The 115,655-nt window shown below is 41.8% G+C and overlaps 1 protein-coding gene across 3 annotated transcripts; it reads left to right on the forward strand.

The window, feature by feature from the left end:
* The first annotated feature begins 43,063 nt into the window (after nucleotides 1-43,063).
* Nucleotides 43,064-114,014, forward strand: adgrd2 (adhesion G protein-coupled receptor D2). 3 transcript variants are annotated; one of them, XM_058635587.1, is made up of 25 exons: nucleotides 43,064-43,503; nucleotides 43,704-43,761; nucleotides 43,903-44,151; nucleotides 44,600-45,229; nucleotides 47,524-47,646; nucleotides 48,175-48,269; nucleotides 49,216-49,503; nucleotides 51,183-51,294; nucleotides 53,740-53,874; nucleotides 54,025-54,133; nucleotides 55,739-55,844; nucleotides 55,928-55,983; nucleotides 56,179-56,305; nucleotides 56,424-56,527; nucleotides 57,568-57,670; nucleotides 58,185-58,338; nucleotides 58,710-58,843; nucleotides 73,779-73,894; nucleotides 89,472-89,592; nucleotides 97,919-97,960; nucleotides 98,082-98,135; nucleotides 98,312-98,459; nucleotides 102,908-102,966; nucleotides 103,053-103,083; nucleotides 111,561-114,014. In XM_058635587.1, exons 1-25 carry the CDS (start codon nucleotides 43,459-43,461, stop codon nucleotides 111,566-111,568), a joined length of 3,207 nt encoding a protein of 1,068 aa, XP_058491570.1. In that variant the 5' UTR covers nucleotides 43,064-43,458; the 3' UTR covers nucleotides 111,569-114,014. The 3 variants fall into 3 exon arrangements, 1 of the variants encoding a protein (XP_058491570.1); XR_009241103.1 differs by lacking the exons at nucleotides 97,919-97,960; nucleotides 98,082-98,135; nucleotides 98,312-98,459; ... (1 more) ...; nucleotides 103,053-103,083; nucleotides 111,561-114,014 and adding exons at nucleotides 74,981-75,015; nucleotides 75,393-75,491 and having other exon boundaries at nucleotides 73,779-74,877; nucleotides 89,472-89,554; XR_009241104.1 differs by lacking the exons at nucleotides 97,919-97,960; nucleotides 98,082-98,135; nucleotides 98,312-98,459; ... (1 more) ...; nucleotides 103,053-103,083; nucleotides 111,561-114,014 and adding an exon at nucleotides 74,981-75,015 and having other exon boundaries at nucleotides 73,779-74,877; nucleotides 89,472-89,538.
* Nucleotides 114,015-115,655: the final 1,641 nt, after the last annotated feature.

The raw sequence follows: 115,655 nt of genomic DNA on the forward strand, positions 1-115,655 counted from the left end.
TCCCAGTCATTTAAATCACAGGAGGAGATTGGGATACTCACCACCATAGGTTCTTCATGTATCATAATGGCCACTGACTGGGGGGGCGGGCTTTGACACTGGTAGTTCTCTAATCTGGAATAGATTAGAAAGAAGAAAAGTGAACAGCAGCAAACATCCCAGTCATTTAAGTCACAGGAGGAGATTGGTATACTCACCACCATAAATTCTTCATGTATCATGGTGGCCACTGACCGGGGGGGGGGGGGGGGGGGCTTTGACACAGGTAGGTCTCTAATCTGGAATAGATTAGAAAAAAGAAACAGCAGCAGCATACATCGCAGTCATTTAAGTCACATGAGGAGTCTGGTATACTCGACACATAATAGGAGGACAGAGACAACGGGCGAGATGTACGTGATATTTTATTGAGAAAAGAGATTATGCTTAGTCTCTTTAGCATAAATATAGTCCGATCCAGTTCCATTGCATTGGGTCCATTCCAGTTCCATTGCATTGGGTCCGATCCAGTTCCATTGCATTGGTCATAAAGCAGCAACAAACATCCGTCACTTAAGCCACAGGTGGGTTTGGGGATATTTGCCACCCTTTTTCCATTCAGGTGTCGCAGATCAATTGGACAGCACCCAATACAATACATTGCAACCAATGCATTGCACCAACTCGAAAAAAATACATTTCACCTAATGCATTGCACCAACTCCAAAACAATACATTGTACCCAATGCATTGCACCAACTTTTGTGTACACTTTATGTTGCTGTGGCAGCAACCTCAAGGTTTTAATGGTGTTGTCGCTTTATGTAACATTTTCAGTACGAGCAGACATTAATACAGATGTAACAATGTAACATATCCTATAGATGTCTTGGAGATCTGCTAAGCGTTGCCTCAAACTCAAAACCATGTTGTGTCTCCATTCTGGAATAGAGTAGAAGAAAAAACACCGACAAAGCAGCAACAAACATCAGTCACTTGTGCCACAGGAGATTGGGATACTTGCCACCATAGGGTTTTTTGTCATGGTGACTACTGACCGGAGGGGGGGGCTTTGAAGCAAGTAGGTCTCTGTTCTGGAATAGATTAGAAAAAAGCAAAGCAGCAGCAAACATCGCAGTCATTTAAATCACTGTAGGAGATTGGGATACTCGCCACCATTAGTTCTTTATGTATCATGGTGGCCACTGACCGGGGGGGCGGGCTTTGACACAGGTAGGTCTCTAATCTTGAACAGATTAGAAAAAATAAAAGCAGCAGCAAACATCCCAGTCATTTAAATCACAGAAGGAGATTGGGATACTCACTACCATAAATTATTTATGTATCATGCTGGCCACTGACTGGGGGCGGCCTCTGACACAGGTAGTTCTCTAATCTGGAATAGATTAGAAAAAAGAAAAAAGAAAAGCAGCAAACATCCCAGTCATTTAAATCACAGGAGGAGATTGGTATATTCACCACCATAGGTTCCTCGCATATCATGTTGGCCACTGACTAGGGGGGGCTTTGACACAAGTAGGTCTCTATTCTGGAAAAGAGTAGAAAAAAGAACAGCAGCAAACATCCCAGTCATTTAAGTCACAGAAGGAGATTGGGATACTCACCACCATAAATTCTTTATGTATCATGGTGGCCACTGACAGGGGGGGCGGGCTTTGACACAGGTAGGTCTCTAATCTGGAATAGATTAGAAAAAAGAAACAGCAGCAGCATACATCGCAGTCATTTAAGTCACATGAGGAGTCTGGTATACTCAACACATAATAGGAGGACAGAGACAACGGACGACATGTACATGATATTTTTTTGAGAAAAGAGATTATGCTTAGTCTCTTTGGCATAAATATAGTCTGATCCATTTCCATTGCATTGGGTCCGATCCAGTTCCATTGCATTGGGTCCGATCCAGTTCCATTGCATCGTGTCCCATCCAGTTCTATTGCATTGTGTCCGATCCAGTTCCATTGCATTGGGTCCGATCCAGTTCCATTGCATTGTGTCTCATCCAGTTCCATTGCATTGGGTCAGATCCAGTTCCACTGTATTGTGTCCGATCCAGTTCCATTGCATTGGTCATAAAGCAGCAACAAACATCCGTCACTTAAGCCACAGGTGGGTTTGGGGATATTTGCCACCCTTTTTCCATTCAGGTGTCGCAGATCAATTGGACAGCACCCAATACAATACATTGTACCCAATGCATTGCACCAACTTTTGTATACGCTTTGTGTTGCTGTGGCAGCAACTTTGAGGTTTAAATGGCATTGTCGCTTTCTGTAACGTTTTGTGTTGCTGTGGCAGCAACTTTGAGGTTTAAACGACGTTGTCGCTTTCTGTAACGTTTTGTGTTGCTGTGGAAGCAACTTTGAGGTTTAAATGGCGTTGTCGCTTTGTTTTGCTGTCGCAGCAAACTCGAGGTTTTAATAGCGTTGTCGCTTTGTGTAACATTTTGAGTACGAGCAGACAATAATACAGATGTAACAATGTAACATGTCCTGGAGATGTCTTGGTGATCGGCCAAGCGTCAAACTCAAAACTATGTTGGGTACCCTTTCTGGAATAGAGTACAAGAAAAAGAAAAAAACATAAAGCAGCAACAAACATCAGTCACTTGTGCCAAATGAGGAGATTGGGATACTCACCACCATAGGTTTTTTTGTCATGGTGGCTACTGACTGGGGGGGCGGGCTTTGACTCAGGTAGGTCTCTAATCTGGAATAGATTAGAAAAAAGAAACAGCAGCAGCATACATCGCAGTCATTTAAGTCACACGAGGAGTCTGGTATACTCGACACATAATAGGACAGAGACAACGGACGACATGTACGTGATATTTTTTGAGAAAAGAGATTATGCTTAGTCTCTTTAGCATAAATATAGTCCGATCCAGTTCCATTGCATTGTGTCCCATCCAGTTCCATTGCATTGTGTCCGATCCAGTTCCATTGCATTGGGTCCGATTCAGTTCCATTGCATTGGGTCCGATCCAGTTCCATTGCATTGTGTCCCATCCAGTTCCATTGCATTGGTTCTGATCCTGTTCCATTGCATTGGTCATAAAGCAGCAACAAACATCCGTCACTTAAGCCACAGGTGGCTGTGGGGATATTTGCCACCCTTTTTCCATTCAGGTGTCGCAGATCAATTGGACAGCACCCAATACAATACATTACACCCAATGCATTGCACCAACTCCAAAACAATACATTGCACCAACTTCTGTGTACACTTTATGTTGCTGTGGCAGTAACCTCAAGGTTTTAATGGTGTCGTCGCTTTGTGTAACATTTTCAGTACGAGCAGACATTAATACAGATGTAACAATGTAACATATCCTATAGATGTCTTGGAGATCTGCCAAGCATTGCCTGAAGCTCAAAACCATGTTGTGTCTCCATTCTGGAATAGAGTAGAAGAAAGAACACCGACAAAGCAGCAACAAACATCAGTCACTTGTGCCACAGGAGATTGAGATACTCACCACCATAAATTCTTTATGTATCATGCTGGCCACTGACCGGGGGGCGGGCTTTGACACTGGTAGTTCTCTAATCTGGAATAGATTAGAAAAAAGAAAAAAGAAAAGCAGCAAACATCCCAGTCATTTAAATCACAGGAGGAGATTGGTATATTCACCACCATAGGTTCTTCGCATATCATGGTGGCCACTGACTGGGGGGGCTTTGACACAAGTAGGTCTCTCTTCTGGAAAAGAGTGGAAAAAAATAACGGCAGCAAACATCCCAGTCATTTAAATCACAGGAGGAGATTGGGATACTCACCACCATAGGTTCTTCATGTATCATAATGGCCACTGACTAGGGGGGGCGGGCTTTGACACTGGTAGTTCTCTAATCTGAAATAGATTAGAAAAAAGAAATAACAGCAGCAAACATCCCAGTCATTTAAATCACAGGAGGAGATTGGGATACTCACCACCATAGGTTCTTCATGTATCATAATGGCCACTGACTAGGGGGGGCGGGCTTTGACACTGGTAGTTCTCTAATCTGAAATAGATTAGAAAAAAGAAAAAAGAAAAGCAGCAAACATCCCAGTCATTTAAATCACAGGAGGAGATTGGTATATTCACCACCATAGGTTCTTCGCATATCATGTTGGCCACTGACTCGGGGGGGGCTTTGACACAAGTAGGTCTCTATTCTGGAAAAGAGTAGAAAAAAGAACAGCAGCAAACATCCCAGTCATTTAAGTCACAGGAGGAGATTGGGATACTCACCACCATAAATTCTTTATGTATCATGGTGGCCACTGACTGGGGGGGCGGGCTTTGACACAGGTAGGTCTCTAATCTGGAATAGATTAGAAAAAAGAAACAGCAGCAGCATACATCGCAGTCATTTAAGTCACACGAGGAGTCTGGTATACTCGACACATAATAGGACAGAGACAACGGACGACATGTACGTGATATTTTTTGAGAAAAGAGATTATGCTTAGTCTCTTTAGCATAAATATAGTCCGATCCAGTTCCATTGCATTGTGTCCCATCCAGTTCCATTGCATTGTGTCCGATCCAGTTCCATTGCATTGGGTCCGATTCAGTTCCATTGCATTGGGTCCGATCCAGTTCCATTGCATTGTGTCCCATCCAGTTCCATTGCATTGGTTCTGATCCTGTTCCATTGCATTGGTCATAAAGCAGCAACAAACATCCGTCACTTAAGCCACAGGTGGCTGTGGGGATATTTGCCACCCTTTTTCCATTCAGGTGTCGCAGATCAATTGGACAGCACCCAATACAATACATTACACCCAATGCATTGCACCAACTCCAAAACAATACATTGCACCAACTTCTGTGTACACTTTATGTTGCTGTGGCAGTAACCTCAAGGTTTTAATGGTGTCGTCGCTTTGTGTAACATTTTCAGTACGAGCAGACATTAATACAGATGTAACAATGTAACATATCCTATAGATGTCTTGGAGATCTGCCAAGCATTGCCTGAAGCTCAAAACCATGTTGTGTCTCCATTCTGGAATAGAGTAGAAGAAAGAACACCGACAAAGCAGCAACAAACATCAGTCACTTGTGCCACAGGAGATTGAGATACTCACCACCATAAATTCTTTATGTATCATGCTGGCCACTGACCGGGGGGCGGGCTTTGACACTGGTAGTTCTCTAATCTGGAATAGATTAGAAAAAAGAAAAAAGAAAAGCAGCAAACATCCCAGTCATTTAAATCACAGGAGGAGATTGGTATATTCACCACCATAGGTTCTTCGCATATCATGGTGGCCACTGACTGGGGGGGCTTTGACACAAGTAGGTCTCTCTTCTGGAAAAGAGTGGAAAAAAATAACGGCAGCAAACATCCCAGTCATTTAAATCACAGGAGGAGATTGGGATACTCACCACCATAGGTTCTTCATGTATCATAATGGCCACTGACTAGGGGGGGCGGGCTTTGACACTGGTAGTTCTCTAATCTGAAATAGATTAGAAAAAAGAAATAACAGCAGCAAACATCCCAGTCATTTAAATCACAGGAGGAGATTGGGATACTCACCACCATAGGTTCTTCATGTATCATAATGGCCACTGACTAGGGGGGGCGGGCTTTGACACTGGTAGTTCTCTAATCTGAAATAGATTAGAAAAAAGAAAAAAGAAAAGCAGCAAACATCCCAGTCATTTAAATCACAGGAGGAGATTGGTATATTCACCACCATAGGTTCTTCGCATATCATGTTGGCCACTGACTCGGGGGGGGCTTTGACACAAGTAGGTCGCTATTCTGGAAAAGAGTAGAAAAAAGAACAGCAGCAAACATCCCAGTCATTTAAGTCACAGGAGGAGATTGGGATACTCACCACCATAAATTCTTTATGTATCATGGTGGCCACTGACTGGGGGGGCGGGCTTTGACACAGGTAGGTCTCTAATCTGGAATAGATTAGAAAAAAGAAACAGCAGCAGCATACATCGCAGTCATTTAAGTCACACGAGGAGTCTGGTATACTCGACACATAATAGGACAGAGACAACGGACGACATGTACGTGATATTTTTTTGAGAAAAGAGATTATGCTTAGTCTCTTTAGCATAAATATAGTCCGATCCAGTACCATTGCATTGTGTCCCATCCAGTTCCATTGCATTGTGTCCGATCCAGTTCCATTGCATTGGGTCCGATCCAGTTCCATTGCATTGGGTCCGATCCAGTTCCATTGCATTGTGTCCCATCCAGTACCATTGCATTGTGTCCCATCCAGTTCCATTGCATTGTGTCCGATACAGTTCCATTGCATTGGGTCCGATCCAGTTCCATTGCATTGGTCATAAAGCAGCAACAAACATCCGTCACTTAAGCCACAGGTGGGTTTGGGGATATTTGCCACCCTTTTTCCATTCAGGTGTCGCAGATCAATTGGACAGCACCCAATACAATACATTACACCCAATGCATTGCACCAACTCCAAAACAATACATTGCACCAACTTTTGTGTACACTTTATGTTGCTGTGGCAGTAACCTCAAGGTTTTAATGGTGTCGTCGCTTTGTGTAACATTTTCAGTACGAGCAGACATTAATACAGATGTAACAATGTAACATATCCTATAGATGTCTTGGTGATCTGCCAAGCATTGCCTGAAGCTCAAAACCATGTTGTCTCCATTCTAGAATAGAGTAGAAGAAAGAACATCGACAAAGCAGCAACAAACATCAGTCACTTGTGCCACAGGAGATTGAGATACTCACCACCATAAATTCTTTATGTATCATGCTGGCCACTGACCGGGGGACGGGCTTTGACACTGGTAGTTCTCTAATCTGGAATAGATTAGAAAAAAGAAAAAAGAACAGCAGCAAACATCCCAGTCAATTAAGTCACAGGAGGAGATTGGTATATTCACCACCATATGTTCTTCGCATATCATGTTGGCCACTGACTGGGGGGGGGGGGCTTTGACACAAGTAGGTCTCTATTCTGGAAAAGAGTAGAACAAAGAACAGCAGCAAACATCGCAGTCATTTAAATCACAGGAGGAGATTGGGATACTCACCACCATAGGTTAGTTATGTATGATGGTGGCCACTGACTGGGGGGGCCTTGACACTAGTAGGTCTCTCTTCTGGAAAAGAGTAGAAAAAAAAATAACAGCAGCAAACATCCCAGTCATTTAAATCACAGGAGGAGATTGGGATACTCACCACCATAGGTTCTTCATGTATCATAATGGCCACTGACTGGGGGGGCGGGCTTTGACACTGGTAGTTCTCTAATCTGGAATAGATTAGAAAGAAGAAAAGTGAACAGCAGCAAACATCCCAGTCATTTAAGTCACAGGAGGAGATTGGTATACTCACCACCATAAATTCTTCATGTATCATGGTGGCCACTGACCGGGGGGGGGGGGGGGGGGGCTTTGACACAGGTAGGTCTCTAATCTGGAATAGATTAGAAAAAAGAAACAGCAGCAGCATACATCGCAGTCATTTAAGTCACATGAGGAGTCTGGTATACTCGACACATAATAGGAGAACAGAGACAACGGGCGAGATGTACGTGATATTTTATTGAGAAAAGAGATTATGCTTAGTCTCTTTAGCATAAATATAGTCCGATCCAGTTCCATTGCATTGGGTCCATTCCAGTTCCATTGCATTGTGTTCGATCCAGTTCCATTGCATTGGGTCCGATCCAGTTCCATTGCATTGTGTCCCATCCAGTTCCATTGCATTGTGTCCCATCCAGTTGCATTGCATTGGGTCCGATCCAGTTCCACTGTATTGTGTCCGATCCAGTTCCATTGCATTGGTCATAAAGCAGCAACAAACATCCGTCACTTAAGCCACAGGTGGGTTTGGGGATATTTGCCACCCTTTTTCCATTCAGGTGTCGCAGATCAATTGGACAGCACCCAATACAATACATTGCAACCAATGCATTGCACCAACTCGAAAAAAATACATTTCAACTAATGCATTGCACCAACTCCAAAACAATACATTGTACCGAATGCATTGCACCAACTTTTGTGTACACTTTATGTTGCTGTGGCAGCAACCTCAAGGTTTTAATGGTGTTGTCGCTTTATGTAACATTTTCAGTACGAGCAGACATTAATACAGATGTAACAATGTAACATATCCTATAGATGTCTTGGAGATCTGCTAAGCGTTGCCTCAAACTCAAAACCATGTTGTGTCTCCATTCTGGAATCGAGTAGAAGAAAAAACACCGACAAAGCAGCAACAAACATCAGTCACTTGTGCCACAGGAGATTGGGATACTTGCCACCATAGGGTTTTTTGTCATGGTGACTACTGACCGGAGGGGGGGGGGGGGGGGGGGGGGCTTTGAAGCAAGTAGGTCTCTGTTCTGGAATAGATTAGAAAAAAGCAAAGCAGCAGCAAACATCGCAGTCATTTAAATCACTGTAGGAGATTGGGATACTCGCCACCATTAGTTCTTTATGTATCATGGTGGCCACTGACCGGGGGGGCGGGCTTTGACACAGGTAGGTCTCTAATCTTGAACAGATTAGAAAAAATAAAAGCAGCAGCAAACAGCCCAGTCATTTAAATCACAGAAGGAGATTGGGATACTCACTACCATAAATTATTTATGTATCATGCTGGCCACTGACTGGGGGCGGCCTTTGACACAGGTAGTTCTCTAATCTGGAATAGATTAGAAAAAAGAAAAAAATCACAGCAGCAAACATCCCAGTCATTTAAGTCACAGGACATGCATTGGTCCGATCCAGTTCCATTGCATTGTGTCCCATCCAGTTCCATTTTCAACCAAAACAATACATTGTACCCAATGCATTGCACCAACTTTTGTGTACACTTTATGTTGCTGTGGCAGCAACCTCAAGGTTTTAATGGTGTCGTCGCTTTGTGTAACATTTTCAGTACGAGCAGACATTAATACAGATGTAACAATGTAACATATCCTATAGATATGAGATCTGCCAAGCGTTGCCTCGAGCTCAAAACCATGTTGTGTCTCCACAAAGAACACCCACAAAGCAACAAACATCAGTCACTTGTGCCACAGGAGATTGGGATACTCAACACAATAGGTTTTTTTTTGTCATGGTGGCTACTGATGGGGGGGGGCTTTGACATAAGTAGGTCTCTATTCTGGAATAGATCAAAAAAAGGAAAGCAGCAGCAAACATCCCAGTCATTTAAGTCACAGGAGGAGATTAGGATACTCACCACTATAGGTTCTTTATGTATTATGGCCATGACTTCTCGTCTCCTGTGCCTCTCTGACCTGCTGCTCTGATCTGAACATGGATGGCCTCATTAAGGAAGTTGAATATTGGTGCCAATGGTCAGCCAATCAGCAAGTTTGTGTCAGAGTGGGAATTGTTGGAGGGGGAAAGACTCATTATTGATACCTTATGAAACAAGGGTAAGATATCAGTCACAGCACACTTAAGTGTATTTAAAACATTCCACAAGTGTTGACAAAAGGAAAGACAAAATAAGCAATATCAATACATAAACACATAGGTTACCTCTGCCATCCAGACTAGGACTTCGTTAGACCAAACCTGCCTCAAGCTCCCCTGCCATCTGGGCAAGGGCCTTTTGTCAGGGGATACAGAGGTGAACCATCAGGCTTGAGGAACCGTCTGCCTGAACACCAGGTCTCGGTGTGGGGAGGCTTGGCCGACAGGGGCCCTCCAATGGTGGGAGGAGGTAAAAAACCATGTTTGGTTTTGATTCTGGACTAGAGTGACCTCTTTTACCCATTTTGTTTCACATCACATTGGAAAAAAACCTCAAAGGCACACTACCAAACCAAACGTAATACAATGTAACACCTCAGTCAAAAACCTGAACCCTGAGTCTGTGGGGGTGGGTTAGGGTAAACAAAAAGCATCTTACCCAAGCGCGGTCTTGGCGGTAGCCCCAACTTCCAGTTTTTTTCAATCTATGCATGAAGAGACAGAAATTTGATATTAGAAAATAAGTAAGGTAAGGTAAGAAAACAAACATTTTTAAAAGTACACTTACACCATGAAAGTGCAAAACAGCAATTACTGGAGTGTCAAATCATTCAGTGTTACAAATACACCAGGTATAAGCACATTTCTAGGGTAAAACAAAGTACAGAGGGATATTTCACCCACCATGTGCTCCCTCCAAGCTGCTAATGCTAGCAGGTGTGAAAATCAAGGCTCTTAGGGATAAACAGTGAGCTCAACATTGCATGCATTGTGTTGGTATCTTCAAGTCCCATATTTTCAGCTGTTGGGTTAGGGTTAGCTGTAAGCTGTTAAGGTGCCACTAGGTGTTAGCAGATCAATGAATGCAGACACAAAAGTTAGTTGACAGTAAAATAAAAGAACATCTCATTTCAAAAATGCAAGTTGAAAGAAGTCAGTCCAAAAACAACAAAACCTAAAGACACAGGCTGGAAGTGATCCTGGAAAAAATGAAAGGCAAAATAACTTAATTTACCATGGCTGGGATCAAAAGCTGAGTAATCTGCAGCAGGTGAGGGAGAGAAACCAAGTAAAGGGGTTTCCCTGGCAAGCCTACAGGGAGAAAGACAAGCAGACACACCCATAAACACACCCACTAATGCAGACAGGGAGAAACAGACAGCCATTTAAGTGAAAGGGAAAGGAAACCTTAGGACAGACATTGCATGTAGATCCTAACACGCAAAAGTATTCTTTTAAACAATGTGTCCATTTCACAAATAAACTTTTTTTTTGTTTTTTGCCACATCGTTTCCTTTGGTTCACACACAAACACTGACAAAGATTTATTTTCAATTCAATTTTATTTGTATAGCACCAAATCAGTATCTCAAGGCACTGTACCCAGACAACATCATGGAGAGCAGAGAAACCCAACACTTCACAAAATGAGCAAACACCAGGCATCAGTCCAGAGAAAAAAAAAACTCCCTTTTAATAGGAAGAAATATCTGACAGAACCAGACTCAAAGATGTGCGGCCATCTGCCTCAACCGGTTGGGGTGAAAGGAAAAATAGGGGACAGAGGAGAAGTGACACCCAATGCATTGCACCAACTCCGATCCAGTTCCATTGCATTTTGTCCGATCCAGTTCCATTGCATTGTGTCCGATCCACTTCCATTGCATCCTGTCCGATCCACTTCCATTGCATCCTGTCCGATCCACTTCCATTGCATCCTGTCCGATCCAGTTTGATTGCATCGGTCACAAAGTAGCAACCAACATCCGTCACTTAAGCCACAGGTGGGTTTGGGTTTTTCATTCAGGTGTTGCAGATCCATTTCCATTGGACAGCACCCAATACAACACATTGCACCCAATGCATTGCACCAAATCCAAAACAATACATTGCACAGAAATCACACCACACAGTCACACACACAACTAAGTGCTGTTTAAAGGTGACATAGAATGCTTGTATCACACATATGTTAGTTATGGAGGTCTACTTACATATATTAACTTGTTGTCATGATTAAAAACCTCCTAATCGCTGCAAACGAGCCGATCAAAATATCTCCTCACTGACGCTCTCGTCAGCCGCGCTGTTTCAGACCAAAACCACACCCCCAGAATGTGGACTGTGTTGTGATTGGCCAGCCAACGAGAGCTTTCCCACTGTCCTGTGATTGGCCAGGTACCTGGAAGTGACGTAATAGATAGGCCAGCTCTCAGATACACAGCTCACCCTCTGGCACGGTAGATGCTCAACGAGAGTAGTTATTCTTCTTCTTCTTCTTCTGCGGTTGAATGTACGCAACTGGATGTGCCCGGACTAGTGCCCGCACCGGGAGGCGCTACGGTGGTGAGGAGTGGTGAGGATTTCTGATGACGACATCAAACTAAGGAAGTGCCGATCCGCTTCGCAGAGCCCAGGAAAACAATACAACACTATTTTCTCAGCAGTGGCTGAACTGTTTGTTCTGAAACTTTAGGGTTTCATAAACGAGGTAATGACGCAGATACACACACAAACGCAGCGTTAATTGGAGCTTCCGGTCTATGTGGGCTTTAAGGTCACCCTAACCCAAGTCACTATTTCTTTTGTGCTGCAGCACATTTGAGAAACCCCTTGAGAAACCTTGAAAACCCTTGTAAAACATAAAAAACCCCTGAAATGTTTTTTAAACATTTAAAGCATACATTTTAAACCTGTTGCTGAAACCACATCATAGGACCTGTGATGTGGTTTCGACCATTTTATAGGGTTTAATGCCAGAGGGTGCCTCTGGCATTAAACTTATGATTCTCCTGAAGCTTTACCAATATTTTTGGAAATGTAGAAATACATGGCATTTATTTGTTCTTTCATTCATTCTATTATTTATTCATTCATTTATGTATTTTTTTATACATTTATTTATTTATACATAAGTCAGGTTTTGTCCTCCATACAGGTCACATCTCCACTACAAAAAAAGTACCCACTCAACGTGGGCAGAGTCATCACTGCACGGCTGCGTGAAACAGTGTTGCCAACTTGGCCACTTTGTCGCTAAATCTGAGAGATTAAGACCCTCACCACTACGCGTCCAGGCTGATAATGAATTGCGCATGCCCGCTGCCATTCCAGCACTGTTTACAGAGCAGGGTGTAAATGGTTCTTCACGCAGTCTCACACAAAAATAAATGACTGCATTTGAAACATATCAGACATAACATAGATGTTATGTACTATGTTTCTGCACTGAGTTGGAGTCTTTGGGTCACATTGCCTAGAAGCTATTGAGCTAAAATGCTAATATTTACATTATTAAAATTATAAAAAAATAAATGAGGTATTTAAATGGACTATAAAGAGGTGTGTCCTGACTAGGCAGGCTAGTACTAGGTTTATACACTGATTTGGAGTCATTAATTATTGAAATTAATAAATACACCCTTAAATAATTACTTTAATTTGTCATTAATTATTTAAATAAATACATACACCATCAAATAATTATTAAATGTGTCATTTATTTAATTTAATAATACACCATCAAATAATTACTTAAAGGGGACATATAATACCCTATTTCCCCAATTAAAATGTGTCCTAATGAACATATTAGTGACATGCTTTGGTCAAAATACCATAAGGATGAAGCACCATAGCAGTTCAATAACCCTGCTAAACCCGCACCTTTCAGAACGCTCTGTTTTGTGCGTGGTCCCTTTACATGCAAATGAGACACAGGCAAACACACACCCACTTCTTCCAGGGGGTTTCTGATGTGTCCTCTTTACAGCGCTCACTCGCTCAGATCATGTTACCTCTGCTCCATACCTCTCCCCCTCCCTCCACTAGTTCTCTGACAATATCAACATGGCAGCGTGCGCGGAAAACAGCGAGAGTGCTGTCACAGGAAGAGACGTCCTACATAAGGATCGAGCCGAACAGTGCCGAACTGTAAATCAGTTAAAAACACTTAGGGACAGCACCGCTGATCACCACCGCTGATCGCCAGCAGCGCGCGGCGAGCTGAATAAACTGCCGCTTTATGTGACTGTAACAGACCGGTGACTGTATGCTCCGGAGCTGGCGATCAGTCACGTACAGCGGCAGTTTAGGCAGCTCGCCGCTCGCCACTGGCGATCAGCGGTGCTTAACTGATTTTCACAGAGAGTGCCATCACAGGAAGAGACCTCCGACACACGGATACTTAGGGACAGCACCGCTGATCGCCACCACTGATTGCCAGCGGCGAGCTGCATAAACTGCCGCTGTATGTGACGTGTCAGAATGGCCAGTTATGAGCTCTATGTGACCTTTTCTTAAAAATGTGTGTGTTTGTACGTCGGTGAAATACGTTCGCTGACTAAATACGGCGACCGCTGGCCGCAGTCTGATGCGAAGTGGTGCAAACACACAAACACACCTTTGCTGACTTTATCCGGCACATTAGCTTCATATATAAAATCCTCTGAGGCTGGAAGTTTGTGTAAAACACTGTGCTCCACTGTGCAGCACATTTGTCCCTCCGCCTTGACATAATACCGCTGTTCCTCCCTCGCCTGCACTCTCGCAGGGACAAGGTGGAGCTAAGGTGGAGCTCTCGAAGTAGACCTTACTGGTGGGGCGGTAACATTCGCGGTGAAATGCGCATGCTGCCGTCATAAGCGGAGGGAATTCAACATGGCGTGTTTTATCGCCTATACTTACACAAAGGGGGACCACAAAAACATGACTGAGTATTCTTTTTTCACACTTTGGTGACTGGTAGGGCCTCCAGAGTCCCAAATATAAGTATTAAAATGGTTAAAAAGTTGATTTTGCATAATATGTCCCCTTTAAATGTGTCATTTATTTAAATGGATAAGTACACCATTAAATAATGACTTTAATTTGCCATTTATTTAATTTAATTTAATTTAATTTAATTTAATAAATACACCATTAACTTAAATGTGTCATTAATTATTTAAACAAATAAATAATGATAATAAATAATGCAATAAACATCACATTTGTTTTCTTAAGTTACAAAATACTGACATGGTTTTTCCCCTAATCACTTAGTCTTATTAATAAAAAATATTCAGTGGAGCTCCACTTAACTTTTACTTGATACTCATTCCAAACAAAATGTTTAATTAAATATTAGTTTAATGTCGTATGATAAAAATTTAAGTTCGACTCTACACTTACATTCAAGTGTTAAGTGTGTTTGCGGTTTGTTTCTGTTTGGTTGTGATGACTTTCTGTTGTACTCACGCCAGTAAACCGAATCCAGTCTGGGGTTTGTAGCAGGTTTGTACTGTAGCAGGTTTGCATTGTTGCTGCAAACAGAGAGTGAGACACAAACATGCGACTGTGATCGTTCCATTAAAGACAAGAGATGAGAAGAAGACTGGTGTCAGTGAGGAAACAAGGAAACAAAGTAACATGAAACTTACGTCTGTGATCTGTCAGCATCTCCTCTCCCTCTGGTGCGGCTGTCAACACAGGAGTTTAAATATTGGCACAATGGTCAGCCAATCAGGTGTGAAAGCTTAAAATGTTTGGGGCGGGGCTTATTATTGAAAACATGTGCGCTGTGACTGACTTTTTTTTTTTAACCATAACTTTATTTAAAACATTCCACAAACGTTGCATTGTTCTGGGGGTCCTCTGGGTCAAATAACAACCCATGCGCACTCTCACACACTAATATATATGTCAAGTCCCTCACTATGGCAAGGCTTTAGTGTGCAAAACTCCCCACTTGAAAAGGCTGCTAATTTTTCAGGAAGACTTTACAGGAATCCACTCGTCACACTTGCTCTCTTTTTCTTCTTTCTTTTATTTAGAAGATTGATGCAACGTTTACAACCAGGTGAAAAACCTTTAAACACAAACAAAATACCATTTTAATAAATGAAACCGAGATAAACACACTCCAAACCTTGTAAATAAGTAGTAAATAATCTAACAATATCTTAATAAACAAATTAAATACAGAAATCACATGCAATATGACAGTATGGAATTTGAGTTTAACTCATGATTTTAACTATGAAATGAATTATTCATCTTTTAATACATAACATTTTGAATTGCATTCAGCTCACATGATTTTAAGAGGAATTAGTTTTAACTATGTTTTCCAACATGGTTTTACCCACTAACATGTATAGTTTACATTCAGATCATTAAAATGACTTGCAAACAATGGACTTCGATGATGCAACAAGCTCAAGCTCACCGGCTGTGTCTTCCTTGAAAGCTTTGTTTTGCACAGTCTTGGTGTTTCAGTCCAATCCACCAGATCTCATTCCTCCTCTCATGCTGCTTGCTTCCACTGCTGCTCTGTAGTGATTCTGTGTGTGCGTGACTCCAAACTCACTTGATTAGTAAATCACTTCACCTGGTGCACTCAGCCTGGTGCATTCAGGCTGGGAGAGGCTCCAACCTGGTGTATCAAGGCTGGAGGGGCGTGGCCCACGGCTCAACTCAACAATATATATATATATATATATATAAAAGATGTTATGGTCTATTTGTCTACGTCCTTGTCATCGTTAATTAAAGAATTGCCGTTGTAAATAATAAATATATAGACCTAAATATCTTTTTTCTTTTTTTTCTAATTGTTTGTGTATTGCTTGGTCATTGTTGCTATTCTGTGTTAGTTGTTTGTAGTTTAGTGTGTTTCCGCATTTTCACGGCAGGGATGGCGTCTGCTGAGACGCTGGTTACGCGGCCGCGGTGCGTGTTGCGCCAGTGGTTTGCGCCGGCTCCGCGGCTGCTGTGCGTTTCGCGCTGCGTTTCCGGTGCCGTGCGCTGTGGCGGCGGTACGTGTCGTAACTGGGGAGCCTGGTGGTTCCGCGGCCGCGGAGCGTGTCCTCACTTAAACTGTGAGGACTGTACTCATGCCAGTAAACCGAATTCAGTCTGGGGTTTGTAGCATACAAAAGTATTTGATTTGAGTACAAGTAACTCAAGTATTTGTTGTTAAAGTAACTTGGGTAAAGTGCATTGTACTAATTCCATTCAGTTAATGAAAACTACTAAGTATGTGACACTTATGTGAAACGGATTTATCTGAACTGAAATGATCTTCTTTATACAAATGTTAATACTTAAGTTAAATTGACTCTTTCTACTAAATCAAATTATTACATTCTACTTCTGACAACTTCAAATGGAGAGCGTAGATCAGTGTGTGAGCCATTACAACCTGATTGTGAGGACCAGAGACACAGGGTGAGTTTCAAAGGGAACTCCTGCAGGAACCTGATCTTCATTCACTACTGCCACCAGAGCCACTGCCCCTCTTGGGTTGCTTCCAACTCATCCTGAAAAGGGAACAAACACATGTTCAGTGTTTTCAGTGTATTCAGACAAATCATTCAACTTAAAAAAGAAAACATGATGTCATCATCTTACTAACTACATACTGTTGTTGCTATCAATAAAAAGGTAAATATGTTGCATGTATTAGTTGTGAAATGTGGCATTACATTCTTTCAAGATGGCGCTGCACGAGCAGCTGCTGCTTACAACGGCTCTCCCTTCTTTCTTACTTTTTCTCCTTTTTTCTCCTTTTTTCTGGCGTGTTTCACGCTTTTTCTTTAAAATGGTCAAATCCTGCTGCCACCACGCGCACAATGAGACCACTTTTATTACTTTTGCATTTTGTTTAATGCTCTTCTCGGCACTTTTGGGAACTCCGTCGGCAGACACGCTCAGCGGATCCGTTGTTTACACCAGGGATCAGCTGTTGGTGTTGCGCAACACCGCTCTCTCTCTCAACGCAGAATGGACGATTCCAACGGTTTTAAAGAGGAAGAGATGGGGCTGCAGAGCGGGTCGGAGGAAACAGGAGAGGAAACGTAGGTTCCGTCCTTATATCCCATCTATCATCATGGGAAATGTCCGCTCCCTCGTGAACAAAACGGACAAGGAGTGGCGGTGTTCATTAACGAGAGATGGTGCGACCCCGCGCACGTCTCCATCAAAGAACAAGTTTGCACAAAGGACATTGAGTTTGTTGCGGTGGGCATCCGCCCGTATTACATCCCGAGGGAGTTCTCACGTGATTGTGTATACAGTCTACATCCCTCCCTCAGCCGATGCAGCCGCAGCATGTGAGAGGCTGCACAGCTCAGTGTCAGCACTGCAAACTGAACACCCAAACTCTCTCCTGCTCATAAATGGTGATTTCAACCATGCCTCGCTTTCCCCCTTTTTCCCCACGTTCACACAGTACGTGAAGTGCCACACCCGGGAGAACAAGACGCTGGACCTCTTATATGCAAATATAAAGGGTGCGTACACCTCCGCCCCCCTCCCCCCACTCGGCCGCTCTGATCACAACCTGATACGTCTGCGACCTGAATACACACCCGTGGTGAGGAGGCAGCCCGCACAGAAAAGAACTGTAATGATGTGGAATGAAGAAGCCAAGGAGAGGTTGAGAGACTGCTTCGAGACAACAATCTGGGAGACTTTCTCTGATGGAGATAACATCGACGGCTTCAATGACTGTTTCACACATTATATAAAATTCTGTGAGGAGAACGTCGCACCAACCCGCAGGGTGCGGTGCTTTGCCAACACCAAGCCATGGGTGACCCCTCAACTTCAAGTTCTGCTGAACAAGAAGAAGAGGGTGTTTGCTTCAGGGAGCAGAGAGGAGCTGAAAAAAGTCCAGCGGGAGCTCAAGCAGGCGATCAGGAAGGCTAAGGACGTCTACAAGAGGAAACTGGAGGAGCAGATGGGACAGAGCAAAGCGAGGGATGTGTGGAGAGGCCTGAAGAACATCACAGGTCATGGGGAGAGTGGAGCCAGAGTCACAGCAGGGGGGGACCAGCGATGGGCCACTGAACTGAATCAATACTTCAACCGATTCGATCAGGGCCCCCCTCCCCTCTCCACCTCTGCCCCCCACTCCTCACACGCCTGCTCTCCAGCGGCTACAGCCACCATCCACCAACCGTCCTCACCTCCAAAACACCTCACTCCAACACCCCACCCCCCACAGCCCCAGCTGCCCACCCCCCCTCAATCCCCCCCCCTCTCTGTGACAACTGAGCAGGTGAGGAGAGAACTGAGGCGACTGAAGATCAGGAAAGCTGTGGGACCAGATGGGATCAGCCCCAGACTGCTCAGGGACTGTGCTGACCAACTCTGTGAGGTGGTCGCGCACATCTTCAACCTGAGCCTCAGACTGGAGAAGGTCCCGGTCCTGTGGAAGACCTCCTGTGTGGTTCCAGTTCCTAAGACAGCGCACGCAAAGGAGCCGAGCCACTTCAGACCCGTCGCCCTGACCTCTCATCTGATGAAGACCATGGAGAGGCTGGTCCTCAGACATCTGCGCATGGTGGTGAGCCCCGTGATGGACCCGCTGCAGTTCGCCTACAGGCCGAAGATCGGGGTGGATGACGCCGTCATCTACCTGCAGCACCGGGCACTGACTCACCTGGAGGTCGCCGGGAGCGCTGTGAGAGTCATGTTCTTTGACTTCTCCAGTGCTTTCAACACCATCCAACCGGCGCTGCTGCGGAGGAAGATGGAGGACGTAGGAGTTGGGACACAGCTGGCTGCATGGACCACCGACTACCTCACCAACAGGCCGCAGTATGTGAGGCTGCAGGACTGCAGGTCTGAGGTGGCCATCTGCAGCATCGGGGCTCCTCAGGGGACGGTGCTCTCACCGTTCCTCTTCTCCCTCTACACCTCAGACTACACCTACAACTCCAGCAGCTGTCACCTCCAGAAGTTCTCCGATGACTCAGCCATTGTTGGCTGCGTGTCTGAGGGGGACGAGCTGGAGTACAGGTCGGTCATCAAAAACTTCGTGGACTGGTGTGAGAGCAACTTCTTGTGCTTGAACACCGGAAAGACGAGGGAGATGGTGATCGACTTCCAGAGAAAGACCCCACCACACCCACCGGTGAGCATCCAGGGCTCGGACATCGAGCTGGTGGATAACTTTAAGTACCTGGGTGTTCACCTCAATAACAAACTGAACTGGACCACTCACATCGACGCCCTCTACAAAAAGGGTCAAAGTCGCCTCCACCTCATGAGGAGACTGAGGTCCTTCGGAGTGTGCAGACCTCTACTCCGCACTTTCTTTGACTCTGTGGTGGCCTCTGCCATCCACTATGCTGTGGTTTGCTGGGGAGCGGGCAGCACGGACCGGGACAGGAAGAAACTGAACAGGCTGGTCAGGAGGGCCGGCTCTGTCCTGGGCTGCTCGCTGGAATCGGTGGAGGAGGTGGGACAGAGGAGGACGTTATCCAGACTGTCCTCCATCATGGAGAACACACTCCACCCACTGCACCTGACTGTGGAGGGGCTTGGCAGCCCCTTCAGTGGCAGGCTCCGGCACCCTCAGTGTAGGACAGAGCGCTACCGAAAGTCCTTCATCCCCACTGCTGTTCGGATATTTAACTCCTCTTAAATGTCCACTCACTTTCCCTGATAATACTCTATATTAGAGTGTAATTTTATCTTTTTTACTTTTTATCTTTTGGTAATTTGTCTTACTATTGTATTGTATTGTATTGTATTTTTATTTTTATTTTATCTTATTTTTATTTTTATTCTATATTTTTATTCTTATTTTTACTTTTATTCTATTCTCACCTTTCTTAACTGAGCTGTTGTGAATGTGTGTTTCCCCCCTGGGGGAGGAATAAAGTCATTCAATTCAATTCAATTCAATACACTGTACTCACATCTTATACCAAACTGAGAATACAAGGGAAGATCATCACCCTTCATTTCTCCTTCTATATGATGAGGAGAGAGTTCCAGTCTGTGTGTTCATCTGTTACTGAGGTTTTGTCAAAATATCTGATAAAGATCAGTTTACACACATGTATCTGAATCTTTGTAGAACCAATGGTAAAAGATGTTAAAGACACAATAAAAACACAGCAGAAAGCATCAGTTATTTTGCTTTGAATATGAATGTACTGATCTATGGATATGGGAAAAGGAGAATGGAAAAAGACCTTTGTTGAAACAGTGGAATCCTCCTTTAAATACAGAAGCAGGCCAGCCAGGGCTGCTGTTGTAGCTGCAGTCATGTTTTTGTCCTGTTTGCACAGGGGGGTGTTAGGGTCTACTCCTTACATTCAACAGCAATGTAATCCATATGTTCCTCATATGCCATCAAAACATCTTCCATCTTCTCACCAACACTTCCAGTCTTCCTCTTCTTGTCAAGTTTCAGCAGCTGAGGTGCATATTTGTCAAGTGCAGTGTAGAAGGACAATGGTATATTGATTGGTGATTCTGTGGAATTCACTGTAGAGCTGCATGGAAAACAAAGCACAGGACATTTTGGGACAACTAGATGTAACATATTAAAACTCTTTTCCAGATAAAGCATTGCTACAATGATGACTTTGACAGTGTGGGTGTTACCATCCTTTTTCACTCACTTGAGCTTCACTTAAGAGTGCAGGCCGTCTCTCTTTTAGTTAGTCAATGAGGACCTGAATTCACAGTTTCTTCATGCCTGAGTTCAAAAGGTGCGCTGCATATGTTGATGGATGAGAATCATGTCCCTTTCCATAGATGTCTTCTTGAACTGCTCTACCATCTCAATCCTCTAGGTCTCCAATGTGCCCAGATGGGACCTTCATGGCTGGCTACATTCGGGACGGATGGGATTAGTGGAGAGTCATGTGCCTTGCCGCACTGGATGTAGAGGATGTCGAGGATGTGTACATATTCACATTCATGACAATCAGAATGCTCTCCTTGGGATGTGGTATGTTCATGCAATATCGGAAAATGAGAAAGATCGGCAATGAGCTGATCAATGTGAGGGTGGAAAGCGCAACAGCTCAGAGGGCTATGGTTGGGCTGCGCTCCGACGTCTCCACAACCCTCGAGTACGTGAAAAGAATGGAGAAGCAAAGCGAGGCAAACGCTACAGATGAGATGGATGACTAAAGGGGAAAAAAAAGGAAAAACGAAACAGGCTCTCACACCATCCAAGTTAATAGTTAACCTGATGAATTGACCTCTATTGATTGGATAACTTTGTGACTCTGAGCACTACCTGATGCTGAAACGTGTTTATGTCAAAATGTCATAAGAAAAAGAAAAAAAAAATTTTTTTAGTGTGATGGAATTATGTATTGTACGATGAATATATGTATTCTGTGGGTAATAGGGGCGGGACTAGATAAGCTTTTGCTTCTCCCGCTTTCCCTTTCGGTTATGTGTATTGTGTTGACTACACTAAGATGATGTGTGATGATGAGTGATCTAACTGACATGACTGAAATAAACATAAACAAACTTTAAACAAACTTTCTCCATGCGGATAATTGGGAAAGGCATTTTCAAACTCTGGGTCATGAAACTGAAGCCAGAAGTCACAGGCCAGATTCAACTTATTTTCACCTCATTTACAGTCTCAGGACGAGAGGGCAAAATAAGCCTCTCTGCATTGACGTCATGGAGGACGACCCTTCATTTCAGGACATTTATAGTGTTGGGGAGACCTGTGACTTAAAGGTGTTACGTCTGTTTTTCACTAGACTACTCATAGATATCAGTATATCAACTGACAGTTAATGTATTATTTATTTTAACTTACAATTTTACATTTATATTAAAATATATACATGAATACATATATTTAAATACATATACAATGACCGTGCGACTTTAAAGGCGACATAGACCGGAAGCTCCAATTAACGCTGAGTTTGTGTGTGTATCTGCGTCATTACCTCGTTTATGAAACCCTAAAGTTTCAGAACAAACAGTTCAGCCACTGCTGAGAAAATAGTGTTGTATTGTTTTCCTGGGCTCTGCGAAGCGGATCGGCACTTCCCTATTCTGATGATGTCATCAGAAATCCTCACCACCGTAGCGCCTCCTGGTGCGGGCACTAGTCCGGGCACTAGGATGGAGGAGGAGGATCTGAGGGAACGAGTGGGGGTGATGACGTGCAGGAGATCAGACAGGTAGGGAGGGGCAAGGTTGTGGATGGCCATGTATGTGTACAGGAGGAGTTTGTAGTTGATGCGGTGTTTGACAGGGAGCCAGTGGAGGACGGGGTGCTGCAGGACGGGGGTGATGTGGTGGTGTGAGGGGGTCTTTGTGATGATACGGGCGGCTGAGTTTTGGACCAGTTGCAGTTTATGGAGAGACTTTTGGGGGAGGCCATAGAGGAGAGAATTGCAGTAGTCAAGACGGGAGGTGACAAGACTGTGAACAAGGACGGCTGTGGAGTGGGGGGTGAGGGAGGGGCGGAGTCTGTTGATGTTGCGGAGATGAAAATAAGCGGTGCGGGTAGTGATGTTGATGTGTGAGTGAAAAGAGAGTGTGCTGTTGAGGATGACACCCAGACTCTTTACCTGAGGGGAGGGGGAAACTGAGGAGCTGTCAATGGTGAGGGAGAAGCTGTTTACTTTAGATAGAGTGGATTTAGTGCCGAGAAAGAGGAGTTCAGTTTTATTGCAGTTTAATTTAAGGAAGTTTGAGGTGAACCAGGTTTTTAGCTCAGAGAGACAAGAGGTGAGGGAGGGGGGGTGGTAGTGAGGAATTTGGTTTGCAAGAAAAGTAGAGCTGGGTGTCATCCGCGAAGCAGTGGAACTGGATATTGAATTTACGGAGGATGTGGCCGAGGGGGAGGAGATAGATGATGAAGAGAAGGGGCCCCAGGACAGATCCCTGGGGCACACCTGTAGTGACTGGGGAAGGTTTTGAAGTGAAAGATTTGAGCTGTACAAACTGAGTGCGGCCTGTGAGGTAAGAGTGGAACCAGCTGAGGGGAGTGTGGGAGAGGCCAATGGAGGAGAGTCTACTGAGGAGGATGGGGTGTGAGATGGTGTCAAAGGCAGCACTCAGATTGAGGAGGATGAGGATGGAGACAGAACCAGAATCAGCTGCAGTGAGGAAATCGTTGGTGATTTTGATTAGGGCGGTCTCTGTGCTGTGAAGGGGGGCGGAAACCAGACTGGAAGGGCTCGTAGAGTGAATGGAGAGATAGGTGAGAGTGGAGTTGGGTGGCAACAGTTTTTTCGAGGATTTTAGAAATGGAAGGTAAGTTAGAAATGGGGCGGAGGTTATCGCAAATGTTGGGGTCGGAACCGGGTTTCTTTAATATGGGGGTGACAGCAGCAGTTTTGAAAAGTGAAGGGACTATTCCGGATGAGAGTGAGGAGTGGATAATAGCAGATATGAGGGGGAGCAGGGAGGAGGAGCAGGATTTGGCTAGGGTTGTGGGGAGGGGGATCGAGCTGACATGTGGTGGGCTTTGATTTGTGTATGAGGTCGGAGATTTCGGAGGTAGTGGGAAGAAAAAAACTGGAGAAGAGATGACAAGGAGGAGAGGGTTCAGATGGGGAGATAGGTGGCAAATTGTGATGTAGGTGCTGATGGATGTTATGAATTTTCTGGTTAAAATAGTCCATTATGGAGTTGCAGGTTTCTGTGGAATACAGGTGGAGGGGTAGAGAATTGGGTGGCTGGAGGATTTTGTTCAAGACAGAGAAGAGGGTTTTTGAGTTTCCTTCGTTGGAGAGGATGAGGCCGGAGTAATAACTGGTTTTGGTTTGTGAGATTAGGTCCTTATATTGTGTGATATGGGTAGTGTACATGTCCTTGTGGATGGTGAGACCAGTTATTTTGTGAAGTCGCTCCAGTTGTCGGTTTTTGGATTTCATGGATCTAAGCTCGGGGGTAAACCAGGGGGCAGATGCGTTAAAGGACACAGACCGGGTTTTCAGGGGGGCGAGAGAGGTGAGCGTGTTGGTGAGGCAGGTGTTATAAAGAGCGACCAGTTCATCTGGGTTGGAGAGGGAGTCCTGGATCTGAAAACTGTCGATAATGGAGCAGAGAGTGTTGATGTTAATGTCCTTAATATTACGAAATGAGAAGAGGCGGGGGGATTTGAGAGTAGAAAGGCGGAGTGTGGCGTTAAAAGTGAGGAGGAAGTGGTCCGTTACAGGGAAAGCATTGGCAGTGGGCTTGGAGGGGGTGAGACCAGAGCAGCAGAATAAGTCCAGTGTGTGTCCTTTAATGTGGGTGGGGAAATCTATGAGGTGTTGTATTCCGAAACTGTCCAGACAGGATGCAAAGTCTCTAGTGAGAGGCAGGTTGGTATTGTCCATGTGTATATTGAAGTCCCCCAGCAGAATTAAATTAGGAGAGAGAGTAGATATATAAGTGAGTAGAGTGGAAAATTCACTGATAAAATCACTGTGTGGCTTGGGGGGGCGGTAAACTGTGGCGATGATGGTTGGTGTGGGTCCAGGAAGCTTAAAAACAAGGCATTCAAATGTGCTACATGCAGGGACAGAGACGGGCATGACTTTCCACTTCTCGCGGTGAATTACCGCAAGACCTCCTCCACGGCCATTGCCTCTGGGATGGCAGATGTAAACAAAACCGGGAGGAGTGGATTCGTTGAGTGCGGAAAAGTCATTAGGCTGTTGCCAAGTTTCTGTTAAAAAGAGAAAGTCAAGCTTTCGGTCAGTGAGGAGATCTTGGATGAGGTGTCCTTTGCTCGTGAGTGAGCGGATGTTGAGCAGACCGAAGTTGACGGCGGAGGTGTCGTGTTTGACAGTAGTAGCATTAGCCGACCTAGCCAGGCCGGCTAATGCGTGATGGTTGACGGTACGGCCGGAGTTTCTGGGACAGCGACGAGAAGTGGACCAAGTAGAGTTGACTGTACTGGAGCCATTGTGCTGGAGATGTCTGCGGGACCCACGGTGGATGTAACGCCGGCAGGGTGGGCGAGTGATGTCCGGGTGATGGTGCAGCTCCGGTGGTGGAGGCTCCGGTGCATTCCAGCAGATCCGAAGGAGGTCTGCGACAGAGTAATGAAGTAGTCCTGCCACAGGATGATGGCAGAACGACAGCAGTATCCAAATGAGACCAAACCGGGTGAGAGAGTTGTTGGGCCACATGACGAGGAAGGAACCGGAAAAATCAGAAAGCCGGTGGCGTGACAGCTAGCTTGAATTAGCAGCCGGCGTTTGCCCGTGCACTTTTGGACAGAAGTGTCAGAGCGACGGCATTTAACTGTGCGAGAGAAGCTGTTTTAGCTCTCGCGAATGAGTGGAAGCAGAGTCAGTTTTGTCACAAAGAACAATAGGCCAAAGCAGCGATAAAAACACTTGAAAAACTACCGGTGAGCAGCGGCAACATACATGCCAGCGTCCACTCAAACTGGTCGAATCCAGAGTGAAGACAAGACATTTGTTAAGTGTGTTTGCCGTTTGTTTCGTTTTGGTTGTGATGAGTTTCTGTTGTACTTGTACCAAATCCAGTCTGGGGTTTATAGCAAGTTTGCATTGTTGCTGCAAACAGAGTGAGACACAAGCATGCAACTGTGATGGTTTCATTAAAGACAAGAGATGAGAAGAAGACTGTTGTCAGTGAAGAAACAAGGAAAAGTAACATCAAACTTACGTCTGTGATCTGTCAGCATCTCCTCTCCCTCTGGTGCGGCCGTCAACACTTTTGGCTTTTGTAAGGAGTTTGAATATTGGCACGAATGGTCAGCTTACACACTGTGCGAGAGCGACAACAGAGATGACCAAAAAACAAATGCCACAGAAGCTGCAGTGCACTCCACTCACCTAGACCTGCAGAGGAAAAACTACATGTCGACTATAAACTGCTTTCTATTTCCCTTCCTGGTTGGATTTAAACACACACCTGCCAATTTATTAGGTACACATTTTCTGTTTATGAACACACTGATTGAATGAGCTAATCACATGGCAGTAAGTCATTGCATTTAGGCAGGTAGACATGATCAGGACGACCAAATCAAGTTCAAACATACTATCAGCATCAGGAAGAAAGGTGATTCAAGGAGCTTTTAATGTGGCATGGTTACTGATAGTATTTCACAAACTGCTTGCACAACCACAGTGTGAAAATCAGAAATATCCAGTGATGCCATGTTGAGGTCAAACATCAGAAGAAAGGCCATGATAAGAAAGCAAAATGAACTCAAATCACTGCAACCAAAGTGTGCAGAACACCATCTGAAGGCACAACACATTTAACCTGCAGAAGACCACACCACGTGTCACTGCCACCACCATCATACCCTGTGTACTTAATAATGTGGCTAATGAAAGTAGAAAACACACAACCAGAGCCAAAAAAACAATTCTCACTTATTGATGGAACCATGTGTAGACTCTGCAGACCTGAGAAGACGCAGGTATACATCCCACAATGTTCCTCACTGTCTGCTCTTTGAAGTAGAATAGATCCATTTCCCAGCAGAAGCAGGTCCTGGTCAAGTTCAGCTTGGCCCTCCCACTGGTTGAAGGTGTGCCTGGTCCTGCTGTCATATCTTAACCCTTAAGAGTTCCTTTAAATAGAGGAAGATTTGATTCAAAGCTTCTAAATCGTTCAAACTGATTAGAAATTAATAGAGCCCACGTTGCTTCCCATCAAATCTGGCCGGTGTAGTGCCGAAAAGAGACAGCTTGCCGGGAACGCAGCTTTCCGGGAACGCGCATCAGTAGTGAGCGTAGGTCTACTCGTAGATATAATACTGTATACAGGGTACACCCTATAACTCTTTATTGCAAGGAGCGATATTGACCAAATTCACTGTACATGCACCTGGTTTCCTTTACTGCTCATGCTGAAAAAATAGAGAATGTAAGCCCTAACAATCCAGAGTTATAGGGTGCAGTCGCTTTTCGGCAGGCCCTGCCAATAAAACCAATAAAATATAGCTTTATTATTCACAAAGGAAAAGGATTTAATACAAAATAAACAAGAAGACAAATCTAAAAGAATGTCTAACACAATATGCAAACAAAAAATAAATGATGAAACATGTACATGGTGTGAAGATTTTCTCCAAGACTTGATTTAACCATGCTGCGGAAGGACAAAGAATACAATTACACATGAGACAAAAGTTGACTTGTTTCAAGGAAACATAAACCTTTGAGTCAGCTATAGACTATGAATAACATGAGATGTGACTCCTTACAAATATGAACGTTAAAAGATTCATATACATTATTCTCAAGCCAAAGCAAGGTGGCTTTATTTGTATGTATAATTGTCTATCAGAATCAGAATCACCTTTATTGTCATTATACAGTGTACAACGAGATTAAAGGACAGCTCTAGTAGTGCAAGTGAAGAGATAAAAAGAATAAAAGAAGAAACAAACGTCTATCAAACGTTACTTTGACAACATTGTCGCTTTACTGCCGACAACGATATCACATGGTAAACAATGTGAGCAGAAATAGAGTGGAGTATTAGCGTCAGTCTTACCTCTCAGTGACATCAGTGAACCCTCCGAGTTTCCAGCTTTTCCATGTCTTCAGTGTCTTCTCCAAAACCTAGCCTAGCTTAGCTTAGCTTAGCCGGCTTGCACCGCTCTGAAACCGCTCACGGGGGTTTGTGTGTTTAGATAATGAGCTCTGTCTGCTTCGAAGCTTGAGACAGCAAGACTCTTGCGGGGCAGTGAACGCAGTGCATTATGGGAGTTGTTGTCGTTGATCTACATGAGCCAAAATTAAATTGTTCTGCTTTTCTCAGCAAAGAAGGCACTTACTTTAAACATTATTTCACATTTCTACTACATAGATGGTCTAGTTTTAATAGACATTTATTTTCCCAAGGGTGGACTATGCCTTTAGTTATTTAAATACATAAATACACCATTAAATAATGACTTAAGTGTCATTTATTATTTAAATTAATAAATACACTATTCAATAATTACTTATATCACATTTGTTTTCCGGGCCACACGGTGGTGTAGTGGTTAGCACTCTCGCCTTGCAGCGAGAAAACCCGGGTTCGAGCCCCGGTTGGAACAAGGGCCTTCCTGCATGGAGTTTGCATGTTCTCCCCGTGTGTGCGTGGGTTCTCTCCGGGTTCTCCGGCTTCCTCCCACAGTACAAAAACATGCAATGTGGGGATAGGTAAATTGGACACTCCAAATTGACACCTCCATAGTGAGTGAATGGTTGTTTGTCTCTATCTGTATATCTTGATTGTACACTTACATTTAAGTGTTAAGTGTGTTTGTTTCTGTTTGGTTGTGATAAGTTTCTGTTGTACTCACACCAGCAAACCGAATCCAGTGCATGAATACCAGTCCGGGTTTTGTAGCAGGTTTGCGTCATTGCTGCAAACAGAGAGTGAGACACAAACAGGTGACTATGATTGTTTCATTAAAGACAAGACATGAGAAGAAGACCTATGTCATTGAGGCAGGGCCGGCTCTTGGCATAAGCGATATAGGCGGTCGCCTAGAGCGCCATCTGCTGGAGGGGCGCCTCGCGGCAAAAAAAATAAAATAAAAAATTTTTAAAACAATGAAAATAAAAATGATTTTCTATTCCCAGTCGCCCTCATTTGTGTGTTCTCTCTTGAAAATAATAAATATTAACAAATGAATAAACAATAATGTTCCTAAAATGTGGTGCTGCTGAATCACATGACGGGTGACCTGCTCTGACCCTGGCAGGTGTCATTTGATGATACCATAGATGCTTTTGCTGCAAGGAAGTCCAGAAGTGTACAATTTTAGTTGAAGTGAAAGACACGCTGGAAAGAGTTACCTGAAAGTTTGTTGTTGTTGTTCAAATGAAACTGTTGTGATTGTTCTTGTGGTTGCTGTAATTCAATACTTGAAAGTTGTGATTTTTTGCTGTTTGCTGTTGTTGTTCAAATTAAACATGTGTGATTGTTCATTTGGCTGGTGTAATTCGTGTGTGTGGGGGGGGGGGGGGGGGGCACCGGAGAGCAATCTCGCCTAGGGCACAAAATTAGGTAGAGCCGGCCCTGCATTGAGGAAACAAAGTAACGTCAAACTTACATCTGTGATCTGTCAGCATCTTCTCTCTCTCTCTGGTGCGCAGTTAACACAGGAGTTTGAATATTGGCACGAATTGTCAGCCAATCAGGTGTGATAGCTTGAAATGTTTGGGGCGGGGCTTATTATTGAAAACAGGTGCGCTGTAAGTAAATTTAGTAAGTAAGTAAGTACATTTAATTTATAAAGCACATTTACACACAGCATAAGCTGACCAAAGTGCTGTACAGTGAAATACTAAAAAAGACACAAAATAATACAAAGTAATACAAAAAACAATTAACCAATAGTCATCATTAAATAAGATAAAACATGAATAGTGAAATAAATAACATTCAAGACAGGGCACACAACACATAAAATATAAAGAAAAGCAATACAGGATTAGGGAACAAGAAAGGCCAGGGAGTACAGGTGGGTTTTTAGCCTGGATTTGAAGGCAGAAATGGAGGGGGCAGATCTAATATCCAGGGGGAGCTGGTTCCACAGACGTGGAGCAGCAACAGCAAAGGCTCTGTCACCCCGCTGTTTGAGCCGTGTGCGCGGCACATGTAGGAGCCCTTTGTTGGTGGATGTTACTGTGACTGACTTTTTTTCAACAATAACTTTATTTAAAACATTCCACAAACGTTGAATTGTTTTAGGGGTCCTCTGGGTCAAATAACAACCCATGCGCACTCACACACACTAACAGACACACACACATCCCACTACATTATACAATAAATGTAGTGATGAAGCTGTTGTAAGCTCAGATTGCCTCTCTCTCTGTCTCTTCATGAGGTTGTTAACGGTTACCGTAGTAACTGAACCTATTATTTGTATCATTTCCCCTATTGACAAAATGTCCTGCCACTCATAGATTTATAAAGTTCACAGCTGTTACAAACTCAATAAAAACACACACAGACCCACAGAGACACCAAAAACAATACATGTGTTGAAGTGATTAATCATAGTTAGGAAACAAACCATCAACAGTTTCATTTTTCAGACAAAACTACAGGCCAGTAGGTGGCAGTGTTTACCTGTGATGGTGTTGTATGGATAATAGCAAATGTGAGCTGTTCATCTTTGTTTACAGGTTGACAAAGACAGAGTAACATTTTACAAAAAGACAGAAGATGTAATGTTGATATAATTATTGAGCACTTGACAAAAAACATATATAGTAAGATATTTGCTGTTTATATCGGTCTCAGGTGCTACAATATTATTTTTGTCCACCAGATGGAGACAAAGTCAAATGACTGTAAGGGTGATTTAATTTGTGTTTCATTGAGTGTCTTTTTGGGTCTGATATCAATATTACAAAAGAACACATACCAGAATCAATCACATCTTTTAACCCTTAAACACTTTGCGTATCACTGACCACACACTGGCACGAGCACACTTTGCATTACTGTAGTTACACCACAGTTTGTGACAGCTGAGAAGTGGCACGTCAAAGTCAACATGTGGTTATTACAGAACAGAACTGAACCCAGATGCAGGGACGGTGGTAAGTTACAGTCTTTATTTGAACACATGTAGCACTTGGACAGGCAGATTAGGACCGAGGATCACCATAGGTCAGTGAAACACAGGAGCTGGATCATCGTGGACACGGACTGGAACACAAGGGTGTGGTTATATACACAGAGGGGAAGAGGGTCAGGACAAACAGTTGCGACTAACTAGACACACATGGTTGGCATAATCAAGGATGGAAATAAAGCACACGCAGACAAAACTAAAAAATAAGAGTGGCACTATCACCCACCACTGTCTGCACGGTGATGCCCCCACTTATCTCACTGACCTCCTCACACCACACATGACAGCCAGGACCCGGTCAGGCCAACAGCACCGTCTGCTCGCACCCAGGACACGGCTCAAGACCATGGGGGACAGAGCTTTCGAAGCTGCCGCTCCCAGTCTGTGGATTGCCCTTCCTGACCACCTCAGGGCTCCACAGACAGAGGATGCTTTTAAAAAAGAACTCAAAACCTACCTTTTTAGAAAAGCATACAGCTAATTTTCTTTTCTTTTTTGTATTTCTTTTATTATCTTGTTTTTACAATGTAGCACTTTGTTGTTCGAATGTAAAGTGCAATACAAATAAAATCTATTATTATTATTATTACTATTACAAAAAAATGACATCAACAACGGAGCATGACCATTTCATGTGTTTGTCAGCAGAGACGAGAGAGTGGGAAGAACACCTGGACATAGTTTTTGCACACTGAGAGAAAAACACTCACAAAATGTCAGTGTCAATATGTTTCATACTGTTCCAATTTCAAATCTAACATGTTCAAGTACAACTGCAGTGGTTGGGTTAGGGTTAGTTAGGGAAGTGTCACAGTTGCACTGTAAAACCTGATGAGTTAGTTCAACTTAAACCATTTAAGGAAACCGTTTAAATTTTTAACAACAATTTAAGCATAAAAAGCATTTGTAACTCAAGTATTTATTGTTAAAGTAACTTGGGTAAAGTTCATTGTACTAATTCCATTCAGTTTATCACAACTAGTATGTGACACTTATATACAACATTTATCTGAACTTAAATGATCTTCTTTATACAAATGCTAATACTTAAGTTGAATTTAATGGGTTAATAATTAAATCAAATTATTACATTCTAGTTCTGACAACTTCAAACTTTGTTGTGGCTACTTACTTTATTTGAGGAAACCATTTAAGTTGTATGAACTCATTACAAACAAACACACATGTGACAATACTTAAACCATTTATTTAGTTTAATGCTCTCAACTGAACACACAACAATTCAAGGTTTACAATTCTAGGAAGAAACTCTATTTATCTACACTTAATTTTAGATTTCTTTAACCTTTAATAAGTCACTCAAATCAATCTGTTTCCATCTATTTCACTAATCAGTTTCCTTTGTAAATGTTTTAATAATAAAATAATTCTGCAGAGTTAATTTTAATAATAATAATAATAATAAATTTAATTTAAAAGCACCTTTCAGGTCACTCAAGGACACTTTACAAACAAGATGAATTAAAATCACACAATTACATAAAAAACAAAAAAAAGCACACAAAATCAACACAATAAATTTGGGGAAGTGGCTGTAAAATGAGGGGGGTTTTATTGTAAAGTTACCAAAAATAGTCTACGTGTCTAAGAAGCCACTGAGCTTCACAGGGTAGCTCAAATGGAGAGTGTAGATCAGTGTGTGAGCTATTACAACCTGATTGTGAGGACGAGAGACACATGATGAGTTTCAAAGGGAACTCCTGCAGGAACCTGATCTTCATTCACTACTGCCACCAGAGCCAATACCCCTCTTGGGTTGCTTCCAACTCATCCTGAAAAGGGAACAAACACATGTTCAGTGTTTTTAGTGTATTCAGACAAATCATTCAACTTAAAAAAGAAAACATGATGTCATCATCACTACTTGATGCAATAGTCAAATAGAAGCACTGTCAGTCAGTCAATAAGTGGGGTGGAGCGGCTCAGTGGTTAAGACGCAAGTTCAACTCCACCCCTGGCAGGTTGTATTCAATTCCCGTTGGAAACTCGCTTTGGATAAAAGTGTCTGCTAAATGACATGTAATGTAATAAAAAGGTAAACATGTTCCATGTATTAGTTGTGAAATGTGGTGTTACACTGTACTTGCATCTTATACCAAACTGAGAATACAAGCTTATTTAGAGAAGATCATCACCCTTCATTTCTCCTTCTATATGATGAGGAGAGAGTTCCAGTCTGTGTGTTCACTTGTTACTGAGGTTTTGTCAAAATATCTGATAAAGATCAGTTTACACACGTGTATCTGAATCTCTGTAGTACCAATAGTAAAAGTTGTTAAAGACACAACAAACACACAGCCGAAAGCATCAGTGATTTTGCTTTGAATATGAATGTATTGTTATTTCATGTATCAATGGATATGGGAAAAGGAGAATAGAAAAAAGACTTTTGTTGAAACAGTGGAATCCTCCTTTAAATACAGAAGCAGGCCAGCCAGGGCTGCTGTTGTAGCTGCAGTCATGTTTTTGTCCTGTTTGCACAGGGGGGTGTTAGGGTCTACTCCTTACATTCAACAGCAATGTAATCCATATGTTCCTCATATGCCATCAAAACATCTTCCATCTTCTCACCAACACTTCCAGTCTTCCTCTTCTTGTCAAGTTTCAGCAGCTGAGGTGCATATTTGTCAAGTGCAGTGTAGAAGGACAATGGTATATTGATTGGTGATTCTGTGGAATTCACTGTAGAGCTGCATGGAAAACAAAGCACAGGACATTTTGGGACAACTAGACATAACATAATAAAACTCTTTTCCAGATAAAGCATTGCTACAATGATGACTTTGACAGTGTGTGGGTGTTACCATCCTTTTTCACTCACAAAGAGATACTGAAGGTGCTAGGTCTGTTTTCACTAGACCACTCATAGATATCAGTATATCAAGAAACAGCATGTTACTCTCTTTTGAAAAGCATGGGGATATTAGCTAACAATCTATTGAACTATAGTTGCCTTTTCTTTCTTTAACATCATAATTTCACAAACTGACGTTACTCAGTGTCAGCTTTAGTCGATGAACGAGTTTAACCGTGACTACATAGCGTTCACGTTTTGAATGTGTCTGTTAAAGCAGGAATGAAGTGTGCTCGCAAGCTAATGCTAACGTTTCCACAACTCAGTCACTTAGCAAGTTTCACACAATGCGCTTTCAAATATGTTACAGCATATAAAGCAGTGATAAAATGAAAGCTTACCTCCTATGCAAGACTACATCGTCAACAAAGAAATGAAAAGCAGCAAACACACACAGAGCACACACAGCAGCGGTCCTCCATGGCTTCTCTGCTAATCCAGTGTTGAGTGCAGCAGGTCCACACTTGTTATGTCCTCTCTGTGCCATGTGCAAAGACAATGACGTCAACTCACGTACTGTTCACCGTGCAAAATGCACTCATTTGTGTTACAAATGACAAGTTTAAGAAAGTCTTCAAAGTTCTACTGTCCTGTGAACACAACAGTACTGGACTCCCCCTGAACCTGAGTGCAGCAGCTCCAACCATCACATGATGCTCAGTCCGTCTGTGCCATGTGCAAAAAAAAAACAGCAGGCAAAATACAATCATCTCTGTTTCCAAAATGAGAAGTTAATCATGTTTAAGTCAGCAAAAATGACTTAATTGTGTTAAAATTAAAATCCAAAAGAAAAATGTGTGAAACCCCAAAATATTCCAATTGCTTATTTAATGAATAAGACAATCTGGAAACATGAACTGATTGTAATTTGTATTTGACAATGTTAGACAATAAGTCAATTATCTCTGTGTCAACTAATCTAATTGTTGTTGTCATTAAGATATTCACAATAATAATAGTAAAAAAAAAACAATAAAAAAACATTGTGATGTGACTAGCATTAAATGTTTACTCTTTAGGGCACCATTAAGGATTATTTGGATGCATACTTCAGCATGTGTTAATTTATACTCTGTAATAAAAACAAAAAATCCTAAACTAGCACTATATTACTGTGGAACTTAGTATAAAGCCAACTTAAAGATTAGTTAATGGAACAAACTGGAATTATATCAACAATACTTAAAATAAATAGCACATTAAAGTGCACTCAAACCAACTGAGTTATTAGTTCCAGTGGCGATTTTGGTCTGGAAATTCTGGTGGGGCCATGCAGGAAAATCTTATAATGCAATCCAGAAATACCACATATCGAGAAATACCACCATCACACAAACAACGCCAAAATGATTACATAAATTATCATATCAATAGCAACACCAAATGGCAGTGTTCAAAATCTCACAATGTCAAATACTCAAGATTGAAAAAACAATATGACAATAACAACAATGAACAACTCATTCATTGTTGTTATTGTCTGAACTTTATTACAGAAATTACACATGTAAACTACATTATCAATTGCAAGTTATTATAAAAATAACTTAGACTGACCACTCTTGAAGAGGAATGATGCTCTGTGGTTCCATGTGCACAGACCAGTGCCTGCCCTTGCTTCAAATCAACCAATGTGAAGTGCTCTGGGTCCCTGAACTTCGTGCCCCACTGCTGAAACTGAAGCATGCGCTGTACACACGCATCCACGTGCAGTACACAACACTGCAGGGAGTCACATACAGCAGCTGGCGATCAGCGGTGCTGCACTCTCTGTGCAGCGGTGCTGCACTCTTTGTGAAAATCAGTTAAAAAGACATAGGGACACCACCTAAAGCTGCCTAAACTGCCGCCGCGCCCAAGACAGTCTAGCTGCAGACCTGCACTGTCAGGACCCTTCGTTGCAGACCTGCACTGTGAGGTCTCCTGCACTGTCAGGGTTAGGGTTAGTTGATAGTTGATTCGAAGCTTTTTTTTTTCTTTCTACTCTTTGTAATCACAGTACGCCAAGTACCCTCGTTTGTCCATAATCTCTTCACAGAAGAGCCACATATCTTCAATCTGGTAAAAAATAAATTTAAAAGGCTCAAGAATTAATTCTTTCTCTTCCTCATTCAGATCCATTGTGTCAAACAGCTTTCCCATTTCCTGCGCAGCCTCCTCAGTTTGGGTGCTGTTCATGTTTAAAATCTGAGGCATCTCCACTCTGGCTGCAAACAAGTGTGGATGTCGTAATAAGTAAAACAAAATTATATAAAAATTATATGATATAACTCAGTTTTCTTGGTCTTTGAGTAGGAAAATGGCACATTTAAGTGAGCACTATCACACGATAACAACGCTGAAAACTACCCAAAAGTCCAAAACCCGATTCTTTCAAATTAATATAACTTTACAGGACAATATATAGTGTGCAACATAACGTTCTAGTGAATAAAGACTGTTTCTGTTTCTTCGTATGACGCAAAGTTGTTGTCACTTGACTGTTACTCACCTCGTCGTCTTCACACTTCACATGGGGAATGAAAAATACGTGCTTCAAGTATGCTCGCTTTTATTTTGAATGTATGCTTCCGGTATGGTCGCTTTTATTTTGAAAGGCTTCGAATCAACTTCCAGTCCTGACAGTGCAGGAGACCTCACAGTGCAGGTCTGCAACGAAGGGTCCTGACAGTGCAGGTCTGCAGCTAGACCCCTCTCGCCGCGCGCCTCTGGTGATCAGCAGTGGCGATCAGCGGTGCTGTCCCCAAGTGTTTTTAACTGATTTACAGTTCGGCACTGTTCGGCTCGATCCTTATGTAGGACGTCTCTTCCTGTGACGGCACTCTCGCTGTTTTCTGCGCACGCTGCCATGTTGATATTGTCAGAGAACTAGTGGAGGGAGGGGGAGGGAACAGCATCTGAGCAAGTGAGCGCTGTAAAGAGGACAAATCAGAAACCCCCTGGAAGAAGTGGGTGTGTGTTTGCATTTGTCTCATTTGCATATAAAGGGACCATGCACGAAAACCGAGCGTTCTGAAAGGGGCGGGTTTAGCAGGGTTATTGAACTGCTATTGCGCTTCATCCTTATGACCAAGGCATGTCACTGACATGTTCATTAGGACACCAGGGAACTATTTTAATGGGGGAAATAGGGTATAATATGCCACTTTAAGTGCATTTGTTGTTTTTTTTCAGTTTGGTTGTGATGAGTTACTGTTGTACTCACCCAGTCCAGTCAGTGCACGAAATCCAAGGGTTTTGTAGCAGGTTTGCGTTGTTGCTGCAAACAGAGAGTGAGACATAACTCACACACTAACACTTGACTGTGATTGTTTCATTAAAGAGAAGAGATGAGAATTAGACTGGTGTCAGTGGAGAAACAAGGAAACAACATCACGTCAAAGTTGTAACAGTTTGTTTTTTTAGTATTTTCTGCCACCACCAGGAGGTTTTCAAAATTTACCGTTTCAGCAACATAGTCGTGTTTAGCGACTACCCATCATCAATCATGGCAAGTTTGGTAGGGATCAGATCCTTCCATCGCAAAATTATAAGAGTTCCGCTGTCTGTTGTGAAAAATCGCAATTATCGGCAATTTTGGCCCCCACTATCTCGTACAACATGCAACATTTAAAAAAAACTTTTGATACCTTAAGCTCCTCAACTGGTCCACAGTGACCTCACCAAGTTTGAAGGTGATCGCACGAAAACACTAGGACAAGTTAGTTGAAACACCAAAATCGCCCAAAAATGGCCGATCAACCCAAGATGGCAGACTTCCTGTTGGGTTTGGATCATTGTCATAATGTATTTTTTTCTTTTTTTCTTCATCCCGACCTTCTACACATGTGTACCGATTTTCGTGCATGTGCGATAATTGTGATAATTGTGTAAATATTGTTAAAACTATAAAGTTTATTAATAAGAGACAGTTTGTGGATGCAGTTGACAAAAAAGAACATTTTACATCAACGTCACACTTGCACTGATGTTAAAGGACAACTTGAATCTTTAGTGCCGTGTGCTTTTACATCAGATGGTGTTTTTAATTCAATAGTGAGAGGAAACTCAATACAACAATAATAATAATGTGTAATGTTTTACACATGTATGTATGTAAATACTTGATCCTACGGTTTTGTGTGAGGATTGATGTGATTGTAAATGTTCCTCTATGTTTAATCCGTGAGTATGATTTATATAGTGATCAATTGTAGATTGTTGGGAAACAAACCATCAACAGTTTATTTTTTTCCGAAAAAACTACAGGCCAGTAGGTGGCAGTGTTTTTTTTTTGAGAGTTAGGTATCAAAGGTTTAAAAGGGCCAATATTATGCTCCTCTAAAGAAGAAAAACGGCATCACAACATCAGTTTATCCCTCGTCTACAGTTGACACATATACAGTATATCCTTGACTGCTTGTTTCTCTTATGTGAGCAGATGCTTTCATTAGTTGATGCAAATGAAGCTCAGTGGTTTGAACTCCATTTGTCTTCACAGTATGTGTAAAAATGATGGGTTAAATGCAGAAGACAAATCCACTATCACAAATTGGTGTGTGTGGAAAAAAATAACAAATTCTATAAACTCAGGAACAGGAAGTATTTATGCATACAAAATTCCAGGGATTTGATAGAATACAAAACATTCTCTGTGGTCTGTCTCCTGCCTGGAAGATCCATCTTCAACATCCTCATGTGGCCGACACTATTGACATACAGTGCAGATCTAAATGACAATTTACAGTCTGAAGATTCAGTAATAATATCAGCCTGGTGTTTTGAGACATTTTTCATTCACATTGACTGTACTGTATGAAAAACACAGTGATACTCTCAGGATGAGATGTGTTCACACCAGCATTACATTACTCTATATTTCAAAAACAGACAATTCTGCTGAAAGTCTGAAAAATGTTAATGATACATCTCATTAGTCTAAAGTGAAATGTTTAAAAGTATGAATAAAGTCTTCCTCAAGAGGATCAGGCTGACTCAGCTCAGTAATTTTTCATGCAAACTGCAGACTTATTCTGTCCGATGACACCGCTAACACTACTGGTCGGTCCCTCCTTCCCTCTGTCCTTCTCCCTCTCTTTGTCTCCTATGTACCATTTTTATGGCTGTTTTTAAAAGAGGTCTCCGTGGTGACGGTGTGACCCCTGCTGTTGTCAGCCGGCTCTTCAGCAACCTGATTGATGGCCAAGAGGTGGCCATAAAGACTATCTGCTGTAGCCAGATTAGGCCAGACAAACATGGCCCCTGAATGCTGACCAGCCTGGAATGTTTGTTTACAAGGGAGCATTCCGCCATTTTATGCCTGGCAATTTATATGTATGCAATATAGAATGTCTATCCCATGTATATAATAGCAATGCAACATTTAGAAAAAAAATGTGGTGGCTTCTGGTGCATTGTGAGTGTTTTTGGTCATATGACAATTTCTTGCTTAATTGATAATAAAGAGTAAATGGGTAGAACCTGTTCCTCTCCCAGACACTTTCTAACAATTGCATACAAAGGGGAACCCTCTCCCAAAACTCTTTTCACCTATCCTGACTGAACAGTTGCTTTTTCCCAAAAAGTTTGACTTAGTGGCTCTCAGATCATTTGAGTTTGAGCACCCTGTCTTAGAGGGTTGAATGAACAGTCTTGCTTTCTTTTTTTTTATCCCTGATGCAATTAAATGGTAAATGGTCTGTATTTATATAGAATCTTCTAGTATTGATGACCACTCAAAGCTGCTTTACCCATTCACTGACATTTTCATACCATCGCATGAAGCGCATTTTATATCAGTCATCTTTCATACCCATTCACACACTGTCGGGGCAGCTGTCAGGAGCAACGTGGGGTTAACTGCCTTGCACAAGGTGACATTGGCACATAGCGGTGCTCCAACCTTTGAGTTGAAAGAGAACTCACTCTACCACTGAGCTACGGTCTGTCTAACTGCTAAGTCTAATGGTATTTTGTTGCGATAAATGGTTTAATCATGATGAGAGTGTTCATGGGCTGTAATTATTAGAATTATGTATGTAGCTGTTATTATTACTATTAGTACATCAGTTAGGTTTTCTGTGTGGAATTTTGCTGAACAACCAATGTACCTTTGCATCGCTTTAATAACAGGTCACAAAAATGGGAAAATTGGAGAAAAAGGGGACATTTGCACTCCTTGATGTTTATTTATTTGTGCTTTTCTGCACCTGCAAAAAAGATTGCAGGTGCCATAAAGAAAAAAAAAAAGATCTCAAAAACAAAACACTGAACTCTATCAGAACTAGTGATTCCCATAGACTCAGTCGGGACCAACAGATTGGTCACAGGAGATTTTTTCCCAACAAAAATAAATTTACCAATCTTTTAGTCATAGTTTAGTTATGATCAGGTGTTACAGATTTAGTTGCTAAATGTTAGACAAATGTACACTTGGGTCACAATAGTTTGTTTGGGAAACACTGAAAACCATTTGCATTGTATGTCATGAAGCATATGCAGAGTTCAGTATGTAGCTTCACCTTCACTGCTGCTCCGTAACCTGACAGGTTTACGGAGTAATATCAGGTCAGATCTACAAATGAGCAGCTGAGAATAAAACAAAATAAAGACCGGAGAGACTGTCACTGTGTTTCTGTACTGTTCTCTAACACAAATGCCCTGTTCTTCTGGGAAAAAAACCCTCATCCTCGCTCCACATGCAGGTCATTGGCCTTTTGTGTGCAATGATGTGAGCCCACCGAGTGTTTGACGTTTCCATACCGCTCTTACAATACCCAGGTTGCCATGGAAATACACTGGGTGGCAGGGGCAGCAGTGTTACAGTGGATGGGAAGGAGCGAGCAAAAGGAGGAGGTCAATTAGCCCGGTGTCTTTTGTGAGCTTCTGCCGGCTGTGCCCAGTCTCTTGATTAAGAAAGCTCTGACCAACGACTTCTGTCAACATCAGGGACTGAAAAAAATGAGTCATACTCGAGCTCTGTTTCTTACACAGGAGCCTCTTTAGTGTGGTCAGAAACACATGGTTCAGATTTATGTGGCCTCGCTGACTGTGTCAAATGCTCCTGAATGTGCTCTCCCGAATGCTGGGTTAGGGTTGTTCCATTGACCTGCAGCCACTAAAAGAGCACCAAACTGTTGTTAGCACATTGAATGCTCTGAATGTGCCCTAGCCTTCACTCCAGACTCCATATTTGTTGCTATTATGTCTGTACAAATGTTAAAAGACGTTTATGAGAGTTTTAGTGTTGACATCATGGCTAAAGATGGACCCTGGGTAAATTCAGCCTCCGGCTTTGTTTTCACAACAGACATGTTGAATGTATTTAAGTAGGTCAGGTCTGTTTCACGTTCATGTTATGGTGAATGCGTTGCTCTGGGATGCACGATGAAATGCCTGAGCATCCCCTGCCCTGAATTTCTGTTAACTGCCACTGATTTAATGACCCAGCTCAATGGATTGTAGGTGAGTCACTCCAGTGCCTCCTTGTTTTCACCAGCTGTCAAGTTTAGGAGGTACTTTGTACTCCACACAATGGACCCTTGGTCAGACTGGGTTACGGACCCACATCTTTTTGCTGCAAGCCTACAATACCAGCCACTATTCAGCCGTGTGGCCATACTTGTGACATGTATCAAGTAAAATAATATACAAACATGTTTTATGTATTATATTGTTTTCCTGAAAAAATATGTAACTATTTTGTACCTGTAAAATGGTCTACCTTTGAGCTACCCACCATGTAAGCCTAGTTCACTTTACACAATTTCAGGCACAATTTTACAGATATGTTTTATGGCCTGCATATAATTTGCAGAAACCACTAACAGTAACCACTTATTTTCTTTAGCTGAAAGTAATCAGTCCATTCTTATTCTGGTAAGAACTGAAGTCAGTTTAGATGAATAGGAGACAGGAGGAGGACTCAAGATGGAGTGATGTCCAGGAATGTTCACTGCTGCAGTCTCTTGTGCAATTTGGGACACTGTGAGAGAGACCACAGTCTATGCTGCACTCCGATGTAGAATACTAATGGCTGACTTTGTCTTAACCATGCTTCGTCAAAATTATGGGCATGTTAGGGAAAATGTTGCTTCAATCCAGTCTCCAGCTACAGCCATACACTCTATACTGTTTTCCCTTATTTTCAAACAGAGCTGAGAGTTTCAGCTCTTTCACAGTAGTAATATGCATTAAAACACACATTTAAAAATTTATTATCATGTGGCCATCTGCAGATGTTTGGATAGTTTTAAACAATACTAGCAAGAAACAACTGTAGTGAAAAGTCAGAATATGGACGTCTGTATTGATGGACCTTTCTGTCTCTGCTTATGGAGCTGCGGTTTCTATGAACCGCCATGCTGGCAGCCTAAGATGCAACAGAAATTACAAACTAGCTTTTGGTAAATCTAGTCTAAGTCCATGATTTACCAAGAGCTAACCAGGAAATGATTTGCTTTTGTTTGTTCCTATCACTCTGTCCTCTTTATTAGCAGTGATTAACCTCAACCTTCTCTTTGATCTGTGTTTTGACACATCTTCACATTTATGATGAAAATAGCCTGCAGAGAGACAAGTTGTCTGACATAATGCCTGATTTATGTGTTGTCTAGTATACCTCTATACATGTGAGCAGAGGGCATTTTGGTTGTTTGACGTCAGCTACTGGAGCTCTATAGGCAAGTTGTGGCTGATAAGAACTAGTCAGGCAGTAAATGAGGGTCATTGTTTTTCAAAAGTATAGCCTGCTGCCCTTGAGTTTTCAAACAAAACCAAGCCAGAAGCATTATACCACAAAATAGGTATAACGTGTGCATGAAATACTAATTAACAGTATTTAATAAATAATAAATAGTTTGCATGTTATATCATTATCAAAAAAATCTACTTTGGTCAGAAATAAAAAATGAGTGGTGGGATGGAGTAGATTTGAAAAAAATATTGTTATCATGAAAGAAAAACAAATTACATGATAGTGTAAAAAAGCATTTCTAGACCTAATCAAATATTTCCAGTGTGGGAGTTTGTTAATCTTGCCTTTTAACCACACTGCACACGTACCAATGATAGCTGTCCAGCAAGACACACTGTTGAATGTAGTTGAATGTACATTGTTTACATTTGTAGTACTAACCTTTTACAAACTATGAAGTACAGCAATAAAACAGATGTTCTAATTAACTTCTGGGAGTCTGAAGGCATAAAAAAGAGTTTTGTGGTAAAATTGTCAAACGCCCTGCTAATCTAGATGAACCCAATGCCAAACGCTTGACACTGCTTGCGTAAATTGGGTTCTTTTAAAAAAATGACCTAATTTGCATGAGAATGGCAAATGGATTCAGGGTGCTGAGGAAGGAGGGAGGGGTCTGAATGGAAGGAAGGGGGCATGAGGGAAGGCAGGGGGCGAACTGGAACTGGTGGGATAGATGCACAGGGATCGCTGGCTGTCTGACACACTGCTGGATATGCTAAAGATTGTGCTTGATGTTCTAGATGAGGAGTTGGGATTTGGGTTTGTTTGTCCCTCATGAGTAGAGTTCATTTCAAGACCTACTTCTGCTTTGGATGACAATGGAAAAATCTAGATTAGAGAGAAGCAGGACACAGAAATCAGCAAGCTCAAGATATTAAAACATGACTTGCTTTGCCATGCCACACTCAAATCTTCATTTAAGATTCCACTGGCTTAAATACCCATAATTGTCACATCGTTTGGTATTAACCTTTCTCCAGAGAGAAGTACAGCTGGATATAGGGGACATCTTTTTTTCCCAAGGTAAGCTGAGAGGTTTATTTCAGCTGGACACTTCAACGGTTTTGAGATGACTGGAGCTTTGCATATGGGACTCATACTCTTTGCATTTATGGTAAATCTTCTCATTCTATATTCTGCATTAAAACATTTTATATGCAGTTAAACTGGGATTCCACAACATGGGTGACTTTGTCATCAAATATATATTATATAAACTGTTTTGAAATGGCAAATATACACTAACTTTTGATGATGTTAAATGTCTGATCAAAGGAGTATTTACAATAATGAAGTTGACTATTTCTCCTGTAGGTGGGATGTGAAAGTGAGCCAACGAATGCTGGGACAGATAGAGTGGGAGGCTCACATGGTGAGACACTGTGAAACACAAGGACCACACAGTGACCATGAAGTTTCAGTCTCAGTACATCAACAACTCCTTTCAGATGTGCTCATTGGTGGTGGACAAAATGTTGTATCCATAAAGTCCTGTGGTGCTTATTTATTTCAGAAACCCCAGGAGAGTCCAAACTGGTCCATCTAACGTCCAACTTTGCCTTCCAGCTGGTCAATGACTCTCTGGCCTTTTCCAGGGCTGAGAGTTTTTGCAGAGGCCAGTTCAGCTTCCTCTCCAGCCTGGACCAGGAGGAGGACCTAGCGGGAGCTTTGGAGCTACTTCAACAGACTGGACTTCACTCGCCTATCTGGGTCAGCAACCCTAGCAAAGCAGCATCCAAGCCTGTGGCCCTCGCCAAGCAGTGTGAGTGAAATATAGCTTAAATAATAATCATTTTTAATACCTTGGATATTGACAAACATGCCAAGACCCACAATATAACCACTGGCTAAAACAGTAGGCTGAATAAACTGCTACAGCCTTGATTTCTATGCTCACGTCCTCTACAACAATTATGTATCTTATATTAATTTATTTTGCACAATGAATAAAATGTATATCTACACCCTGGTGTAACCTGAGTATGCAACATATTATTAACATATTATTAACATATTAACATATTGTTAACTTCAATAGTGTAAAAAGACCAAAATGGCTTCTGCAATCGGGTACAGGCCGATATCGATTATTAGAACAGGCACTTTTGATATATCAACATAGTTATTGGCAAAACAAATCCAATATTGTGCATCCCTGCATAAGGTTGAAAACAAAACTGAAATGTGCTTGTTCCTTTGTTCTGATTTAGATGTCCAGTTCTCAGCTCTAAAGTTTCAAAAGGAATCCCGTGAGGGCTTCACTCGTGTCAACATGTCCTTCCCTTCCCTGTCGTCTGTCAGCGTGTGTGTACGAGTCCAATGGGACATAGTATGGAATGAGGTTTCAACCATCTTCTCCTACGCTGCACCTATCTTCACCAATGAGTTCCAGCTACGAGGCCAAGTGGACATGCAAGAACGCATCCTCCTTGCACTCATCATCCATGGAAAGCACCTACCATATAAGGCATCCTTCCCCAATGATGGCGCTTGGCATCACATCTGTGTAACATGGCACCGCGTTAGTGGCAACTGGGCTATTTATGTGGACGGCATCAGGAAGGACATGGGTTCAGACACAGACACTTCCAGGGACATTCATGGAGATGGGATTCTCATCCTGGGTCAGGACCAGGACTCCTTTGGAGGAAATTTTACAGAGCCCTTTTTTGGAAACCTCACTGACCTGAATGTTTGGAATACGTCTCTTGAAGCGAGGCAAATACGAGCCCTTAATACATGTACATCCATGACCCAGGAAATGCTTTTCAGCTGGAACCCACACCACTTAAGCAGCCACCAATCAGTCAAAGAGGTGCAGGCACTTATTTTTTGCCCAGGTAAGATCACATTATGTCAGTATGTTTCCATGCACAGTTAAATATTTTTAATAAGATTTCAATAAAATGTTATGTCTGTGGAGTTAGAAACATAACATTCTGAAGTGGTGAATCCTCCGAAGACTGTCAGTAGGATGAACAGCTCAGGGATCTCCTGTAATTAGGCCTATGAAGGCCACAGTTTTTTCTACCATTGACTCAAATAGTTAGATGATATTACTCACTGTAGTAATGACTAAAATTTACAACACCTCATCAGTATTGCAATGAAGCGTAAAAGGGCCATTTAACTGGTCAGTTGCTGTAAAAGAATCTCCAGGGTAGGCAAAACCATTTGGTAGATAAACAACAGTGCATCAACTTTTAATTATGTCTGTGTTGTAAGCATTCATCACAATTCCCAGGCTCGCGTCCTGATTCTACTATAACCCACAGTCTTTATTATACTTTATACCTTAGTGCACCTTTGACCTGAGGGGAACGAGGTTTGACCTCAATATTTCAGGTTTGAAAACAAAAACAAAACAACTTAGAAGATAACAACAGTCTGTTAATTTAGTGTGTTAGTCTTCCTATCATCCATGCACTTTGAAAATATTGAATTCTTTGAGTTGAGAGATAATAAATTCAGTCCATCATCGAGAGAACATTATTTACATTACATTACATGCCATTTAGCAGACACTTTTATCCAAAGCGACTTACAATAAGTGCATTTAAACATTTGGGTACAAACAAGAGCAAGACGTAAGTGCTTCAAGTAAGCCAAACTATAAGGTGCTAGTCATAAGTGCGATGTATAAGTAAGTGTTGTCGTTGTCGTCTTAGTCGAGGTAGAGTCGAAAGAAATGTGTTTTTAGTTGGTGATGTGGAGGCTTTCTGCAGCCGGATGTCGATGGGGAGCTCGTTCCACCATTTGGGAGCTAGGACAGCGAACAGTCTCGAGTCTTCTGTGAATGCCTCTGCGAACCTCTCAGTGAGGGGGCAGCAAGCCGGCAGTTTCACAGCAGTGACAATTTTTTTAGAAGCACCTTCAATTTTATGACTGGCTATGTACTGTAATGGCTTTGTACTAATGGTCTGATACTGGACAAAATCAATGGATGGGATAATAGAAAAATTAAAACCAGATACGATCTGTAGACTGTAAATACTTCACTGAACACAGCCAACATGCTGTAAAGAGAGATGGTCTGCCACCACCATCATGTGACAAGGATGACAGTGAGGGCTACAAATATCTGCTAGGCAGTTGGAGTATTGTGATTAGAAATGGCTAGTTGTATCATGGTGGTGCAGCTATGTTTTGTTTATTTTTTTATTATTTTTTTTTAAAAAGGGAAAACAACATATGAAATTGATATCAGTATCAGTAAACTATTTGAGCTTGTGATATTGATTTTTTCTTAGTTTTTGTTCTCTATCTTGCATCCTCACATCGGATCATTACAAAGCAGCAATTTTTATCTATTCTTATCTGAGTTCCTTTCAGTGTCCCAGTGTCTTCCATTGTGGGGTGTGTAACCAACAGCCTTCCAATTGATAGGCATTTTTATCCATAGGGAACCAGCATTTTGAGAGCATTGAAATGCTAATTGTGGAAAACAAGACTGGGAAATGCCACTCATTTGTTTTGTTTTTGTGTAGACAACAATACTACTTTTACTGTCTTTGTCATTTTCCTCTTTTAATGCTTGGAATTTGTTTGTTGTTTTGTTTGATAACCTTTATTTCCTTTCTTTAGTCACCCTGGCTTTCTTCATTCTTTCTGTTTCTGTGATTGTATACATCGTTATGTATACTCATTCAAATAAAGAAATCTGGGTTAGCACCCCACACAGGCCTGGTATATGTACTACAGCATTAACAGTAGTTTTACGGAAAAAAGACAAAGGAAGAAAATAAAATGTTTAAAGTTCTGTTTCTGTGGGGATAAGACATTTGTCATCATGGATGAGTGCCTGCCTATAGTGTCCTGCATGCACATGTAAACAGATATGAGTGTGAACAGCCCAGGACAGAAACTTTCCCAGAAACAGGTAGGGGATGAGTGGGTGAAATGAGAAAGAGGAGAAGGAGGTAGGGGGAGCGGGAGGGAAGGATGGATCGATGGTGAACTTTTCCTCATTTTTGGGGGGTTTACATTTTTGATGTACAGTCTTATGAGTATAACTGACCTCGTTCATCAGTTTTGATTATATATTAGATCTTGGAAATGTGCACAAGCTCACTCTTGTCTTCTTGTGTGTTACTTTTTTGCATGTTGATGTGTGATCTCATAAATGTGCAAGCAGCAGTAAACCAACAGATGGAGCTGCAGGGCTGCAGGATGCTGAAGAGCTGGTCAGAGCAGCTGCCAGTGTTTGGCCTGACCGACTGCTCTGATCACCTACCATTCATCTGCACGAGCAGCAGAGGTGATTTTTCTTACACTGCACATACAATTCCCTAGCCTTAACAACAACAACAAACAAAAAAAAAACTCTGTAGATTTATTAGCACTGGTCGGCACTGGTTAGGCAAGATTTTCAGATTTTCCATGGTTTTATACCTATTTAAATGTTTTCGTTCTTTAAAAAATATATATATATTTTGTTTAATGTTTATTATACATCACAGTGTACTTACTTAACCATTATAACTAAATGCCAAAATCAAGTGTTAACCCTCTTAAATCCTTTTATAGCTTAGAGACTATATGTATATGGCCCTGCTTTTTTACTGTGGTGGTAATGCAAGTAGAAACCTTTTAGCTCAAGTAAAAAGAATATTTGAACTTATGGATCTTTGCAGAAATACCTGCTAAATTTAAATATCTCAGCTTGGAGTAAGAGAAAACAAGGAGGTCAGGGTCATTGTCGGATGCTACAGTGAGTGAAATGCCCTCAGCAGATGTAATCAGTGATTCAACTGTTCACCCTGATTTCTCATTGTATTTGGCACAGAGTGTTACCTGAAGATGAAGCAGATGAGCGACTCTCGCAACTCTCAGCCTACTGCCTTTATGAACCATCTAATGAAGATTTCCAATCAAACCCAGGTAGACATCAAATACAGTACATCATCACTGACCCTTCTTTCTCCTAAGGAAAAATACTTCAAGTTTTAAAATGAATTAACTGAAGATACAATATGTATTCCAGAAATGTACTGCATTTGTAAGCGTGTCAACCAAAATTGTATTCACTCCTATGCCAACCTCCATGATATGTGTTGCAAAGTTTTTTATTTTGAAGTTTTGCAGTGGATTTCACACACAATTTGTTCCACAGGAGGTCAGAATAAAAACAAACTGGTTGAATATCATTGTTGATAGTTGCTAAGAATCTTGTTTAGCAAGTTAGACACATTGTGTGTCTCAAAAATGTGTGTTTACTTACATTACATTAAGTAATACCATTCACATGCTGCCAGCAAAGCCATCATAAATTACATTACATTATATTACATTACATTACATTACATTACATTACATGTCATTTAGCAGACGCTTTTATCCAAAGCGATTTACAATAAGTGCATTTCAACATTTGGTACAAACAAGAGCTAGAAGTAAGTAAGTGCTTCAAGTAAGCCGAACTATAAAGTGCTAGTCATAAGTGTGATGTACAAGTGCTTCTTTTTTTTTTGTTGCTGAAAAATCAATGTATTTCACATGCTAATAAATATATTAAAATAATATATATTTTTTAAATAACCTTAACTTTAAACACATAACACATAACAACATAAGACAATCTACAAACTGCTACTGCCTCTCTTTCCACCCTTATAAGGTGGAGTCTGTAAATTACAGACACAACAAACAATTGGGGAAGTGAAGTTAGTTTGTTAAAACTGGCTGACAAATTAAGAACAATATTAAAAAACAAAAACAAGGAAACACTGGTATATTAATTTCATATCAGAGATATGATGTATGACATGAAGAAGACTCAAATGAAATACAGTATTTATATCACATCACTCTGTGTCTCTACTGCCAGCCAGTGCTGGGGCAGCAGTTATCAGGTCTGAGCAGTGTGGCCCAGGCGTCGTCCCTGCTGGACATCTCTGTCCAGGCCTTGGAGGACACACAGCAAGAGGGACTGCAGCCAATGGACATGGTGTCCCTCATCCAGCTACTGTCTCTGGTTGCCGACATCCCAGCACAGCCACCTGACTCTTTTAACCATAGCCAGGAGAGTGTCCAGGAGCTGAGCCAGCACTTCATTAGTGTGGCTGACAGCATCATCAGTGAAGACAACACCCTCAAGTGGCAGGCCATCAGAGAGGTAACCCCTCGTCATGACTGTGTGGTGGATGCATGAATGCTTGTGTGATTCTCATCTATTTTATAGCATATCAAAGATAAAAGATAGAAAACCACTCAGGCCATTTGTCAAGGACTAGGAATAGGTTTTATTTTCTTATTTTCTTAACTGTTGTTTATTCAGGGAAATCAACCGAGCATGAGCTCTTTTTTACAGCATTGCCCTGAGTCTGCATTTAAACTGGCTAATACAAGATCCCTATTACCAATAAAATTACAAAGGTCAAACAAAACAATTACAGGGCAATTATAAAAACAATTATTATGAAGATATACAAATTTTACTAAACACTAAACACTAAACAAAATGTAAAACAATAAAAGATATTAAGGGTTCATTTAAAAACAAGTTAAAGGAGTTTTATGTAAGAAATCTATTAGATGTCCTTGAAAGAAAACATGTTTAACATATTTACAGCAAAATCCTAAATCTAACCCTTTAATTAATATCTCACATATAGCTCCTTCAAAAATAACCATTATATACCAATTTTTTCCAAAAAAATAGGAAGATGGAGAAACAAACAATAAAGCAAAGTTTCAATTAAACATAAAGTAAGCTACATTAGCATGCTTAGAGTAGATCAGGGACAAATGAAAACTGAATACAAGACAATAAATGAGTGATGGTGATTCAGTGGTAGGGCCAGTCATCTTTCAACTTGAAGGTCGGGGGTTGATTCCTGGCTCTTCCTTGCCTGTTTTTAAAGTTATTAAAATAATTGACCTTTTTTAAAAAAAAATAATAAATAAATACAGCAGAATGAAGGAGTTCTAACGCTAACCTTTCGTTGAACATGATGACAGACTGCTGTTTCAACTCTCCAGCACTAGAGGACAATATGCCTCTATAAATATGTACTACTGCAAGATGTCTTCTTTGGCATTAGAATGAAGACGTTATCTATGAGAATCTGTGACAAACACTGAGCTTGAATTAGACGATGAGCAGCTGATTTTTGATTTCACAGTTTCCAAATAAAACATGACTAACATGAAGCACCTTCACAGTTCACAGGATGATGTTTTCTCTCCAAACTATATCTCTCCAAATCTTTAATTCATTAATTAATACATTTTTGGTCTTCTTTCTTCATTTTGTCATTAATAAATACATTTTGTCTTCTTTCTTCGTTTCGTCACTTCTGCCTCTGCACTAAAACATGTGCTGAGTATGGATCCGTGCGTCGTCTGCCTTGTGAGTGCTGTGTGTCTCTCAGAAATCTCCCACATCCCCCACACCCCAGCCTCTCAACGCTCCAAGGCCACCTCAGTCCAGACTCAGTGAATGAGCAGCACTCAAACTGTGGCTGTACTCAAGCACACACACATACACACACAAACGTCTCTCATCGTGCTCACCGCCTCCCAAGGCTCCGCTCTTAAATGGTTATACTAAATCCAGAACGTAAGGGTTTTAAAACAGACAATGGCAAAAAAAAAGGAAAAATCCATGACTGCATCGTTCATTATAGATCTATCTCCCTCTTCAGCCAAACTGTGCAAAGACTCTGGCAAACAGTTTATGGCACTAAAAGTATGTCCCCATTGTGTAGCGTATGAATGGTAATTTTGAAATGTAGCCCTTTAGCTTTGATGAGCAGAGCAGCTGCTGACACATCTGTGTGCTCTGTGTGCTAGGTGGTGAATGGCCCCATGGATGTGGTCAAGAGTATTGACCGAATGGTGACCAGCCTTAGCCCTCGCTTGATGGCGGAGACTGATCACCTGACCATACAGAGCCCCAACATCAGTGAGTCCCCCTCTCTCTCTCCACACACACACAAACACATTCTTGTACAGCATTCTTAGTGAGGACACATTGGGGTGCTGGTGGTTCAGTGTAAGAGCGAGTTGTCTTTCAACTTAAAGGTTGGGGAATTGATTTCCGGCTCAGCTAGTGTACATGCCGATGTGTCCTTAAACAAGACACTTAACCCCACGTTGCTCCTAATGGCTTTGCTGGCAGCATGTGAATGGTATGATAGATGTGTGATAGAAAATACACTGCACATTGATGCGTAGTATGAATGTGTGAGTGAATGGTCAAATGGCAAAAATGGTAGTGTCAAACAACTTTGAGTGGTCATCAGGCCTCAAAAAGTACCATATCATCAAGACAAGGTCATCAAAGCTATGTAAATACAGACCTTTTACCACTCATAGACATAATGTATTTCCAATGTGTTTCATTACTAATTTAGCTGATTACTCACCCATGTATATCTTTGTATTGATTTGTGAGTACTTTTTTCTACTCATCCTCTTTCCCTTACCCCCTTTACCCAAACCTAACGTTAACACACCTTAACCCAATCCCTTACCCGAGCTTCACTTTTATTGGGGTATTGGAAGGTAGGCCATCATGGTTGGCACACACTGAGGCCACCGTGCTAGAACCTTGGTGAAAGACATTCATTCGTTGTCTACCCATTTATCCTCCACATGAGGATAGCGGGTCACAGGAGCTAATTCCAGCTGACACAGGGTACACGCTGGACACTGATGACGTGCAAACATACAGAGATGAACAATCATTTACTGTTATCAATTCATCACCTGGATATAGTCCCAGTCTCTCTCTGTTAATGGTCTAACATGCAGTGCAATAAGCACTAGTCGTCACAGCTGAGCATGCATGTCCAACCAGAACAAAATTGATTGTGTCAGCCGATATCATACCTATTCTAGCTGGTCACCAATGGACAAAGATATGTCACACAATGTATGCATCAAGTTATTTATGTGTCCAGGGAGAGAACGGCTGGAGATCCTTCATTTTGTGGTTGTAGAATTCTTCATTTCAAATATTTTCTTCTTGCCTGAAGCCTTTTTAACCAAAAAAACATCATTATTTGAACGTATATTCTGAAATACTGTATCTGGATTCATGTTCATGGATGTTCAAAATTTTTATGTCAGACATGTCCCAAGAACAACTTCCACCAAACTGCTCCAGTGTCTACAAATCACTATCTCAGTCAGCACATTTACATGATGTTTGTAAAAAAAGTGTTTAAAACGAGCACCAGGCTTCAAATATATATATATATATATATATATGTATACACATATATATATATATATATATATATATATATATATATATATATATATGTATCTTATATATACACATCTTATATAAGTATATATAAGATATATAAGTATATATAAGATGACCCACGACCTGACCCTCATCTTCAATGAGGGTCAGGTCGTGGGTTGAGCTGATCTCAGCTGATTCAGGATGAAAGGCAGAGTACATGCTGTACAGGTCGTCAGTCCATCACAGGGCCACATACAGAGAGAAACAACCAATCACACTCACAGCAACTCAATACTGACTATACACATATATAAAGAACACAACGACAATACTTATTTACTTAAAACATGAACAGCTTGCTGCTGTCTTTTTCTGGATCAGTTTCCCAGTCTTCTTGGACACCACTTGCTCCTGGCTGGCCTTTGTACCCCTCTCAGGGTTAAGACCAACAAAGTGCCTAAAAATGTTATAACAAATAATTGGTGTAACCCAACCCAACTGTGGGAGAAAACCGGAGTACCCAGAGAAAACACACGCAACATTAGAGCTGCAACAATTACTCAATAATTAATTGATTACTAAATGAATCTACTAATTAACTATTTTGATAATCAATGAATTGGTTTGAAGCTTTTTCATTATTAAAAACAAGATTTCTGGTTATTTCAGCTTCTTAATTATAAATGGTTTCTTCATTTATTTGCTCCATATAACAAAGAAGGGTTAGGGTTAACCTTAACCCTTTGGTTTGTGGATTAAACATTTGAGAACATCAACATTTCCAGGTTTGACAAACAATGATCAACATTTTTTAATGTTTTCTGACATTTCATGAACCAAACGATTACTCAATTAATCAAGAAAATAATTGAAAAACAGATTAATGGAATGAACCTTCTTGCTGCAAAAGCAAGAGATAGTTAAAGTCATACAGCAAATTACATATAGTTTTTATTGAATTTTAGACAGCATCTCAACTTTGCTGGAAATGTGGATTGTAAATTAGTAACATCACCTTCGTTCAGAAGCATGAGCTCACTCGTATCTTTGGTTTACAGAAATGTACAAAGGAGACATTCTACGTCGAGACTGGATTTGAACTTTATGCAGATAAATTGAAAGGTAATTAAATTGTGTCTCGTTTTTTTTAAGAATTGGAGGTCCAGCAACAGTCACTGCATGAAGAATTCAGAGCATCAAGCTTCTGTGGGCCTGAGACAGCGAAACACACCAATCTGGACTGTATTTCAGTTTCACATCAGAAGATACTGGATCTTCATAACAATGGTAAGAAAATGCTGCTAGGTCAAATCATCTTTCTCAATTTGCACTTAAAACAGTCACCTATTCAAACTTCTCTCCGTCAAAACTGTCAAAATCACACTATTTTGTTTGGCTGTCAGAAAGCTTAATCTTTCTGTTTTGTTGAATGTTTAGGCTTCCACAAGCTCACATTGGTCAACACATGGTATGGCTCTCTGCTGCCTCCCTTCAGTCCTGAGCAGAACATCACCTTGGTTCCTACAGTCACAGACGGCAGCCAGAGGTAACACACAGTCACTTTTACAGCTGAAAGTTTATACACACAAGTAATTATTTTGGAATTGTTTTTATATTTGACTTGTGTGCTCAATGGTTAATGAAATAGCAAACATCTATAACTGTTATTCTTTGATGGTTGTGGGGGAGGGGGAAGATGAGTCAAATAGGTAGAAAAATTACAAATACAAAATATGAATAGAAAATATGCCACAAAATAAGATCTTCCTTCTTCCCATATTGCCTTCTCAATGTAAGGGTTGCTAGACTCACCACAGCGGATCAGGCAGTATTGTTTTCAGTGATTTGCATATTTGATTTGACAAAGGTTCTTGATGCAAGCCTCCCCAATTTTCCGGGCTTGGGACTGCTCTAGGAGGGCTGTTCCTATTGGCCGTTTTATTACAACCACTCTGCATACAGGTCCTTTCAATGAAAAGACCACAACTGCAGCTCTGGCAAGAACTGCCTATGTTGCAAAAAAACCTAAAAGAGAGTCTTAAAAAAAAAGAAAAGTTGGACAGTAAATGCTACTAAACATGTGTCTAGGTCAGCAGAGAGCTTCAGAGAACATGGAAGTTAATGTCCACAGAGGCTAACAAGTTAACAGGCTAGCAGACAAATAATGTTGATGCAAGATTTACATTATATTATATGACATAATAACAGATGGAAAAGACGAGGCTGCTGGAATATCAATATACTGTGTTCCTCATAACATTTAAAACTCTAGGCAACAACTACATTAGAACAAAAATAAAATGAAACATTTGTCTCCCATTTCTGAAAATGTTACTAATCATTTTGACAGCAACATCAAGAGGAAGGAACAGGGCCAAAGACAGATGTGGCACTCCCTTCATACTCTCCACATTCTGTGTCTACAGAGACCATTATGTTTTGGGTGCCTAGAGACTGTGCGGTCAGGGGTGGGTTAGGGTTAGGGGTGCTTGTGCATGTCCACATAGCGCCTGGACACACCACCATAGACATGGGCAGATGAAGACATCCATGACACACTGACATGAATGAACTTAGTAGTGGTTGATATAATGAGATTGCACTTGAAATGAGGCTCAGCTCTAGGGAAAGGAACTCAGACTAGAACCTTTGCGTCTTTGAATTGCTTGAGGAGCAGCTGAGAAGGTTCAGGTTGGTGGGCAGGAGGCTTCCTGGATGTCTCTGAGCACTGCCCACTGAATAGAGACCATGGGGAGTCAGAACCCAGTGGAAGAATTAGTTTAGTTTAGCACACACACAGCAACACACACAAATATTCAAACATGGCGAGGTCAAGCTTCTGTGGCCTGATCAAAGATAATTTGAAGAAAATGAATGAATAAAATGAGCTCACCATATTCTTCCTCCAGTTGTTGCTAGCTTGTTGTCATATTTTTTCTTTAATTTTATTAACCACAAAACACAACAATAACAACACAATAAGACAACACTTCTACAGATCTTGAAAACAAATTGGAAATACTAGTTTTTAATTGTAAAATTCAGTAAATCTATCACCAACACACATGTCTGTATTTTTGGATAAATGCATCGCCCCATTTATTATTTCTTTTTTTGTATGTGTCCATTGTTGAAATGTACACATAACCAGGTACTTGGGCACTGTCTTGGGCTCCTCTATCATATCCACCACAGTGCTGGGTGATGACCAGCCGGTTAGCACGGCGGTTCGCTTCCAACTCCAGAACACAGTACAGGTCAGCAAGATTTCTCAAAACTGTGCTCTTTAACATTCTATCACCAACATTTATTTTACTATTATATACATATTCCCCTACAGAATCTGCCTGGTACTCTGTATGATCCAGTATGTGCCTTCTGGGATTTTGATCTTATGTAAGTATTAATGGAATTTATTTTTATTTGTTTAAAGCACAGGCAATTTGGAGGTCTTACTTTCTTTGTAATGCCACAGTTATCTTATCTGATTCATTAAAAAAATTTGATAAATGCAGTAAAAAAAATATTTTCATTATTGTCATTCCTATGTGTATGTAGATATGTAAGTATGTGCTGTTTGTGTCTGACTAGTCCCGAGGCAGGTGGGTGGTGGAATACCAAAGGCTGTGAGGTAGTGTCTAAAGAGTATGGATACACTGTGTGTCATTGCAACCATACCACCAATTTTGCACTGCTCCTGCAAGTTTATGAAGCCCAGGTAACATTCCGCTCTTGAATTATCACTGTGTATGTTATTTAGGCTTTCATCTTCAATGTTTGCTGCTATTTATGGCTCATACGGTGTGTGTTTGTGTGTGCCTGTGTGTGTGTGTCAGAGGAGCCCCGAGAATGAAAAAGCTCTACAGGTGCTGACGTTCATCGGCTGTGGAGTGTCTCTGTGTGGCCTCCTCTTCACCTTCATCCTCTTCATCGCTGTGGGGTAAGTCACAAACATCGGCAAGTGCACTCTGTAAAGCACCGAGGGCGAAAACCATGTCATACATCTCTGCTGAATTCACAGCAATAAATGGGAAAAAAAGACAGAACATTGTGCTCTCACACTGTGTTGCAGTTCTGATAAATACTGAGAATTGCTCTGCGATCTTCAGTCATACACTATAAACTGTGTGTGTTTATATGCATTTAAATGCATGTAATCTATGTGTTAACGACAGGATGGAATGAGGATTTTTATTTTAAACATTCCTAACCTTACCAAATTTGAATTGTTCATAATAATTTTTTTTCACATGTTCTCAGGTATTATGTGTAAAGAGGAGAAACATATCAAAACATATTCCATCATAAATATCTTTATTGCAATACCATGATGGAATATTTTGTTGTCATTTTAAGCTCATATTGCCCCTCTGCTACTGAACAGTTTTCTCTCGACTGGCCCCCTCATATCCACGCTCATTGTTCCTCAGGTCTTTTGAGTTTGTCACCTCTGCCCTAAATTTTTTATCTCATGTGCCCACTGTTTGTCCTCCTGATCAGACAAAGGTTTAGCCACGCTCCTTCATTAATGCAGGGTTAAATTTCACAACACAGGGACTCAACAGGGATACGAGTATACTCAGACCAAGAACCCTATTGATTAATGTACCTCACCTGGCGAGTCAGGACCTAAACTAACAGCACATGCACATAGTGTAACAAGTGTCTTGTTAGCAAAAGTATAACTTTTCTGACTGATAGTCTCTCTGATACACAACTACATTGTAACAAATGAGAAAGAAAGCTGCCACATAAGGGTACCACATCATTAATTCTGCCTGGCTATATCAAATGAGAAAAATTGACAAAAGGTGTCAAATAAGATCATTTCTACTTGATGTGAACTGTTCGTTATTGGCTGTCAATAAATGTTACTTCTAATGCTCTGAGAAAGATGAACCGTGGGCATTACATTGACTAAAGTTAGCTCAAATCACTTGTGATGACCAAAATGTTGTGCATGTGTGTTCACCTCGCCAGTGTCCCTAAATCAGACCGCACCACTGTCCATAAGAACCTGATCGTCTCTCTGGGCATCGCTGAGCTGCTGCTGATGTGCAGCGAGTGGGCGACTGCTAACGAGGTGAGATTCTACACATTATTTGTACAAGTGCTTTGTGTAGAGTCCTCATGAACTAACACATACATTAACAATGAAAGTGACAAGACAAGATAGAAGGGTTATTATATACATTTTTATACACTGCACACACATCCCTAATTGTTTACTATGGTGTGTTCACACTGGCCTTGTTTAGTGCAGTTGAATCAAATCCTGGTGCATTTACCCCCTGAATATGGTTCATTCAGGTCAGTGTGGTAGAGGACCTATGACAAGTACATAACAACCAAGCAGTGTTTCTGATCACATGACTTTTGTTAACAATTTATAGTTTGTTTTAGATTTCTCTTTGTGAACATGAGTCAAACCAAATGAAAAATGAAACACTATCAGGTGTGCAATCTAAAAGCAGGTATAAGTCCTGTATCAGGCAACACAATCAATTATTATTTTTTTTTAATTTACTATTTACTGTGAAGTCAATGCCATTGCTAATGAGGTACTCAGTCAGTGTTGTTAATTTGTAATTGTGCAGGCAGCATGCTTCATGGTGACCGCACTTCTTCACCTCTTCTTCATGGCCTCCTTCTCTTGGATGCTGGTGGAGGGCCTGCTGCTCTGGAGCAAAGTTGTATCAGTCAATATCAGTGAGGATCGCAGGATGAAGCTCTACTACATCATTGGCTGGGGTAAACCTTACATCTCTGCAGAATAAGTCAAGGCAGTAGACAACTAGATTTACTTGGGGTGTGATTTTATGTTCTACTTAACCTAGTTAAAACAGAAGAACTCTCCTGTAGCTGGTGCTGTTCATGTTCCCAAATCCATCTGTGAATGTTGTCACAAGTTGGGAACATTGTGTGAATAAATAGCACAAACACTGAGTTGTTCTTCTCTATGCAGACGTGCTGAATATTTCCCTTCAGACTAAATATGCTAAGAGAACAGAGAAGACTAAATATTATCTTCAATTCATGGTGCAGCTGTCAGTGCTCCATGAACATTTGTAGAAATGAAGCATAACTTTAGCTATTTTTTGTTTGATTGAATTGTTTTTCAGGACTTCCTGTACTAATAGTTGGTGTAACATTGGCTGTATCAGTGGAGAATTACAAGGCAGATGATCACTGTTGGCTAAATGTGAAGACTGACACCATCTGGGCCTTTGTGGGACCTGTTATATTTGTCTTGATGGTATGTAATCTGTGTCTGCTGTGCGTGTGTGTGTCTAGTAGGGTTGGGCAATATATCAATGTTACGTTGATATATTGCCCAACCCAATATCCTAACATGAGACAAGATATGGTCTTAAATTTTGGATATTGTCATATCGTGATAACGTATTGGTGTACCTGGTTGTTGCATTGATAATCTTGATTGAATACATTTATGAAAATACACTAATCAAATATATCAGATTTTAAAGGCAATTCCTGATATTTTGTCATATACCTACTTTATTTAGGACTGACCAAATAATTTAATCTGTTGTCCTGTAAAACGTCAAGCTTTGGACCTGTCACTATAAATATTTTACTTACTATATATCTGATTTATTTATTTATTTGAAAGGAATTTGCACAATGTGCTACAGTTAACATTTCCCATCTTTACATTTCAATTCAGCATAATAGGGAAATGTTAAGCTTGACAGAAAGTTGATTTGATGATGTCGTGATATATATCAATATTGATTGATAGAAAAAAAAACATTTGATAACATTTGTTTCCATATTGGTCAAATTATGGGTCTGTTGCTCTGCTTTGCTTGCACTGCATGCACCAGGTAAAACAAGGTAACTTGTTAACTTTATCCCAAAGGGTTTCAAATCATCATATCAGCCCTGAAAAGTGCAAATATATTTTCTGTTTATTGTGAAACTTAATAGTGAGAGGGTGAAGAGGAGACCCAACTTGATCTCATCCCGAGAGCATTATTTACCGCCACACTGTCACGTCCCTCAGCACAGAGTTCTGCACCAGGTCGGGTATCCAATGGGTGACCCACAAAAAGGCTGGGTGAAAAAATATACATAATAGATTCACAAGTTTGGGCAAAGGTGAAAATGAACTAAACATAGGCGTTTTTCACAATAAAACTATCACTGTAAACATTTACAGCAGGATTTGAATTGTATTAACCTTTACACTTTACTATGAATACACAAGAAAATGTGTTAAATCATGCTCCATTGACTGTGTTTTAACATAACTATAATGTATTCCCAAAATTCGTCAAATTGCCGTTAAGTGCCACAAGGCAACAGAGAAAAGCATCTGAGCTACACATGTGAAGCTGGATCTAACTTTTCTTCATCCACCCCCATCGGAAGGATTAGTTATTTGGTGAGTAGCATTTTATTTGATAAATTGGCACAAAGTCTATCAGAGGTGTTTTCAGTTTGTTTGAATATATGCATGTCATGACTGAAGGATTCAGCAGCTAGCAAGCATTTAATCACAAGAGACTTATTTTAATTTCGACATCTTTGGTTGACATGTGGACAAATTTTTACCAGTGAATTCATGAAGCATAAGAAGTTATGATAGTGTAAAACTTGTCCATTCAACAGTTAATATAAAATATTTGCTTTGCTATATCTTACTGTGGCTTCAAATCGGTATAAATGTCGTTGTTTTTCTCAAACTTTAATTGACAATATTAATTACATAAACATGAGTTCGCTTGGTGACATGTTCATAATGCAGTAAAGGCCACAGAGGCAGAAGCTGTGGGTATTAGCTAAACTATTGCTTTGGGCATCATTTCACTCGGACTGGTCAGTTGTATTTTTATTTATTTTTTTGACATGTCTGTCTGACATTACAGATGCAAGAGACAATTCTACTGCTGCCCCACCAATCATAGTAAGTACTTGCCTGTTTTTTATATGACACAATTTAAACAATTAAACAACAATTAACATTTCAGAACTCAAACAAAAGGATATTCATAATGGATTAAAAAAGGGTTCTCAACTAGTACTACACATGGCCAACTTTTTCACCACACAACACAACTCATTTGGGCTAATAGCACAGGAAATGTTTTATCACAATACTTGCAACTACACATTTTCAATTTGACATTTGAACATTTTTCTAAGGGGCCATCCACACAGAGACAGCGTTTATTTTGAAAATGCCTCCCAGAGTGGGAAAGTGCCGGCCTCGCATTTCCATGTAGATGGCGAATACGATGACGTCATATGACCAACTCTCTCTTGTGTTGTCATTCATTATTGTCCATATTTTTACTAACTGATCCTTTCAGCTCAATATTTCCCTTCTGGAAGGGGCAACCAGAACAAGTATGGCGAACAACTAGACTGTCTTATATATGCACTTTAATAATATGCACTTTAAAGGCAACATTGCTTTAATACCAATTATAACAATAAATAGAATGATAGTTTTGCCTGCTAGGAAGTTCTACACCTCCCACTTGGCCTACTGATTCCTGAATCTTAGTAGGCCACGACAACTCACTTTGAATTTTAACTTGCAAAAGTAATATTCACCCACAACTGGGTACATAAAGCTACATTCTTGGGTATGAACATGTTACACACAATATGAATAACAGAGTGAAAAAGAGTCAAAGAATAAAGGTTTCATTGTCTATGAACACACTGTCCTTGATGACATAGTGGCATCCTTTACCGAAACACACCACCAACCTCCTGACGCACTCAAGGAGGATGGTGGAGGGGGGGTCTTGATCCTTTACCGAAACACACCACCATCCTCCTAATGCACTGGTGGAGGATGATGGAGGGGGGCGTCTTGATCCTTTACCGAAACACACCACGTGATGGGGATCCATCCGGAAAACACCACGTGGTGGGGAATCTATTCCTGTTCCTCCCCAGGTAACAGAACCACCAGCCTCCTGACATCTCTGTGAAGGATGGTGGAGGGGCAGTTTTCCATCTCTTTGCCTTTCTTACTCTGTCCACTGGAAACCAGACTACTTTGGCATATCCTCACTCTCACGTCTCATACTATGCCTTTCACATCAGGATGAGCTTCCATGACTCGACCGAGCCTAAACTGGCCTCTCAGTGCATTCTGGTCAGCCAACCACACCAAGTCTCCCACTGTGACATTTCTAGCGGGTGCGTGCCACTTCTGTCAAACAAAGAGGCCCGGGCCCGCCAGTTGGCTCCACCGCTTCCAGATCATGTCGACCTTGATCTGGACCACTCTCAGACGCACGACAGGATAAGTCAGATATTCGAACCCTTGGGTGTCCCCGCTAGGTCCCGCACGGCCAAGCAGAAGTGAGTTGGGAGTGATTCCTACGGTCCCGTCTTGTACCTGGGCTCTCGCGCCGAATGGTCTTTTGTTTGACAGATTAGCTGCCAGGTATAGGAAAGTCTGGAACTCCAGTGCTGTCAGGTTACTTTCCACCCCGATGTTGCTCAACACTCTCTAAAGTGTACGGACCGCTGCTTCAGCTGCTCCATTTCGGTGAGGAGAGTCTGCTGGATGAAACACCCATGTCCCAGCGGCGGCTGCTTTCTTCTGGACTTGATCCTTGTCGATGTTGCTTAGGAATTCGTAGTGTGCGCCAATGAAGTTGGTCCCGAAGTTGGGGGGGCGGTAACATATTGTGTCACTTCCTGTGCATCCACTGGTGTTATGCTGTGCTTTTCTATCTACTGGAATGATCGATTAACTGATCGATTAACTGAACAAACACTCGTTTTATTACTTATACTAGTACTAAGACTAATACTTTCACCCACTACTTTTGCTTAAACTCTATGGTTTACGTAGATCACGTACAGTGTTTCTTTCTTTGCTAGCATAAAGTTAGCTTAGCAGCGATGGTTTCTCCCTCTCCCTCTCCTTCTCCTGCTCTCTCCTGTGTTGTGTGCCACATGTCTGCCTCCTTTAGCGATAAAAGTACTTGTTAAAAGTGTAGCTTACTGGCTAGGGTGGAGGCGAGGCTTAGTGAGGTAGAAACTCGGCTCCGCACCATAGAAGCTAAATCAGTTAGCCAGTCCCCTGTAGTCGGTGCAGACCACATAGCATTAGCTCCCTCAGCAGCTCCCGTGCAGCCGGGAGACAAACAGGGCCGCTGGGTGACTGTCCGCAATAAGAGGCGTAGTGTTAACCTGTTCACACCTCAAACAAGTTTTCCCCTCTCAGCACCACACAGACTGAGAAACCAACTCTGGTAATTGGTGACTCCATCCAGAGGAACGTGAAAATAGCGACCCCAGCAACCACAGTCAGGTGTTTTCCTTTTTTAGATAACTGGCAAACCTTCTGGGGGAAACCTGGTCTCATGAGGAGAGACGGCATCCATCCCACTCTCCTTAAAATCTGTTTTAATAAATGATCTAATTTCTGACAATTGTATTGATTTATTCTGTGTAACTGAAACTTGGTTACATGAAGAAGATTATGTTAGTCTGAATGAGTCAACTCCAGCCACTCATGCTAATACCCATATTCCTAGAAGCTCAGGCGGAGGAGGTGTAGCAGCCATTTTTAATACTAGATTATTAATCAATCCCAAGCCCAAACCAGGATATTCATCATTTGAAAGCCTTATTCTTAATATATCTCATCCTAGTTGGAAATCACAGAAACCAATTATGATAGTTACAGTTTATCGTCCACCTGCACCTTATTCAGAGTTCCTATCAGAGTTCTCTGAGTTCTTATCTGAGTTAGTGCTTCAGACATATAAAATCACAATTGTAGGGGATTCCAACATCCATGTAGATGTTGACCGTGATAGTCTTAGCTGCGCATTTAACTCGCTGTTGGAATCAATTGATTTTTTTCAACACGTTATTAAACCAACTCATCGCCTTTATTACACCCTCGATCTTGTTTTAACTTATGGTATTGATATTGATAACTTAAACATAGTTCCTCAAAAACCTCTCCTTACTGATCATTATTTACTCACATTTAATTGTACAATAATGAACTACAATAACATAAATAAGAAATACAGCTACAGCCGGTGCCTGTCCGATAATAATATTAATACATTCAAAGAGACTGTGCAACCTTTATTTAACTTGGTGCCATATATCAGTACATCTAAAGGTACCTTTTGTGATTTTACCCCCGCCCTCATAGATAACCTTGTTGATAGTACAGCAGCCTCACTGTGTACTACATTAGATTGCGTTGCCCCTCTGAAAAAGAAAGTGGTGAATCAGATGAGACGAGCATCATGGTTTAACGCCAATACTCGTGCTCTTAAACAAGCGTTACGTAGATTAGAAAGAACATGCCGTTCCAATAACCTAGAGGAATTTTATATAGCCTGGAAAGATGGTTTTGTAGCTTACAAAAAAACCCTACACAAAGCTAGAGCTACCTATTATTCTTCTTTAGTTGAAGAAAATAAGAATAATCATAGATTTCTTTTCAGCACTGTAGCCAGGCTGACACAGAGCCTCAGCTCCACTGAACCATCTATTCCTTTAACACTGAGCAGTGATGACTTTATGAACTTTTTTGTGAATAAAATAACATCAATTAGAGAAAAAATTGATCATCTCCTCCCTCATATTGGGACTGACTCATCTTTTAGCACAAGAGCTTTAGAAGCACCAGGTGCACAGTTAGACAGTTTCTCCCCTATAGATCTCCCTGAGTTAACATCATTAGTTTCATCATCCAAGCCATCAACCTGTCAGTTAGATCCTATCCCCACCAAACTGTTTAAAGATGTGTTTCCTTTAATTTTATATATTAACTCAAATTAATCTATCCTTATTAACTGGATATGTGCCCCATACATTTAAAATAGCAGTTATTAAACCCCTTCTCAAAAAAGCGACCCTTGACCCAGATATTTTAGCTAATTACCAACCAAAACCAAGTCTTCCCTTTGTTTCTAAAATCTTAGAAAAGGCAGTTGATAATCAATTATGTGAATATTTGCGCATTAATGGCCTGTTTGAAGATTTTCAGTCAGGTTTTAGATTAAACCATAGCACAGAAACAGCACTAGTTAAAGTTAGTAACGATTTTCTCTTGGCTTCAGATAATGGTCTAGTGTCTTTACTTTTCCTGTTAGATCTTAGTGCTGCATTTGACACCATTAATCATAATATTCTACTGCAGAGATTGGAGCAGTCTCTTGGTATCACAGGTGCTGCCCTCTGCTGGGTTAGGGTTAACCCTGTAACTTTCTACTTTTAAACTCAGAAAAAACTGAGGTCATTATGCTCGGCCCTAAACACCTCAGAGAAAAACTTTCTGATCACATTGTCACTTTAGATGACATCACCATGGCTTCCAGTTCCACTGTAAGGAACCTTGGAGTTACTTGTGACCAGGAAATGTCATTTGATTCACACATAAAATTAAACTAATTTCAAGAACAGCCTTCTTCCACCTGCGGAACATTATGAAAATTAGAAACATTCTTTCCTTACAGGATGCTGAAAAACTAGTTAACAAAACATGCTTTTGTTACATCTAGATTTGAATATTGTAACTCCTTATTATCAGGATTTTCCAAAAAGTCTGTTAGAACCCTTCAGTTAATTCAAAATGCTGCAGCACGAGTTATGACAGGAACTAGAAAGAGAGACCATAAAACTCCAGTGTTAGCTTCTCTGGCTCCCCGTACAGTTTAGAATTCAATTTAAAATCCTCCTCCTCACGTACAAAGCACTTAATGGTCAGGCCCCTTCATATCTGAAATACCTAGTCTTACCTTACCACCCTTGGTCACAAAATACAGGTTTACTTGTGGTTCCCAGTGTCTGTAAGAGCAGAATGGGAGGGAGAGCCTTCAGTTACCAGGCTCCTCTCCTGTGGAACCAGTTTCCAATGACAGTTCAGGAGGTGGAGCCTCTCTCTGTATTTAAAGTTAGCTTTCCTTTTTGATAAAGCTTATAGTTAGAGCTGGTTCAGGGAAACCTGGACCATCTCTTAGTTATGCTGCTATAGACCTAGACTGCTGGGGGATTTTCCTGTGGTGCACACACATTCACTCTCTCACACTCAGGGTATGAATATGACTTTTTATATGTCATTAACCTTGTCTCTCTCTCTCTCCTTAGTGTGTGTCTCTCTCTCTCTCTCTTTCTCTCTCTCTCTCTCTCTCTCTCTCTATTCTCATCTTCATCTGGTACAGCTTTAGGCGTTCAAGTTTGGTCACTGTCAGTACTACCTCTCACTTTGCTGGAATAGGGGCTCTGCCTATACGAGCGAACCACTTCTTTACAGCCTTTTGTGCAAAACTGACTACTCCACAGAGCTTAGCTAGAGAGCTGTACCTTCTCTGACCCACTTGGTCTATGCGTGCGGCTCCCCACAGTGTCTCATCTTTTTTGGTCTCAACAGGGGTCGATTTTGTCTCATATCCTAAAGACTGGAGCCCTGCTAGACCCCTGCTAACTCCACCTGCGGCTACTGGGCCTTCACCACTGGAATTTAACAACTTCTTTGCTCGAGTTTTGGAGAGAACTGCTTTAAAGGCTTTCCTCTGGAGTTTGCTCAATGTCCCTCTAGCATCAGCTGCCACTTTTGCGGCAGATTTTGTCGGCCAATCTTCGACTGGACTTGACAGGAACTCTGGACCCTTCTGCCACTCCTTGAACAGCTCAATTGCTTTCCCTCGGAGCTCATCAGAGAGGGATTCATCCCAAGTGTCCTTGCCAGCTTCCTGGGAGGCCTTCCTCACAATAATCACACCTTTTTGCTTCACAGGTGTTGTTAGACTGATGAGGTCATACAATCCAGTGATCTGGCTCAGTAGGACGAGTTAATGGCTTTGGTGCCTTTACATCCACTTCTCCTTCAGTAAGGTCAATCCCGGTTCTCATTTTCTTCCTTCTTTTAGAGAAGTTAATAGAAGCCATCTCGAAGAGCTTGTCTTCTTGCACAAGGTAGCCCACCCCCAAAGCTTTGTTGTCTTCATTCCTTAGCTAGTTGGGCAACACCAGAGTCATTTGGTTGGGCTTTGCCTCGTCCTTCCTGGACCGGACCCAGGGCTTGAGGTAGAAGCCTCCTGCTTTCAGGATCTACTCCACCCCCTCTAGGATCCTCCTCCAGTCGACCAGCTTCTCATGGTAGCTGGGTCTCTCAGAAGTGTAAGTGGGGTTTGGCTTGCTGGACTTCAAAAGCTCCACTCTTGTGAGTAATGACTTCTGGCCTTTCAGGAAAGGCAAGGATCTAGTTTGGTTAGCAGTGGTGTGGTTAGCAGGAGTTGGCTGATGTGGTTAGCAGCCAAGTCCTCCTGTGCTAAGCTCAGCTTTTCTTCTGGTCTGGGTCTTTCCTGACTCTTTGCTGTAGAAGTCAGGCTGAAGCTTAGTGAGATTTTCTTGGCTTTGCACCAAGGTCTCCTGCAGCTTTGCAGTCTGGTTCTTTACAGAGTTCAGCTCCTTGCTGAGCTGAACCTAACCCTCAGTTTACTTTGTTCCTCTACCTTCTTGACATTGACTTCCTGTAACTCTGTCACTTGACCCTTCAGTTTCTTCTGCTCCACTTCAAAGGACTTTTGGGACCTGCTTGTGCCTGGATACTTTCCCAATCAGCCTTCCTTTTCCCGGAGAACTTAGGCAAGCTTATCGGTGTGATCTTTGCTTTGGTTTGGGCCCACTGAGAGCTGTCTCCTCCCCCATGAATGTACCGAAGTTGCTGGTGGGCACAGTGCTCTTTCGTCCAATGCTGAAGTGGACGGGAGTAGTGTGAAGTCTTGGCATACTAATGAGGGTTGGAGGTCGAGCAAAACTGACATTAGATCTACGGTTAGGTTGTTGAGGCTGCGGAGGAGGGCTGGTAACACATCCAGTACTCTGCCTATCAACAGGCGGAGAAACAATAGCCGAGTGGGTGTGAACAGGTGGGGTGGTACTAGCACGGGTTCGGGTATAACACTATAACAAGTAATTTCTTTAGAGATTTCACTTAAGGGGGTTAAAAATAGTGTTGAATCATAAAATTTAAAAAAGGATAAGAAAACAAACCTATTTTTACTTGAATAAACAAAACAGATCAGTGATTGTCCCACACACTGTCGATTGTTCTGGTCTGTGACTGTTTCTGTGTGTGTGTGTATCTCCAGTTAGATGGATCTCACTCGTGCGGCAGAATTGTGCATACTCGCTAGTCGCTTTAAAAAAAAAAAAAAAAGGTCACCGGGGGTCTGTTAAGTCGTTAAATATGCACATGGAAAAGAAATAACCATGAACTAAACATACAGACATTATTTCCATTTCTTCCCCTGGCTTGGTTCATTCTGTCTCTGTTATTATATCTAATGTTTGCAATGTCTTCCTCTCTGTTTTTTGGTGTAACTTACAGTCCTGGCATATGTACTACAGTGTTTTGAGTCATTTCAGGGGGTTACGTGTGGACGGAGATATTTTCTTAAATGACGGGGGTGGAGTGGCAATGGTTGCAAGTTCGACTTCACCCCTGGCTGATTGTACTCAATTCCATTGTAAGTCGCTTTGGATAAAAGCGTCACACACACACATATTATATCCCTCTAATTCTCTTTCCTTTACAGAACAGAAAGTCTGAATACATCCGCCATCCTCTCACTCTAAAATTATTGTTAATTGTCTGACTCATTTTACTCATGACATATCTTATAATAGACACCTTCCTACACATACAGCTGTTAGAATGACCCAGGCTGTGATGTCTTGGCATTGGAACTGTATGTGAGCAGTTGTAGTAAAAGGTATAATAGAAATGGTCCATAAGTCATTCACTAACCCACTCCCCTGTTCTCGCCCACTTCTTGGAATTATACACTTACCATGTGCCTTTTTAGATCCTGACCACACTGTTTACATTTGGACATAACATGTCTGGTGGTATCCATCATTTTTTTTGTTTTTATTAGAACTTTTGTGACAGTTTATTATGTTGATAGAACATTTTTATTAAATTGTTTGTACCACTGGTATTACTAACAATAAAAAGATACCACATGTACAGTAAGATGGTGTGGATGTTTTTTTCTCATACATGATTGAAAAATCAGAGGATTCTCTCTGTTCGTCTTTCACAAATAAATATTTGTGTTTGAATTATGTGATTGTAGCCAGCTTTGGATAGAGATGTTGTGAAGATTGTCAACCAGAAGGTCTATTTTTTCCTCACCAAAAATGTTATATGTTGTGTGTCTACTCAGTGTACGACCTACTCAAGCAATACTCACTGTCATCAAGGCTAAATGACTTATTTGAATGTGGAATACTAGAGTGGTACACTAATTGTGTGTCAGGTGTTCTTTTTACTTTTACATTTTTATTAGATGTCATTTGATCTCAGAGGCTTTGTTATATTTTTGAGCACACGTTCGGGTTGCGGGGCTTTTATTAACGGGTACGGGCGGATGCGGTATTGCATTAGACATATTGGCGGTCCATTACGGTATGGCCGTATTACCCATGCAGGACTCAGCCCCAGCGTCTAAGAGACACACATCGAGCTTTCACTTGACTTCAATGTAAACCCACTGGTGGGTCATTTTGACGCTTAGATTTGAACTCGGAAAACAGTTTCTTCTACAGAAACCTGAAACTGTAATTACAAACATTTTAATTCAATATATTTGACCTATCATGACGTACAGCATTGAGTGAGCATGTCAACAAATATCACTTATGTACAAAACAGTAATATATAACGGACATGTCATGGCTTCGCAGGGAATGGGACCCAAAAAACAGAACCCAGACAGCCAGGGGAGTATTCCATCAACGTAGCTAAGAATTGCCAGACTTAGGTGTAAGCTTGAAGCTTGACTAAGCTCCACTTCCCAATCTAGCTCCAAGTCGTTCCATCAAGTAAAATCAGCTGGCTCCACCTGACACTTAGTCAAGCCTCACCTGTTAAGCCTCAACTTGTGCACGCCCACAGGGAAAATAAAAAGCCCAGTCTAGTCGAGCGCGGAAACTGTGAAAAATGCCGAAAAGCAAGGGAAAAGAACGTGCAGAGATGTTCTCCGCAGCGGAGCAAACCCTCGTCATGGAGGTGTATGAGGATTAAAGTCACATAATCCCAAAGAAGGGCAATACCGCGGCAATCAATAAAGCGAGGGATGTGGCGTGGCAGAATATTGGCGACAGGCTGAATGCGTAAGTGACAAAGAAAATGAAGTATTTCAGCATCATCATGTTATATAAATCCTCCATCAAAGGGACAAAATATATGGAGACAATTATCTACCAATTGATTTCTTGATGGTTTTTGTTTTAAACTAATCAATTATGTGGACCTATTAATGCAACCAAAGCCCTAAAATGAAAAGGAAAATCCCCAAAGAACAAAAAGACAGCCCTAATAAGTAAGTAGTTTAAATATCATTATTGTTTCACTGCAATGTATCTGAAATTCTCCATATTTTATCATTTGGCAGCCCTAGTAGTAATGTTAGAACGTGATATTCATCACATTTATCAACTGAATGTTATGCAAATCGATGGGATAGCTTTCATTTATTTCCTGCATGGCCAATTTCATTTTATTTTATGTAAAGCACTTTGAATCACCTTGTGCTAAAATGTGCTATATAAAGTAGCCTTGCCTACATTTTTGATAATAATAGGCTACATTTAATCAAAGTATTTTACATGACTCATCACATTTGTCATACAATTGATGTTAGATTATTACATGACGAAATGCAATGTTGGTTATCATTCTATAGGAAATAATTATATGACAGATCTATTGATTATTTATCTAGAATCATTTTAGCAAATCAGGCAATTCGATGGAGACGAGGACCCCTATTACAGTAAGTGAATGCAGGTGACAGCAAATCAATCATCAATCAATCTTTTATTTTCAATGCCTCAATTTCCTTTTATTATATTTTTGCTTATTAGTTTAATTTTGTATTTATTTGTGTCTTATTTTTGTTGTTGTGTTCTTTAATGTACTTATAGATAATATATAATTATTAGTATAAATAATTTCTTTAATACATTTTATTATATATTTTATGTTTATCATATTATTTTATCATTCCATGACAGTTGTGTGTCTCTGTTTCTGTCTATTGGACATTCTTTGATCATAGATGCTGCTAAGCTTCACTTTTAGCCTGCTACAGACCAGGTTTGCCCGGCAGCATAAGTTACCATGGTTACTTGGCTGGCATTCACATTAGCCACCTTGGTGGAACAGGGTTGAGGCTCAGATTGATGGAACAGAAACCTGAGCCACAGTTATGGCTTAGCCATGGTTGAGGCTTAGCCAGAGTCATAGTTTCCATGGTTACTGAGTTGGGGCTAATCTCAGCCTCTTTGATGGAACCAAACTCTCACTCATATTAGCCAGACTTGGCCATTTAAGCTTGGCTTTGCCTTTAGCCTGCTTGATGGAATACCCCCCTGGTTAAAACAGTCAATATTCCTGCACCAGAGATGCTAAGCAAATAACAAAAACAGGTTGACAAAAAGGTAACAAAAGGCACCAGGGAAGTCTGGGCTGAGTGGGTCTGGAAACAAGACAAAAAAAGCGAGGCAGCTGCCTGATAAAACTAAACCCAAAGTAACAACACGAAAACGTCTAGAGAATAAACAACAATCACAAACACAGCAGAAACAAACATGGGTGCTCTCGCTCTCTCTCTGTGTGTGAACTGCTGATCTGGCACTGACTGAGGGAACAGCAGCACTTAAGTAGCGGCAGATCCAATTAACCAAAATAAGCGCAGCTGTGCAGGTGAACCAGAGCTGCCACTACCACGCCCAGCCAGAGAGAGAGAGAGAGGAAGACAAGGAGAAAAAACAACAACACCCAACCCACAGTCACAACACAACAGAGTGAAAGGAAATATTTCAAATGTTAAGACACGCACATGTTTACATTCTTTGCTTCTCAGCATTGGTCTTTTCCAGTGGATATTGTAGTTGAGTGCACTGAGCAGAAGTCTGGCCTCACACTGGAGGACTGAAGACGATGAGGAAATCATATTGTACATTTAAAGTTTAACAGTTGAATAGTTTAGTACAGCTGTGTAAAACATAGCCATGATTCACCTGAATTGCAAACATTTAAATTATGACTGTTACTGTAAAGAGATTATAGACTGACTGATACCATACACTGTGATCGGTTGTCATCCTTCTCATTATCTGGGTTTGAAAGTAAGGGCAGTCTGTTCAATCATTTCTGTGAACGGGACAGAAAACAAAAGGACATACAGTATTCAGAGAACTGTAGCTGTAAAATAACACCAAACTGTAACAAATGAAAACTTCAACTTACATATTGTTCACAGCAGTCAGTGAACATATTTCTCTTATATATGTCATATAAGCTGCAAAAAGAAGGACAAAATGAAATAGTTGTGAATAATAAAACAGTGACACAAAGTGCATGATGACAGTTTATCTGTTTCCTTTGTTCAATGCTTTGATGCCTCTCTGATGAACCTTAAACACTCATCTCTGTAAGCTATAGTGTGTGACACATTAGAAAATAAAAAGGAAACAATTAACTTATTCTCTTATAAATACATTACTGCATAACTTAGGTAACTTACCTGTCTGTCCCATTTAAAGCAGCAGTGCTGGACAGTGTTGGTGCTGGAAACATTGTCTCTTTGACATTGACCTCTCTCACAGCTGTAAGAAACAATAGGAATATTTAAAAACGTACTGTAAACGTGTGTCCCTCATCAGTGACACCACTCCGTAACAACGATGTTTACTCTTGTTATCTTCCGTCGTTTTCCAGCGCTGTGTTTTCTTTTCTTGGATGATGTAGATTCAGTGGCTGGTGCTCTTTCTTCAGCAACACGATAAATTTGACCCTCCATTTTAAAAACACTAAAAACAGCTGCACTTAAAACAATATTTTACTCAGTTTTTTTAATACATAATTTGACACTCGTGTAACAACATTCATCCTGAGAAAATAGACAAAACACAAGCAAACTAAAGGATTTACACACACATACAAACTCGATCGACATAGGTGCTCCAACGGAGCCACACACACACATTTACACACGCTCCAACAGAGCCACACACACACATTTTCCAGGGGACCCAAATACAGCCAGTTATGACTTTTCTGAAGTAAAAATATTGATAAGTTTGTGTATGTGGTTGTGTTATTATTCTTAAGTCTTCTCTAAATCTGCTTGTGTTGTGTCCATTCACATGCATGTTTTCTTAAGCTGAATTGCATTGAGCTGTCAGGGCCACAGCAGCAGCATCCGCTCTGTGTTATTGCACAGAGTAACACACAGATTGGCACCTGCTCTTGCACAAGCACCAGCATTGTTTTTATATTACTCCACAGATCCACACTAACTGTACTTGTGGGAGCAAGCATGCCGAGGAATAGAGAAGCTGTTAGTAAAATGTAAAAATGGACGACTGCTTGCTACACAAAGCTCCAAATAGCTATTGTGCTTCCACCTTTCCTACATTTATCATCACATTAAATACATCCGTTTGCGTGCAGTGTGGGAATGTCATATTGACTATATTGAAAAAAACAGTGAGAATTATGTACCGTTCATTCATTTATATTTCTATGATATGTACTCAACATTACAAAATTACTCTCCACACCAAAGTCCATAGAGAAAATGTGTGTTTTTCACAGGGACACTGGAGCTACTGGTCAACTGCTGCCTGGTAAGTGTTTATAATTTAGGTCAATCTAAGAAAGGGATTTGAAACCCTGCAATCACAAAATAATGATTTTAATAATTTGACGTTAATGATGGAGGCAGTGGATCAACAGCTCTCCAAAGCCATATACAATTGCTGATTTTCTCTATGGACGTTGGTGCGGGAGAATGAGCGGTTTACAAATTGTGTCAGAAAGAGAAAAAGAGTGAGACGCTTTTAGACCTCTTTAGCTGGGGTCAGGGTTACAGACAAAACAAAATTTAATCACTCAAACCAAACCACAGAAGAAAAAAAATACTTTAAAACTTCCTTTAATTTCTGTGTGTTTTGCAGTCTGTCTTTTCTCAGTCAGCAAAGAATGAATAAAATGAGTGAATAGTGTTTTCTGTGCTGTGATTTCCTGCTTTCTGAGCATGAGGGTAAATGCTTCCTCTGCACTGAAGCTGAAGGGGCAAGTTAATCTGTGGCAGCACGTCTCGTGTTGACTTTAAGGAGGCCATGTTGATGCTGTTGTCCTCTGCCTGCAGGTCAATGCAGTCGTGCTGTGTCGGGTTGTCATGGTGACAGTTTCCAGTGCTCATCGCCGCGCTAAGATGCTCAGTCCAAGCTCGGCATCAAAGTTGCAGACCTTTGACCTCACCTGGTGAGATACAATGTTTCCTCAGCCTTTCTCTCATGCACTCTCTCTTTCCTTCTGCTTTCTGTGCTCTCTCTTTTTCTCTCATTCTCTCACACACTTACACACAGTTTTCATCACTTCAGAGGACATTACACTGAATTAAATCATTGAATTTACTCTAACCTTAACCATAACTACTACATATCATGTCTTCACCTTAAAGTAATAGTGTGTAGTATTTCTGGGGCTAGTTTATCATTTTCGTAGCTAACACAGTCATGAGCCGCTACTCCAAAGTCGCAACAATAAATAGCTCCAGCACCTGAATCTACGGCTGCGAAGAAAATAAAACACGGTGCCGGGAAACATGTTGGTGTTGTCTTTACCGAGTGGAATCACTGATGAGGGACAAACGTTTTCCACTGAACAGGTAATTTCACATACTTATCTAAATGTTCTGTGTAATATTATATCTGTAACTAGAACACAGAGCAGTGTTTGTGTTTGTATTTCATGGGTATAGTTGCTAATGCACATTACGTGAACTGCTTCAACTTTGTTTGAATGGAAACATTGTAGACTCCTGAAATATTCTACTCTGACATAATAACATTAATGATTGTTGCTTTCGACCTAGTCTTGTTTTTCCAGGTGGGTCTGTGTATGTGAACAAACCCTCCACCACTTTAGCAGCTAATGTGGACTACGAGGATTTGTTCCCCTTCTGTGCTCAGCAAGTTTATTATAGTTTAGATTTTTCATTAGTTTTAGTTTTTGTTTTTAAGAGTGGGTTTGGTAGTTTTTTTTAGTCTTTATTGTGTGTAAATGCTTAGTTTTAGTGTTAGTTTTAGTTTTTTGCATCATGGAGTGTTTGCCCAGTGCAAGATTCAAAAAGGTCATAATAAGTATTGTGTCATACAAACAACATCAATGCTGTCCAAGAAACAATGTTTTCATGTCACAGCATGACCACTGTTCAGCACTGCTGCTTCAAGTGGGACAGGCAGGTAAGTTACTGTAAGCAATGTATTACTATGATTGTTCACAGAGTTGTATATGAACGTTTATTGTTGCATTTGTTGATACTAATGTGTCACAAACACCCAACAGAGATGAGTCTTAAGGTCATCAGAGAGGCCTCAGAGGTAACAATGATTCATTATGTCTTTGCACTTGATGTCATTATTGTTCAATTGTGTCAGAAAGAGCAAAAGACAGAAAAAAAGAGCTAGACAGAGTTTTTGGTGTTACCCCAGTTCTCTTTAGCTGGGGCCCCAAAGTCCCTTGAAATGGGTCAGGGTTACAGACAAAACAAAATTCTCATTCAAAATTCAAATCAGTCAAACCAAACCACAGAAAAAAAATCTCTTCCCTTTCATGTATGTGTGTTTATGTTTTATATTCAAGTATTTTATTTTGAATATCCTGTAAACAATGTCAGTGGAAATGTTTATTTGTTCCACTTGTTGTTTAACAGCTACAGTTCTCTGAATATATCCTCTGGTTTATGTGCTGTTTACAGAAATGTTTGGGCAGATGAGGATTCCCCTCACTTTCAAACATAAGATGATGTTGAGAAGGATGACAGCTCTGATGAGTAGCAGCTTCTACCGATCACAGTGTAAAGTATATTATCAGCCAGACTATAATCACTTTACAATCACAGTTAATAATAAATAAATTCATAACTGACAGAAAATGAACTTCAGATTAATAATGGCTGTTTTACACAACTGTACTAAACTAGTCAAGTGTTAAGACATGTTGTAGTTTATAGGCTACTCAGTATTACAATGACATAACAGTATAGAACATTGATCTGTGCATACATTTTTATCATAATAACAAATCAAGATAACACATCAAACCTATGTTGTAGATTACACTGTTATTTACAGTATTGTGTGACGTGCAGAGATGTTAACGTTATATAAATACTTTTTTAATTTCTGCTGTTATTGAACAGATCAGGTAATAAAATCATACATTATCAGTACAAACCTCTGTTACTTGTCTTCAGTGTGTGAGGGGCTTCTCTTCTCTCTCCTCTTGTGTGGAGGCAGCTGTTCGCTCTCCTTCCCTCGCCTGTTGCTCCTCTCTACACATGCAGACACACTGCTCTCTCTCTCTCTTTTATTCAGACTGAACATGTACAGAAGACTTGCTTTTTGTCCCCATAAGGACAAATGCCCATAATGTGACTGCGTAAACAGATATAGGTCCCCACAACATGAGGAATACCTGGAACACACACACAAAGACACAGTTTCACAACAAAATATCTAATTTTAACCATAAACTAAACATAATTCTAACCCTAACCCTAAAACCAAGTCTGAACTCTCAAAAATCACTTTTAAGGTGTGATGGCATGTGAGGACTAACCAAATTGTTTTCACTTTATACAAAATGTCCTTCCTGTGGTTTATCAGTTTTTTGGTCCTCACAGAGTGGTAAGTACACACACACACACACACACACAGTTGTAGGTTTGGACCAGGTGTTAAAATGATAAGCCCTTACAACTCCCACAGCAGGCTCATGAACCTTAACTCCCATTCTCTATCTATTGACTATTGTACTCGCTCGACCTGAGGAGTCGTGTGTGTGTGTTCTTGTATTTGTTACTTTAGGACAATCTCTGTCATTAACACTAACCAAAAGTGCTCATGGAGTCCAAAAACTGGTTCTAATGAAGCAGAACATAATTAATGAGGAACTGGACTGGACTATTTTTTTCTGTGTGTATGGCTGCAGATTTATTCTGCTAAGGAAGCTGAAACACCATTCTCAAATAAAAGTGTAGTCTTATGGATGTAGTGTAGTAAAGTCACTGTTGATGGTCATTGGTACATAGTAGGGATGGGATACGACTATCACTTCACTTCTGATACGATACCGATATTGCAGCCTTGAGTATTGGCCGATACCGATATTGATCCGATACGATATCAGTACGAATCATACATACTTCAATGACTTATTTTGTAGTGTGGAATGTTAGAATAGGCTTGATCAAGATGCAAGATGGCGGCGCTCTGTACGGCAGCGGCTGCTTCGGCTCCCGGTAAAATAGCCAATACATCGCTTAATTTGCCATCTATACTACTGTCTGCTCAGCGGAACAGAACACAAACGGTATATGACCGTCAGGTTATGCTTAGTTTTCGCAAATTCAGTCTTTCCGACTACGTACATTTAGAGACGCGGATCAAACTACAAAGCCTCGGTCTGCTACACCAGTCGGACCCAGCGGCCTACAAAGCAGCAGAGTCTCCCACCAGCACAGACCACCCACGGAGACACCGGAGGCGGTGCGGGAGGAAACAGAAGCGCGGTTGTCGCGGCTGACTTACAACTAAGCTAAAAGCTTACCCGTTCCAATCGCCGCTTCCCTCCATCCTGCTCGCCAACGTACGCTCCCTGGAAAGCCAACTGGACTATCTGAAGCTGGACTTAACCACCAAAAGGGAGACAAGAAACTGCTGCATCCTCATTTTCACTGAGACGTGGCTAAACTCAACTGTCCCTGAAACAGCCATTAGCCTGGACGGGCTAACAACATTCAGAGCCGACAGGAGTCACGTTCTCACAGGTAAAACCCGAGGGGGTGGAATCTGCATCTACACTAATAACAGCTGGTGTAACAACGCTACGCTGGTCTCTAGTCATTGCTCTGTGGACATTGAGTTTATGATTGTGAGATGCAGACCCTTCTACCTGCCCAGGGAATTCACCACCGTCACCATTGTTGCTGTGTATATTCCACCCAGCGCTAACACCAAGCAAGCGCTAAGTACCCTCTACAGTGCCATCAGTAACATGCAAACCACACACCCGGAGGGCGTTTTCATTGTTGCTGGGGACTTTAACCAGGCCAACATGAAGACTGTTCTTCCAAAATTCCATCAGAGGGGTAGCAAAATCAAAACACACTGGACTTAGTCTACACCAACATCAAGAAGGCCTTCAGAGCAGCCCCCCGCCCCCACATCGGCTCCTCAGACCATCTCTGTGTTATGCTAATTCCAGCATGTCAGCCCCTGCTCACCAGAGAAAAGCCTGCTGTGAAGAAGGTGAGAGTGTGGCCTGAGGGATCTATGTCTGCACTGCAGGACTGTTTTGAGTGCACTGACTGGGACATTTTCAGAGAGGTTGCAACAGACAGTCAAAATACAGATGTGGAGGAGTATGCTGCATCTGTGACCGGCTACATCCAGTGGTGCATGGAGGAGGTCACAGTAGAAAAGACAATAGTCACACGGCCCAACCAGAAACCTTGGATGACTAAGGAGGTGCGCACAAGCCTGAGGGAACGTAATGCTGCCTTCAAATTCGGTGAAGTGGTGGCGCTCAGAACAGCGAGGGCCAATCTGAACCGGGCTCTCAAGCAGCAAAACACGCCCACAGCCAGAAGGTCCAAGGTTTCTTCCATGACCCCAGCAACTCCAGACAACTGTGGCAGGGCATCAAGACCGTCACAGACTACAAAGCCACACCCTCACCCTGCCGAGACGACATCAGCTTCCTCAATGAGCTCAACAACTTCTTTGGGAGATTTGAAGCTCTGAACAACACCCCAGCGAGGAAAGCAACCCCCCCACCTCGATGAACAGGCCCTCAGGCTCGAAACCACTGCTGTACGGAGAGCCCTGAGGAAAGTTAACGCACGGAAAGCATCTGGCCCCGATAACATCCCAGGACGGCTGATCAAGGAGTGCGCAGACCAGCTGGCCTGTGTGCTCACAGACATCTTCAACACATCACTGATCCAGGCTGTTGTCCCCCCGTGCTTTAAGTCTGCCACAATCATCCCAGTGCCCAAGAAACCAACCATCACATGCCTTAATGACTTTCGCCCTGTTGCACTAACAACGACCATCATGAAGTGCTTCGAGCGGGTGGTTAAGGACCACATAATTTCCATCCGCTCCAGTTTGCGTACCAACCTAACCGCTCCACTGAGGACGCCATCTCCACTGCTCTCCATCTGAGCCTGGAGCACCTGGAGGACAAGAACACCCACGTGCGGGTGCTGTTTCTGGACTTCAGCTCAGCATTCAACACGATCATCCCCCAGGAGCTGGTACACAAACTGGGCCCCCTAGGCCTCAACACCCCCCTGTGCAACTGGCTGCTGGACTTCCTCACCAACAGAACCCAGTCTGTCCGTGTGGGTAACAATACCTCAAGTGTCATCTCCCTGAGCACCGGTCCCCTGCTGTTCACCCTGATGACCCACGACTGTCGTCCCAGGTACAACACCAACCACATCCTAAAATATGCGGACGACACAACAGTTGTGGGCCTCATTCAGGACAACAACGAACTGGCCTACAGAGAGGAAGTGCGACATCTGGTGGACTGGTGCAGGGTGAACAACCTGCTCCTGAATGTTGCCAAGACAAAGGAGATCAGCGTCGACTTCAGAAGATCCCGACCCAGCCATACACCACTCCTTATCAATGGCAAAGCGGAGGAGGTCGTCAGCAGTACCAAGTTCCTGGGGGTCCACATCACAGACAACCTCAGCTGGACACTTCACACTAGCTCCCTGGTGAAGAAAGCCCAGCAGCGCCTACACTTCCTGCGACGGATGAGAAGGGTGTCTCTCCACCTTCTACAGAGGGACCATCGAGAGCCTGCTGACCAGTGGCATCTCCGTCTGGTCTGGGAGCTGCAAGGCCTCCGACTGGAAGTCTCTGCAGAGGGTAGTGAGAACAGCGGAGAAGATCATTGGGACTCCACTCCCACCCATCAAAGACATTTGTTACGTCCCCACTTGTGGCATCCAGGGGAAAAGGGGCGGGCGACAATTAAATATAAAACCGGGCGTTTCAAGGAAGAAAAGAAACAGAGATATTTGTATACTTAGACTATTTATTTATGCGTAAGTAAATCAATGTCAACACAAATCTACTTCCTGATAGAAGCAAAGCCAAGAAAGAAAAACCTAGGGTTAACACTACGGCCGGGGGTTAACACTACGGCCGGAGCCCCAAGGGAATAAGAACAAGTCGAAGATGGAGCGCAGCACACAGCTCTCGCTCACGACCAACAGCGCTTCTCACTATCTGGCGGTTTGGCCCACTGGCCCCGTCTGCTTCCATCCCTGCAGCTTTGAGGCAATCCACCTGATTGCCAAGGTGCCGCAGGTGTGCCTGACCAGTCAGGTGGGGAGGGTGGCACCTGGCGCAGGACACAAAAGAACAGCAAAAAACATGCACACGTAACAACATTGCACACTGGCGCTGTCTGACCAGGGCTCACCAGATCCTCACTGACCACACCCACCCCCACCATGGCCTGTTCTCCCTGCTGGCGTCTGGCAGAAGGTTCCGCAGCATCCGCTGCAGAACAAACCGACTCAAGAACAGTTACTTTCCGCTGGCCATCAGACTGCTAAATTCCAAATAACAATTTAGCAGTTTAGCGTATTTAGGTCCGTGTGTGGAGCATCAGGACACATTTAAAACACACAAAGCTCTTGGCATAGCTGGTTTTTGGGGTATAATTAACAAACGGAGGCTGTTGAAAGTCGACAGGTGGCGCTGGTTTATGAATTAATGTTGTTTTGCGCTAGCATGGTGCTAATGGCTAACTCGCGCTCGCTGTGCAGCTTCGTAGCCTCTGATTTCAGAGGTTAAAGAAAAATATTTAACCTCTGGGTTAGGGTTACACGCTGTTGTTGTGATCTACGGCAGGCACGGTGGGCACGGGATCTACATGCATCCAATACGCAGAGCCCACGTGATCACAACGGGCGCTGCTGGATAGGAGAGCTGGAGCAGAATGGACTGTTGTATCGGAGCGCTTATATTGGAGATTTGAGGGGCACTCCGATATAATCCAATATGCGTTTTTTTACATTACATGTAATTTCATGGCTGATATCGGACCGATAACTAAATTCACAAATCACAGTCCTTGGTGGATGTTGCGAGCAGGTCCATGGGAAAAACAGAAACATAATGTGAAAGAAGAGACTTCCTTTTGCAATCTCCCAAGAAACCACCATTTTCCAAGGTTTATTTGAAATATGCAAATTATATGCAAATCACAACATATCTCAAGGCACTATACATAGTAAGGCAAAAACCTTGACAATATTATAGCGATAAGAGAAACCCAACAGTTCACACAATGAGCAAGCACTAGGCATCAGTGAAGAGAAAAAAAACTCAAAACTCAAAAGACTCAAAAGTGTGCAGCCATCTGAGGTGGAAGGAAAAATGGAGGACAGAGGAGAGGTGGGGGACAGAAAAGGGGGAGAGAAAGTGAAAGAGGGATGCAAGGTAGAGACAGAAGATAGAGATCAGGAGCAGATATATAGCAGTTGTGTCAGGTTATAGGCAAGGCAAGGTTATTTGTATAGCACTATTCATACACAGGGCAACTCAAAGTGCAGGGTTATAAAGTGCAAGGATATAGGTTAAGACAGGACCTTTCTGAATCAGTTCTGACATGTTTATAGAACTATGATGTCATTTATACATTCATACAGGTAGCAGCAGAGATTGTTGATATAATATATATATATCAATATCAATATCAACTTTAATTATAGTATAATAATACTACTACTACTACTAATAATAATAATAATAATGACAATAATAATACTGCCAGTGATAATAATAGCCTTAAAACTGGATTTGGATTCTGCAGCCTGCAAGATGAGGAGAGAGCGAGAGAGGGAGAGAGAGAGAGAGAGAGAGAGAGAGAGCGAGAGGACAAGAAGGAAAGGCACAAACTAGGGAGAGAAAGAACAAGGTTATTGACATATGATAAAGTCTTTTATACCCAGAGTGTGAGAGAGTGAGTGTGAGTGCACCACATAATTCCCCCCAGCAAGAGATATCCAAAAGGAAGTCTAACTTTCAATACAGAGAGTGTGTCCACCTCCTGAACCGAAGCTGGTTCCACAGGAGCGGAGCCTGGTAACTGAAGGCTCTGTGTTATGCTCTCTAATAAGAGCGGCTTAACTACTATGAGGACCCGACAACGAGTGGAGCGAGAAAGGGAGGGGATCGGAGAGACGGCCAATGCAGCTGTGCCGGGAAAATGGCGAGAGCCCAGGGTGAGAGTCAGTGAGGAGGGGAATCCTGAATGGAACAGCCTCACAATGGTGAATGGAGACAGGGGAAGTCCCAACGGCTCCTGATTGCTCATCAGGAGCAGGTGAGGAGGAGCTGCCGCAGGTGTTGTTGATCACCAGCATCATCAGTGGAATTAGGTCAGCCACGCCTCCTGCAGATAGGGGAGAGAGAGAGAGAGAGCAGCATGGAGGAAAACCACAACAATAGTAACGGTGGAGGAGAGTAGGATTGTGACTGTACCTCCCCCTCAACAGGCGTCTCCTGGCGCCATGCCAGGTCTCCCAGGGTGGTCCCGGTGGAAGTCCCGCAGCAGGTTCTAGTCCAGGATGAAGCTGCGAGGAATCCAAGACCTCTCCTCTGGACCATATCCCTCCCAATCGACCAAGTTTTGGGTTAGGGTTAGGGGTTACACGACTGACCGTGTAGGCGTTCCCCCTGTCGAGGACCCGGGGAGGAAGAGGGGGGTTGGTCGGAGGGACCAGGTCGGACTCAGTAACGGGTTTGATCAGTGACACGTGGAAGGTGGGGTGAACGTTGAGAGCCTGGGAAAGCTTGAGACGGACGGCAGTGGGATTGATGATTCCGTCGATGGGGAATGGACCAATGAAGGGGGGAGCCAGTTTCCGGGATTCGACCTGAAGGGGGAGATCCTTAGAAGAGAGCCACACCTTTCGGCCTGGCTGATATGGGGGAGCAGAGATCAGGTGCGGGTTGGCCTGTCTCTGGGATTGTTGGGAGGAGCATTGAAGGGTGGAATAAACTTGTCTCCACACCGAGTGGCAGCAGCGGAGATTTGCCTAAATGGAGGGGACATTGATTTTGTCTTCTTGAAAGTTAAACAGGGGGGTTTGATATCCCAGAGAGGCCATGAATGGTGACATGCCAGTGGATGCGGACGTGAGGGAATTGTTTGCATATTTGACCCAGTGCAAAAATGTACTCCAAGCAGCAGGGTGTCATGCCGTTACACAGCGCAGGGCGTTCTCCAGACTCTGGTTGGCTCTTTCCGTTTGGCCATTCAACTGAGGGTGATAGCCGGAGGACAGGCTTACGGACGTGCCCAGGGTGGTGCAGAAAGCTTTCCAGACTTGTGATGTGAATAGAGGGCCGCGGTTGGAGACAATGTCCAGGGGGAAGCCGTGTAGGCAAAAAAACATGGTTCACAAGGAGTTCCCCCGTCTCGGTGGCAGAGGGAAGTTTGGTGAGGGGGATGAAGTGAACTGCTTTGGAGAACCGGTCTATTACTGTCAGGACTGTGGTGTTGTTTTGGGAGGGGGTAGACCGCTGATGAAATGCACAGCGAGGGACGTCAGGGAATGGACAGTGGGTTCAACAAGCCCTCGGGAGAGGGCGGTTGGAGGACTTGCCCTGGGCACATATGGGGCAGGCAGACACGAAGGATGTGATGTCCTAAGACATGGTGGGCCACCAGAAGCGCTGTGTGAGGAATTGGAGGGTGCGTGCGGTTCCGGGATGGCAGGCAAGTTTGGAGGAGTGTCCCCACTGCAGAACCTCGGAGCGGACGGAGCTGGGCACAAAAAGTCGATTGGGGGGACCGCCTCCATGGTCAGGCTCCACCTGTTGAGCCCTCCAGACGCTCTCCTCCACCGGCCAGGAGGCCGCAACCAACTATACAGGAGGGGGAGGCAACAGGGTCGGGCTCAGAACTGGGTGGGTAAGGTGAAAATTGATGGGACAGGGCGTCAGGCTTAACATTGCGGGAGCCGGGGCGATAGCCCGAAACCTGCCCGAAAACAGTGCCCACCGTGCCATATGTGTAGTCACATATGAAGTGGTGATAAAAGTTGGCGAAGCCTAGGAAACGCTGGAGTTGTTTACAAGTAGAGTGGTGGGCCAGTCCCTTACGGCTCTGATCTTTGTGGGGTCAGGAGAGAGCTGGCCTCACTCAAGGACGAAACCCAGAGAGGGAACAGGGACTCCTGATTGCTCATCAGGAGCAGGTGAGGAGGAGCCACCGCAAGTGTTGCTGATCACCAGTGTCATCCGTGGAAGTAGGTCAGCCACACCTCCTGCAGAGAAGGGAGAGAGAGAGAGAGAGAGCGCAGCACGGAGGAAAACCACAACAATATAACGTTGGAGGAAAGTGGGATCGTGACACCCATTCTACTCTTAGAGACTCTGGGAACCACAAGTACGCCTGCATTTTGTGTCCTGTTGGGATTATATGGTAAAACTAGGTTCTTAAGGTATAATGGGGCCTGATCATTAAATGCTTTGTACGTGAGGAGGAGGATTTTAAATTGGATTCTAAAATGTACAGGAGCCAGTGTAGAGAAGCTAACACTGGAGTTATATGGTCTCTCTTTCTAGTTCCTAGTCAGAACTCGTGCTGCAGCACTGGAGGGTTTTAACAGACTTATTGGAACATTCTGATAGTAATGAGTTACTTTAATCCAATCTAGATGTAACAAAAACATGAACTAGTTTTTTCAGCGTTCTTTAAGGAGAAAATGTTTCTAATTGTAATAATGTTCTGCAGGCTGAAGAAGGCTGTTCTGGAAATCAGCTTTATGTGTGAGTCAAATGACAAAATCTGGTCAAAAACTCCAAGGTTCCTGACAGTGGAACTGGAAGCCATGGTGATGTCATCTAAAGTGGCAATGTGATCAGAAAGTTTTTCTCTCATGCAGAAAGCGAAAGAGAGGAACAGAAAACAAGGAAAAAGTGGGCTTAACCATCTCCCCACCCCAGATGTGGCGATATCTGACAGTATACATACAATAATATGTGTACAGTATACTTAATGAAATAAGGTTGATGTAGAGATCTTGGCTTTGGCCTGTGAGAATATTGGTTTCAGACATTTCTGCCCACTGCACACTATCCCACACCAAAGTCCAGAGAGAATATTTGTGTTTTTCACACAGGGACACAGGAGCAGCTGGTCGACTGCTGCCTCATTTGGTAAGTTTGTGTTGTTTAGGTAAAGCTAACAATGGCATTTCAAACACTATTATAACAAAATAATTTAACTTACCAATGGAGGCAGCAGTAAATCACCAGCTCTTATATCCCAGTGATGTAAAATTGCTAATTTTGTCTATGGACATTGTTGCAGAAGGGTAGCAGTTCAGAGACTTCAGTAATGCAGTCAGAAATGACATCTAATAATAAGAAAATGCAGCAAACATTTCTTATATGAGGTGAACCTTTATAAGTTGTGAAAATGTCCTTGTGTCCCTACGAATAGCCATGCTTAGATAGTGAGTATGTCTGAACTATCCTCTACTACTTGATACAACTTCAACTACAAGTGGTAGAAAATTAAGCACTGAAAATATATACTGCCAGAAGTGACATATAGGTGAATATTGGTTTAATTCACCTCTGCAATGGCTTCATTCTCCAAAACTTTAGACTACATCTATTATTTATATTCAGTCAAAATACACAGTGTGTGTCTATGATAGTGAAGAAAGTTATTGTCCACCAATTTGGCACATTGTTGTTTTTATTTTTATTTTTATTTATTTTTTATAGAAAATTGTGTTGCTCTGTGGTTGAGTGGAACACAATTTTAAACTAAGTATGACAAATACATACCCAATATTTGAAAGAAAACTTGAAATGTTTGTTTTACATATTGTATGACAGCCAGTTACCATTGGAATAGAAATCACAATTTCCATCTTCATTTTGTTAGGTTCTGTTTATGTTACTATGGTGACAGTATTTTCTGCTACAACAGCATTCACTTACGCAAGTGTCATTTCAAAGAGCAGAGCCACATATGCTTACTGTGTTACTGCAGAAGGATTTCTATGAAAATATATACATGTGCATTGACATCAGAGGGCTGGTTCACCTATATTAGCAAAGAACACATTGACAAGCCATAGACCTCGGTGTGGGCAGCTTTCTATGGGATGAATGCTCCTGGTGAAAAGCATTGACAGCCAGGTCTTTGGAGGGTCCACAGCAGTGCCAACAACTGTTTTTAGACGTGATGCTGATTTTATTTTATTTATTTTGTTCAATCACAACAGAAAGCTTCATTATATAATTCTATTCAAAAATTACTCCAACGCATTACTTTTTTGAGACATAGCATTAATTTAGGTTAATGTACTTCCATGGGAACTGAAAACAAACAGTAATGGAATTGTAGAGTTTAATTTTGGCATTGGCCTCAAATGTAAAGACATTGATTCAGTTTTTGCTAGTAAACACTGTTTTCATAAAAGTGCGAGGCATTTGAAAAGACAATACTACTCTGTGTTGTTACAGGGTTGACTTATTTATTTATTAATGTTCTACCACTTTATTCTCCACATGGGGGGTTCCTAGAGCCAATCACAGCTGACATAGACATAGCGAAAAGCAGGGTCATGACACCAGTCCACCGCAAGGTTAGCATACAAATATTCACTCTCACATTGACACTACAGTCATTAGAGTGTCCATTTACATTGGCTAATTATGTTACTGAATGAACTATATGCGATCACATGGCGGCATAGTGACTAGCACTTACGCCTTGGAGCAAAAAGACCCATTTGAGACCCTGTCCGACCAAGGGCTTTTCTGTATGGAGTTTGCGTGTTCCCACAGTCCAAGAACTTGTAGAGGTTAATTGGAAACTCTAAACTGACCGTAGATGTAAGAGTGAGAGTGAATGGTTATTCATCTCTGTTTGTTTGCCCAGTGATGGACTGGTGACCTGTCCAAGGTGTACCCCACCTTTCGCCCCTATGTCAGCTGGGATTGGGTCCAGCAGCCCCTCAACCCTCATGTGGAGGATAAAGCAGTGAAGGAATGAATTCATTCTTTGGCCACCATGTCTCCATTTATATGCATAATGTTGTTTTTAGAAACCCTTTCTCTTAGGGGTGATGGTGGTCATGTCCCTTCCAGGGCTCCATACATGCACTTGTATTATAGTTGAGTAGTAGCAAAATTGTCAGACTTAAAGCCCTCTACAAATCATCCAAAACTATCTGTAATTAGATACCACAGGAGGAAAGTGAGAAATTAGGTTTGCGTAACAAAAAATAAAACTGCTTCGAATGTGTTGAATACCTCATGTGATTAGATGATTCACCCTGACGCTACATGCACAGCATAACATCATCTAAACCTACAATCTGAGGATTGTAAGTAAATGGAGTATAAGAAGTCTATGGGGCATTATTCTGTCAGTACTGTGCTCTTTCAGAGGTTAATACACAGGTCAGTACAGTAGAATTAGTAGGTGTTATTAATATGTCTTATGGCTGAAGAGAGACCACAATCTCTTTTCATATTCAGGTAAAAAAAAAGTCCTTCAACCCAACATCCAAAATTTCTTTTCACATATTTGTCTTAGTCTGATGAAAATTCCACAGTGCCTTCTCCCCTCTCACCATGTCTCTTCATTCCCTCACAAACACACTGAAAGTAAAATGTCTGCCGCAGCTCAAGAGTGTGATGTGAATTCAGGAGATTAGAGAGAAAACGACTTTCAAAAATAAAAGGGAAGAGCCTTCTCTTCCTTTTTATTTCGAGTGCCGGCTTTGTCCTTGCAGACACAGTGGAATCTGAAAACTCAATCTCTCTGCCCAGGTGCAGTGGTGTGACAACAATGGTGCTTTGAACAAAGGCAACCTTTTCTGCCTTGCCCCATGAAATGGTTATTGGCTGTATAAGAACCAGGATCATTCAGAGCATGATTGCAAAGTAACAGGAGTGTGACTGTTGTAGGCAGTAAAATCTATAGCTGTGCAGAGATGTTTGGTGTGGATTCAAAGAGGAAATATTCAATAAATGTTATTGAAATACCTTGAAAACTTCACTTCAGTGCGTCCTTCTCTCTACCTATACTGGCATTTCTCACTTCTCAAAACACGTGTGAAGTTTGGTTTCAGCAAATGTTTCTCAGATTTTTCGAGCATCAGTTAAATTCATGCACATGCTATAGATCTGAGGAAGTGGCAGATCTGAACCTGTTTCAATAAATCAGTGATAATTGCCAGGCTTTGATGGTGCATTTGTAGCCTGTTTGAACCCAGCCGGGTCTGCCAGTGATTTTATTTCGCTCTGCAAACACGTCTGACAAGGACACCGTTTTGGCCAATTTCAAAATCTCCTAAAAAAAAAAGGGGGACTTATTCCAAACCCCTGGTGCGCTAGAGGCAGATTCATGCGAGGACAACAGAGAAGCAACATTCTAGCAACTTTTGTTCGAATAACATCTGTCAGCAGCTAACTGGGTTAGGGGCTGCTGCTTGTAAGGGGCTTCATGGCAGTGTATCACTTAGTGATTGTTGTAATATATTTCCAACATATATACATTTGCCTATATTACAGATGAACTGACTTGATTTTATCAACTTGAACGGGGTTTGCACATTAGGATATGTTGTGTTTTATGAAGCATGTCATGTCATATCATGATCTGGCACCAATAACCTACCTGCATCCTCTCCAGGGAGCGGTGGTGTTTTTTTTAATAAAAAATGCACTTCATCAACTTCTAGAGGTTTTCATAGACCTTGCCTTTTCAACACCACCCTTGCTATTTTACCATCCATGATCTTGCGGACGTGGCCCGTAACCCTAACCCTAACTGTTACCACAGAGCATAGAGAGCAACAGAGCAGTAGTTCCGTATCTACCAGATACGGTTCTGTAGTTGAGTTTGCTGCAGGTTTGCCACAGAGCATACCTGCAGCAACCTCAATAATGGAACCATTGCATTTCCAGTCGGACGGCGATAACTTCAGAGAGAGAGAGAGAGAAATATAGCATGAGCTATTTGTCACATTACATGTTTCAATAGCCAACAATGAACAAACAAAACATCTTGCTAACTGAGGGCTACATATACATTCTCCAACACACTTGGGAGGGAAGGGTGAAATGAGGGATATTCAATATTGCTGTATACAACTTCAATAATAAATGAAACTAAAAATTTGAAACACTGTACCTTCAACTGTTTGGTTATGTTGGCCTGTTAAAATGATGGGGCGAGATGATGAAGATGACAGTGTTGATGATAATTGTAATTAATGTTATTGAGTTTTGAAATGCTCCTGGTTTCTATCTCATCTCTATCTTCCGAGGGCAGCTCCCTGGGTGCTACTCAGTGTGGCAGCCCACTGCTCCTAATTCTAGGATGGGTCAAATGCAGAGGAATACTTTCCCTAAGGGGAGTAATCTTCTTTTCACCCTCCTCTTCTTCACTAACCTCTTTCCCCTCCCCCTCCTTTCTCTTCTCTCTTCTACCCCTATTGGTTAAGGCAGGTGTTCGCTCTGAGTCTGGTTCTGTCAGAGATTTCTTCCTGTTAAAAGGGAGGGGTTTTTTGCAAGCTTCAAGCTCATTGTGCTCCTGTTGGGATTCTCTGTAATAATTGTAAGGTATTGACCTTGCACTGGTTATATAAATAAAATTGAACTGAATGTCATTATGCTTTCTTTAATATGACATGAATATTAAAAGATATATATCTTGCTGCATATACATTCTGCTTTATGTGTGTGATATGTGTTTATGTTTGCAGGGCTGTGACTCGTCCTGTGCTCATCCTGCTTCCTGTTCTGGGTCTCACCTGGCTGTGTGGAGTGTTGGTCCATCTGTCTGTTGTTGTTGCCTATGTCTTCATCGCCCTTAACGCCTTCCAGGTAAAAAAACATACTTTTTTTTTGGCGTCCAGACAACAGTTTCATTTTTAATGGAATTGTTCATGATTTTTTGTGGTTGCATACACTATAGTGTTTCCATAAACTCACATACACAGTCTGTTGTCCTTGTGCCAGTATAACGACAATATCTGAATCAATTTTTTGAATAAAATATGTCTACCTTGTCTACAATAGGTGGCAATATACTCCCCCTCTCACCTTGTTATTTGTCAGTGGGTTTTGACACAGACCTGAAATGTAAGCTTGTGGGTAGTTGTTAATATTTAAAGTGCCATTCTGGGTCTTTCTACAGAGCATAAATTCACATTTCTCATCAGTCTAAATATGCACTGGTCTGGATTTCTGTAGGTTTTCTTTTAGGGATGAGCCATTATGATGCTATAATCCTGAAATCCTCTACATGCTACTTTAATATAAATCAGCAACAGCATTTAAGCTGAGTCATGCTGTGGGCTGATTATTTCTTCACTATGGGAGACAATTATTTGTTACACAGTTGGAGGATTATTTTTTGAAATAGCTTGAAAGGGTGGCACAATGATAAAAGCTTCATATTTTAAAATGTAACTGTATCGGTAGATACTCGAGTTTGTAATATCTGTTTCTGTAACAAGGAGAGATGAGAGACGGAGACAACAAATCAACATAGCAACAAACAAACATGAACATGAACCAACAGCAAAATTACAAAACAAAACAACAATAAAACACAAACAAGAACAAGAACAATAGAATAAAAACCACAAAGGTAAAAGTGGCACAAGAAAAGATGAGGGCAATAGTGGAGGAGAGACAAAGAGAGGAGTGAGAGAACAGAGACAGAGGAGAGAGACCTGAAGAAGGAATGTATGAGAGAGGGAGTTAATAAAATCATAGAACAATAGAAAGGTTCATTACAACATTTCATGACTAAACAGTGAGGCCAATTTGACTAGTGTTGACTAGTGTCAAACTAGTGTTAAACACCAGCGAGAAGAGATAAGTCTTCAGAGGTTTTTTTTTTAATTGCTCAAGGGTCTGAGCAGCTCTCACATGTCAGGAAGGCTGTTCCCCACCCTGACACTGCAACAGAAAAGACTCTATCTCCCCTGCTTTTTAGCCATGATCGAGGCACAAGAGCAGCTGGTCAGCTGATATCAGAGCTGTGTCTGACTTCAAGATCTCTGTCAGGTATGCAGATCCCAGGCCATTGAGATTTAAAAGCAAGTAGTCCTTAAAGAGACAGTAGGATATTGTCTCAGGGGCAGTGAGATGGATGCAAGTGCTTAACTATTTAGTGATGAAGGAAAGGGACACCTGTCCAGGATCTGACAGAAGGAGAGGGAGAAGTTGAAGACCTAATGGCAGAAATTTTTAAAAGATTCATGACATTTTTCACAAAGTGACAGTTAGGGCACAATGGAGAGGTTTTAAAACAGAGATTAGAGAGTTAAAAAGGAACTGAGGTTTGTGGTTGCTACTTGACACAAGGTTAGAGAAAAACTGAGTTTTTGTAGCTTAAAGGCACTCTGGTATTTCACTAGATTATTTTTAAAATCTCTAAAGAAATTTGAATATGATTATTTTTCCATTTTCTCTCAGTGCGCCTCTTAAATGGACACACTGAGTCCAGTAAATTTGAACAAATAGAATTAAAGATAGATGTTATCACATCAGGACCAAGATTACAAAGGCTATCCCATTTAAGGAGCACAGTGTCATTAAATGCTGCAGAAAACTGAAGTGCTGTAAAAGTGTTAATTGTGTGCACAGTGCACCGGGACGCATTAGTATGAGTCAGTAAGTGCCAGAAAGTCTTTGACTATAGGGCCAGAGTCACAGCAGTCATGAATATTAAAGTCACCAACAATAAAGAACAGACCATCATTCACTGTTAATCTAGACATTATATAATATATATATTATAATTAAAGTAGTGGTGCTGGGCAATTTATTCATTTATTAAAGTTTGTTGTCATTGGACTGGTTTTGTCACATAGACCTGGTAATCCTCCTGGATTTCTCATTACTTTCCTGTGTAACACATTTTTATTTTTATTTTTTTCGTTTAATTATCATCTAATTAATCCTCTCTTTTGCATTTTATCTAGCTGCTGATTTAGTAAATATCCATGGAATAAAATGAATCTGAATGAATAAGCTTAGTTTGGGTAATAATTAGGGATGTCCCGATACAACTTTTTCACTTCCGATACAATACCGATATTGCAGCCTTGAGTATTGGCCGATACCAATATTGATCCGATACAATATCAGCACGAATCATACATACTTTATTGACTTATTTTGTAGTGTGGAATGTTAGAATAGGCTTGATCAAGTGATATTACTTAAACAGACTCACCTCAGGAGCTGTGTCAGCTCTACTTCATGTTTTACATAGCCCCACAATGGACAAACTACAGATGTGTTGATGCTTACTAAAGGCTAATGTTTTGTTTCTATGGTGCTTTGGTCATTTATTTGTTGTATATCTGTGTTTTAACATAACATTACTTCAGACTGAATCCAGGAAACTAGGAGCCGCATGGTGCAGGTAACAGCAGCAGTTGTGTTTGGAATATGGGGGCAGTTGTTTAGAGATGGCATGATAAGCATTATTGGTGGAACACATATTTTCAAATCAGACACATTCACATAATTGTGAGAAGCAAAAGTGTATCATGCCGCCCTAATGAAGGTACAGTTTTATTTTTAAGAAAACAACATTTTTGTGGGCATTTCTTGCCGTTTTCAGCTATACTTCAAATGTTTGCAGTCATCTCACGTTTTTAGCACTATGTAGGTGCTGTGCCTCTGCACATCTCCATCAGTCTTGACAGAAAACTAAGGAATGTCACCAGCTGACATGAGACCTAAGAAACACAGAGAGAAAGAGACTTGAGTGGAGCTGATACACTTCATCAGAATTGTGTAAGTTAATTTGGTTGAATGTAATATATAATATACAGTATATTACGTTCATATATATACTCTGACATAAGATTCAGCCATTCATCACTTAGAAATGTGTATTATTTTTCAAATGTCCCAACTGAATGAAGGGTGAACGTCAACGTCTGGCTCTAAATAATTTGAAACGTAGACATTTTTGTGTGTGTTTTTTGTTTCATAAAATAAAAGCTACAAAAATGATTAGTAGCCTTGGCTGCTAAATGGTATTGTGGAGACTATTAGGAGGGTTAGGGTTAGGTTAATGTTACTGAATTTGTTTTTGAAACATGGAAAACTGGTACTGGAAAGGAGGGTTCGACCGGTAGTCGAACCTCGAATTCAAGAGGAACAATGCGGATTCCGTCCTGGTCGTGGAACAACGGACCAGCTCTTTACTCTTGCAGGGATCCTGGAGGGGGCCTGGGAGTACGCCCATCCGGTCTACATGTGTTTTGTGGACCTGGAGAAGGCGTATGATCGGGTACCCAGGGAGATACTGTGGGAGGTGCTGTGGGAGTATGGGGTGAGGGGGGCACTACTTAGGGCCATCCAATCCCTATACGCCCAAAGTATGAGCTGTGTCAGGGTTCTCGGCACTAAATCAGGCCTGTTTCCTGTGGGTGTTGGCCTTCGCCAGGGCTGCGCTTTATCACCAATCCTGTTTGGGATTTTCATGGAGGTGTAGTCGTGGGGGACAGAGGGTTTGGCGGGCTTGAGATCACGTCGCTGCTTTTTGCCGATGATGTGGTCCTCATGCCTTCGTCGGCCTGCGACCTTCAGCGCTCACTGGATCGGTTCGTGGCCGAGTGTGAAGCGGTCGGGATGAAGATCAGCACCTCTAAGGGGGGAGCTCGGAGTAGAACCGCTGCTCCTTCACGTTGAAAGGAGCCAGTTGAGGTGGTTCAGGCATCTGGTGAGGATGCCCCCTGGGCGCCTCACAAGGGAGGTGTATCAGGCACGTCCAGCTGGGAGGAGGCCTCGGGGTAGACCTAGGACAAGGTGGAGAGATTACATCTCCACTCTGGCCTGGGAACGCCTCGGGATCCCTCAGTCGGAGCTGGTCAATGCAGCTCAGGAAAAGGAAGTTTGGGGTCCCTTGCTGAAACTGATGCCCCTGCGACCCGGCCCTGGATAAGCGGAGGATGATGATGATGATGATGATGATGAACATGGAAAACATTGGGTGTCTGCTTTTGCAGCCTTGTGTACAAACCTGGCAACAGAACGACACCAACACCACTAGGTGAAATTTAATTTGACACAAAAGAAGGGAAGTCATTCAGTTGCTATTTTAAGCCAACGCTTAAAGCCCACATCTTGGTGGGTCAATAGCTGGTTATGCTAAGTGTGCAAAACGTGTTGGATTTTTTTGCCTACTATTTGAAAATTATTTCCATGGTTAATGTAGGCCTAAAATTGACATTCTTTACATTACAGGCTCTGTAGTTTGATAAATTTTCATTTTATTTATGTTAATTATATATACTTTTTTTTATAAACAATTCAGTTGTATGGGACTGTGAAGCAATCCTGTTATTGTATGAGTAATGCAGTGTTTCTGTTACTGATAAAACTCTACCAGCTCAAAATGACGAATGTCCTGACAAATGAAGGTCCTTAAAAGTATAGCTGCGTGAACCTGTGTGTGTGTGCCACATCGACCTCTAGCATTCCTCCCCTGATAACACACAGCACTCACTTCCTCTCTCTCACACACCCTTCTCTTACTACGCCTTTTTTATTCAGTTATGTTTTACCATCCACTCATTCTTCTTTCTTCTTTCTTCTTTCTCTCTCTCTTTGTAATTACAAACAGTTTAATTCAATATATTTGACCTATCATGATGTACAACATTGAGTGAGCATGTCAACAAATATCACTTATGTACAAAACAGTAATATAATGGACATGTCATGGCGTCGCAGGGAATGGGACCCAAAAAACAGAACTCAGACAGCCAGGTTAAAACGGTCAATATTCCCGCACCAGAGGTGCCAAGCAAATAACAAAAACAGGTTGACAAAAAGGTAACAAAAGGCGACAGGGAAAAAGTCTGGGCTGAGTGGGTCTGGACACAAGACAAAAAAAAGCGAGGCAGCTGCCTGATAAAACTAAACCCAAAGTAACAACACACAAATGTCTAGAGAATAAACAGCAATCACAAATACTACAAGCGGAAACAAACATGGGCTCTCTCTCTCTCTCTCTCTCTCTCTCTCACTCTCTCTCACGCTCTCTCTCAGTATAGGTATGTAATTTCCATGCTCACCCCTCCATGCTCTTATGCAGAATTTAATGAATCAAAACAGGTTAGCCCCTGGGTGACCCCCAGAGAGCTGCTTGTTAATTTAGATTTACAGCCAGTGTCCAGCTGAGGGCAGATAACACTACAGTAGGAGTTCCTTATACAGTTAGGAGGGTGACTCTGTGGGCCAGCTTGATATCATACAGGTACTGTACGTCTGTGGGCCATGAAGTCAGAGTCTGAGTGCAAATCTAACACTGCTTACCATCAAGTACATATTACATAAAAGAGCAGAGATGTTTTGGTTTTTTTTCTTTTATGACAAACATAACACATCACAGGTTCATCGTTAAGAACATGAATAAAATATGCTTCTATTGTGTTTACTTAGCTACAATTTATTTGCAAAAAAGTAAGAAGTCAAGACAAGTAAACAAACATTTTGACACTGGTATAAGGTGACGTCCTTTTGATACACTCATGATGATAATTCATTCATTGTCTACCACTTTATCCTGCACATGAGGGTTGCGTAGCCACACCAGTCCACCAAACTCCAAACAAAAAGACCCTCCATGGGACCAGGTGTTGAAGTCAGGTCTGTACAGTACCATGGTGCATAAACAGGATCAGTTCTTCTATAAACCTGTGCTCAATTTCCTCACCTCTCAGAATACAACAAGGTGCTGCTCAGCACAAATCTCTGACTCACTTCCTGTAGCTTCCTTCACTTGGTTAGATCACTGGAGGTTTGACTCCACCCACCTGGTCCAATGACAAGCGGGAAAACACAAAGCCCACTTTGTTTTTACTCTATAATCAAATCACAGGCTTAAAGCTTACAGAGGGAGCAGGCCAGAGGCTATAACAGGTACAATAAAAGGGATAGTCAATGTTTTTTTTTTGTTTTTATTGTTGTGGCATCAGTCGATGCTGACTTTGCCACCTTACCAGAAACCAGTCCGAAACACGGACCGTCACACACATGGCTGCCAGTGAGGAACACAAAGAAAAACGGATCTTAGCCATGTATTCTAACAAAATGCAAATGTATTCTAACCAAATTACAAGCTATGTTATCATCTCAAGGCACTTTGCATATAAATCCTTCAAATAAATAAATTGTATCCCTATGTCCATTGTTATTTCCTTTATGAGTAAAACCATCACGTTGGGGCCTGATCAAACAGCCATACTCCACAAAAATATTTGTTTTATATTGGGACCCTTTTCTTAAATAGGACAAACTATCGTGACTTATTTTATTTATAAAAATCATGACAAGAGAATCAAGAGCAAAACATATACATATGTAAATATTCTGACTTTTTTTACAACCATTTTGTGCAATAGTTAATGTGATTTTGAATAAATATGCCAGACTTTTCCGAGATATTCGTGTTTGAGAGGTGAATTGCAAATTCATTTTTTGAAAGTTATTTAATAAATCCTAAGCAAGAGGCTGGCCAATATTTTGGAAATTTATTTGGCAACCCAAGGCCACATAGCAGAGTAGTGGCTACCACTGCCACCACTTGCTTGCACAAAAACACAGAGGGCCTTTCTGCATGGAGTTTGCATGTTCCTGTGTGGGTTTTTTCTCCACATTCTCCAGTTTCCTCCCACAGTCCAAAAAAAAATCCAGAGGTTCATTGGTCTCTGTAAATTGACCATAGGCGTGAATGTGAGAGTGAATGGTTGTTTGTGTCTGTGTGTTGAACCTGCGATGGACTGGCAGTCTGTTCAGGATGTAACCAACTTCTCGCCCTATGTTAGCTGGGATTGGGTGAAAAGGTGATGAAAAGGTGAACAGTACCAATATTACAGGAATGTAATTTAAGGAACCTTGAAAATGTCAGATTGTTTTCAAATCTGTACCTGGTTTATAAATGTGCTTATAAAAGAGGTTTATCAGTAAATTATATATGATGTTTTATATGTTTAGAACACCATTTTATTGTGCTGCTTTGAGCCCTCAGTTTTTCGCTGTAACAGGCACAAATCAATAGAACAGCTTTTCTGTTGATGTGACGGGCCACTACTCTCTCAGCACTATGAAAATAAATGTACAAGTTCTGCTGAAAGCGGCTCAGTTCTGCACTCAGTGACTTTAATATAATATCTCTATATGGTCTTGATGAAGGTTTTCTCTTCGATTACTGGGATAACCTTTCTGTGGTAGTTCAGGTTTTAAAGTGAGGTTGTATGAGGTACTGACATGAATTTGCAAGCATTGCTGCTATCATGATAAACAGTCTGAGGGTTAGGGTTAGGGTTAGATATTCTTGAAGGATTAGGTGCATGGATTTACAATATATATACATGTAAAGGTAAGAGTTTTTAAATTAAAAAAAGAGAGATTAGCCAAAACAAAATAAATGAAATATTAAAAAATCGAATGTGACCTTATATTAATGATTATTCTTTAGTTTCTCTTGCTATCATATTGTTAAACAGTATGGAATTTATTAAAGCATCATTGAAAGCTTTTAAAACAACTTAATGTTTCAATTAAGCTCAAAATTGAAATATAAGCTTCAATTTTAGGTTCATATTGTACATCCAACGAGTGCCTCCCCAGTCATGAACTTCACCTCACGTCACTGAATTACACATGGAGGCAACAGTGGATGAATAAATCGTGTGTGCCAAGATGTTTGGTATGGGAAAATGAGTGGTTTAAAAAGTGACACAAATTTCAGTTTGAATGAGATTTGCATCTATTGTGCTGCCATTTGACTTACAGTATACAACTGTATCCAATTCCTACTGCAGACTGCATGTTAAAACAGACAATGAAGACAGATTTTTCCTCATCCAGTTTGGATATACAGCATTCTGAGTTTGGCTGATGTTTGAGTGCCACTCCCTGCTGCATCTAACTGAAGTCTGTGCCAGAAGGGAGTAGAAAACCCACACAGATAGAGAGTATAAGGGGGAATTTTTGCAATATGTGGTTCTCTTTTTATAGAAACTATTTTGTTAGTCTCAGATGTCGGAGCAAAGCACCAAATGGACTTGGTGAAGATTATATTGTCACTACAAGCAGAATGCATTAAGAGTGCTATTTGTTTTTCCTTCACATTCATGCTTTTGTTGTGTTTGTGTGTGTCTCCTCTCTGCAGGGCCTGTACGTCTTCTTAGTGTATGCTGTTTACAACAGTGAGGTAAGAAGGCATTCAGCTCTGTCACCACTGCGGCAGAATATTAGAATGTAACTTTCTGCAGTATGTGAGGCTTCCAGCCTTTTAGACAAACCAATGGGTGTAAACACTGCTTCTCATTTAGGTGAGGAATGCTATAAAAAGGATCAAAGAGAAGAGAAAGGCCTTATCTTTCACGGTGAGGAAGAAGCACACATGGATCAGGTCCATGCAGAAAATATAATTCAATATAATACAACCCCTTGTATAATACACAACACATGTATATTTTATTGAAACTTTTCCTTTATGCATTTTATTTTTTTCAGGATATTAGTCAATAAATTTCACAATTGAGTTGTGATTTATTTTCAGAACTGTTCCCAGCCAACCAGCTTCCTGCCTTCCCAAAGGGCACCAATAACTTCCTCTTGGTGCCGCAGTCAACCAACCTCCAGCCCTGAGACCAGCGAAACCTCCGGACCCCCCAGTTCAACATCCGCCTCTCTGGTCATCAAGAATGGTAGGGCTTCATGACCAATGCTCACAAGTCAGCTATATCTGACTTGTAATGTTCAAGTTAATATCAATCAATCAAACGTTATTTATAAGCAGGGACGTGAGGTCAGAGCCTCACCTGTCATCATGAAAAGTAAAAACACAAACTAAATGTGTCCTCTTGTCTGTATATTTATTTTCTGTATGATTCCAATAATTGTACATCCACTATCTACCACTTTATCCAATATGTACACATGTTTGTTCACTGTGAATCGATTCCAAGTTGGGGTGTGGTGATATCACATTCAAGTGCTAAAATGCAAATGATGTGCACATTGAAACTTCAATCAGATGATCGTATGTAACAGGAGCATGTGAACATCTGCTATTAATATGAATAACAAACCAACCTGATGTGCTTGAATAATGTGTGAGTGACATAGCTTTGTGTATGAAGCACTGATTGTGATGTACTAGTTGAGAGTTGGCACATCAGCTCATTCAGTAACAGACTGATCCATCCACACTACACCACAGAGCCACTTAAATGTATCTGATTTGATATTAGAAATATGTATATATATTTGATCCTTCTAACTCTTAAGTATATTAACTTTCTTTTTCATTTTTATGAAATATAAATTCATATTTCATTTTCTTTTTCTTTGGGAACCCTCAGGGTGCCTAGACCTTTTATTGATAACCATTGTTCAAACTGCTACAATAGTTTGTATTGTATATGTCCTGTGGGCTAATATGGAGGGATAACCACAAAATCGCAATAGTGATAGATTGGAAAGGGGAGAAAAAAAAGGCAACAAAACTGTATAGAGCCACTACAGGGTTCCTTAATGAAATGATTAACCAATCCACCACCCCCAAGCGGCTGACTCAAAACCAGAACTGTCCAGGAGACCCAGAAAACACGAAATGAAAGGCAAAGACCTTTGATAAACCAAAAGGCTGAAGTCACAACAAACTGCAGCACCACAAGTTACACACTGGGAAACACACAAAGTTCTGAGTTGGTGTTTATAGATACTCCAACAACTTAAGACGCCACAGGGAGAACCTCTCACTACCTCTGAAGCTGGTGACAATGAGTCAGCACAGAGGGTATATGAACACTGCCCACACCTGGGCTTAATCAACGCCAATCAGTGCCACACACCTGATTGCAGTGAGTTGATTCTCCCATCACTCTTACAGAGCCGGAAGATTGAGTGCCCTCACATGGAGAACAGTGAGGTGATGGTGTACTCGCTGCTTTTTGTGAACATGAGCCATGTATGCTTGCTGTAACGCTCTTGTCGATTATTAAAAATGCAGAGTTTAATTCTTGTGTGAATAGTCATGCTCATGACTCTTCCAGTGACAACACTATCTGCTAATCAGTGGCCGGCAGTCTGTTGATGTCACATTTTAGTATTGGCTCAGCTCGCTAGAAACCTCGCCAGAGCAGGTACCAAAAAAGCATCAGGTACTATCCCGAATGGAAAAGCAAAAATAAGTTATCGATGACAAGATGGTTCAGAGAGGACTCAGCGAGGAGGCCTTTTAAATGGTCTTTATTGGCACTTGTTAACAAAACACAAGACAGATCCTCTTTACTGAGGGAAAACAAAAGCGAGGCTATGAAAAACTATAACAAATGGAGAACGCAACGCTCTTCAAAAGAAACGTTGCGGAACTATGGACGAGGAACAAAAAATTACTCCGAAGAGGAAACAAACTCAGACTATGGTTATCACCTAAAACTCAAAACAGAAAACTCTCCAAACGGAGGAAAACAAGGCTCTAAACACTCCAAAACTAAAACTAACTCAAAAGCACAATTCTATTGATTGGCTATCTTTAACTAACCAAGAACGAGGTCAAAAACAAAACGCAATCTAAATGATTGGATCTAATCAATCTAACTAACAAAAAGTAAGTCACAATCCTAGTGATTGGAGTTCCTAAAAAGGCTGTGAAAATGTACAAACAGAATCTCTCCCAAGGAGGAAAAACAAAAAGGGCTATAAATCTTAACTAAGGTATCAGCTGAAAGGCTATGATAAGAAAACTTACAAATGAAAGTGTCGCTCACTAAGAGGATCAAAAACTTGTGGAATCTGTGGCTGTGACGAGGAGCTCTGGTGATCAGGCATGGACAAAAACACACTGGCAGTGGAACAAGGAAACACAGAGTTTTTAATGGTTCACATGGCTTAATTGTCAGCAGGTGTGTGTAATCAGGGCCGGCGGAGGAGGGGGCGGGGCAAACTGCCGGAGTGACAGTCGAGACTCAAGTCGAGTGGGACCAACTAGTGCTAAAACTGTATAATGGAAAAGCCCCATAAAATTGTACTAAAAGATAAACAGATAAAATGGAACATAGTAAATCTATACATAAAAGTAAGAAAGTAAATAAATAAATAAATAAAAGTAGTACTATAAGCAACTTAAGGGTAGACTTACAGGATCACATGTTGCCATTGTACATTTTTGCACACCAGTGATACAGGTGAGGTAATGGATGTAGGTGATAATAACCATTTCTTGCTTATGAATGTGGTTAAGTTTAAGTGAAAAAGCACCTGTTTAGGACAGGACAATATAAATAAAATATCATAGTTTTCTTATCGTGTCAACCGTCCTCTGTGATTGGCTGATTAGATATTTGTGTCAGCATGCAGTTGAACAGGTGTAACTAATGAAATTCCCACTGAGTGTAGATGACAAACTGAATCTATCTAAATCTAATCTGGAGTTTGGAGTAAAGGTCACAATACATGATACATTATATCACAAAGAATGGTCTGGAATCCTTTCCAGGTAGAAAAATAAGACTTTGAGTTGAAAATGATTGTGGCTTAGTAGATAGAGCAGGTCATCATCAGTTTGAAATTGCTCTCTGGTGATGGGTGTGTGAAAACAGTGCTGTATATACTGTAGATACACTTGAATGTGAATGTTTGAATAGGTACAAACTGTACTGTAGAAACTGAATGCAAGTCTGTGTAAAACACTATGAGTGGTCATTAGAAAGGCACTATAAATACACACCATGTACCTCCATAGTTGTGTGGGAACAGAACCTGGCGAGTGTTAGCTTGTTGTTTTGATCCTTATTTAAAGTTGAACCAAAGTAAACAATGAGTCTGAGTCAAAAAGAAAAAATCAAAAAAATCTAGTCAGGAATTTACCTGATGTCCATCCATCCATCATTATCAACCGCTTATCGAGGTTGGGTCGTGGGGGTAGCAGCTCTAGCATGGAGCCCCAGACTTCCCTTTCTCTGGCCACATCATCTCACTCTGACTGGGGATCTCCAGGTGCTCCCAGGCCAACGAGGAGATTTATACCGTGTCCCAATGGAGCGTCTGGATCCTTTGAGTGTGGATTTGTTGTCCTGATGTTGTCAAAATGAGTCACAGCGCCGTGCCACGGGCTGTCCCAATTGCCACACAAATTGTCGACTCATTTTCATGCGCATTTGAGAACATTATTAAAGTTTTACAGGAAGTTTGAAAACTTTAATAAAGTTTTAAAACTTTATTAAAACAACACGAGAACAGGTTTGGTGGAGCCTGGATAATTGTAAACCCAACACAAATGCAAACAATACTAAATAAATAAAATAGAATTATAATTTTATTAGATGTCATTTTGAAGCTTTATATCCAAGTCATTTCAGCTGATTCTTCATATTATTTAATTATTATTTTTTTGTGGATTAAAGAGAAATTTTAAGAAACCTCTTCTTACATTGTTGCAACAATTGTTGTAGAAATAATATCTTATTTGACAAATATCATATTCCAGGTTTGTAATATTTAAGGAAAATAGTTTGTCTTTCCATGTTTGTCTCTCAGCATAAGACACATCACATTGACTCCAGTATTATATGAAATATTTACAAAAATGTACGTCTTTACTCTATGGACATTTGTGTGGGAGAGGAAAGAGTTTACAGACATCAGTTTCCAATGGAAAAAGTCTGTTACAGTGAGATGAGATATTGTAGACTCAATCAGGCATAGTTTCTAAAAAGAAAAAAAAAGGACCCCAGTTAAGTGGTGAAAATCAGTTTTATTCTGTGTCTCAGGCTGGTTCTTGGTCCAGAGGGCACTCACACCATGGAGTGTGTCAGTACCCCAGACAACCTCACTTAAAACAACCTGATCTATCACTTAAATGGATATTCCATTCTACAATATGTTTTTTATTATATTATAATTCTATAATTATAATGATTCTACTGTTTCTGCCACTCGCGCGGTCCTCCGTGACTGTGAATCATGAGGTGATGAAGCTGAACAAAGGCAAAGAATTAAAGCATCATATTCCGAATTCATATAATTCACAATGTTTTTTTTATGTACTTCTTTTTTGTATAACATTTTCTTTGTATTGTTTTTTCTGTTGCTTGTCTCAAACAAATGTCTTATGTCCTTAAACACAACCTTGTCTGTTTTTGATTTTCAGAGAGTTTCAGAAAGGACAGCTTTGTGAGTTTCTCTCTTAAACCTGCATCAGGGAACCAAGTAAGGAGCATGTACAGTTGTTGCTTGTCACCGTAGAGTGTGTTGTCATACATCATACTCAGACTCTTTCTTTGTTTTTTAAAAAGGTGGTGCAGCTGACTGCATTCAAACCATCAGGTACAAAGCTTCTTTTTCTTCTTTTGGCTTCTCCCTTTAGGGGTCGCCACAGCAGATCATCTACCTCCATCTTGTCCTCTCCTTTGTGTAGTCTTCTGTCACACCAAATGTCCTCATGTCCTCCTTCACAACATCTATGGACTTTCTCTGTGACAGTTCTCTTTCCTCCCGCCCAGCAGCTTCATCTTTAACATCCTTTGTTCAAAAGAATCACTATCCCTCCTCTGCACGTGACCAAACCATCTCAACCTCAACTCTCTTACGCACAAAAGAAGTCAAACACAATTTCTATGCAAAGTTTGGGATTTATCAAAAAAGAATAGCAGGAACGTTGCTATCCTTAAAGGAAACTGTGACCCATGCATACACTTATAATTATTTAAAAGGATACCACTGAGTCAGATTTGTGTTATAAAAGAGGTTTTGTTGTCATGACGTCGCAGGAAACGGGACCCAGAAAATGTAAACTCAGACAGCCAGGTAAAAGTAAAAAAAAGAGGGATTTATTCCCACACCAGAGGTGCTAACAAAATAACATAAACAGGCTTTCAAAAGGAACAAAAGACAACAGGGGAAAAGTCTGGGTTGAGCAGGTCTGGAAACTGCAAAAAGAAGAACAAAACCAAAAGCGAGGCACTTGCCTGAAAACTTGATCACAACATAACCACACGGAAGACTAGATAATCTTTTCACCAGAGAACAACTAAAGTGGCGCTTTCTCTCTCTACACAAACAAACGATCTGACACAGTCTGGAGCAACAGGTGCACTTAAATAGGGACCCAAGAGCCACCGCACGAGTGGGAGGCAGGATGTTCTCAGGATCACCTGGGGAATCATCAGCTTCCTGTAGGTTTGATGTTACGGCATCCTGGACGGTAAGAAAGTGTGAAATCAAAACGACCACCTGGCCTGACGGGGGTTGAGACGTTTAGCAGCTTGTATATATGAAAGGTTCTTGTGATGTGTCCAGACTAAAAATGGATATTCAGCCCCCTCTAACCAGTGCCGCCACTCCTCTAACACCAATTTCACTGCAAGCAACTCACGATCGCCTACATCATAGTTGCTTTCGGGGGATGTTAAACAGCGCGAAAAAAGGCACAGGGATGCAGTTTGTTGTCAGGACTAGACCGCTGGGAAAGAACCGCGTCTACTCCCGAGTCGGAAGCGTCTACCTCCACAACAAACTGCTTGGATGGGTCAGGCTGAAAAAGAATAGGTGCCGAGCAGAACAAATGTTTGAGTCTCAGAAAGGCTTGCTCTACTTTAGAGGACCAAACGAACGGAACCAAGGGTGATGTCAGTCTTGTCAGGGGGACAGCTACCCGGCTAAAATCCTTGATGAACCGTCTGTAAAAGTTAGAAAAGACTAAGAAACGCTGTAGCTGCTTGCGGGTCGTAGGCTGAGGCCACTCTGCTACTGCCGTAACCTTATCCGGATCTGTTTGACTTGCCTGTTGCTAACAAAAAAAAAAAAAAAACTGACTGTCTGGGAGTGAAATTTGCATTTCTCGTTCTTCACGAAGAGTTTATTCTCTAGGAGACGTTGGAGAACTGAACAGACATGAGAAACATTTTCCTGAATGTTCTTAGAAAAAATTAGAATGTCGTCAAGGTAAACAAATACGAACTGGTGAATAAAGTCCCTAAGAACGTCGTTTATTAATGACTGAAAAATGGCCGGAGCATTGGTTAGCCCGAACGGCATTACCAGGTATTCAAAATGACCAATGGGGGTGTTAAAGGCCGTCTTCCATTCATCCCCCTTCTTTATTCGAACCAAGTGATAAGTGCTAGGCAGGTCAAGCTTGGAAAACACGGTGGCACCCTGAAGTTGCTCAAAAGCCGAATTCATTAACGGGATATTTATTCTTGACGGTAATGCTGTTTAATCCCCGGAAGTCTATACAGGGACACAGGGTCTGACCCACCAGTACCGCACCTGGCAGTCTCGCAAAAAATGTCCCTTCTGGCCACAGTACAGACACTCACCCGCCTGCAGACGTCTGGTCCTCTCCCCCGGAGTAAGTCGCGCTCTACCCAACTGCATAGCTTCCTCTCCAACGTGTACCAGAACGGAGCCGACGAAAGAAGAGACTGCCAGGCACGCTGATCGTGGTTCTCCTGGCGACTGTCCCGACTCTGAGCGTCAAGCCGGATGACTAGGGAAACAAGAGATTTAAGGTGCCAGTTCACTTCTGATTGGCACAGATAATCCGTGTAAAAATGCCCCTCTCAGGCTCTGCTCATTCCAGCTGGAGTCAGCGGCTAAAGTCCAGCAGCGGCATCTGAATGATCAGGATAATCAAAAACTGTTCTCAAACGGCTAGAAAAGTCCAAAAAGGTTATTGTGCTTAATGAGCCTGAGCCCCACGGTGGTGCGAGAAGACCCGGTTGGAACAAGGGCCTTTCTGCATGGAGTTTGCATGTTCTCCCCGTGTGTGCGTGGGTTCTCTCCGGGTTCTCCCACAGTCCAAAAACATGCAATGTGGGGATTAGGTAAATTGGACACTCTAAATTGACCATAGGAGTGAGTATGAGAGTGAATGGTTGTTTGTCTCTATCTGTGTGTGACCCTGTGAGGGACTGGCGAACTGTCCAGGGTCTACCCTGCCTATCGCCCGATGTAGCTGAGATTGGCACAGCACCCCCTGCGACCCTCTGGTGGAGGATAAAGCGGTAGATGATGACTGAGCCTGAGCCCAGACCAGTGCCCTTCCTCGTAACAGTCCCAAAACATATTGTACCTTAGACCTCTCGGTAGAAAAGGTCTGGGGCTTCTGGAGAAAAACCCTGTCGCACTGTAGCAAAAATCCCCGGCACTGATCCAACTCGCCGGAGAAGGGAGGCGGGTCCACAGCATGAGACACGAAGCGACAGCACTGGAATCGCCAGCGGAGCGGGAGGTTCAGCTACTGCAGGAGAAGAGGAGAATACTGCTGCTAACTCCCACACCTGGCGAGAGAGTTCAATAAGTGTAATTACTATATGTTGATTACTCGCGGCCAAGGCGTTGAGGTGCTGCTCATGCTGGCCCAGCCGAGCTCCCGAACTATTGGTTACTGCCCGCTGAAGCATAGCGGTCTCCATAGCTGCTGTTGGTCAGATCGTTCTGTCATGATGTCGCAGGATACGGGACCCAAAAAATGTAAACTCAGAAAGCCAGGTAAAAGTCTGGGTTGAGCGGAACGGAGAAGTTCTGCTGGCCCCCGGGTGACAGGTCAGGAGGGAAGTATGTGCCCAATGGATCACCTGCGACCTAAGGGAGGGAGGCAGACAAACAACCAGTTAAGCAGGCAGTCGCTAGGTTTCGGGCTCAAACTGGCTACCCGCCTGACCTGATCCTCTATGGACCAGCTGACTGCTCCGACCACATGGGAAGGTGGAAGGATGGGTTCAGGGTTCTTGGCCATGGGCACTGGCTCATAAAGCCGTGAGAGGGCGTCAGGCTTCCCTTTCTTGGGTCCAGGTCTATAAGAAAGGGTAAAGTTAAACCTGTTGAAAAACAAGGACCAACGGGCCTGCCGAGAGTTCAGGCGTTTAGCTTTGCGAATGTACTCTAGGTTTTTATGGATGGTCCATACTATGAACGGGAGCCGAGCCCCCTCTAGCCAATGACGCCACTCTTCTAGAGCTGCTTTAACAGCTAACAGTTCCTTGTTTCCAATGTCATAATTTCTTTCTGCTGGGGTTAATTTGCACGAGAGAAAGGCACACGGGTGGAACCGGTTGTCTTGAGGAGATCGCTGGGACAACACTCCACCTATCCCCTCATTTGAGGCATCGACCTTCACTACAAACTGGAGCTGGGGGTCCGGGATGGTGAGAATGGGTGCCAACGTGAAGGTGTGTTTAAGGCGTTCGAAAGCCTTGGCGGCTTGTGGGGACCAGACAAAGGGGGAATTTGCCTAGGTTAGCACATGCAGAGGTGAGGCCACTGAACTAAAGTTTCTAATGAACCTTCGGTAGAAGTTAGAAAACCCGAGGAATTGTTGCACCTTCTTGCGGGAGTCGGGGATTGGCCAATCTCGAACTGCCTTGACCTTTTTGGGGTCCATTTCTATCTTCCCTGGGGAGATGATAAAACCGAGAAAGGTTACAGTGGTGGCATGGAAATCACATTTCTCTGCTTTTACGAACAACTGGTGCCTGAGCAAACATTCTAGGACCTGAGGGACATGGTGGACATGTGATTCTAAGTCTTTAGAAAATATCAAGATATCATCCATGTATACAAAAACAAATCTGTTCAAGAAATCCGGAAGGACATCATTTACCATTCCTTGGAAGACAGCTGGAGCATTAGCTATCCCGAACGGCGTGTGTGCCAGCGACAGTCTTTCCCAGTGGTCCATCCCACAGCACAAGGTCCCCCACTGTGCGGATTTTCTGGGGAGCCAGCTGACCTTCCTTGTGACTTACAAGAAGATGGATCTCTCTTGGTCTCACTAGTTCACTCAGCGGAATGTCTGGGAAGAACTTTTGCAGTTTCTCGGCTTTCACGTGCCTATTGACATCTGCGATGCTGTCTAGCCCGTAGCAAATCAGTTGGTGGGACCTGAAGGTGCCTCTTGAGGTGCTGACACGGATTTTTAGGAGATAACGCTTTGTTTTAACGAAGACTTTCATTCCTCCTACACCATGGACCACAAGTGTGATTGCTTCACTTCTGAGATTGAGTCGACCTGCTGCCTCGTGGGTGATGTAATTGGTGTCTGAAGCTAGGTCAATCAGGGTACCAATCCTTTGTCCAGCATTGGCCGTAACCTCCAGTAGCATCATGATGACAGGCCACTCTACTAAGCCGCCTCCCTCCAGAAGACTTGAGTGATTCTTTGCAGCATGGGAGGTTCTAGACACTGAGTTGCAGAATACATCTTGGCATTGCTGGGCTAAATCAGGCGATAGCTTGCTGAAGAATTCTTCTTGGGCCTCAGTGTAGCTCCTTTTGTTGCCACCTCCCACCATGCTGCCTTTGCTTTTCCTCTGGGTTGTGCTGCTTCTTGACGCTTCAGCACTGGGACATAGGTAGTAGTGGTGTTCTGCGGCCCGCCTGCCTTCACAATCAGGATTTCTGCACAAAAATGACGTTTTGCAGTGGTCATCCTCATGATGAACCTCCAGACATTTCCCACAGGCTCCCAGTTTCCTTACTGCAGCCTTCTTTTCTGTGAGTCTGAGCGTGCGAAACTTTTTGCAGAAGTAGAGTTTTCTCTTATGCTTGATATCTCCACAAACGACACATCCGGAAAGATGGCTGCTTGACTGCTGTAAGGTCCTGGTTCTAGCTTGCCTCTGCTCAGGCCGAACTTCTTTTCTTGGTGGGTCTTCATCCCTTAATTGTTCCAGCTGCTCATAGATGCTTTCTTGACTCTTGAGGAAAGCTAGAAGACCATCAAAGCGCTTGTCTGGATCAGCACTGCTCTTTTCAGCTGCATAGAGAAGCCACTCTTTCTTCAGTGAATCGGGGAGTTTGCTTTCAATAGACTTAGTCACCAGAGGGTTCTTTAAAGCGCCAGTGTCACAAATGTCAATCAGGTCTTCAAGAGCTTTCTCAACAGCTTGGATGAGCTCAACAATTTTCTTTGGCTGGTGGCTTTTGACAGCTGGAAGCCGCTGCAGTTCCTCGACTATCTCAATGGCGATCATAGTTTGGTTTCAGAACCGATTCTCCAGCACACGAAAGATGTCGTCTGTCGTTTTATAAGTTGTCAAACGAAGATCTCTCTTTATTCTTTCATCCAAACTGTCGAATAGCTGGAACTTTTTGACTTCTTTCGACCCAGTTGGCTCTCCTTTCATCTGGAGGGCCTCCCAGTCTCTTTTCCAGCGGTGAAAATCACGCTTGATGCCAGTAAATTTAGGGAGGGAAGTTGGCTTCAGTCTAATGGCTGATGTTGGGTACCTGTCGGGAGCTGCAGTCACATCCTTTTCAGCATCTTGTTCAGCTTTTGCTTGAATAAACACTGCTTTTCTTAACATTAACTTGGGAATAGCCTGCTCAAGCAGTCGTATCCGCCACTGGAAGTCTTTCTGCTCGGCAGGAGGGGCCCAACACTTCCACTGCTTGTGCAGCTCTTTTGCCTTTTCAACCAGTCTTCCCAGGAAGTCGAACATGAAGTCGAAAGCCTCTTTACCTCTGCTGAGTTCAAAGGACACCACACACTCTACGTTATCCTCCGCAGCTTTTACCGCCATAGTCAGTTCCTCTTCTCCAAAGTTGGCCCAGAGTGTCTTTTGGATGAGGTCCTTCACATCCTTCAGTTTCGTCTCACACTCATTTGCAGTTTTTCCAACGTCGGCCTTTTGCTGCTCACTCAGTACAGGAACTGCAGCATCTTCATCCGACTCCGCTTCTGCAATATACTGGGCCTCCACATCATCATTTGCCTCCATGACTTTGTTAGCCTCAATTGTAAGCTTTTGGAAACTGTCTCTGAGCTCCTCTTCAGGCAATATTGCATGCATCCTCGCAACATTGTTAGCCAGCCGGGAGAATTGACGCTTCGCTGTTGTTCTGATGGCTTTAAGCTGCTCCAGTGATTTTAAGTCGGACATCTTCTGTTCCGGCAGAATGGAGTAAGGTGCGTTTCAGTATCTCACCAGGCTTCTGGGTTTCCAGGCCTGGCCGGTCGCTGTCCTGGCTTCTCTGTTCCAGTCGCAGCCGGTTTTTCACTGTCAAGTCCCTCACTGTGGCAAGGCTTTACTGTGCAAATCTCCCCACTTGAAAGGGCTGCTAATTTTTTAGGAAGACTTAACAGGAATCCACTCGATACACCTGCTCTCTTTTTCTTCTTTCTTTTTATTTAGAAGATTGATGCAGTATTTACAGCCAGGTGAAAAACCTTTAAACACAAACAAAATACCATTTTAATAAATGAAACCGAGATAAACACACACCAAACTTTGTAAATAAGTAGTAAATAATCTAACAATATCTTAACTAACAAATTAAATACAGAAATCACATGCAATATGGCAGGATTTTAACTATGGAATGAATTAATCATCTTTTAACTATGTTTTCCAGCATGGTTAACCCATCATTAAAATGACTTGCAACAAATGGACTTCAACGAGGCAACAAGCTCAAGCTCACCGGCTGTGTCTTCCTTGAAAGCTTTGATTTGCTCAGTCTTGGTGTTTGAGTTCAATCCACCAGATCTCATTCCTCCTCATGCTGCTTGCTTCCACTGCTGCTCTGCAGTGATTCTGTGTGTGTGTGTGACTCCAAACTCCCTTGATTAGTAAATCACTTCACCTGGTGCACTGAGCCTGGTGCATTCAGGCTGGGAGAGGCTCCAACCTGGTGTATCCAGGCTGGAGGGGCGTGGCCCACAGCTCAACTCAACAGGTACGGTAGGTTTTTTGGGCGGCAATATTGATAAAACCACAATTCCATAAATTGTTGCAGCATAAGAACACTTAATCAACTGAAGAAACTTGGCTTAAAAAAGGAAAGCGACTAAGACCCTATTCACACGGAAACAGAAAATAAGCAATGTTTTTCTTTGACTTTTTGAAATAGACGAGGCATGATTTTGGGGAATGTCTTCCTCCGCATGAAACTCCACACAGCAAATCCCTTGGTTAAACAGGGATTCAAACTGGTGACCCTCATTCTGTGAGGCAACAATACTAGCCACCATGTAACCGTGTGTCCCACCTCTCTCTTTTTTTAAATCTGATTTTAAATTATGAAGGGAAAAGCATATAAAATAAAATATTAAACCAAACAAAATGAATTACATATATTTGTTAGAGACATGGAAGATGATGGATCGTGTTTCGACACATTGTTAGAGTAATTCTTGGATATTTCTTTAAGGCTGTCAGTGTTTGTAGAACACATTGTCCATTCACGGGCTCAGTCTAAACAAAAAGAGCTTGTGCACACAAGTATAAGAAGGGAATTGGTCAGAGCAAAAAAAAAACCTGAGGAGAAAGAGCTAAAGCAGCAGTAGATGTCATTGATTGTCTCCTTTTACCTGTGCAAAATGCAGCATTAGGCCAGTGTGAAAAACTGCCCCGGTGTCTTTTGTTGAATTGAATGTGCAGGCGGACACAACAGATGGTCCCCCATATTTCCATAGGGTTAAGTCACTGTCACTGGCTCTAAATTGTCTGGCATTTGCAAGAGAAAAGTTTGAAAACACACTCGTTGAACGTTTTTCCATCTGCGACAAACGCCTGAGAGACGTCGATGTGCTGAGTGCTGCTGCTGCTGCTGCTGGGTGGTCATTGTTGACCACCAAGACAAAGGGGAAGTTCATTCCCTTAATCAGGAATCGACAGAGCTGCCTATTCATGCTATCAGCCATTAAGCACTCCAACACCTGCTCTCTCACTCTCACCCTCATTTCCATCTTGTTTTTCCTCCTTCAAACACAAATGTAACATGATGTAAAAAAAAACATCACACATCAGATTAAAACCAGAGTCATAGCTAATGGCTTTCCCTTTATTTAACTGCAGGCTGTTGAACTGCCAGTGGAGGTGGATCATGTTACTCAGCTTGGAGAGAAGGAAGAACTGGACACACACAATCCACAAATCCCACCTGAGGAAGTGAATGACCGACACACCCACTGTGCTGGGCAGTCAGTACAAATCAATGTCATTTTTATAGGGATAGTTCAGGTTTTATGAAGTGTGGTTGCACTGTGAGGGACCCCTAACCTGAGACATTGATGCTCACATAAAACATGGCTGCCAGTGGGGACACAAACACACAAAAAACATTTTAATCACTCAACACTCTATGGTATCTTGAGAATATGTTTTATTTTCTCAGTATACAACAGTTTTCACACCAAAGTCCATAGAGTAAGGCAGTGTTTTTAGCTCACAGGGACACAGGTGCTGCTGGATTCTGCTGTCTCGTTTGGTAAGTTTGTGTGAGGTAAATCTGAATGAAGGATTTCAAACACCGAAGTCACAAGCTAGCACATTTGAATTTACCAATGGTAGCAGCAGTGGATCAACAGCTTCTGTATGCTGTGTAATGTATGTAAATGTAAAATCACTCATTTTCGGCCAGGACTTTGGTGCAGGTTTACAAAGTTGATGAAACGTTGGTTTCCTCTTGGACAAAGTTGTCTAATGGCGAGAAAAAGTGGTGAATATATTCTCAAGCAGAAGTGAATGTTTTGGGTGTGCCATGCTTTCACTGAGAGTGAGCGACCACCCCCCGGTGCAGGGGGGTGAACACAGTCGTCATACAACCACATTTCAAAAAACCTATACCATCATTCTGTGTACTGTTCTGTGTACATCCACAGACCTCACTGTGAACTGGTTGTATTGGAGCCTGTACAGTAGACTAGAACTATTTCCATTAAAAGTATACTCAGTAGTTTACTCTTTATAGTCAGGAAATGCATTTTGAGGTACAGTGTATGTGCTTCAATAAAACTACACTCTACGCACACTGTATCTGCCAGCGTAGATGTATGTGTACTTAGTGTAATTATTATTGCAGTAACTATTATTGCTCACATGCACCCACTAAGGACAGAAGTTAATAGATATCCATTACACATGATCTTATCAGCACATATAGATGAATCCAGCAAAGTACCACACATTTGGAAGCCAGCAATACAGCCATCACTGCAATTACTGGCTTCTCTATGCGATTTGAATAAACACTTTATCTTTTCATGTCGTTCCCTTATCTCCTGTTCCAACATCAAATTTTGTTGTAGAAGAAAAACACAAACCTTTACTTTATGAAGAATGTCTTTGAATGACACAAGTTCCTGGGTCAGCAAAAACCAGTGTCCTTCCATCCATCTATCCATTTCTTTCCTCTTTATCCTCCACATGAAGGTGATGGAGGGAGCTGGAGCCAAAGGCATCATGGTACACGTAGGACAGTTCATCAGTGAGAAGCAGCATGTTCATCATTTTTTAATCTACTGTATATTGTATCTGCTCTGTAACATCAATTACACTCTTCTGTCAGTGAGCTAATAAGTTACAACCACATCAGTTTATGGCATAGTACTTTATTTATTGAATCGCAGTGGCGTTTAAGTGTCCCCTTTTCTGTATTTTCTGCTAAATGTGATATGTTTTCTGTAACTTTTGAATAATGCTATCCCAAATTTATTTGTAGAGAGCCACAAGCCAGTAGATAAAGGGAATAATTTGCAGCTGGATTTGTCTATAAAACACTTAACTCATTTTAATATTAGTCTCCTTTCTCATTCTTCTGATCTCATGTTTTCAAACTAGTGGTTAATGACATATAGTCCTATAGTCATCGTTTAGATTTTAGGCCTTACTGGAAAGCGTCTTTGACTCTCAAGAAGGTCACCGGGCCGCTTTGTATGGAGTTTGCATGTTTTGTTTGTCCTTGCATGCGCATGGGCACCCCGGCTTCCTCGCTCAGCTCAAAAACCTGCGGATGGGGGATTAGGTTAACTGGACAACTGAGTTAACTGGACACTAATCATAGGTGTGAGTGTGATGGTTGTGGGGTATCTCGGCTCATAGACCGAGGCAATTGCTTTCCTTATCTTGTTGTAAAAGCCCTGTGTTAAACTCAGTGAAACAGCAGTATGATGCGGTGCGTGTATGACACAAACAGAGGTCTCTGTGCCTCTGCTGTACACATGAAGTGATGATGTGTAAAGAAAAAAACATACACTGATCTAATTGTGTTGTCAGACACGGCTAAAAAAATGGCTGAATGATAGCTAGCTAGCTAGGTCTTTTATAAAACCTGTTGAAGGCTAAGCTCGAGTTCTTAGCTACAATGGATGAATTGTATTACATTGCAATGTATGGTATGAACATGGAAAGTTGAGTTCATTGTTGCTCCACCTGAAAGCTGGTAGTCTGCCAGAAAAAAAATGTTGCTGTTTTACTTATCTGCAAAATATTTCTGTACATTATGTACCAAATAAAATGATTGAATCACAAGTTCTGGAAAATAGTTGCACATGTGTCATATCAACATGTTTTTACATTTGTGATGTTGCTAAAGTCAGACTAAACAAAACAGCCAATTGATAGCTACCTAGACAGCTGTTTTATATACCACATCCAAGGCTGTTGGGGATAATTTTTGACACAATTGTTTGTCTGTGAATGATATGAAAATGCAATGGGTTCATTGTTCCAACTTATAGATAACATTCAGCCTGTTTGTTGTTTTCTGCTATTTTGCTTTTCTGCAAATGTTATTGTGTACGTTATGTGCACAATAACATGCTCGGATGTAATGTTTTGGCAAGAGTTTTTCATGCATATCAACACTTTTGTATTTGAGACTAAATTCTCATCTGCTGTATATTGGTTGGTGATGGCAACAATCACTATTGTGAGATGTCTGCCAAGCAATGAACCACAGTCAAGCTCAAATTGTACAGTGTTTGTCTGGACGTTAGATTGTGATACTATGATAGAAAAAACAGGATTGTTTCCTAACTCTAACCTGCATGTGCCTGAACCTTCCCAGTCAATGGTTATCATAATTCTCATTTTCTAGGAAGTCTGCCCCATCATATTGATTTTAAACATATGAATAAACTTTTTTTTTGTTCCAAAAAATGAGCTCACATGTATCTATATCTAACATACATTATGATCCTGGTGACTGAGTTGCAGCAGTACAGTCAATAACTTGTTATGCTTTTAGGCACGAGACTGGAGGACTGAAATGCACGACTCAAAGTCATTGATAAGTTTAACAAAAGTTTACTTTATAAGAATATAAACAAAAAACGCTCACAAGGAGGGTCAAACAAATCTCTAATCGAGTAAATTTAACCAGGGAAACATGAACAACTAGCTATGAACAATCTTGACGACGTAAATCATGGACTAAACAAGACGAACTGGCGACATGACGGGAAGACCAGGACTATTTAAGCAGTGGAAACAGGTGAATACAATCGGGGCGGGGCAGACAATCACCGTGGTGGGAAATCAAACAAGGGAAGGAAGTCAGGTTCTGAAACGAGAGGGAAAAGGTGAATACAAAATAAAACAGGAAGTGCATAGGTAAACAAGACATGAGTGACTAAACTTAACAAACTCGACGTGATATTACATAACTGTGCTGAATCTTTATTTATATTGTCTTACTATGAGCTCAGAATCATATACACTGAACAAAAATATAAACACAACACTTTTTGATCCCATTTTTATGAGCTGAAGTCAATGATCTAAAACATTTTCTATATACACAATTAATCCATTTCGCTCAAATATTGTTGACAAATCTGTCTAAATCTGTGTTAGTGAGCATGAGATAGAAAACCAGTCAGTATGTTGTGTGACCACCATTTGCCTCACGCAGTGCAACACATCTCCTTCGCATAGACTTGATCAGGTTGTTGATTGTGGCCTGTGGAATGTTGTGCTGCCCTGAACACTGGAAAATGGGATTAATCCGTGAAGAGAACACCTCTCCAATGTGCCAAACGCCATCGAATGTGAGCATTTGCTCTCTCAAGTCAGTTACAACGACAAACTGCAGTCAAGTCGAGACCCTGATGAGGACGACAAGCATGCAGATGAGCTTCCCTGAGACGGTTTGTGACAGTTTGTGTAGAA

This window comes from Solea solea, chromosome 8, assembly GCF_958295425.1.
Source record: "Solea solea chromosome 8, fSolSol10.1, whole genome shotgun sequence".
Taxonomy (NCBI): domain Eukaryota; kingdom Metazoa; phylum Chordata; class Actinopteri; order Pleuronectiformes; family Soleidae; genus Solea; species Solea solea.

What these genes read in the sequence shown, in the direction of transcription:
- adgrd2 (XM_058635587.1), top strand. Translation starts at nt 43,459, where the DNA reads ATGACTGGAGCTTTGCATATGGGACTCATACTCTTTGCATTTATG. An exon ending in TGTGGCCCTCGCCAAGCAGT is followed by an intron (nt 44,152 to 44,599) that starts GTGAGTGAAATA and finishes GTTCTGATTTAG; the next exon opens with ATGTCCAGTTCTCAGCTCTA. An exon ending in GAAAGGCCTTATCTTTCACG is followed by an intron (nt 98,136 to 98,311) that starts GTGAGGAAGAAG and finishes ATTTATTTTCAG; the next exon opens with AACTGTTCCCAGCCAACCAG.